The following is a 142,895-nucleotide window of genomic DNA, read 5'->3' on the forward strand; positions in this document are numbered from 1 at the left end:
GGCGGTGGGCCCAAACTTCATCTCTACTTCCTGTCTCATGGTGCCCTCACCTTGCCCCAGAACTGTACTGTAAGCTTCAGCAACATCCTACGACCTGCTGTATACCCCTGTGGGTCTTAAACCTGAACTCTTTTCCGGTGGAGGCTAGACTTGAGGGGATAAGTTAGGGGGTGGCGAGGTTTGAGACAAGGCTTTTGGAATGATCCAGGGAAGAAGAGATAAAGCCTGAACACTCGTTTGTCCCTGGGTGGCCTGTCCTAAGCCTTGGGGCTGCAGAACAGAGGTAGCCTGGAGTCTCTGCTCTCAAGGAGCTCCCAGTCTGGAGAGGGACCCAGGCACAAAATGCGGACCAGAATGGGGACTCAGGAGGCCCCGTGTGGTGCGGGCCAGAGGGAGAGGTTCTCCCGGGAGTTGGATGCACAGGCTCGGGTTGAATGAATGAAGAAGGCAGCTGAGGAAGGCCTTGCCCCAGGGACTCGGTGAGGAGCTGGTCTGTTCCCAAGGGGATTGGCGTGGACAGGGCCCAATCAGAGGCCAGGAATCCTGACCAACGGGCAGTTAGTGGCAGTTGAGCCCCGAGTGATGGGAGCCATCCTCTATGGAGGAGAGTGGAGGCAGGAAGTCCCGGTAAGTGAGCCTCTTCTCTTGGTGGTGGCCTTGCAGGCCGGCAGTCACGAGGCAGTCTGAGGCTGCTTCCCGGGGTCAAGTTCCCATTCCGTAGCCCGGGGGCAGGAACCCATGGCCACCAGGTTTCCAGCCCCAACCTCTGGCCATGCACAGTGCAGCAGCAATGGTATACAAGAGAGGGAGGCAAGAAGAGGCGATCCACCGGGGTTCTCCCACAGGCCCTGCACTGCCCTCCACACGGCTCATCTAGAAACAAGATCAGAAGCAGTGGACAGGAGAGGCAAAGTAGGAAGTTTCTGTCTCGAGGCTGGAGTGACAGAAAGTCTTGACCGTCTAAGGCAGGGGAACTGGATTAGGAGGATACGTCCTGCCCTTGGACCCTAAGCCCAGCCACTTAAGAGTACGTGTGTCATCGAGCACGTTTGCTTGCTTCTCTGAGGTTCAACGTGTGCACGTGGGGAGTTCATTCAATCATAAACATAATGTGCTTGCTGTTTAACACAAGGCACCATGCAGAAGAGAAGAGGGGTTTGGAACTCAGCTCGGGTGGGTGGAGAGTTTAGAAGCAATTCAGAAGAAAGGCTCCCAGGACAAAGCAAGTCTTATGCAGAGTCTTGAAAGAGCTGTACGTTAGCCAGGCGTGGAGGTGAGATACAGCACGCTGAGTCTGGGCACCTGGGGCCTGTGGTAGGACCAGGTGAGCAGTGGGAGATGAAAGTGGAGGAGAGCAAGAAGCAGGGGTGACGATGGAGGGGATGGGGGGGCCGCGTCTGCCTTCCTGATGACCTTGGACTTTACCCTAGAGGTAATGGTAATGGGGGCGGGTGGCATGGAAGGTCCTAAAGCAGGCAATGCCCCCTCAGATCGGCAGCCCTGTTAGAGGCCGGTCATGGGGTGGGCTTGGAGGCAGGGAGACCAGTTAGGAGTTCATTGTTGGCCTCGTTGAGTGTGAAATATTTGTGGACCGTCTGGAGGTGTCCAGCAGGTAGTTGGATGTAAGGTCTGGAGCTGGCGGCAAGGTGTGGACTGGAAATGCTGAACTGTGTGTGGCTGCCGTCTCCAAGGGGAGGCTCTCCGCGTCTGTCCTGTCTCTCCGGCTCTGGCTCTGTCCTGCTTGCTGTGCAGATGGGCTGGGTACCCGGGAGTCAGTGATGAGCGTGTCATGGTTAGGCTTTTGGTTCAAGGGCTCAGCAGCCATTAGAAGAGGTGGCAGAATACAAAATGGCGCAGTGACAACGCTCTCTAACATGTGCCATCATGGGGTTACATGTGGTTCATTAGTACAGAGAAGTCAGTGACTGATTCTTCACGGACCTCAGGATGTCTCCACGAGGTCTAGCTCTCTGTTTGGATGAAGTAGCTCTGGGAAGCAGAAACCCCAAGAAATACACATGCACCAACACGCCTCCCACCTCCATCCCCACGTGTACACACACACACACACACACACACACACACAAACACAGATTCATTCAAGACAGACAGACTTGAACTGGAGGGATATTCAAGCAATGAAATGTTCACCCAAACTGCTTAGCCCACATTGCTCAGCGAAGGGGAAAGAATGTGTGGGGCAGTTTGTTACATGAAGCCTTGCTCATCTTTCCTGTTGTGTTCATAATGAGCAGGATGTACTCTGCTGAGAAAAGAGAAAACACCTCTTTCTTGGCCAGCCTGTGGTTGGATTGGAACATTTCTTGTAAGAGCAGCAATTCTCAGAATTCTGGGTTATCCTGCTCCAGTTCCTTGAAACTTGTTGCTTTAGGTTTGGAAAGTTTGTCTTCCTTGCTGCCTTTAAGTTGAAAAAGGACTGGGTTTAAAATGTAGTCTTCTTGGAGGGAGCATGTTTTGGCATGGGGGGTGGATAGGTGGGTGGGAAGTGATTCTGTCTAGATTTAAATTTATTTTTGAAACATTTCATCAAAGGGCTCCATGTGCCTGGTTTCTAGAAAATCAGCTAGGCAATACCAGCCATACCTCTGGTCTATTTTCCCTGTCCCCTCTGCACATCATCTTGGGGCTTCCGCTCTGCTGGAGGAGAAGGTAGCTGATTCTCACAGAACACCAGGGACAAATGCATTCTCCTTTCTTATGCATAATCTCACCCTGTTTTAGTTTGTTCTGTATTCAGACACTGCCTTTCTTATATATGGAGTTTTTTCCCCCCCGCTGTGTTCTTCCTGGGGGAGGTGTGTTTCTCCTGGGGGTATTTTCCTCATTAGGGGGAGAAACATAAGCTTCCCATTCTCTGCCCCCTGCCCCCCCACCCCCACTGTCCTTAAGCTTTTCCTTTAGTCTGCCACTTGGAAACCTTCGCATTCCTTATCTTTAAGCCCTTACTTGCTTAAAAATATATTTAATATAAGGTTTAAAAAGTACATTTAATATGTACTTAAAATGTATTTAAATTTTAAATTTATATAATTTTATTTTAAGTATTTCAAGCCATTTTAAACATATCTTAAACAGTTTTAAACATATTTTAAAACAGGAACTTGCTTTAATTGGGATCTGTCTTTTTTAATTGGATGACCATGATTTTCATATAGGTCGTTGGTTTTCCTTTGTATTTAACAAACTTTTACATGGTCCTTATGTGACAGGTTCTTGTCTAAAAATGTTATACCTATTCACTCATTTAACTCCTCTCGGCAGCTCTATAAGTTGGTCCTATTACTGGCTCTGTCTGAGAGATGTTGAGGCTGAGAGGTTGAGCCAGTTGCCCAAGGTCACGCAGCCTGTAAGGGCCAAGGTTAGGATTTGAACCCACACCTTTGGCTCCAGAGTCTTTGTTCCTAAGCACTATAAGATGCTGCCTCCATAAGAAGTTTCTCTGTTGAGCAGTCTTGAATTTTTGTCATTTGTTCCTTGCATTTAGTACCTCTAGTCTGTACTCTGTCTTCCCACACTTTTAGCTGTGTGTAGATGCATTTTTTTACCCCTCTCTCTGGGAGACTTCCTTCCTCCCGCTTGCTCTTACCTCCTGAGTCAGAGCTGTGATGTTGGGGGGGGCCCTCCCGAGGTCCACTGCTACCCAGACAAACATGCATTTATTTTCCCTTTACTTCCAGATGTCGCATTAAATTTCAAGGAAACTTCAGAACTTAGTAACCTACAACAATGCGGAAAACAGGAGGGGCGTCTCCGGTGGAAAAAGCTATGTGATCAAATTTGGAAGGCAAGAACAAAGGGAAAGGTGGCCTAGAGAAATAACATAGAGCAAGCGGTCCCCTGGAACACCTGCAAAGGTTACTGTGGCCGAGGGAGGGGCCGCCAGCCCAGTAGAACCTCCAACAGGCGCTGGAGCCACTGAGGCGTCCCCCTTCTTTTAAAAGACGTTTACCCCTCCCATTGTACCTTGTACATAGTAAGCAATCAGAAATGGCTTGTTGCATGAATATATTCTTTGTGACTTCCCTCCTGCTTAATTCTTGATAAGGGCACTGGTATTTTTAACATTAGTACATGCGTAATTTTTTTTTATTAGGATAATTATATATATATATATTTTTAAAGATTTTATTTATTTATTTGACAGAGAGAGACAGCAAGAGGGGGAACACAAGCAGGGGGAGTGGGAGAGGGAGAAGCAGGCTTCCCGCTGAGCAGAAAGCCTGATGCGGGGCTCGATCCCAGGACCCTGGGATCATGACCTGAGCTGAAGGCAGACGCTTAATGACTGAGCCACCCAGGCGCCCCTGCTGAAGAGAGATTTTACAATAATTGCACACACAAGTGGAAAATTTTAGCTATAATAAATACTTCAAATAAAAGATACATAGACTAGTAAGAGTGTCTAGCAGGGAGAATTGATATAGTTGAGGAGGATAGTGATGGTTGAACTGAGGTTGAAGAATGAGTGGAAGGTAATCAGGTAAAGAGGGGATAGGATTCCAAGAAGAGGGAAGAGCATGTCCAAAGGCCCTGTGGTAGAAGGGAACAGGGCGAGCATAAAGAAATGGAAATGATCCAGTGTGGCTTGAACCTGGACTACGTGGAGAAACGGGAACCAGAGCAGTGGTGGCCCTTGATGTGTAGTCAGATGTTTGATGCCGGGGCTGGAGGAGTGTGTGTGTGCACGCGCGCGCGTGTGTGCGTGTGGGTACACGCATGTATGGTAGGGGGATGTGCCCTCATTCGGATGCTCTCCAGCTGATCCATCTTGTCTCCGGGTCTCCCGAGCACCCTGTGGCCCGGTGGAGCATTGCCTGAGCCGGATCCCGCTTGCCCCGGGTTCAGTGTTACGAAGCGGCGTGTGATAAAACTGAACAGGATCAGCACGGGGCTGGATCCTTGTCTGTCCACCCTCACTCCTTGCCTCCATCCCTCCCTCCTATTTGAAATTCAAGAAGCTCACATTTCCAGGGGAGGGAGCAAGGGGAGGAGAAAGTATCTGGTAAGATGTTATCTATTTTTTTTTTAAAGATTTTATTTATTTATTTAAGAGAGAGAATGAGATAGAGAGAGCATGAGGGGGGGAGGGTCAGAGGGAGAAGGAGACTCTCTGCTGAGCAGGGAGCCCGATGCGGGACTCGATCCCGGGACTCCAGGATCGTGACCTGAGCCGAAGGCAGTCGCTCAGCCAACTGAGCCACCCAGGCGCCTGGATGTTATCTATTTTAAAATTAAAGTGATTTCCCATCTATTTCTTCTTTTGAAACTATCTCTGTATCCTTTGAAATGATTAGAGATGAGGGGTGCCATGGACCCCGGATTGACAGTGACGCCTGTGTGTGTTTGGGGGGATGGGCGGGCAGGGCAAGATTATCTGTACCCCCATGAAGTCACATCGCAGACAGGTCGGAGCTGATGATCTTCCATCTCCACTTCCTCGCTTCCCAATGTGGAGACTGAGGTCTTGAGGTGACACATGCAGGGTCTCGTAAGTGACAGAGAGCACAGACCGGAATATCCAGTCTTCACTTCCCCAGAGCCATGCCCTACCTAGGACACCCCAGATTCCAGAAGGACCTATGGGATTTTTTTTTTTTTTTTTAAATATCCTCACTGTTCTGGGAGGAAAAGATAGAGTTTCCCTCTGGGGACTTGGGTTACTTACAGCTAGAACCTGGGATCTGGTTCAGGGGGAGTTCTCAAACTCTTTTGAGACCAGCTTATTTTCAGGATCGCTTTATTTTTTGCTTGAGAGAGGGTAAGGGAGAGGGGCAGAAAGAGAGGGAGAGAGAGAATCTTAAACAGGCTCCGTGCCCAGCGTGGAGCCCGACATGGGGCTCGATCTCACGACCCTGAGATCACAACTTGAACCAAAATCTAGAGTCAGACACTTAACTGACTCAGACACCCAGGCTCCCCCCTTAGGATTCCTTTAGACAGAGTTCTCTTGTCTCTTCTCTTCTCTGGGGGCAGAAGCCTCAGTGGGCTTCTGTGCTTCCAAACACCCAGGTCATCTTCTGAGGGGAGTGTATGTGTGTGAGGGGAGAGCAGCTAAGCTCAATCCAGCAGAATCCGAGGGCGGTGTTCCCACCTCAACTTGCCTGTCTCCACACAGACCACCATTCCTCTGTGCATTGCTCTGGTGCGGTACAGCGAAGCCTAAGCCAGAATTCTTTTATTTTTTTCATAAAGATATGTTTTCATTTTTTACTTTATTTTTTATTAAGTTTTTTATTTTAATCCCAGTATAGTTAACATAAAGTGTTATGTTGGTTTCAGGTGTACGATATAGTGGTTCAGCAATTCTATACGTTGCTTAGCGCTCATCGCAAGGGTCCTCCTCCGTCGCTATCACCTGCTTCCCCCGTCTGTCCTCCAACCTCTGGCAACCATCAGTTTGTTCTCTCTCTCTCTCTCTTTTTTTTCTTCATCAGTTTGTTCTCTGTAGTTAAGAGTCTGTTTCTTGATGTGTCCCTCTCTCTTTTCTTCCTTTGCTCATTTGTTTCTCAAATTCCACATATGAATGAAATCATATGGTATTTGTCTTTCTCTGACTGACTTTGCTTAGCACTATGCTCTCTAGCTCCATCATGTTGTTGCAAGAGGTAAGATTTCCTTCTTCTTTATGGATGAGTAATATTCTGTTGTACATATACCACATCTTTTTAAAAAATTTTTTTAAGATTTTATTTATTTGAGAGAGAGAGAATGAGAGATAGAGAGCACGAGAGGGAAGAGGGTCCGAGGGAGAAGCAGACTCCCCGCTGAGCAGGGAGCCCGATGCGGGACTCGATCCCGGGACTCCAGGATCACGACCTGAGCCGAAGGCAGTTGCCCAACCAACTGAGCCACCCAGGCGCCCTTAAAAATTTTTTTATTGTTATGTTAATCACCATACGTTACATCATTAGTTCTTGATGTCGTGTTCCATGATTCATTGTTTGCGCATAACACCCAGTGCTCCACGCGGAACGTGCCCTCTTTAATACCCATCACCAGGCTGACCCATCCCCCTCCCCCCCAGAACCCTCAGTTTGTTTTTCAGAGTCCATTGTCTCTCATGGTTCGTCTCCCCCTCCAATTTCGCCCCCTTCATTCTTCCCCTCCTGCTATCTTCTTCTTCTTCCTCTTTTTTTTTCTTAACATATATTGCATTATTTGTTTCAGTATACCACATCTTCTTTATCCATTCGTCTATCCATGGGCACTTGGCTGCTTCCATAATTTGGCGATTGCAGATAATGCTGCTAGAAACATAGGGGCGCATGTATCCTCTGGAATTAGTGTTTTCATGTTTCTTTGCTAACCTAGAATTCCCCCATTAGTTTTGCGAAAGACACAGCAGTTCCCTCTGGAAGACAGGGAGAAGGAGAGAGCTAATTCATGGAGTCAGGGCTGGGAGAAGCAGTGGGGTTCCAGTTCAACTTGTGGCATCATGTTTGGGAAAACTTGTACAGCCCCTTTCCGACTGGGGGTCCAGCTAGGAACTCCTGGGCTCCAGACACAGTGCAGGTTGTCTGCACGGGTCTGACCTGTCTTCTTAGGTCCTTTTCATTACCATCACAGATTGTCTAGAATCTACAGACAAACATAATTGCATTCTTGCATGTCAGCCCTTGATATTAGATCCCCATTTCTCCATGTCCCACTCCCTACATGGGGCTTTTCTGCAGGTTACACAGCTTTGGTTGTTATGAAACCCTTGGAGAGTGGTTTGGCTTTCCCTTTCATGCTGGACCGTCCCCTTCCAAATGGCCCACTGCCGTCCTTATGGCTCTCAGGTCTGATGGTCAGCACTGGATGGGGTTTTGCAAGTGTGGTCTGACCTACAGAGAAGACTAGCAAAAATTACTTCCTTTGTTTGAGGCTAACAGGCATATATCCGTGCAGCCTGATATCACAAGGTTGGGAATATGCAAAGCTACGTGATCTTATTCTATGGAGGCTGGCAGGTTGTTACATGAGCTGAAGTCTCGGGGCCCGTTGAACACGCTGGCTTCGGTAACATCCCTTCTGGTCTCCGTAAAACATCGCACACTGGTGTACGCTTTTGAAGAGGAGAATCATAATTTAAGAAGAAAGTGAATATTGTTTAGCCCCCAGATTTTCATAAGGAGGGGTTGGCAAGATCTGAAGAAACTAGAGAAAAGACTAGTAAAATAAAATAAAATGATAAAAAAAAGAAAAGACTAGCATTTAGTGGAAAGGATTTGTAGATATTTTAGGAACTGCTGTTTCTAGTTGCATTCTCTTATCCAGGACAGCTGAACGTGCTACATTTGCACGAATTACTGAAAGGTGCTGCGTTGCATAATGACAAGTCAACAAAGCAATGTACAAATCCCGGGCAATTACTAGAACCTACCACCCAGCCTTTTGACATTTGAGCATTCTTTTTAGGACTCTGCAGTGACCACGAATCTGTCTAAGGCACCATGAACTAGAGACGAAAGAAAAAAAAAACTTCTCTTCCTTATAAGAACTTGTTTTTCAAATGTACCTTTTCCACGGGGATTCAAAATCCCCATCCAAAGATGTGGGAAGGGATTAGCATGTTTCATGCGTCTGGAAGACTGAGGGCTGGCTCCAACTCTGGATTTTCCCAAAGAATGAGGTGGCCCATGGTTCATGAATGGGTATTTTCAAATTTCACCTTTGACTCTGATGCATAGCGTTTGGTAGTAAGCATTCTCACCATGCCCCAAAACTGCTTGTGAGAAGACAAGCCCATTCCAATCTTGGGCACCCAGGGTCACATCTGAGGCGGGCTAATTTTTTTAAAAGATTTTATTTATTTATTATTTGAGAGAGAGAGATTGTGTGCACATGTGCACAAGCGAACATGAGTGGGGGCAACGGCAGGAGGGAAAGAGAGGGAGAGGGAGAGAATCTCAAGCAGACCCCCCACTGAGCATGGAACCCAATGCGGGGTTCGATCCCATGACCTGAGCTGAGACCAAGAGTAGGACGCTCAACAGACTGAGCCCCCCAGGTGCCCCCTGAGCAAAGACTTTAGATGCTTGTGCAGAAGTAACTGCCTTATTTTAAAGGATTCCATTCTCATCATAGCATAATCTTCCATTTTTACCACCAGTTTCAAACTATTTTTAGTTGATTGGACAACAATTCAGCAATTGTATCTTGTAACCAGTCATTTCCCCCTGTGACTTAGGCTTCATATGACTTAAGAGTTCATATGTAGCCTTACATTTCTTGGAATTGATGCTTTTTTTGGCAATAATATCCATTACAGAAATCTCTTAAAGACACAATACATAACACCAAATTTCCATGCTTGGTAAAAAAGGGATAAGTCAGGCTCCTCCCTCAACATTTCTTCAATTTGTTGGGGGGCAGTTTTCTGAATTAAAAATCCCCTCCACTTAGCCTGTTGTGAATTCAAAAATCAGCAATGCAAAATCCGACTTTGTGAAGGGATTTGGTCATGCTGTACTCCAAGCTTCCTATCAGCCCCACTGTGGACCAGGTTCTGCTCTGAATCCAGTGCTGGGCTCAAACCAGCCCCACGCAGCAGCCTTACTTAGTCCTCATTCATCTTTCTTCTCTCTCAGGGCACCGCCAAGTACTGACATCACAAGCCCAGGGGCGTGGTCACAATGCTGCCACCCAACAATGAGCTTTTCCTGGACCCCCTGCAGAGGAAAGGATGATGACAAAGGAGAGAAAATGGGAGGGGGGTGCTGAGGGGCAAGATCAAGAGGAAGAGAGAAGGGCAAGACCAAGAAGGAGCCAGCCATGCCTATCCCAATGATGGCCAGTAAGTGGTGGCCAAGCCAGCTGAGAGCTAGACAACCAAGAGAATGAGGAAGGTCGACCAGCTGGCCAAAGCTCCCGTGAACGGGGTCTCCCATGTGAAGTTAATGGAAGATGAATGGGGTCCTGCCAATATGCCCTCCAAATGGGGGAGACTAGGCTTTCCTCTAGCAGCTAAGGTAAATGGCAGGCAGGGAGGGTGGAGCACAATGAGGTTTTAAATTCTTCTGCATGTTGTGTGTCAAAATCTCCCTATGCTGGCTCCTCAGACACAGAACTCACTGGAGAATGGAATCAGTGACTGACATGTGGGGACACTAAAGCCTATTACAAGGCTCTTAGAGTTTCGAGTCTACCTTCTGTTAGTTGGTTTGCTCTGGGCTTTTATACAAGTCTCTTTATCTATTAAGCATAATTGATTTCCTTCTAGTGGAGTCCTTTTAAGAATGCTAAACCTGGCCATAAATGGCCGTATTATAAAATTCTAATTTATACAAATGATTTTTTCCCAATATTTTGTCTCATTAACATGGAAAATGCAAGGGAAATACCATTTAGATGTATGTACCAGCAACTGACGTTGAGCATATTTTCAGGGAATTCTCCAAGTTGGTGCCTCATCGGAACCTCCAGAGTCTGATTCCCATTAGAAGGACAAGAGGCAGTAGGGACAGGAATTTCCATTCCCAGACCGGGATCCAAGGAGCCCACAGCACCCTTGTGAAGTAGGTGAAATTTGCCTTTGGCTCCTCTCTCTGGCTCCCTACACTCCCTCCCCACCAGCTCCCTGCTCTTTCCTTCTTCTATTCCATAGAGCAGAGGTATCTGTAGTACGGAGAGTAATTACTCATGCAATAGTAATTAGCAAACAAATACTTAAAGGAAGTTCAATTTCACTGGGATTTTAAGACTGTCATTTTTTTCTTTGTTTTGTTTCTGGATTGGGACGGTGTGGGAGTCAGAGACTTCTCGAGGCAGGCAGTCTCTACAGATGGATGCTCACATGAGGGCCCCGGGCAGGGAAAAATGTGACCATGGTTCCCGAAGCACTTTTTTTCTTTCCGGATCTTTGGCCCTTCTTTAATGGATAGTTGGGGAAACAAATGAAGAATCAGTTTTCCCACAACCAAAAAGGACTTAACTGGGAGCGGGGGGCGCGTTATAAGGACTCTCATTTCATAGCATGGAATCAGCACTGCAGAGATGCTCCGGCATCTCACCCTGAACCTGGGTGGTGACTGGCAGTATTATTGCTGGAGCTCTCCATTTACACAGACTTAGAAATGAGTAAATTTGGAAATGCGCTGCCCCTTTATCAATTCTCCATGTTTGCAATCAGCTCCTGATGACGTCTTAAACCTATAACTGGATATGTAGACCACCATAGAAGTTGTCTACCTTAATTGTCTTCTGCTGCCCACCCCATGTGGTCTGCCCACCATGGCCAAGTTCATTTTCATAAAATGGAGGTTTCATAATGTTTTACTTCCTACTTATAAAAAGCTTTTAGTGGCTCTCCGGGGCCTTTAGGATAAAGCACTGACTTCTTCGGCTGCCGTTTGAGGCCATGTGTTGGTCTCAGCCTGCCTTTCCATACTAATCACTCAACAAACCCGTAAGGGCATTCTCTCTTTGGTAACCTGCACGGTGAATACCGAACACATTTTGCATTTTACCGCTGCTAAACCTTTGATAAACTTGCTGCTCCATCTCTACCCCCGGACCTGACCCCAATCTCTTCTCTACTCATTTCTACTGGTTGTCGTACGGTGATCCTTCAAGGTCTGGGTCAGAGCCATCCCGTCCTCATAAGTAAGGACTGTGTCCTCCTTTCCCATCGAGAACTCACTGTGATCTTTCTCCCAGACTCCTTGGGCCTTTGGGTCTTTACTAATCATTTGATGCTAAGAGTGGGTGACAATATTGAACCAGTGACCCATTTTTTTTTTTTTAAACTAAGCTGCAAAATTTATTCAGATTCTACCAATTTTTCTACCAATTCCTTTTCCTGTTCCAGGACCAAATCCAGGATCAAAATGTGGCATTGAATTGTCCAGGCTCCTCCAGTCTGTGACTGCTCCTCAGTCCCCTTTGTTCCATGATCCCGACACTGCTGAAGGGTGGTTAGAGGGCCCCTTGATTTGGGTTTGTCTAATGTTTTGTCATGATCACATTGAAGTTCTTATGGTATTGAGGAAAAGGCAACAGGGCGATGTGCCGCCCCAGTACTTCCTACAGTGGTATCGCTGTGCGTCCCCAAGACGTTAACCTCCATGGCCCGGTTAAGGCCAAGTCTGCCAGGGCTTTTCACTCTGACTCCCCTTTGTAATTACTAAATGTTTTGAAACCTTGGGAATATTTTGTTTCTGCTTTTACCTTTGTGCACTAACCTTAGCTTCCATCCGTGGATCCTGCCCATGACAATTATTACTGGTATTATAATGGTGATTTTTCTGCTTCCCTCATTCTTTCTTTTTTAATTGGAATTTCTCAAGGAAGAGCTGCGTCTTCATTATTCACTTCTTTATTCGGTTATTTTTTTATTTCCATATGGATTCACGAATTTTTTTGAGTTATTTGGGTTGTAATCTAATAATGCTATTTTGTTGGACAAGTTCCGAATTTGGTCATTGAGAGGTGTTTCAGGTCAGCTCCTGTACTCTTTCAACATGCTTGCCCATCTCCTTCCTCCCTCCCTCCCTCCTCTCTCCCTCCCTCCCTCCCTCCCTTCCTCCCTTCCATCCTTCCTCCCTCCCTCCCTCCTCTCTCTCTCCCTCCCTCCCTCCCTTCCTTCCTTCTTCCTTCTTCCTTCCTCCCTCCCTCCCTTCCTCCCTCCCTCCCTCCCTTCCTCCCTCCCTTCCTCCCTCCCTTCCTCCCTCTCTCTCTTCTTTCCTTTCTTCCTCCCTCCCTCCCTCCTCTCTCTCCCTCCCTCCCTTCCTCCCTCCCTCCCTCCCTCCCTCCCTCCCTCCCTCCCTTCCTCCCTCCCTCCCTCCTCTCTCTCCCTCTCTCCCTTTCTCCCTCTCTCCCTTCCTTCCTCCCTCCCTCCCTCCCTCCCTCCCTCCCTCCCTCCCTCCCTTCCTCCCTCCCTTCCTCCCTCCCTCCCTTCCTCCCTCCCTTCCTCCCTCCCTCCCTCCTCTCTCTCTCCCTTCCTCCCTCCTCTTCCTCCTTATTCTTCTTTGGCACTTCTTTTCTTTGTGGTACCACAAGATCTTCCGGATTCACCTGGTACTTCCCCTGTTCAGTCCCTGGAATCAGTTCTTCAGTGAACCCTAGTTTCCCTTATTGGAAAATGGTATTTAAAAACCAAGACCTGGGTGTGTGTGTGTGTGTGTGTGTGTGTGTGTGTGTGTGTGTGTGTGTGTGTGTGTTCACTGCTACTGGAGTGTCACTGCTTCTAGTCCCTCTCAGTGGAAAGAGATAAACATATATGTGTGTAACCTATGCACAGACACACATGTATGTTGATCGATCTTATCTATTTATCCATCCATCTTATCTATCTATCATCTATCTATCATCATCATCATCATCTATCATCTATCTATCTACTCTCCCATCCATCAGTCTCAAACATGAGTTCATATCTGATTCCAGTTCAGACCACAAGATACAATCTAGGGTTTTCCCCCTTCACTTTTGTGTAGCATCTTTCTCCAACAGCAAGAAACCTCACTCCTATTATCTACAATTTATTTACCTATATTTTCAACCCCGGTACCCGGATGAAGCAGTTTCAGAATTGTTCATCCATGCCCCTGTGAGAAACTCATTTATCAACTGGAGGACAGGGTTTATATGCAGTTCGTGTAGTCGTTAGCCTCACGTTATCCAGTCAAAACACTTGCTGCCAGAGTTAGGTCAGTTGTTTTCTTCTCCATCTGCCTCAGTGTGATTCTGTGATTCACTTATAATACAGTTAGACTCATTTGAGTCACCACCTGCGTTCGGTCTTCACTCCTACATCCTGTTTGACTTTTGAAATTTACCGAAAGTGGTAGTCTTTGCACTGTACAGTTCTCTGAATATTGACCAATGTATACAGCCCTGGATCCACCATCAAAGTTCCCTGCCTGGTGGATTTCTTGTAGATGGTATTTAGCTAGGGCATGCTGTTGTATTCAATCTGCCAATCATCTTTTAACTGGTGTATTCAATGTGATTTTGATATGGCTGGATTTAAATCCACCATCCTACCAGCTCTTTTCTGTGTGTGCCCCCTGTCCTTTGCTTTTTTCCCCTCTTCTTCTGCCTTCACTTATGTTCATTGAACACTTTTTTGTGACTCCATTTTATCTCCTTATTGATTTGTTATTTGTATCTCTGACCAATTGTTTTTTACTAATTGCTGAAATGCTTATAATTTACATCTTTAACTGGACTTTCCATTAAAATAATATGATAGCATGTCATGTGTAGGGCAAGGACCTTGCAACAGCACGTCCCCAAGTGTTCCTTCCCATCCTCGGGACTTTCACTTTCACATTAGCACATAGCATCTCTACCATGCTCGCGCTAGACCAGGGGCTGAGACACTATGTCACGTGGGCCGTATCTGGTCCACCACCTGTTTTATAAATGAAATTTTATTGGACAGAGTCATGCCCTTTTGTTTATATATTGTCCCTGGCTGCTTTTGTGCTATAAGGGGCAGAATTTAGTTGCAGCAGAGATGATGTGACTCGGAGTCGGCAAAGTCTACAGTATTTACTCCGGCTCTTTTGCATGGTTTTTGATGAGAAGTCCGCTGTAACGCTTACCTTGTTCCTCTGTGTAATGTGTCTTTTCTTTGGCCATCTTTGAGATTTTCTCTTTGCTTTTATTCTCAGTAGTTCAAGTGTGACATGCTTGTGTGTGCACACGTGTGTGTATATGTGTGTTAGTGCTGATATTTATCCTGCTTGCTTGCCTGGTGTTCTTTGAGAATCTTGGATCTGTGATTTGCTGTCTGTCACTAATTTGGAAAATGCTAGGCCATTATTTTTTTAAAATATTTCTTCTGCCCTATTCTCTCCCTCTCTTCTCCTTCTGGGATTCCATTAGATGAATATTAGACTGTTTGATATTGACCCAAGCTCTTAGATGCCCTGTTCTCTTTTTTTTTTTTCTCTTCTCTTTCTTTCTTTTTTCTTTGCATTTCAGTTTGGATAATCCCTAATTAGCTTACTTCAGCTTCACTGATTTCTTTCCTCACTATGTTGAGTGTACTGATGAGCTCACTGAAGATGTTCTTCATCTCCATTACAGTCTTTTTCATTTCTAGCATCTTCATTGGATTCTTTTTTTTTTTTTTAAAGATTTTATTTATTTATTTGAGAGAGAGAGAATGAGAGAGAGCACGAGAGGGAAGCGGGTCAGAGGGAGAAGCAGACTCCCCGCTGAGCAGGGAGCCCGATGCGGGACTCGATCCTGGGACTCCAGGATCATGACCTGAGCCGAAGGCAGTCGCTTAACCAACTGAGCCACCCAGGCGCCCTCTTCATTGGATTCTTACAGTTCTCATCTCTCCAATGAAATTACATATCTGATCTTGCATCATGTATACCTTATGTGTTAGAGACTTTTAACCTGTTAGTTTTTTAAAAAATCCATATCAGATAGTTCCAACATCTGTGTCATACCTGAGTCTGGCTCCTACCATTGCTGTCTGTCTCTTGGGAGTGTGTTGGTTTTTCTCCTTGCCTTTCCATTTGCATCATAATTCTTTCTTGAAAGCAGACATCTTGGTGGAACTGTAGAAACTTAGACAACTTGTTTTTCTCTCCAGAAGGGGACCTGCTTTTCCTCCTGGTAGGCCTGCAGTGTGGAGTCCTGAGCTATTGCTGTGGTTACCCTCAGTGCACCAAACCTGTCAATTTCCTGCTGGAACACTTTGTGTTTTAAGGTGGGGGTGGGGGTTATCAGAGAAATGTCTGCTTGACTCTCATTTTTAGACCTTTCCCTTACACGGAACCTCAGAGAGGGTTCCTTTGTATGTTATTTTTTTTCTCTCCGTGCTGTTCTTGTTACCCCGTGGTTCTCGTTCTCATTAGCCTGACTGCGTGAGGTGGTGGAGGTAGAAATTTCTGTTGTTTTGATGAAGCCTCTGTGGAGGCTGGCTGCCTGTCCCTGGCTCTTAGAAGCCTGACTTCCTCAGTTCTCCTGTCCCTGTGCAGCAGATCTAATAGCAACCATAATTTTGAAGTAGTAGCGAGTGTATATAATATTTTGCAGTATCTGCAAAAACTTTGAGGTGGCATGGAAATATCTGTGATTTTTTTTGCTGGTGTTGGTCACAGGTCTTGTTACGACTACTGTGTTTTGTGGCCAACATTCATAATGGAAGGAGATGCTACTAAATTTGAGTTAGAAGTCAGTGAAATGAAGATTTAATTTTTTCCACATTAAGTTCATAGATTGGGGCTTTCTATCCATGGATGCTTTGGAGTCCTAACTAACCTAACTTTGAGAGAGAATTCACAGGATGAGGGATGGAAGGTAGTAATAATAACTTGCCCTGTGGCCAGAATCAGGTAGTGCTTCTCTCTTGAATTAATATAAGCTCTGTCCCCCCACCCCATTCTGTAAGCTTCCTGTCTTGGCTCACTGAACTGAGAGTCAGGAAAAGCCTGTGTCCTGAGGACAGCTGGGCCAGTGTTGAGGATGTATCATTAAAAAAAAAAAAAAAAATCTCCTCCTACCCCAGAAAACCTCTCCACAAAAGGAGAAGAGAAAGAAAACGTTTATTGAATAAACATCGAACCAGAACATGATGTGTATCATAGGCAATTGGCTGGCTAAGAGATTGCAGTGACAGAAAGAAATTTCATCCCTTCCTATAGTCAGGCTGATACGACACATTGCGTAATGTTCTCAAGTTCAAAGACAACTAGTTCTCAAGCGGGAGGGACTGGACAGCACCATTTGTCACGCACACTTCATCCTAGCTTACCTGCTAATGGGGCGGCCCTCTGTGTTAATAGCTTATTGCCTCTATCCAAAGGGAAAATGAAACTTCTAGTATCCTTTATGATAGGACCGAGTTCCGCACCTTGGAGCGAGGCATGGCACCTGCCGAAGTTAGGTACCTACCCTCCCAGGAATACTGGGAGAGAGACGTGAGATGTTTACATTTCAAAGAGATGGCTTCCAGGTCCCTGAAACATGTCTGAGTTGTACAGGTGCTCAGAGTAGAGGCTTATTTAGCCTTTAAGAAGATTTACTTACATCTCAAAAGATGTAAGAATTTATAATAAGTGTGCTATTGTAAGTGCTCAGAGAAGGAATTTATAGGAAGTGTGGTATTGTAAATGCTCTAAGAAAAGAGAGGGAAGGCAATCTCTCTCCCTTAATGCACCAGGGAGGATTGCGTTTTTTTCTCAATTCGGATTGACCCTTACACCAGCAAGGAGCATTCCAGCGGCATCTGGACAGTGCGTCTCACAAGACTTTGGGCGGGGGGTGGGGGTGGGGTGGGGGGCGGGGGGGTGGGGGTGGGGATGGATGAGGCCTGGAGGGTTGAGGCCTGGAGGGAGGGGCGGGCTGGGAAGATACTGAGGGAGTGCTCCCAAGGACCCCGAAGGAGGGAGATCCTGCTGCTCTACCATCTTTGATGTTCCTTGTAGCAGCCTGTTGTTTTCCTTATGTGTGATATTAATGTTCTGCCTTGGGTGAAAGGAAGGTCAGTTTAGCTCTCCTAAGGCCAAGGAACATGTTTTTAATCCAGGCAATTGACTTTCATTCTCCTAAGTGAGTGGTTCCTTCCTGTGCTAATTGAACCCAGCCAATCAATTCATCAGTGACTCAGCATGTCTTCTGAGACCTCCCTTCGGGCCCAGCACACACTGGACACTGGAGAAAAGAGGAGGAGAAGAGGAGTTTATTCTCGCACACTAACCGGGGAGTCGCCCCCATAGTTGGAACACATGACCCTGAGAGCTCACCGTCCCCCATGCGCCTTTATTGTGCCTTCCTGGGTGCTGTTCCTTCGGCCTGAAATGCCTCCAACTGCACACAGTTCATCTGTCAAAAGTCTTCCCCCGTCCTGAAGGCCCAAACCTGATACCGTGTTTGTTAGCAGGCTCCTAAGTGTTCATAGTAAATATAAAAAATAGGAATTATCATTATTAGTATCAGGCTCACAGAGTGGACCATGTATATTGTACCGGACATTGCAGCAGATGCTTTCGAGCGTGTATTCCTCCACACAGCCCCACGAAACAGGCATTTGTACCCTAATCTAGTAGAAAAGGAAACTGGGGGTCAGAGAGGTCAAATGTGCCTTCCCCTAGATTACGTAACTAGCAAGAGGTGAAGCAGATCAAAAGCCCAGCTGGGAACCCCTCCCCTGGGTGGCTCCTAGGCCTCTGTGTGGACCCTGCCTTCTGGGCTTTTCCACAGCACTTCCCTCCTCTTCCAGAAAGGTACTCACTCACACCAAGACTCTGATACCTGGCCGATTTAAGAAGGCCTGGAAGGAAGGCACAGTGCCTGGCTCACGGCCCCCAACTCCTTCAGCCTTTAGCACTGTGTCTGGGGTGCACTGGGTGAAGGAAAAGGGGATGCGAGCAGAACAGGGAGCTCTGGACCAGGGAGGGGCACATGACCTTAAGGTGGCCATCCCTAGGATGTCAGCGACCTAAGACTGTGTATGCCAGGGTGAGAGGGTGACCTGGGTTGCTGGGATTTTTCTCTCGGAATGTTGGAGATAGAGAGGATCTGAGGGGGACGGTGTGTGAAGGCGAGAGGTGCATGGCGGGCTGTGGGCGGCCAGACTGATGAGGGAGGAGAACCCGGGAGGAGGCGAGCAGAGGCAGCAGGCTGCGGGGGAGAGAGGAGGCAGAGGTAACCCAGTGGGAAGGGACTGAGTACCAGAGATCAAGACCCACATCCAGAATCCTCTGCTCCTTTGAATATATCATGCTCCATTCACATACACACACACTCACTCACTTTGCTTGAGCTCGCTTGTATGGGTTCCATTGTATGGACACTTAAGAAGAAATATAAGTTATATGGTGGCCCTTGGCATAGAGGGCTGGGAGAGGGGAAGGTGGGCTTTGAGAGAGACCGTGGTGGCCAGGATACAGGCCGGAGGGAAGTGGGCTCTTAGAACACTGGTTCTTGGAAGTGATTGGACCCTGGAATCTCATGGGGAGTTTTGCAAGATACCATTGCTGGGTCCTACCCCCAGAAACTGTGGTTAATGGATGTGGACTGTAGTCTGGGCATTGAGAGGTTTTTTTGTTTTGTTTTTTGTTTTTTTGTTTTTAAAGAGAGAGCAAGTGAGAGAGAGAGCATGAGCAGCAGGGAGGGGCAGAGGGAAAAGGAGGGAGAGAATACTCGAATGCTCAAGCAGCTGAGCGCAGTGCCCAACTCAGAGCTCCCTCCCAGGATCCTGAGATCATGACCTGAGCCAAAATCAAGAGTTCCCCTGGGCACTGAGAGTCGTAACAGTTTCCCAGGTGATTCTAGTATGTGACACATTTTTGTTGGAAGCACTCCTTTAGAATATTAGGAGTGGGTGAGAATGTCCAGTTCTAGAATGATTTTGTTTATTCTAAGAACAAGAGATGATGAGATAGATGAGTTGAAATCCTCAGAATGTAGAGTTACTTTCCTCAACCAGCCCCAGGTTCTCGGTCAACAATAATTAAAGAGGTTGTATTTAGGCTGCAGGCAACAAGGAGGTGCCGATGTGGATGACTACAGGCAAGCAGCATTTAAATTCTGCACGTTAACAGATGTTATAATTTGTTGGCAGATCCAGTCCTTTTCTGCTTCCCTAATTGTCTTTTTTAGAGCTGACAAAGGATTGTATTACTCAGCATCATAGATTTTATCTTAACTGGTAGCGAAGTTCCATCGGCGGAAAAGCCTAGGAACTAGCTGAGCGGGAAGCTTGAGGCTGGCTCAGAGCTCACAGCAATGTAACAGGCTACTAGTCTCTTTGCAGGAACCTGACTTTATTCTGGAGCCAGCTTCCCTCACCAAGGTCGGAGGTTGAATCACTATGCTTTGCTTTGTGGTCCAGGTTTCTGAAAGGGCTCTGCCTTCACGACCTCACCTAAGCCTAACTACCTCCTCGTCTCCAAATGCCCTCATATGGGGAATTGGGGCTTCAACATATAAATTGGGGGGCAGTGTAGCGGGGGAGAACATTACCATGCAGTCCATAGCAAATGCATTTCCCAGTTAACTCCAAATATGTTTTCTTCTTGGGTAGATTCAGCTAGGATACACTAATATGGCCTTGCCAATGGTTAAAATATTAGAAATTTAGAGACACTAATTATTGGTTGTTGTCCCAAGTTCCCTAAGTGGCCTCATTCCTGCCATCTCCTTTGTCCTGCCCTGGCCCCTCCTAACCTCCATAATCCAGCTGACCCCTGCTCCACTCTGCCTGGTGTCGGTTCTGACTGGCAAAGGCTCAGGCCTTTCCCGATGGGGTGATGATCAATTTGGGACTGGCAGAGACAACTGTTTCCTGTAAGCTTGGGGACAAGCTGGGAAGGGTCAAGTCTATAGAGTAAACTGAGACACACTGATCTGGAGCTCACATTCTAGGACACAACTTCCAAGGTGTGTGGGCTATTTTGCAGAGTTAAAAACAAAACAAAACAAAATTTAACTGAGTAAATTTGAAAATCAAATTAGTTTTATGAAGCCATTCATGAATCAGGCAGCATCCCATCTGCAAGTCAACAAGGGAGCTCGGAGGAGTTGTACAAAATACAAGGAGAGTGGGGCAAGAAATTAGCAAAAGACAAGAAAGGATTGTTTCAGGCCAGGTCACTTCCCCTAAGGAGAAGGACAGGAGTTCTTACGAGGTGGATTACCTCATCTTGCTCTACTGGATGGAGAGGGTCTGTGTGATAGATCACCTCTTCGGTGCCGACCAGAAAATGTCAGATTTATCGGCTTAAAATTCCACTCCTGAAATTGTAGGAGTTTTCCTCTTCGCTTGCTGTTCTGGGGGCAAGGGATTCCTCCACCTTGGGCGGGTGGCTTCCATTTTAGCAACAGAGACCTGGGTCCTGCAGGCCCGGAGTGCACCAGGAAGAGGGACCAAGGTACTAGTCTCAGCGAAAATCTCTTTTGGACCTTGCCTGGCTCCTTAAGAATCTTCCCCATTTGTCCAGAGGAGAAAGGATGTCCCAGCGTCTCCTGATTGCAGGGGACACAGGCTGGGAGCCCTGCCGGGGCAGTCATGGGACTTGCTGTGGTCCCCCTCACCTCATCGGAGGCCAGCCAGGACCTTCCTTCGCCCCTGCACACACCAGACTGTTCTGCACAGGCGGTTCCTATGCCCACGGTTCTGCTCCTCCACACCCGGCTTAGATTAGCCCAGATGAGGGCCTGCTCAGGGCACCAAGGTCAGCTGAACCGGCCTCCTGGGGGCTGGAGTGGGTCGAACCTGCGGCCGGCCGTGTACAGCCCTTCAGGTCATGGCAGCTCTGGCCGGGGGGACAGTTCTGTGTGTATTTGTGCGATTGGCCATGATTCCGACCCCAAACCATCCGCTCACTGAGGTCAGATGCCTTGTCTGGTCTGCTCCCTGGTGGAGCTCCTAGCACTTCACGCAGGGCCTGCTCTAGAGAGAGTTGGTGTGGGCCCGGCGGGCCCTGTCCCAGAGCAGACCCTCTGGGTGAGCCGCATCTCCCTGTGCCCCAAGCCTGGGGGCTCCCTTGCCTCACGGCTGCACTGCACACACAGCTCCTATGCATCCTCAGCCGCTCAGCACGTGCTCAGGGAGGATACATGACGCTGTCTAATCCTCTGTAGGGTGAATTGGGTGGTGTGGCCTCCAAGATCCAGCTGTAGCCCACCGTCAGCCCCGCCCCTTTATCTCCCTGGGACTTCTTTTGCTCTCTTGGATGCCTCAGGCCTAATCGGCATCCTCCTTCCAGTTTGGGGGTGAACCTTGGTGCTTTGGTTGAGGACATTTGATTCCCAGGCCCACCATCCCCCTCCTCCTCTCTGTGGGACTCAGGGCCCCCCACGTCTGCTTGTTCCCCCCTTGAAACTTGCTTTGGTCAGCCCACCCACCTGCACCCAGGGGACCCACTCTGTCTCTGATGGCTGCCAGGCTGCTCTGTCCCCTACCCTTTGAGGGGGGTGAGGTGACATCAGGTGGTTAATGGTTCCCAGCTAATTCTTGAGGCCCTGAGCAAGGGGGTGCCCGTGCTGAAGTCACCTACCTCATCAGGCCTCTCCCCCCCCCCCCCACCCCAGGCCAAGGACCGGCCTTGGATCCTGAGATCCCCTCCCTTCCTGAGAGCCCAAGTCAACCCTGCCAGAGATCAAGAGATCAAGTGCAGCCCTCTGGGGGAAAATTCACTGTTCTTTCTTTAGTGTCCTTCCTGCCCCGGGGCATTTACAGAGCTAACGGTGGATGCCACTCCTTACAGCCATCAGGAGACCAGTCATCCGTACACCTACTGACAATGCGCGCTGAGGTCCCGTGAAGAGGGGCGTTCACCTCTCCTGTCCCCCCTCCCCTGTGCAGAGCCCTTTCCATTGTGTGGGTAATACATCTGGAAAAGTTCAGAGTTCCCAGGATAAATCAGTTATTATCCCTGGCTAAACAGGGGTAGTTTTCCAGCTAGAATAGGGCTGCTTTTACCACTCTCCTCACTTTTTATGCACAGAAAAGCTGCTGCAGCTGGGGAGTTGTCATTGTTTGCTACTCTCTGGGTGTCCCTCCTGGGGGGGCGTTGCTCAGCAGCCTGCTGTGTCCTGATGCTGAGTGAACCTGGTGGTCTCTCTGGATCACAGTGGGGCTAAACACTGAATACCTACCTCCTTCTGGGAGTCGCCACTCCCTAATATATGGGGTTTTTAGAATTAAAAAATCTTTCAAGCCAGCCACTGTGCCATGAATTTTACACGATGGACTTTTCCATTCTCAAAGTGGATCTGCCTCCCATTTTCCAGACTGTGAAACTGAGTCTTTAGAATCAAGGATGTGTGTGCTGCTTTGCCCTGGCTTCACTCAGCCCTTCCTTCCTCCTCCTGCTGGAGACTGGAGCAAGTTTACTCATCTCTGTGGTTCCTTCTTATCTTCCGAGTTGGGCTGAAGGCGGCAGGTGCAGGGATTGGCCAAGGGGATCACCTCAGCTCTTCCTGGCTGAGTCACAGCCGGGTCACCAGCCCAGTAGCTGACAACACAGAAAGGGCCCTCCCAGGGGGACTCCAGACAGGGCAGGATCAGAAAGTGAAATGTAATCTAGTGCATGTTCTCTCCTGGAGGCTTGTCTGAAAAAATTTCCCCCTTCAGCATCTGGCTCTGTTTAGATATTGTGGCAGTAATAGCAGGAGAAGTGCCTCTCCCGAAGTAGCAGGCTAAGCTTGGCATCCATCAGACTTCGCTTGGGGTGCCCCGGGGTGAACCTCAACCCCACTCTGCCCCACGTTCATCATCTGTAGAATGAGTGTTTTGGACTGGATTTTCTTATGTGTTTAGACCTCTAGTCTCCAAAGTTTAATAATTCAAGATCTATTTTAAGCAGAGTCTTCACTTAAGTGGCCTGAAGTTGGACTTTCCCTCCAGAAAGCTTTTCCATTAGGGTAGCCTTGCTTCTTGACTCCGAGGCCAAATACTCCCTAGGAGAGTGGGGAGCATCAGAATGCTTCCTTCTGGGGCCCTGCAATTTGCCGGCAGCAGTGGTAACCTCTCCCCTTCGGTCTCGGAGACACATCCCTGTGGAGGAATCTCACCTGTTAACAATGATCTACCTTGTAGCCCCTCCTCCCAAATGCCGATGGGAAGGGGTCACCTGCTTTCCTGGGGACAGGCTGCCTGGATGGGAGTCACCCCAAGACCAGCTTGAACGCATCCACCGATGGCCAGCTGGAAGGAGACACTTCACCTGAGCAGATGACCCCCATCTTCTGTCTAGAGCCAGCCCAACTTCTCTAAAGATGCTTTCCCGACATCTCCTCTGGGATGGCCGAAAAGCATCTCAAACTTAGCGTGGCCAGAACTGCACTCCTGAATTTCCTTCCAGGCCTGCTTCTTCTTCCTTCCGGATCTCAGTAAACAGCACCATTATCCCTCAGTTGTTCAAGCTCCACATGGGGATTTAACCCTGGATTCGCCACAGCCACCCCACCCATACATCCACCAATCCACGGGTTTACTTACCTCCAAAATGTATTCGAAACCTTTCCACTTCTCACAACCGCCTCACCCCTCCCACCAGTCTGAGCCATATCATCTCCTCTGGTTTCCTGTAGTAATGTGTGTGCACTTCCAGTCTGGCCCCCTACACTCCATTTTCCACATAACAGAGAAGTAGTATAATTCTCAGGCTTAAAACCCTTCTTGGAATATCTAAACTTCTTAGTTGGCCTACAAGATCCCAAAGATTTGGTCCCTGCTACCCTCCCAGCTACCTCATGGCTCCAGCCATTCACAGAGGGCTGCCTCAGGACCTTTACACATGCTTTTTCTGCTCTCTAGAAAGCTCTGCCCCCAAATCTTTGTAGGACTCTGGTGTTTCTTGTCATTTAGGATTTCTATTCAAACATGACCGCCTGTGATCATCTGATCTACATCAGGTAGCCACAGATTATTTTCTTCATTATTCGTCCATTGCCTGTCTCCTTGCTGGAAATGGAAGTGCCGAAGGAGCAGGGGCCCGTCTCTTGTTCTTAGTGTCTGGAACAGAGCCTGACAAGTATTTGCTTAATGAGTGGATGAAGCAGGAGTGCTTGGTCATTTGAATAAAGGATGAAGGTGAACCAATGTTGAAAAGATAAGTGTAAGTTGCAATTTGGTCAACAAGGTGGGCTGCCACGACATGGTTGTAGAAACTAAGACCCTGGGTCAGAAAGGTTATGGGACTTGCCTGGGTCCCACCGCTTTTGAAGAGTAGGGCCGAGATGGCAGCCCGCCAGGCCCTAGGGGGTTTCGGAGTGCCTTACCTGGCTGCCCTAAAGCTGATGTTGAAAGCCCCCTGAATTCGGAGGCTTCCGGGAACATGTCAGTCTAGCCTGGTGAATTAAATAAATGACTTTGGCTTTGGATAGGGTAATCAGAAACGTGGCCTAAGATGCCGTGCCCAACAGGCGGTGGGCGGTGAAGAAAGGGCTAGCGGACTGATGCCTTCCTTCGAAGGAGGCTGGGCTGCCCGGGGCCAGGATGGGCCCGAGAACTGCAGAGCGGCTCGCGCCTCGCGCCTCGCGGGGGGCCCTCGCGCGGCCCCGCTCGCCCCGCCTCCGCCCCGCCCCCGCCCCGCCCCCCGCCGGCGGGGGCGGTCGGCAGTGACAGCGAGCGCGCGGCGGACAGAGAGTGTTTTCATACAAAGGCGGCCACGCGCGCGGCGCCGCACGGTGAGTAGACGCCTCCGCGCTGTCCGCCGCTCGCCGAGCCCCAGGCCGAGCCGCCGCGGAGCCCTGGCCGCTATCAGGGAGGGGCTGCAGCCTCGGCAAGGCCGGGCGGGGCGGGGCGGGGCCCCGAGAGCGGGGGGCGCGCGGCGGGGCCGGAGCGGGGCCGGGGGACGGGGCCGACGCGACGCGGGAGGACCGAGCTCGGTCTCCGCGGCCCTTTGGGGGAAAGTGCTTCGGGGAGGGCGGCGGAGAAGCAGGCCCGGGGCCCGGGCGGCGTCGCCAGCATCCCTCGGGCCTTCCCTTTCGGGGCGCACGCAGGGCTGACCTTGATCCGCCTGGCGGTCCCCGGGGAGGGGGTCTGCCGAGGGACCCCGGGACGGCGGGACCGGCTCCATCCAGCGGGGACGGGTGGGTTCGGGCTGTGCAGCGGGTAGTCCCTGTCCCTGCGGTGCGCCCGGAACTTTTATGAAAATGTTCCCCGGGGCTTAGGATTCTTGCTCTGCAGCGGAGGAAACTGAGGCCCAGGGAGGCTGACCTACGTGACCAAGGTCACACAGCTGCTGGGCGGCAGGTTGACCAGGGTTGGAATCCGGTTCTCAGATTACCGTGTGGTTCCTTCTCTGCCAGGCCTCCGTGCATCTTTCCTGTGGCCCAGTGGGTGCTAGGCCTGGTTAGTTCCATCACATGCCCCTGCAAAGAATTTTATTTTGGGGAAGGCCAGGAAAATGTAGGATGCAAAGTAGTGGTTTGGAAATAACTCTAAGTGCCTTAGCGCTGCAGTGTAGGTAACTGGCGGCTAATTTATGTGGAGAGTAGTCGCTGGAGAAAGCAGATGTCAACCCCATGTTTGACCACCAAACCGGAAACTTGAACTAAAAAAACCTGGCAGATTAACTCAAGAGAGTTTATTAGCACCCAGTAGTCTCCCCAGGATAGTAGGAGTATTTTGGAAAAGATGAGAACTTGTAACAGTTTTTTTTAATCTGAGGAATGGCATGATTGTGAAATTTACTATTTATCTGTTTTTCTATAATTTGGGTCCTATGAATTAAAGTAAGCAATTGAGGAATGGGTAGTAATTGAGAAATAAACACACCCTCCACCCTACCCACCCCCCCCAAAAATGTTGGAAGAACTGAGAGTTTGTTTTATGGTTCTGTATTTTGATAATTCTTCATATTTGTCAACATTTGTATTATTATCCAGCCTTTTTGTTTATGGATGTGTGTTTTGGAGCTTTTCTTCCTGTTTGTATGTCGTAGGGCTGTGTAGTGTTGTGGAGCTGGGCCTGGCCAGAGCCTTGAACCTGAACTTCGTGGGTCGTGCCAGAAACTCGAACCTGAATTTAGCTCTGCCTGAGCTTGCTGGAGGCCCTTGTGCGAGTGTGCTCCCCATTGCACGTCTCATTTATCAAAATCTCATCACTCTAGAAAAGAACGTGCTGCAAGGCACAAACCTACCTGCTGAGTCCAGTTGCACAGGACAGAGCTTGAGGGTTCATGGGAGGGCCTGAAGGATCTCTGCGTCCTGGGGGGACCTCAGGAATGGCTGGGGAGAGTTCTCCCTGGATGGGGTGAGGATGGCCGGGCTGGCCTGGGCTGGCCTGGCCTGGCCTGGCCTGGACAGAGGGAGGTCTGTGGGCCCAGCCCTTGTCTGGTGAGCTGCACTCAGAGCCCTGGACCAGAGGGAAGGGGAGGGCAAGAGATGGAAAAATAGTTCAAAGAGGCCACCCTGGGCCTGCGGGGTGCTGAGTCTAGTGCTTTGTAGTTACACTGGGCCAAAGACTTAAATTCTCTGAGCCTTGGTTTCTTCATCTATGAAGTGTGGAGATAATCATACCTATTCAGGAGATCATTGTAAAAATTAACTGAGATATACAAGAGATATACAGGGTCAGTGACTCACTGTGGAGGCTCTTATCGTAGGGAGGAACACAGGGTACCAGTGAGGAGGGCTGTTTGTAGGGTTGAGACAGTTCTGACCGACACTGGCCCCTCCCCACGCTCCCCCCCTCCTATTGTGAGTTGGCCTCTCCTGGATCCTCTCTCTTCTGGGTTCAGGGTACACAAGACAAACTGATTTGGGCAAGCATTCGGATGGGTATGGATGAGGGTTGCCGGCAGCTTCTTGCAGGGGAGGGCTGGTGGACCAGGCGGTGGGTGGGGCGGGGGGGCAGTCACACCAATTGGAGAAGCTTTTGGAGCATTTTTGAGAAACACCGAGAAGGCCGCAATCCAGTTGGGACACTGAGGCTAGTGCCTTGACCTGTTTGCACATCAGCTCCCTCAGTGTGACTGGGGGACGTCCGTATGAGTTCGGAGCTGTTGAGGTATACAGGAGGTCAGGATGGATCAATGGCGCACTGTCAGCACTGGGGCGAGCTCCCTGGGAAGGGGGACGTCACACTTTACGTTTTACTGAATTCTGGCTCGGTTTATTATGGGGTAAGCCCACTCACTTAAAATTGGAATGGCATTTGTGAAAAAAAGTCAGGCAAGGCCCCAACTTAATTCTTCATTTATGGAAGACTCCAAGGGCCTATTGGCTGGCCATTTCTGAAATGGAAACTTTCTAAGCTGTGAGTGAGGGGCCTAATACCTGCTTTAGCACCTGGCAGCAGGTCCAGCTCAGGGGGACCCCAGGGCCCTGAAGGCACCCTCGGTGTCCTGATGTCATGCATCGGCCTGCCCGCCTCCTTCCCCTGTCCTCCCCCTCCACGCTCCCCACCTTTTATTCAACAAACTAGGACATAAGAAGTGAGCAGGGGTAGAGGCTGGGCTGGGCTGGGCTGGCAGCAGGCCGGAGTTCCAACTGGAGTGTGAGTGTCCTGAGGAAGAGGGCAGCTCTGCACAGAGCTCGGGGTCTAGGCATAGGTCCGTGTCTGTCTGACCCAGTGTAGTTTGTGACCTCCTGGTCATAAAGTCAGTTTAGTTGGCCCCCAGACATTTAAAAAAAGTGAAATAGAAGGGGAGATATCAGATATTGCTTTGTCAAACTTGTTTTAGCCTGTGATATGTGTGTGTGTGAGTGTGTGTGTGCGTGAGTGTGTGTGTGCGTGTGTGTGTGTGTGTCTGTGTGTGATCACGTGCTCCAGTGGAGGGAGGGAGGGTTGGTGAGTGAGGAAGAGTGCATGGGTGTGTGGGGAGGGGGACCGCGCAACCACAGGCTCTGGCTTCCTCCTGGCCCACGGCGGCCACTGCCTGCTGGGGACTGGCTCAGGGTGGCTGGGCCATGTCCACTGCCCAGCTGAGAGGTCGGGAGGAAGTGAATGGACGGGGCTCAGGCTGGAGAGGAGCAGGGAGCTTTTCAGCCTGGTGATCATGGCCACATCTTTTAACCCCTTGACCAAGTTGTGTGATTCCTCCAACAACTTAGAATTTTTTGCTGGTACCGAATGCTGGGGCTTTCCAGAAAAAAGCTACAGGCTGTTAGAACAATCATGGCTCTGTATCAGCTGTCTGTTTGCTCCTTAGTGTGATGTCCTCTGCATCGCTCACGAAGCTGACTACAGACCCTGTGATCGAGACACACCTGTTTGCTGGCCGCTTCTGGGACACTGTGAGCACACTGACCCTGTGTGCCTTGTTCCCAGAGGTCCCTCTATCTCCTTAGATATGTGTACTTTCTCTTTTTGGCAAAATCTTTCCCTGCATTCACGGGTCTCACTAGGCGTACCCTTTGGTTTACAAGAGACAAGATACAAGCAACAGAGGTCAGGGGATAACAGGGCGCAGCTGCCTCAACAAGACGTTCTCCTTGGCAACTGCTTCTGCAAAAGAATTCCCTGCTGGTGAATTCTGCATAATCGCAGAATGCTGCCCAATCTCGCGGTTGCTTTTGGGCTCAGATTTTTGAACAGATGTACTATTACGCTATGGTAATAGAAACATACCCTTCTACTATTTCTGTATTAATTTTAACCTATGAGATTCCTTGCCCCTCTCTTTTTGGGAGGGTGCAATTTAAATAGTTAAGGCAAGAGCCTTCATTTGGAGTCCAGGAGCCATTTGTGACCACAGGATTAGCACGTGGCTTGCATTTGGTGCCTGTACTTTGGAAAGTACTTTACATACGCCACTAATCCTCTGAGGCGGACAGTGTTCATCCCGTTTTACAGATATGAAACTGAGGCTCAGGTTAATAATTGGCTCGTGGTCACAGGTTGGTGGGTGGCAGAGCGGGGATCTGAACGTCAACCACCTGCCTCCAGGAGAGTCTTCATTCTTATCCCCTGAGCTGTAGGCAACACTCTTGAACATCAGGTGATAGTTAACCCTTCATGAACTGCTGGAGTGGAGTGGGTGGGGGGTCATACAGAAGTGGAAGGACATTCTTTTTGACCAAGACACAAACATGGACAGAGAGCACCTGCAGGTTTGTAGAGAGAGGATGCAAACCTTGCGCTCGTTTAGTGAGTTAAATAGTTAAGAGCTAGAGGATCGGGGTCTAAACCTGGAGTGGTTTGGCCTGGCACATTGGCCGCCCTCTAGTGTAGATATCTCCATCACCTACTGTCCAGGCCTTTTGTGCTCCTTGGCGGGGACCCGAGAACACTCATCACATGGGATTATAAGATCCAAGCGTTGCAAAATCCCAGTGCTGGAGGAGCCGAGTGGTCACCCTCTGACCTTTCTGACCAAAGCAGGAACCCCCTGTCACCCCATCTTGTTCCAGCAGTTCCACTGACCGGAGACCCCAACACTGAGGGGCCAGAGTTTTCCATCCCTCACCCAGTTCTCTGAGGTCTCTAAAAGTTACTGTTCAAGTAATACATATGCACGTAAAAATCAAAAGCCAGAACCAGCACTGTGGACATATTAATGGTGAAAGCGAAGGTCTGGTTTCCCAGACCTGGTCCCCAGGGCTCAGCCTGGGGACCTTGTTTGGTATGTAAATCAGTCCCGATTTTTTTTTTTTTTTGTGCATCTCAATATGTGTAAATGTAATTCTTAAAAAAATGGATTCATTTTATCAATATTTTTGTACCCTTTCACTCAATATACCTTTGTGGATTTAGTATTTGTGGGACTACCTCTTCCTGTTTCTTTTTTTTAAGCAGGCCTATGATATTCTGTTACATTGTTTACTTAACCAGAGTCCTACAGATATTTAAATTGTTTCTAATTTTCCCTATTACAGTCAATGCACAATTAGGGTTTTGTACATGGATCTTACAGCAGTAGGATTGCTGGGGAATTACATGCCAGAAATGAATGTGCCCCAGTGCTCACCTTGTTTATTACCTACCAGCAGTGGGTGATGACTTGGTTTCCCCAGCTGTCACCAACTCTGCGGTTTTTACGAGATGCTCTGAGTCTAGACCATCTGAGAGGCCGCCTTTGCGTATCTTAAACTATGAATGCGGTTGAGTATCTTCTCATGTATTACTGACCGAATGGACTTCTCTCTCTCTGACCTCTCCCTGTATTTTGCCCATTTCTCCTATTGGGTTAGTGTGAGGCCATCTTAAACGGACTTTAATCTTGTAGAGATGGGTGGTGGTAGCAAAAACCGCAGGGTCATGAACACTGTGGCCAGGGTTTTGAATTTTGGCAGAACTTCCAAGAAAGCAGAGGTTCTTGGCAAGTTGTGAAGTCCAGAGAAAGCGTCTGTCGATTTTGGGTGAAAAGCCGATTTTTCTGATGTAATCACTAGGCAAGAAGTTATGAGACCTCCATTCCCTCATCTTGACAATGCGTTCACTGTGCTACGCTTCTGGAACCACACAAGATTGCTCTCGTGCATCTGCCCTGTGCCGGAATTGTACAGATTAGCTCCAGCGTGGGGCACTCCTGCCCCTGGTTGTGGGGGGGTGGCGCTTGAAGGAGGAGAAGAGTCCCCAGGCCTTTGCTCTTTGTCCTGCACAGTAGGCAACAGCCCCCTCCCCTGGGACACACACTCTTCACACCTCCCGTGCACCCTCCCCACTGCAGGATCCTCCTGGAGCTGGCTCGCCCCTTCCTCTGGTCCTGAAGCTGAGCTATGATGAGGAGAACTCTGTATTCTCTGCCTGCTTAACTCAGGAAGGGCTTTGGTGGGGGAATGCTCAGCCCAGCTGGTTTTTTTGCTCCATCGCTTCTGCAGGAAGCATTAGTCTGACTTGCAAGCTTTCTAGAAGCGTCTTGAGCTTTTCTAGTGAATTTTCTTATTTTGGAGGGGAGTATTTCCTGGAGCATGCTGGCCTGCCAGCGAAGTCCCTGATTCCCCAAGAGTATTGACAAGCACAGAACTTTACTCTTTTGTTTAAGAAGCTTGTCTTGGCACTGGGGTGAGGGACTGTGGAGCTTCTCACGGAAGCTGGTGGGCTTCCTCAGTCCAGAACCCTCAGGGAGGGAAGGAAGTGTCTCTCTGAGGCCCGGCTGGGGTGCGGACAGCGCGTTCCTAGCATGTTAGGGTGCAAGGGGCAGTCGCTTTGCTGTCCTCTGACGGCCTCAGGACAACGGGGAGAATGCAGAATGAGACCTCCTGGGCCTTCAAGGACCTGTGGGGAGAACCCCAGGGAGGCAGCCTTTATTGCGTTCTTGAGGAAGAACAGTCCTAAGAGCCGAATGGCTTAAATACTCCTAGTGACAGGGTGCTCACTCCCCAAGGCAAATTCTTCAGTTTTTGGGAAAGTAATAAAGGGACCTCAATATTGAGTCATTGAGAGGCACCTGGGTGGCTCAGTCATTAAGCGTCTGCCTTCAGCTCAGGTCATGATCCCAGGGTCCTGGGATTGAGCCCCGCATCGGGCTCCCTGCTCAGCGGGAAGCCTGCCTCTCCCTCTCCCACTCCCCCTGCTTGTGTTCCCTCTCTCGCTGTCTCTCTGTCAAAAAATAAATAAAATCTTTTAAAAAAATTCAGTCGTTGATAACTGAGCCAATTAAGATAGAAGACTTCCTGCTTCTCAAGGACGGGAACGAACTTTCCCTGGGGCCATACCCACAGCCAGGTGCGAGGTGAGCGTCTGTGAAATCTTTGCTGCCTGAAAGGAGGAATGATCTGGGCAGGAAGGGGGGCCGCGGTATTGGTCTCTCACTCACCTGTCCTCAGAGACAACTTTCAGATATTTACTGTAGATCAGGATAAAAAGAGGAGGAGGAGATTTTATCCCTGAGTATTCAGACTTTACTAGCAAAATCTCTGCCCTTTTTCTTCAACTGCGAAGGAATGAGCCCCATTCAGGGCTCCTGCTTTACCTGTGGGCGCGGCTGGCCTGCCACTCTGGGACCGACCGGCGCGCACAGGCCTATCTCCGGAGCAAGCCGACCCATTTCCAAGCCAGACGCTCACTTAGGAAAAAGAAATAAATTGATTCAGATGTACCTCTTGGATCATCTTGGCCTCATTGGAGAAGTGAAGATATTGGCACTTGCTGTGCATTACACTTCCCTGCATATGGAATATGAAGTCTGTGTGTGCTTCCCTATACATAGATAGGACCGTCAAGTCATACAGGAGGGTTGTAGGATTGTCACAATGCTGGATACAGACTTACCCTGGATTCCAATGCTGTTCTGTCCCTTCCTTGCCCTGGGACCCTGAGCAAGTTACATCAACTCTAAAGCTCCATTTCCTTCTCTGCAAGATGCGGAAAATTCTATCCTTTGCATCATTATGGTAAACAAGTAGTTTAAACTCTATTATTGTCACCCCCCCCCCCCCCCGGGGCAGTCCCAACCTCGGTGGTGGGTGAGAATGGGCAGTGGTTTGTGTCACACGGGTTCGCTGCTGTATCATCTTTGCCTGGTGTTGCTGGAAAACTCTGGGCTCCTTTAACCAAAGCAGGTGGCGGGCTGGGACCTGACAGTTAAATTGGTCAGTGTCTGTTGGCCCTTGAGATCAGCTTGTTGTGTATCCAGGTGTGTCCCTGCTACTGATAACAGGAACATGAAGCGGGAGGCCTCACCCCGGGCTGATGTGGGGTTGGTTTTCCAGTCGAGGAGCTCCCTGGATGTACCATAAACCTGGATTCCACAGGTGTTCCCTAAGCACCTGCCGTGAGGGTAGCAGGGGCAGAATGCATGTGTGTGCAGGCACTGGATGAGAGGCAGGCTGGTCTCAGGAATTGATGAATCATTCTGAGGATGAACGTGCCAGAAAAGTCTCTTGACATAAAGGAGGCTGTTTTGACTTTTTAGTCCTTGAGGTTTTGGTTTACCTCCCAGGGGACTGTGAGGTGGACTAGTGAAGAGGGTGTGAGTACTTGTGAAAATACCACATTGAGAGCCAGCGACCAAGTCTGATTGGTCTAGTCACTTACTCAGGGAGGTAGGGACACTGGTAACGTTTGCCCCCAGCTTTCCCAGGGCAGAGACGTTTTCTAGGGCATCATTTTGTGTCACGCTCACGATGACAGCTGGTTAGGTCCCGTCAGAGACATGGTGTTCATACCTCGCTCCCATGCACAGAGCTTGCAAATTTTGGCCATCTGACCCCAAGTTTTGTACGGTTTCTGTTTTTCAGCCTCTTATCCTTTGTGTTTCATGGCCGGCTTTTTTGGCAAGAAAAGCCTTATGAGCCTGTTACTTAAACTGTGTCTGCAGCGAATTTCGTTTGGGGCATTGTCTTCATGAGCTTTACGTTCCTGGGAGAGAATGACTGCCATTCTTAATTTCTTCTAGGTTTTAAATCGTAGCACTGGCCCCCTCGTTCTCGGAGTTGCTGCGCTGCTTCTGGGGTGGTGGGTCTGTACCTTGCAGTCTGCACATCTGGACTGTTTTTGTGATGGGACAAAAAAACCCCCAAACAAACCCCTTCCCCCTCGCAACCCTTGGTTTCTTGCTTGGGATGAAGGCTTGATTTCATGATGTTGCTAAGGCCACGTCACAGAATCGTGAACTTAACAGCACCACCGAGTTCTTGAAGTCCCTCCACAACCTTTTTTGCCAGAGGGTGGTTTAGACTCTTTGATGAGACCACCACTGATGGCGAGCTCACTCCCTCTAATGAGTCAGCTCTCCGTAGAAGCTCGGTCTCCTAGACTGTGCTTTCCCTGCCGGCTCCGGAAGGTCCTCTCTGTAATTCTGACTCTAACTGCAATCTGTGACCATCTCTACAGCACTGGATATCCTGTCCACATGGGCTGGACATTATTTGACATTTGGATCTAAACGATTGCCATCGGTTTTGCTAAAGCCACACGGCTGACTTTCTTTGACTGGGCGTCAGCCATTTATACCAGTTTCATGCACTGACTGGGGGGAGGCAGCACTATGCAGAGAACAGGAGAGTCTCGGGGTTCAGCCTGGGCTCCTGCCCTCAAGTCTGCTACTGGTCGCGCCACCCTGAACATCACGCAAACCTGGCACCCTGGGCTCCTAATCAGAGAGGGGGCGGTAAAGTTGGTTTCGAGTGCTGCACAGGGTTGCTTAGATTTTTAGCACATGAGCTCGGAGCTCGCTCACGTGAAGGTTTTCTGTGCCTTGTGAAGTGCTGTACAAATGTAGCGTGGAGGTTTGCATGGCCCCTTTCCTGGGATTCACTTAGTGATATGTCAAGGGTTTGGAGCATAAACGTGGGCGCTGGTCTGATGACTTCAAGAGCGTTCCTCTCCAGAGTTGGTGGTGGACACGTGCTGTGGTGCTCCAAGCCCACTGGAGTCTTTCCCATCACCATCATTTTGTCCTCCTCGCCTCCAGCCCTTACCCTGGGGTTCCCGGCCATGGTGTCAGGGACGAGGCCTGCTCAGCCAGGCCGCACCTGCAGCTCCACCGAGAGCCTCATGAAAATAAGGTTCGGCCTTGGGGCTGTGATGAGGGACAAAAAGTTTACCTTGTATATGCAGTAGGTTTGTGTCCTCAGAGAGCCTGGAATTCCGTTTCATTTTGGATGTCCTTTCGAAGAGGAATCAGAGGTTAGCGTCTGCTTACACTCAAGTGTCATTAGGTGGTTTTTCCTAGCTTGCTCTCGGTTCCTCATTTCTCTTTGCATGATGGCTTGCCAAGCCATTGCTCATTAAAACGCACCTGTGTGGCCCTGACAGCCCAGAGGACCTGGCTGTGTCCTGGGGAAGTGAAGCTGCCTCTACACCACACACTCGGTCCTCCCACCGCCCACTGCTCCATCCCGGCTCCTGCAGTGGTCCCCAGAGGTCCTGTCTCTGAGCTCCAGTCCCTGACTCGTGGCATACATTTGGAACGTACGACGGAGGCAGCTTTGACCCTGCATCCCCTGTTCCCATGGTACCAATGGAAAGGTGTTCCAAACCAATAAAGCACTTTCACTTTTGGAAGACCATCACCCATATAGATTTAATTCAAATAAATCATCCCAGAGGTACCTAGTTTCATGGACGGAAAAAAATAAAATAAAATAAAATTCGGCTCCCGGCAGATATTGAAGAATGTAGTCCAGTACAGCCTGAGGAGTCAAGAAACGTGGCCATGTATGACTTCAAACATTTCCTGGGGCCCTGGGATGGGCCAGGCACATCGTGGGGGACTGGGCGCCCAGAGATGAGCCAGCCTCCTCCCGGTCCTCCGGTGGAACAGACCAGCTTGGCCAATGGGGACTGTCCCGCCACCTGACAAAATGGCGGCTCACATTCATCCACTGCCCTGGATGGGAAGTCAGGTCTTTCACTGAGCTGGAGGGCTGAGGAGGAGGTTTAGTTCCCAAAACCATGAGTTGTTTTGGGCGTGTTTATGGACACGGTGTCCGGGACAGCCAGGCAAGGACCTGGAGGAGGCGGTGTGAAGTGCAGTTTAAGGAGGGATTGTGGAACTCCTGCGGGACACTCGGTTCTTAAAGGAAAGGGCATAGAAAGAGGTAGAGGTGAGATGTAAGGTGGTGCTTCTGAGGGTTGTATTCACTGAGGCAGCTTTGCATTCATTTTGACCTTGGCCAAGGCGGGAGTCCTGACCTTCAGCCTTCTCCGAGAAGGGGAGAAGAGAAGCACATGTTTAGGGGTTGCCTACCAAATTTCATTTCCCAGGAGCAAACCCACAAAATTAAGGTGGAGAGACTGTTATTTCCAAGATAACGTGCCTTTGATAACATTCTGGTTGAAAGAATTGGAAAGGGAATTAAAATCACTTTTATCCACTTGCATATCAAATGAGTAGAACAAGCAATTTCAGAATCGACAGGTAAGAGCCTTAGCCTAAAGTAATTCGAGTCCTCATATTTAATAGTTGATGCAATTCACGTTGAACACACTGTTTATTATTAAGGTTGTAAGCAGAATCCCAGGTGGACATATACTTTTGGATTTTTATGTTCCTCAGTGTTTTATCTGTCTATCTCTAATATAAGTACTGTAGTAGTTTCTAACTCAGGGAAGACTATCTGAAAAGATGGTATTCCCATGAGATGTAATAGCCTCAGAAAATTAGCCTAAGAAATCTTCTGGAAAGCTAGAAGATACCATGTTAAAAGATGCCACATATAATTATATATTAATAATAATATTATTAATTATAATAGAAATACATTATATTAATATTATATATTAGTTAATATAATTATATATCACACTGTGTATTATATTACATTATATATTATATAACACATTATATAATAAATGTATCTATGATATATAATTATAACCATATAGTTATATAATATTTAAGGATATTTAATGAATAGTAATAATATTTGATATTAAATGTATAATACATATAATATAATATATAATACAATATATAATTAATATTATATAAGAATATAATGACACGATTAATTATATAATACATAATTATAATAATTATAATATATAAAAATAATTATAATAAAACATGTCAATTATATATATACATTTTTTAACATGTTTCTTAACCTCGGAATTGCTCTGAAAATCCACAGCATAGTTTATTTTATTTATTTATTTATTTATTTATTTTTATTTTTTTAAAGGTTTTATTTATTTATTTAATTGACAGAGAGAGAGAGAGAGAGAGAGAGAGCGAGAGAGGGAACACAAGCAGGGGGAGGGTCAGAGGGAGAAGCAGGCTTCCTGCCGAGCAGGGAACCCGATGCGGGGCTCGATGCGGGGCTCGATCCCAGGACCCTGAGATCATGACCTGAGCCGAAGGCAGCTGCTTAAACAACTGAGCCACCCAGGCGCCCCTCCACAGCATAGTTTAAAGAGCCCTCATTTGGCCAGATAGAGGGTGTTTATGAGGGTTGGCTTATCTCTCCTTAAAAAACTTCTGAAATAGGTTGCCGAATCCTGTTTCATGTGATAAATGAAGCCCTGTCAGGGGAAGCAGCCATTTTCTGCCCAATGTTGAGATTGAAATCAACAGATTTAAAAGTAATTTGGTATGGCGTGAATGCAGAGCCTGGACCTCAGAGCTATTTAACTGGATACGGAAGCATTTTGTTTTGTTCTTTACAGGTCATACTTTGGTTACTCTGCAGGTAATTAAGATGCTTTCTTCTTCACAAGACTGCCCTTACTGCCGGATCCTGTGTCGTGGTGAGCACCAGGAGACCAGGGCAGTCATGAGAGTAATGGGCAGGTGCAGGGAGGTGCGTGCATCTCCGGCTGGCTTGTCTGGCTTCTTATCTTTAGGTAAATCCTATTAGCTTCTTCCTTGAGCCGTTTCCTTCCAACGGAACTGAGCAAGTGAAGTTGGGAGCTGGTGTCCAGCTGGTCTAGTCCTGTATTCTTCCAGTATTTGCCCAGCACTTCTTTAGAAAACATCCTGGAAGAGCAGAGATGAAGAAGAGCCATGCTTGCCCCCCAACTTGCCTGCGCCCCTCAGCCAAGCAGGTGCCGGGGCTGAACTGGGCACCCCCCTCCCCGGAAAGCCTGTCCCAGGCCTCCTGGGCCCAAGCAAACAGTAGTCGCCTCCCTGAAATGAGTTCCGTTTAGTACAGCATTCTCCCTCACCCCTTTAAAATGGTGGTAAAGCGCACGTAACATAAATGGTTACTGTCTTAATCATTTTAAGTGTACAGTTCAGTACACATCATGTAAGCACATTCACACTCTTGTGTCGCCATCACCACCATCCGGCTCCAGCTTTGGTTTCTTCTCCTGAATGAAGCTCTAACCCATTAGACACTAACTGCGCTTCCTTCCTCCCTGCAGCCCCTGGTAATCTCAGTTCTGCTTCCGGTTTCCGGGGGTTTACATAGAAGGAGAAGCCTACATACGGTATTTGTCCTTTTGTGACTGGCTTATTTCACTTAGCGTGATGTCCTCTGGGTTTATCCATGTTGTATATATAACGTATATCTGAATTTTCTTCCTTTTTAAGGCTGACTCATAGCCCATTGTGTGTATGTACCACAGTTTATTTATCTACTCATCTATCGATGGACACTTGGGTGGTTTCCACCTTTTGGCCATTGTCAGAATGCTTCTGTGAGTATGGGTGTGCAAATATCTCTTTGAAACCCTGCTTTCGGTTTTCTTGGGTATATATTTCGAAGTGGAATGGCTGGGTCATATGGTAATTCTATTTTTAATTTTCAGAGGAACTGTGTTCTGTATTGTTCCATCCATAGTGCGGCACCATTTTGCATTCCTACCAACAGTGCACATGGGTTCCAATTTCTTCCCAGCCTTGCCAACCCTTGCTTCTTCCTGTGCTTGAGAGAGTAGCGGTGGTCTCCTTTGTAAAAAACATTCAGCCGTCAGTTAAAGCAGCCCCTGTCGGTGTTGAGGAGAGTTCCCGGGAGCGTATTGCCAGGTGGGGCCATGACCCTGGTCATCATTTGTCCAGAATTATGGAACAGATGCCCTGCTTCCAAGAGGAGGCATTTTCAGATTTCCAAATAAGTTGTTCGATAGAGTGGGTAGCTAAAGATAATCAAAACAACTTTCGATTATTTGTGGTGGGAAAACTACACCAGGCCAATTCCGTGGCACGCACGGAGAGGGACGATCCCCGGACCGGGAATCGGAAAGTCAGAGTCCAGCTCCATCTCTGTGAGGTGGGGAGTGCTGCCCGTCACTTCCCATTTCTGGCCTTATTTCTTTGAAACGACGCTGTCGGACTAACAGCCCAGGGTCCTGCTACCTTCGAGATCTTCAGATTCTGCGCAATAACCTTGAGTTTGTTCACCGACGGGGGGAGGGATGCTTTATTGTGAGGACAAGAGAGGGGAGTGCCATTTCACTTGAATTACTAAAGATGCCCTTTCAGGCTTCATCTTGGGGCCATCGGAGCTGGAATTGGGTCTTGCGGGTCATCCGGGCCGACATCCTCGTCTTACAGATGAGGGGCCGGGATGCAGACATGTGGTCACACCATCCAGTTACGAGCTTTCTCTTGGTTGCGACTACAAAGGTTGCCCGGCGGGTCCTCTGGGGCCGCGTGAGCAGCCTCAGAGGCGAGGGCATGGGTTCAGGCCTTGCTGCAGGAGACGGTTACCTGTCAGCGACCGGCGAGGCCCACAGCTGAGGGCCATGAAGTCGGGAGGGGGGCTGTGGAACCAAAGCAGAGGTGGCTTCAGGCCCAGGCCTGTGCCCTTGGGCATTTGCTTCATTGCACTTTTGCTTGTCCTTAGTTTGTTGGTCTGAAAGGCCTCGTACCCACAGCATTGTTGTGAATACCACTGGGGCACGAGGTCATGTGGAAGCAGTCGTACAAAAATGTTGTTCATACTGCTTGTGCTTAGCTGCAGGGTTAGAGGTTTACCCCTCTTGGTAAGCACCATATGTCCATATGTTAAAATCTACATCGAGCATTGATGTGATGGTTTGTTTGTTTGTTTTTTTTTGCAAAATGATTCCCTATAAGAAGTATCAGGGTTCCTGGCGCCTGGCTGGCTCAGACCGTAGAGCCTGCCACGCTCGATCTTGGGGTCATGAGTTCAAGCCCCACGTTGGGCATAAAGCTTACTAACAAAAACCCCCAAAACAGAAAAAGGAGGTATCAGCGTTCCAAAGAATCTGTTTTTGCATTTTTCATCTCTTCAGGAACTGTCTCTTCTCCCGTTTTGCAAGAAGCTAATTAGCTTGCACGGCCACACAGACTTCGAAGTTGCGCGGTTTTCTGTTTTTGCGTCCATGTGACTTGTGTCAGCAGTGGGAGCCCGACCACCCGGTGTCCAACTCCATCTAAGGGTGGCTGGCCTGTGTGCATCTCTGCTTGTGTTCATGGAGGGTCTGCTCGTCGCTCGTCTGAGGGAGGTGGGCACTCAATCCACAGGGTGTCATTTAAAATTGTGAAATGAGCCACTGAGGGCTTTCTTGTGTTCTTTGTAGGTTTTGTCACTGCTTTTAGGGCTCTCGCCTCTTCTAACTTAGCCTCGACTCAGCGGTTCATGTTTGCCCACGGTGTGCAGGGCTTTTGACCAACCACCTGTAAACCTCAGTTTCCTTATTTCTAAAGTGGGGGCGCTAATATCACTTCTGCTTATGTTGCAGGGGTTGAGGTGAGGCTTATGAAAGGTAGTTTTTGGGGCACCTGGGTGGCTCAGTTGTTAAGCATCTGCCTTCGGCTCAGGTCAGGATCCCAGGGTCCTGGGACCGAGCCCTGCGTCGGGCTTCTTTCCGCTTCAGCGGAAAGCCTGCTTCTCCCTCCCCCACTCTCCCTGCTTGTGTTCCCTCTCTCACTGTGTCTCTCTCTGTCAAATAAATAAATAAAATCTTTAAAAAGAAAAAAAAAAGAAAGGTAGTTTTTGGTTTTTTCAAGTTGCAAAGACAAGGCTTGATCCTTGGCCTCAAGGACAATCTGGCTTTGCTGAGTGACAGGAAAACCACATGACAAAATAGAGACACATCTGAGCGAGGAAGTTCACAGAACCAAACTGTGCAGACAGGTCAGGGACAGGTGTGTATATGCAAGGTGGTGGTCGCTGGGATCATTGTAAGGGACCCGAAGTGGGTGGGGTCAGCATGGTCCCTTGCGCCCCCATGTAGGGTAGGTAGTTGCTTTGAAGAATTGGGGCATGATGGTTGGGAGAGAGGGTGAGGTCTTGGGATCCAGCGATTGGAAGTCACAATGTGCGGACCTTTCATGCTTGGATGGTGGAAACTGAGGAGGCCAACAAAGTGTTAAGTGCACAGAGAGGAGAGGGGAGCAGCTGTGACTGGGCCAACGTGTGAGAGCAGCTGAGCTGGGGGCAGAAGGGCCCTGTGGGCTGGCAAGAAGGGAGCCCCAAGTGAGCTGCACCCTGAGGCAGGTGCCCCGAGTGAGGGCAGACACCTCTGAGGACAGGCACGTCCCAGGGCAGGGGGTGCCCAGGAGGAAGGCTGCAGGGTTGGCCCTTGTGGGCTGTGGGCCAGTCTGAGGTGTCCGAGTCCCATCTGGGCACGTGACAGGGCCAGACCATGGAACCGGAGGGTGGGCTCTGCCGAGGTGGGCAGTCGGGCAGGTGAGGACGGGCACCAAGGCGGTTGTGGCAGCCAGAGCTGTGGAAAGAGGCCCAGAGCATGGCGCCAGCTCACTGAGGGTCCTCTGACCCCGAGCCTCTCTCCAACTGTCCCTCCACCTCCATTTCCTCGTTACTGCCTCCTTTCAGGCTGGCGTCTTAGAAACGTCTGGACCTCCCAGCGTGGCTCCAAGTCTCCATCCTTCCCTGCATCTTCTCTGTGGCAGGCAGAGCCCCTCCGGCCGGCCTCCTGAGCACCTGTCCCTGCTGGTGTCTGCCCTCCTTCCCGGCCTTCTCCGCCTCCCTCTGCTCTGGCCCCTCCTGTTGACTTAAAACACACGGAACAACACTGACATATATTTTAGTTCCCTGTGTTTACTTCTGTCTCCTTCATGAGGCTGTAAGTCCCTTCAGGGGATAGGGACTTTGTCTTTTTTATCTCCGTGTCGCCAGCACCAGGCTGGGTATAGAGTAGACGCCAGATGTTTGCTTGACCGGCCTTCAGTTGATTAGCCGGGCAGACCCACCGGAGCGGAGCCCGCGCTTCCCCTGCGGCCGCCGTGGGGCAGAATCCGATGAGGCAGACCGACACCAGGATGGAAATTATTCCAAATAAAAAGTCAGCTTTTTTCCTTCTTGAGTACAAAGAGTCATTTTTTCCCCGCAACTAATATTATTGAATGCCTACTTGATTTGGTGTGGTGGGGGCTAGATCCTAAGAGGTATAAAGTACAGTCTCTTTTCTCAAGAGTCTTAAGATGTAGCTGTAGAACCTGCAGATAACGACAGAGCCGGGCACAGCTGGCAAGGGCCATCAGGGTGCTGTGAGCAGGTGCCAGCGCCCCAGCGGGGAGGAGCCCTGCGCTCTCGGAGATGAGGCTTCCCGGGGTCGGCAGGGTGGAGGTTGGCGGGCTTGCTGACTGGGTGGGGGTAGATGGGCAGTGGGGGCGGGTGTCATGGAGCCCATTCCAGTGGAGCAGAATGCAGTCGAGCTAGTGTAATGATGACGAGCTCATCTAGACTGGCTCCAGATGGATGCCTTCTCTGAATTAACCGATCATGAGTCTGTCTCTGTTTTCTAGACTCAAACCATGAATTACGTGGGGCAGTTGGCGGGCCAGGTGTTTGTCACCGTGAAGGAACTCTACAAGGGGCTGAACCCTGCCACCCTGTCCGGATGTATTGATATCATCGTTGTCCGCCAGCCCAACGGGAGCCTGCAGTGCTCCCCTTTCCACGTGCGCTTTGGGAAGATGGGGGTCCTGCGTTCCCGAGAGAAAGTGGTAAGAGCATAGGACCCGGTGACCTGGCGGAGGGGCAGTTTCTCTCTTTAGAGAAGATCATCGTGTTTCTGTCTTTGAAGATTTTATTTATTTATTTGACAGAGAGAGACACAGCAAGAGAGGGAACACAAGCAGGGGGAGTGGGAGAGGGAGAAGCAGGCTTCCCACAGAGCAGGGAGCCCGATGCGGGGCTCGATCCCAGGACCCTGAGATCATGACCTCAGCCGAAGGCAGGCGCTTAACTGACTGAGCCACCCAGGTTCCCCTCGTGTTTCTGTCTTTAGACAGAGCTTTAGGCCTCCTTTAGGAGCTGAGGCTTCACACTGGAAAGGTCTGGTCACTGAATTGACAAGTACTCACTTGAAGTTAAATTATTCCGAAACATAGGGGCAAAAATCAACTACTTATTAAGCTCACGGGTTGTGTGAGTCAAAAATTCAGACCAAGTGCAGCAGGGCTAGTTTTTCTCTGCCCTCTGCCATCTGGAGCCTCAGCTGGAAGACCCACTCTAAAGAGGTGCTCACTTGCGCGGCCGGGGGCTCCTGGCTGGGCTCTCCACTGAGGCTGTTGGCCAGGACGCCTACACATGGCCTCTGCATGTGGCCTGGGTGGCCGCCCAACATGGCAGCCAGATACAGGGTGAGCCTCTCCAGAGGAAAGCCGCGGAAGTTCATAGAGCCTCTCCTGCAGCGCTCTGCTGGCTGGGGCAATCACAAGCTTCCCCGGGCACGGGGTCGGGGGTGGGAGCAAGGAGACTCCATTTCTGATGGGTGGATTGATTGGGATGTGGAATTGTGAGATCATTTTGGGATATATGTGATTAGAGGATGCCTATGTAAAGACATAGCATCCCCCGTGAGGTTTCCTGTTTTAGTGAGGTGTGTTTTTCCTTCAGGTTGACATAGAAATCAACGGGGAATCTGTGGATTTGCACATGAAATTGGGAGATAATGGAGAAGCATTTTTTGTTCAAGAGACGGATAATGATCAGGTAAGGAAGGCTGTGGGCGGTGACTGTGACTTCCTAGTTTTGAATTTTGAGCAATGCTTATCTAGAGGGCCCAGCGGAGTGTGTGTCTCGGAGAAGTAACACTGGTGCTGGGTGGTGGAGACCACCGCAGCAGAGAGGTGTGGCTGTTGATCTGTACCAGGGATCTGTGAGCCCGACAGGGTGGGTGCGAGCTGTGTCCACACAAGACTCAGCAGTCCTAGCCTGCTTCCGCCGAATCACATCCGAGCTGTTGTCCGAAGCATACAGGTTATACTGGTGTGTCGAATCTCAGAGGGCTTAGTGTTCTAGTTTTTGTGCAGTGAGTGACCAAATCACTTTCATTTTTTTATTACTTAAAAAATTTTTAACAGCTCTATAAAGATAATAGCTTGTGTACCATACAGTTTCTCTGTTTCAAGTATACAGTTCGGTGGTTTTCAGTCTTCTAAGGTATGTCGCCACAGTCAATTTTAGGACATTTTCATCCCCCCAAAAAGAAACCCGGTGCCCTGTAGCTTATCACTTACCTATCCCCAAGCCCCCACCCCGTCACCTTCCTGCACCCTCAGCGGCCACTCTTTTATTTTCTGTTTCTCTAGATTTCCCTGTTCTGAACTTTCACACAAATGCAGTCCTAAGTATGTTGTCATTTACGCCTGGCTTCCTTCACTTCTCATAATGTTGTCAGGGCTCACCCATACCGTAGCCGGGCTCAGGATGTCATCCCTTTGTAGGGCTGAGTCATCACCCGTGGTATCCGCAACCACATTTTTTAGCCTTTTGTGGGTTCGTGGACATTTGGGTTGTGTCTGCCTTTTGTAAGCCACTGGGAATAATGCCGCTGTGAGCATTCACTCTTTCCTTCTTTGAGAAAGCCACATGGAAGGGATCCTGTGTTGTATTCCTCACGAAAATCCACTTAGACTAGTTGCTTTATGGGAAGATAGCATGATTCAAAAGGAACAGCTCTAAATAGCTGCAGGCTCAAAAATGAACGTCCATAGTTTCAGTTTCAGAATAAAACTGTCCCAGGTTCTTCTTTTTGGTGTCCCCAAAGGTGTGACATAACAGGAGGGCCAGCATGCTCATCCTGTGCCCCCATCTTCTGTAATTACCCCTTCTGTAGTTACTTCCCTATTTAAAGGGAAGGTTCTGAGAATCATTCATTCACGATTATTAATTCTTTCCATCTCAAATGGATACTTGCCTTTTAAATTTCTGCTGTCCCTTAGCTGTGGACAGATTTTACACTGTGGGAGTTGAAGAAGTGTTTTGGGCGAGGCCTCCATGGAAGCTGCAGGGTCTTGGGCCTGCTCCGCCGGCCTTAAGGGTGCCTGTGGGTGGGATGGGGCTTCGGAGTCCAGAGTATGTTCTGCCCCTTACAGATGCCCCTGGCTACCCCTGGAAGGCTGCAGGAAGTTGGGGGAGCCTGTGTCCCTCATCACCAGATTGCCCCAGGATGGAGTCCCCCTCCGTTTGTGGAGGTCTGTCCCTTCCCTATCCAGTCTGGACCCTCGTTTGCTCTTAACCCCGTGTCAGCACTGTAGGCTTTTCTTCTTCGTTTGGCCCATTGAGCAGCTGGGCAAGATGACCCCTCACCACTCAGCCTGAGGCTTGGTCTTTCAGATGTTCATTGTATACCTGCAGCACCTTGGGTGTTCTCGAAACCACTGTAAAGGGTCAGCAGCGGGTTTCTGTTTCTCTCTTCTCCTTTGTATATATTCTTTACTTCTTGTTACCAAGTGGATCATAATACATAAGTCATTAATAAAATGATCGTTAATAGTTTTTAAAAAACTGGTAAATCATTATTAAATAACTTAAATGAACAGGCCATGTATTTTTTCCTTTTTAGGAAGAGAGTCAGGATCTAATTATTAAACGGCCGTATACCTGGATGCCCTCTGGTGTAGGCAGGCATTTGCGATGGAGGGCTGTCAGCTGTATTTTTGTTTTTAATTACTGTCATCTTAATTCAGTGCATATTAAAAAACGCATACACATTCTCTTTTACATGCAATCACATGCACGCACACACACATACACACACCCACACACCCCACCACACACACTCACCCTCCTCACACCTACCCACCCCCACACTGAAATGCAAATTGAGTCCAGTTCCCAGGTAATGTGATGACTCAAAGCTCATTTCCCTCTTTACTTTGGATAATTCAAACAAAGTTGACTTTGGGTGGCCTGAAATCACTCATGACCTCGCTTTGTTACAATTATGAAAATGCAGGATTCGGTACAAATGGCATTGAATGCGTTGTTGACTTCGTGGTCAGCTGTCCAATCTGGCACTGTGCCTCCAGCCATGGCGGCTGTGACCGTTAGGCCCCCTGCCCCGCGTGGCCCTCCCCAAGGGCGCTCGCGCTCCTAAAGGACCATTGGCCGGCCTTTGGCACCGCCCTGCTCCTTAAACCCAAACTAGCGAGACTCTTTGAAAACTAATTTCTGTCCTTTAGGAAGTGATCCCCATGTACCTGGCCACCTCCCCTATCCTGTCGGAGGGAGCCTCGCGCATGGAGTGTCAGATGAAAAGGAGCTCTGCAGACAGGATCAGAAACCTGGACCCCAGCGCATCGGGCCAGGCCTTACCCCCCAGTGAGGCCCCTTCGAGCGGCTCTTTAGTGAAGAAGAGGAGGAAGAGGAGGAGAAAGTCCCAGCTGGACACCCTGAAAAGAGACGACAACGTGAACACGTCCGAAGATGAGGACATGTTTCCCATAGAGATGAGCTCGGACGACCAGGCCGACCCGCTGGACGACAGTAGGTAAATGTGCATGAAAGGCGAGATCTGTGTCGGGGTGCATTCATTCTTTGAGATGATTCTTGCAAACTCTTTCCTCCCTCCCGCCCCGGTATTCCCTCTTCTTCTTTTTTTAAAAATCTTATTTATTAGAGCGAGCGAGCATGAGCAGGAGCTGGTGGGAGGGGCAGAGGGAGAAGGAGAGGGAGAAGCAGACTCCCCGCTGAGCAGGGAGCCCGATGTGGGACTTGATCCCAGGACCCGGGATCACGACCTGAGCTGAAGGCAGACACTTAACCGACTGAGCCCCCCAGGTGCTCCACTATTCCTTATTCTTATGTGAGTGCATTTTAGACTGAGTTTTAGAACTCTGTGGACCCAACCTCAAGGAGCATAAAGATCTGAGGTAGCTTACAACTACAAGGCAGTTGGTAGTACCCGACCTCCTTGTCTGGTTGCTTCAGCATCCAGGACAGAACCAAGGGACAGAGAAGTGAGCAAACTAATACTTCATGCACTAAACTGTTGTTTCAGAGCCTGCTTGCTCTTATTTGGGCCCCGACTGTGGACCTGGCCGTTGGGCTGATGTATGGCTGGGGACTGATCTGTGACAGCCTTCAGGTTACAAGTACATGTGCAACGTGACCAGTTTTTTCTCCAAGCAGACTTTTCCTTTTCAGTTTTGACTAGGCCTGAGGTTTCATGGTCGTCTTGCTCACCTTTTCTTTGCTTTTAACAGGGTGGTGAAATTTGGTTTCTGTGTATTACTATTTTAGTGCAAATGGCCAGTTTTAAAAGAGAAAACTCATCTGTAAAGTATACTTGATATTTCAGATCTTTATGTAATTCAGTATAATTTTTCTTTTTTTTTTTTTAGAGGGGGGGTGGAGGGGCAGAGGGAGAGAGAATCTCAAGCAGACGTCCTGCTGAGCACAGCGCCTGATGCAGGGCTCGATCTCACGACCCTGAGATCAGGACCTGAGCCGAAGTCAAGAGTCGGGCGCTTAACCGCAGGAGCCACCCAGGCACCCCTAAAATTCAGTATAATTTCTGATAATTATTTTTGTATCTTGCTAACATAAAGAAGGGATAACGAACATCAAGAGTATCCCTCTGCTTCATTATCCAAAATAGGATTTATCCCCCACTTGGCTAAAAATACGGGCAAATTGGCAATGTCACTTTTCCTAACTATAGCCTCTAATCAGCTGTAGGCTCAGAAACTGGTGGTTGGGCTTATTATAGTTGCCATCCCTGCATGGCTTTTAATTCCAGAACTTAGTGATGGATATTTCAGGGAACATCAAAAGTATGGGTAGATGGCCTCTGTGTGACTGAAAGAGCGAATCGTATTTTTTTAATGGATGCTTTCTACCTGAAATGAGGTAGCTTTGCAGTCATTTTGTAATTATAAGATTCATTTGGTTTATATCATTTATTTATTCTGCCAGATGAAGCATGGTCTGTGTGTGATCATTCAGTTACTCGGCAGCCCTACCCGTGGACAGTAAGACTTCTCAGCCTCCTGGGCCCAGTTTCGGGGCTGCAGGATCACCATTGTGCATGTCTGTCAGCCCAGAGGCTTGAATACAGTCATTTTACGTTTATAATCCAGCCAAAGCATGAACACATTTTTGTGTGTCTTTGTCTCATGTTTTTCCTCTCCACTGCCTGCAATGTGTGTGGGTGGGTCAGAAAGAGATCATGTTCATCTACAATGAACTTAGATAATCAAGGTAAAAGGGAAACTTGCCTTTACTGTGAATCTATCACTAATAATCACTAATAGTTCTTTGATGTTAGTCTTTGTTTTTTGTTTTGTTTTCCCTCCAGAACTCTTCCTAATGATATACCTGCATTCCAAGAAGATGTTTCTAAAGAAAGCCCTTCCCCCATCATGACTTACCCTCAGTCAGCTTCGTACCCTAATTCTGATAGAGAGTGGTCACCCAGCGCCAGGTAAGTTGCTGGGGGAAGTGTGTGCGTTTGTTCACCCCGGTCCAGAGGATTTAAAGTCAGTGACAGGAAGCGTGTCTAATAAAATAGTGAAATATAAGTAAAATGCGAAAAAATGCAGTTTAGAGTAGGAAGTACAGATCAGGATTGAAAAAGGACATGTGCAGGCCATAAACTTCTGATATCATCATCAGGCTGCAAATCTGGCTCTTCACTCCCCGCACGTGACCTTGAAAGCAAAACCACTCTGGTTCCTCAGGGCTAATTGTCAGCGGGAGAAAACAGGTGGCCGAGCCTTTTTTGACACTTAACCCTCAAGTACGATTCAGGAGCCACCAAGGTGGTTCTGGGCTGTTAGAGTGATGCCTTTGCCCCATGCTTAACCCCTTCTGCTGAGATCAGGAATATTTAGTATAACTCTGATGTTGCTCTAGAATTGGGTATAAACTTGGAGAACCAGACCTGCTCAGGCTACGGATTGCCATCCTGAAGATCCCAGAGACTTGTAGTCAGTGAGACCTCTGAGAATATGTGAGCCCTTCAGAGCCCTTCTCAGAAGGACTGGGGCGGGGGCAGATCTAAACTGAGTGTTCTCAGCAGGGACCATATCACCCCCATTGGGACAAAAATTGGTTCTTGGGCAACAAAGAATTCTTAGATATTATAATGGCTTGTGGCCTCCACGGGGCCTCACACATAAGCAGGTTCAGAGTCCATCTGTGGTGTTCAAGTTTCATGGTGGAGAGAGGACCACAGCAGGGTGGGGTGGGGGGAAGCCTCAGCTGTCCAGAGGTGCGCTAACAATGAAAGAGGTTGAGAAACACCGATCTTAGTGACAGGGACATCCTTGGATTCTTCTTCTTCTTCTTCTTCTTCTTCTTCTTCTTCTTCTTCTTCTTCTTCTTTCTTCTTTCTTCTTTCTTCTTTCTTCTTTCTTCTTTCTTCTTTCTTCTTCTTCTTCTTCTTCTTCTTCTTCTTCTTCTTCTTCTTCTTCTTCTTCTTCCTTTTCTTCTTCTTCTTCTTCTTCTTCTTCTTCTTCTTCTTCTTCTTCTTCAGATTTTATCTTATTTATTTGAGAGAGAGAGAGAGAACAATGAATGAGCAGTGGGTGGGGGGCAGAGGGAGAGGGAGAAGCAGGCTCCCAGAGGAGCAGGGAGCCCGATGCCGGGCTCGATCCCAGGACCCCCAGATCATGACCTGAGCTGAAGGCAGACACTTGACCGGCTGAGCCTCCCAGGCGCCCCAACCTTGGATCATTCTTGTTCCTCATGTTTTAGATGTACTTGTAGCTTGCAGTGGAAGTGTAGGAACCCTGCTGCAAAGGCTCCCTGCCTAAAGCCAGGGTCCTCCCAACACCACTCCTCGTTCCAGTTTCACCAGAGTGATCTCGCCAGTGGGATAGCACAGTGAGCAGTGTGCGCTGGAGCCCGAGCCCGAGTCCGAGAGAACTATATAGGTCCCGTGCCTGGTTCCAGCCAGGACCAGGACAGGGAGTGTTAGTCCGCCAGGGTGGGGCTGGGGGCCTGGCAGATGTCCTTGTGGAGGTCTGTCTGCAGACCCGCCCCATGTAACAGAAACAGAATGCTGGCTACCTAGGACATTTACAGTCTTGTAGCAGCCAGCCTTAGAGGGTAAAAAGAAACTGGTGATGGAGTTCCTTTGACCCAGCATATCCAAAATATCATCAAGTCGTTCTCACGAAGTTCTTAATGAGATATCTCACGTTCTTGTTTTCATACTAAGTCTTTGAGGTCATTGTGTATGTCACGTGTAAGGACCACCCCGGTTTGGACATGTCACACTTCACGTGCTCGATAGCCACATGCCGCTGGTGGCTGTCATAATGGACAGTGCAGATACTAGGCCTTTCTGGAACCTCCCACATCGTCTCCCTAGGTCTGTGAAAATGCACCCTAAGGAGGGAAAAAGATGGTACTTTAGGAAGAAAATTACGTGGGATGGTTAAAAACCAGTATTAGGTTGAAAAATCTGTTCAAACACTCTACATTAATTTTAAGAGTTTCAAATAAATGTTTAAAACACAACCCTGATATGTTCCCCTGTCTTTCATGATTTGCTGTATGAATCCGGAATAGCGACTCTGTCACATCGTGTGGGTCTGACTGCTGTCAAGTGCAATGACAAATTAGGATAAATAGATACATTTCCATACTTGGAATTATGTATTTTCTTTAAAGAGACAACTGGCAGCAGAAACGATCAATTCTTTGGAGAATGTAGTTTGATTAAGCACTAAATTCTGACCAGAGAACAACAATCTTTTATGGCCATATGGATGAAATAGAAAGTGAAATGAGTCTTTTGGCAGTTTCCTGTTCTTATGGTTCAAAAAAATTCATGTTGATTTCTGAGTGATTTCAACAGAGAGTGTTCTGCTGTTGTCAGATGCTTAACTCTGTTCATTTTCTTACAAATGCTTTTGTGGAGAGTAGTCAAAGAATTTATATGAAGTTCAATTTAATTGACCTATGATTTTTCTTTCTTTTAATGTATATCACGTGGTATCCAGTAGCCGGATAGATTGCCAAGGGACTGCCCCCCACTTGGCGGTTGCGGCCGAGGGAGGCCTTTCTAGCTCTTGCCCTCCACGGTCTTCCCACCTCCATGCTTCGGAAAGGTAGAGGGGCTCTTTTCCCCACTTGGATGTCTTCAATAATAAAAACTATGATCTAACTCTTACAAGTCTGTTTACCATTGACCAAATTACTTACGTGGAAAACACATAGAGACTGTATAAGTGAAACCTTTGATCTAACCCTTACAAATCTACTTGACTAACCAAATTACTTATGAAGGAAATACATATAGATGATTATTTGCCTTTGATTTTAAGCATTTGTAGATTATTAGATCCTTTTTTTTTTCCACAACTAAATTTGATTCTCTGGAAATTATTTATGGCTAAGTATATAGTTCTTCCTAATTTTGTGGAGTGCTTTGCAAAATAGAATAATGAAATAATTGGTAATATGATTTTTGCTTTGTGTCTAGGGTTGTTCAACATATAAGTTTATAAGATCTTTCGTATAAGGGGGGTTATTATAGCTCTTTAATTAGCTTCTTAGACTGTCTGAATAATGGAATCCTGTTGCCCCAGCATTTCTAGAATGGAGTTTTGGGGCGTAGCCTAGGGTGGATCTTAAGGTTTAGGGTCGTAAGTTTATATTTTCCTCTGAGGTTCCTGCCTCCAGTCCCTCCATGTCGTCCACACTCCAAGCTACGTGATGGACGTACATGGTTTATAAACTTTAACAAATGAAGCTCTGATTGACCTCCACATGGGAAACTGTTTTTCTTTTTGATTAAAGAGCCAACTCTCAGGATGTGCTTCATTTGGAGGTTACATGTATAGAGGAAAGGCCATTTTGAAAGGAGGTAAACTAAGCTGTGAACAGTTAAAACTAACTTGCCTAAGTGGGGCTGGCAAACTTCTGAAAACTATTACGTGGTTAATAAATGCATTATTTATGAAAACCAGTCATGGACCTTGTGAGCTTACTTTTTTGAACAACCCTTGACCTTAAAAGTCTAGTATTTGATAATGGGAAACTTTGGGACCACCATCTTTCTCCTGAATCACACCCAGTACTGGGAGACCTTTCCCTGACTCACCTACTGTCAGTCTGAATTCTGCAGAACGTTGCGTGTGTATTTGCGTCCAGAATCCTTTTGACAAAGGCTGGTGTTGCCCACGTGCTGCCATTTATCCCGGTGGCGTATCAGGCGTGAGAGGTGGGACTCCGAGCTCGTGACTTCCACACAGGGCTCATTTCTCTGTGAATGAGTTTGCAAACCTGAATACCTCTGTGGAAACTTAGGGCTTGTGGTGTTTGTGCAAGGATCGGGATAGCAGGTGTTCTGGAGTTGGCGCCGCAAGAGACCTGTGTTCAGTGTTCGCCTTCTTCTAGAGCAAGGGTTGGCTAACTACAGCCGGTGGGCCAACTGTGATTTTATGGGACTACAGCCAGCTTGTTCACGTATCGTCTATGGCTGCTTTTGTGCTACTGTGGCAGAATTGTGCATTTCTGACAAAGATCGCATGACCCACAAAGCTTGACGTATTCAGTCTCTGGCCTTTTACAGACATAGTTTGCTGACCCCCCTGCTCCAGAAAAGTTCTAAAGGGCTTTACTGACTTTAGTGCAGAGGGTAAGACAATTCATTGTTCCACAAGATATAAATTATATTTTACGTGGTAAAATATAACAGCAGGAGCTTTTTAAACCAGTGATTTGAGGTTTGGGTGCAATGCTGTTGAGGATAGGAAGCGAATTACAGTGGACTTTTTCTGCGATGACTCTGGAGAAAAAGTGGATTCAGGTCGCGGTTGTGGACACACCAGTGCCAGGAAAGCAGTGACCCTCCTGTAATTGCGCAGGGCCGGAAGGAGCAAAGGAGGTTGGGAGGCGATGAACACTTTACCACCTAGACGTATGGGGCGCTCAGTCTTCCTCCCGTGGGACCACTTCCCATAGGGTGGAACAGCGTGTGTGCATGTGTTTATGTGTTGGGAGAGGTTTCCCACTGTATACACCCCCACAATACGCTGTCCCAGGGTCCTCCTGTCCACACATGGAGAAATAGAGCGTGAGGGCCGCACTGTGGCCATGTACCATGGGGATGGCTTGGTGGGCCATGGGCACCACGGGCGATGAACCAGCCTCTGAGCACCTTGGTGTGGAATGGAGGAGGGAGAGAGAGCGGTCAGTCTCTTTGGTCCAAACGGCTGGACCGAAGAGATCTGGGCCCAGTTTGGCCAGCCCATTCAGGGTCCCTATTTGTTTCATCTCTGACTGCTCCTTGTCCTGACAGGAAGCCATGTTCAGCTGGAGTTGAAATCTAACTCAGATAGGTCTGTGAGGCCAAGCACGACGGTGAGTGGGAACCCAGGAGAGAGTGAGGTCTGTGGAAGGGCGTGCGAGAGGAAAACATGGCGGCTTTGTCCCCCGCGTCATGTGACACCGTTGTCTTACTCTGGGGGAAAGGACGTGAGAGAGTAAAGGCAGGGAGAGAGTAAATGGATGTATTTTCTCATCCAGATGTTGTTTAGGAGACTGTGAGAAGTTTGTAGACAAGCTGATGATTCTTGGCTGGTCACTCTGGCTGGACAGAGGGAAAACTTCGTTCAGGTCTAAAGAGTAGAAATAGGGAATGTGGAGAGAGAACACAAGGTACAACCACTTAAAAGCTGGCCTGAGAGTTAAGCCCCGTGATACGTTGTTACAGAACAAGCCTTGACCAACAGGTGGATCAGGTGGATCTTTGAAGTATTCCTGGAAGATAGAGTATTTAATGAAATCTCAACATAGAGGCTCCTGCCACGTTAGGGAGTTTGAGTTTATTCTTGGCATCTGGAATTTGCAGCAAAATTGGCACGTGATGCAAGTTCCCTGTTTTTGAAGCCAGTGCAGATTCATAAATATTTTAAAAATAGAATATGATGGGTGCGTATCTGAGATAGGCAGGAGTCCCTTTGCAGCCGAGAGCTGACAAGCTCGGTTTGGAAGTTGAAAATGCAGGAGAGGGGAGCTCAGGGTGAGGTGGGGAAAGATGGGTGGTTTGGAGATGAGAACAAACTTTTTTTTCCTTTCTACTTTCATCTCTCTTTTCCTTAATTTTCCTTTCAACATGCCTCTTCTCAACTTTACCTGGAACTGGGGGGCAGGTTGGGATAGGTTACCCAAACTGGGAGCTCCTTCCACCTGGCGCTGTGTTCTGTGGACCCCTAGTGGCCACAGAGGGGAATGTCATGGAGCTTGTGTGCATTTTCTGGGCTGTTTGAACCACAGAATTCTGGACCAAAAAACATCTTAAAAAGTTTCTCTTTCCAGTTTAATCATGGCTTTGTGTTTTTCTTAAGTCCTTCAGGTTCTCGACCTTCAACACCTAAAAGTGATTCAGAATTGGTCAGTAAGGCCACCGATAGGACGATGCAGAAGAATAACCTAGAAATGCTTTGGCTTTGGGGAGAATTGCCACAAGCAGCAAAGGTAAGTTTTTCTCCCCCCCTCAGCCCTGCTCTACGTCGAAGATAGTTTCTAAAAACATGAAATGGGCACAATCTTTTCTTTCACAAAGTTTTGTTTCATATTCCAGTCTATCAAAAGAATCTTGAATATATTACTATAAAAATTTTTCCTAACATTGTAAAGCTTCTAGAAGATGCTCCAGCTTCTTGTATCCCCAGTAAATATTTGTAACATGAGTGAATGAGTGAGTAAACATTGAAAGCATTCCTATTAAGAATCCCGATGGGCAACTCTGTGGAGGGAAGATCTGTTGAGGTAGAGTTGTGGACTCTTTCCTTTTCTGGGTTATATTTAGCTTTCATGGACAACGCTGATTTCTCTGCCCACAAGCTATAGTGCTGACCCAGCCAGCCATCTTTACAAGCTCATGTCATTTGTTGCTGGAGAAATGGCATGGAAGTGAAAGTGCTAACCCATCACTTCTTCTGGCAAAACGCTTCCAACCACAGACGGGCCATAGCATTGTTTTCGTTGTGCTAGAGCCGTGAGATCGAATACAGGAACAAATACCCTCCCTCTCCTGTCCAACCCCAGAAATTGCATTTTGGTTTTTGTTTGGATAAATCTTTTCCCTAACTGGATACTCCTTGGAGAAGTAGAATCGGAAATGCTAATTTCCGACTTACGGGGGGAAACCACTTATTCACTTAGTTTTGTGGGTAAACTTTATTAAAACATAGCTGTGTACAGAAAAATGCCCGGATCGTAAGTGCACAGATTGGAACATTTTCACACTGTGAATGTGTCCACGGGACTTGCACCCAGAGAGAAGCAGGGCTTAATCAGCCACTCGAAAGCCCCACCCTTTGCAGGTACCGCTCAAACTGCCCCCCCCCCCCGGAAGGATAAACGTCCTCCTGCCTCTCACAGCAGAGATGAGCTTGGCAACCTTCATCATGCTATTGTGTGTAATTGTAGTTCACTTGTCATTGCTGCGAACTACCCATCCTGTGAATAACTTCCCGTTCTATGGATGGACATTGAGTACTTGAGCTACTTCTGTTTGTTGGCCTTTACCGATCCCACTTTATTCTCTTTGGCAGTTGATGTTTTATATGAAAGTTCATTTGTTTTGGAACTGGTGTTCTGCTCTTTAGAGTCTTTTGGCAGAAGGGAAATCACCGGGTGACTCCTGAGGCTTAACTGTCTCTCTGCGAAATGGGCCGACAGTTGTGCAGATTGTTAATGGGTTAACTGTTTTTCTTCGGTTAACACCTTTTTTCTCTTTGCCCACGCTCTGACCATTCTGTCTGTCTGTTTGTCTCTGCCCCTTCAACATAGTCCTCTCCACACAAGATGAAAGACTGCAGCCCATTAAACAGTAGAAAAATCTGTGATAAGATGCACTTTCAGACCATCCAGAGTGAGTCTTCCGATGCGTTTAGTGACCAGTCGCCAACCCTGGCCAGGCCTCCCGTGCTGCCCGTTCCAGAGTCGGGCAAGCCTCCCATGGAGATGCAGTTTGTGAACGAAGAAGATGTCGAGGCCTTGGGGGCGGCAGCCCCGCCTTTATCTACGATCGAAGAACCCAAACCCCTCTCTGCCAGCGTAGCCCCGACGGCAAGCAAGACAGATTCTCCTTCCAGGAAAAAAGGTGGGAAGGCCCGTGCGCCCTAGCTCCTTCTGTGCAGACTTGGTGCTCTGCACATTCCCGATCCTTCCCTTGGAGGTCCCTAGTGCATCAGGGGGGAAGCTGGACCGGGACAGCTTTCTGCGGAAGGTGTTAGCAGAATTTAGTTACAGAATCAGACCGAAGGAACCCTTGGGGCGGGTGTCATGAGCCCCCTCACTTTCTAGATCTGGGCGCTAGGATTCAGAGGCATGACGTCTTTTTCACCCACTTGGGCCTCCAGAGGAAGTTGATTATTGAGCTAATCCTGGTCTCCTCGCCCCCTGCCCCCAGTTTCTGTCTAGCACGTTGCCCAGTTTTAATTTCTGCATGCTGCATATCACTGTTTTGGGGGATCACTTGTTTATATACATATATATTTTTTGCCGGGAACTCCCCTACTAGAATATATGTGCTCTGTGATATCAAGAACCTTTTGGTCTGGTTTACCTGTGTTTCCTCTGTGCTCAGAATAGTCAGTGCTCTGTAATGGCCGGTGGAATACACACCTGTTGGTGTGTCAGGAGGGGTCACGTCAAGCCTGCTCAGTTAACCACGTGGTGTGGTGCAGTTTTCTAGATTTGTGTGAACCAGTGACGTAGTTCTCTGGCAGAAGGAAACAGGAAGTCCGCGGTCATGGTGCACAGGGACCGCCGACGCGCCGTGTAGGCCCCCGGGCCTGGGACTATGGATACCAGGACGTGCGTAATGAAAGCTTTCGTCATTTAATAATGATGGTGGCAATCGCTTCAATAGATTGAGTGCTCAGTACATGTCAGGCACTTCACAGGTGGGGGGCGGAGCTCGGCAAGGTCACGTAGCTCGGTCAGGGGTACGCTCTTAGCAGTGGTGGGGTTGCATGCAGACTTGGTGAGTCGGCCTCCGGAGTCCTGCTGCGCTGCCGACCTCCAGCTCTTGTACTCGTGGGCCAGTGGGGACACTTTGGAGCAAATGTGCACATTGTGTTTAAGTGCTTTCCAGAGCTACTCACAAGTCCATGGAAGACCAGGGCTCTGACTCGACCCGTTTGCTTTTTCAGACAAACGAAGCAGGCATCTTGGTGCTGACGGCGTCTACTTGGATGACCTCACAGATATGGATCCTGAAGTGGCTGCCCTGTATTTTCCCAAAAAGTAAAATTTCTTTTTATTCCTCATATCATTTTCTGTGTTCATCTGTGTGAGTCTGGTTTTTCCCCCCTTATATTCGATTGGAAGGTGAGTAACAAAAGGGAGGCTCAGATTGTACTGTGGAAAGCTACCAGTAAATAATGGATTTTCTCTGGAGACACGTGTGTGGATATCTCTGTGTGACTGGCTTCCCACCTTCTGAACAGGAAGGCAGGCCCCAAGGCCGGCTGCCGGGGTGACGCCACAGTCACGTCACGGGGGGCGGTGGCCCACAACCCTACTCAGTGGCCAAGAGGGGTCAGCTGCACAGCCCGCTCCCTCCCCAGGAGAGAGTCTCCCGTGGCCCCAGAGGGTGGTCGCGAGATCTGTGGCCTCTGAGGACAGCGTGCTTTCCCTGCCGTTCATTTCACGTAGGCTTGGAAGGCGACACGGGGAGGACAGTAGGCTAAAATAATTGCTTCTCTCCCAAGGCAGTTGGTTTCCCTTGTCTGTCTTTGTCACGGTCCTGAGATGAGCGCCTGTGCTACTCTGAGGGCCAGCACGTGGAGGGAGCCATTTGCTGTCTGTGATGTCAGAACATCTCCCCTCTTCCTTCTCCCAGCGGAGATCCTTCTGGACTCTCCAAACCCGCCAGTGACAACGGGGCCCGGTCTGCCAACCAGTCCCCGCAGTCCGTGGGCAGCTCTGGCATCGACAGCGGCGTGGAGAGCACGTCGGACAGCCTGAGGGACCTGCCATCCATCGCCATCTCCCTGTGCGGGGGCCTCAGCGACAATCGGGAGATAACCAAAGGTACAGCCTGGGAGCCAGGCCCTGGAGCCCGTCTTCGGGCCATGAGCGCCCTCGTGTGGCCAGTGGCGAGAACGTCCGGAAGCCCGGGCTTCTCTAGTTCATGTCCAAAGTCGCTATTCACTTGGCTGGGTTCCTGAGAGCGCAGACAGCTCGTTGCAGCTCAGGGCCCAAATGCTGCTGGCCTGCAGGTGGCTGACCTGAGGGCTCGGGGCCACTTGCCGTGAGGCGTGTTTGCTGAGCATGATGTGTGTCTCCTTCCCTGTGCCTGTCCTGCAGAGGTGCCCTCTGGAGCCTACAGCCCAGTGGGAGTGTCAGGGTTATGGGGACACAGGGCACTGGGAGTGTCAGAAAGGCTGTGGGGTCTTGAGGAGGGAGGGACGTCTGAGTTTGAGCACGTTCAGGGGCCTTTGCCAGCTGGATCTCAAGGGTGCTCATAGGCTTGGCGTCGGTGGCGAGTTAATTTGTAGTGTCCATCAAATTCAGAACGATGGTTTCCCAGTATCTCGTGACAGCTACGTGGTGAGGTGGCCCCCAGGCCCCCGATGGGTGCATCAACCATCACCAACTGATGAATTCCTCGAGTGGCCTTAGTGGCCCTGAGTCTCCCTCTGCCACCCCTCCCACCTCCACTGTTCTCTCTTCTTCATCACGCTCCCCCCGCCCCACAATGGTCTGTTTTTCTAGCCGGGAAGGGGTGAGGCTGTGCAGTTCATCCCCTTGCCACTCGGGAGCCACTGTCTTCCCTTCCTGCCCTGAGCTGCCATCCTAGACTCCTGTCTCTCCTGAAGCCCCGCAGGGCTTTGTGAAGTTCTTCTCACACAAAAGCTGGGGCCCCTTATTCCGGAACCTGAACCAGCTAATCCGTCACCTGGTGCTGAACTGAACATTAAGTTTCTTAATGTGATCCAGCTGATTTAGTCCATCACAGGAGGTCTTTCTAAGCCCCCCACCCCTCTAATAACCAGCCACCTTGTTTTCAAATCTCTATCACCAACCACTCTGGGGCCTGGAAGAGGTGTGAGAAGGCTGGTGTGCAATGGCACCCCCTCTCCGGTGCACTTGCGCACTGAGTGTCCTTCCACGGGGGTCCATACAGATGAGGCCAGATTCCCATGACCAGGAGCCCCCGAGGAGAGTACCTAGCGGTATGAATTAGGATTCCGAAGGTACACGCCGTGCCAGTCCGGGTGGGCGTCTGACCAAGGGGTCTTTTCTACTGGACATGTGTGACTCCCGGTGTCCAGGGTCGGCTGGGTCTTGGTTCCATCCGGGGTCTATTGGACCCCCTTAGGGAAGGAGTGGGGACCAATTAGAGCCAGAGAGGTGGTCAGAACCCTCATCAAGGCTCCAGCCAGGGCCAGCCGAATGGGGGATGTCGAATGGAGGCCAGAGCTCGTTGCAGAAGCCAGAGTCAGGGCTAAGGTCCAGGGCCTCTGGCCCTGTGGCCTTCCTGCCTCCTGGGATGTGGTGGGGCTGGGTCAGGAGGCCAGGCCTCACGCTGTCTTCCGCACTTCCTACACATGACAGTGACCAGCACCTCACCCACTGACATGGAGTGAGCCCTTGCTTTAGGCAGGACATTGTGCTTCCCAGCCTCATAGTCACCGAGGAAGCAGGTGTGGTTCTTAATCCCCACGTTACAGATGAGGCTTGGGGAGATTAAGTACTTGCTCAACACAAGCTCACACCAATAAATGTGACTGAAACTGCGTGGCCTGGTTTCTGAATCTACTTGCCAGTCACCTGCTTCTGTAGATGCATAGGGAGACTGCATTTTCCACACACCTGCTCCCTGCCTCACTGCCTGGACATACGCTTGCCCCACGTCCTCGGACTGCCCCCAGCTGCCCTTCATTTCTGCACAGACACTGCCCCCAAACTAACTCAAGCCCCTTTACAAATACGTTTGAAGAATTGTCTATACAGCTGGAATGCATAGGCTCCCAGAAAACACTTGTGAATGAGTGAGGGAAACCTAAACCTATTTTTTTGAACAAAATATTCCTTCTATTTTCTCCTTGTTCCCTATGATTGCTTTCACAGATGCGTTTCTGGAGCAAGCCGTGTCGTATCAACAGTTTGTGGACAACCCGGCTCTCATTGATGACCCCAATCTTGTGGTGAAGATCGGGAATAAGTAGGTTCCTATTGAAAGTCATTTTGGCTGCCTCAGGGTACTGTTTGCATTTCAGTTTTTCAAAAGCAGAGACACAGACAGTAAACCTTAGAAATATGTAAGATGAAGTCTTTGTTAAAATTTATTATTATCTCTTCACTCTTGGCAAAATACCGTGTTGTTATATAGTTGGTAGGTTGGTGTAACTGTCAATCGTGTGGGTTTTAATATTCATCTGTACTAGATTTTCTTAAAAAGATGTATTTATTTATTTTAGAGACAGAAAGAGAGCATGAGCAGGAGGGACAGAGGGAGAGGGAGACGGAGGACCTCAAGCAGACTCCCTGCTGAGCGCAGAGCCTGGTGCGGGGCTCGATCTCACAACCCTGAGATCACGACCTGAGCCAAAAGCAAGAGTGGGGCACTTAGCCGACTACGCCACCCAGGTGGCCCCGTACTAGATTTTATAATGGAATGCATCCAGTCTCGGCCCTTGGCCTGTGAGCCTCAGGCCCACGTTGTCCGTGGGCTTCACAGCATAGACTGCTTGTCTACCCCGTGAAGGTTTCGGTGTCTGAGGTCAGGGGATGTGCAGGTGTTTTTGTAGACTGTCAGCAAACTTTTCTCCCTGAGAGGAAGTCAAGGGTGTTTAGGTATTAACTTGGGGTACCTAGTTGCCTTTTCCATGAAGTATGGCAAGAAATGCCTTCAGCACGTCAGTGGCTTGATGCGCCACGGAGCTCGGGCTCACCTCCAGCTGGCCGCGGGGGGTCTCCCACCGCCTCTGTCGGTCTCTGCTTGGCCCCCGAGAGCGGCTGCTGTGGGGTCAGCAGGGTGAGGGGCAAATGGGGGAGGGCCGGGGTGTTGGCAACAGCATTGGGCTCATTAAGGACCCAGCCGGGGTTCCAGAGCTTTCCTTGACTGTTTCTCGTGACATTAGGAAGATTTTTCAGTCTGAGCCTTGGTCTTTGACATCTATGTCATTTTTCCACATCAGATACTATAACTGGACGACAGCAGCACCTCTGCTCCTGGCAATGCAGGCCTTCCAGAAACCTTTGCCAAAGGTGAGCTTGAACATGAGGCAGAAGAGGTGGCACTAAATACCATAGGCAGACTAATCTGGGCGGTTGGAATTTAACTTTTACTTTAGAACCACAATGTTAATTACATTACATTCTTTTGAAGTTCATGGTTATAGAGGTCAGGGGCTTGGAATCTGCCTCTCTTGCACCCTGAAGGCCCTTCCCCTTCCTGCTTATCAGGGCGAAACCTCCCAGTCCCGAGTCCTGCCTCTTCCGGGGCTCCTTTCCCGACACCTGCTGTGCTAGGGATGTAGGTGGGGGCAGAGTGGGTAGATGCCCGGAGGTCAGAGCCCAGGGGTGGCGAGGGGACGAGAGAGAAGGGCTGGAGCCGATGGCAGTGTGGGTGCAGGGAGACAGAGTGTCAGATGTCAGCCAGGAAGCCAGCCCCGGGCCTCACTGGCCGAGGAGGGGAGAGTGCAGGGCTGGCAGTCCCTAGCTGCACGAGAGGGCAGGTGGTGGCCGTGGGAAGAGGCAGGGTTAGAAGGGCAGGCGGGCCGCTGTAGCCCCCCCCATGCTGTCGTGCTCCCCCGAGGTCTCCCCGGACACTCGGCCTGGAATTGTTCAGTTTTTCCACCTTTTATCTTCCTACTAGATTATACATTCTTTCTGCTGCAAAGACCACGTCTTAACCTTGTCTCCCTCATCCGCTCAGCAAGAGCTTCGTGCGGTTTGGATATTGTAGCCATCAGATAGTTGTGATATCCGAGGTTCTTGAAAGTCTGCTCTGACTTTGTTGGGCCCATGCTCACGCCTTCCTGCGCGTGTGCGTGTGCGCATGTGCGGGCTGCGGCCGGGGGGGGGGGCGGTTGCGCGTGTGTGTGCTTGGATGTGCACGTACCTGTGTGGGTAGCGTTTGGGGTTTGGAGATCGTGACCTCCTCTGTGGTGGTACTTTATCTGAGGTCTTGTTTTCCTCCCTGGTTTTGTTTTGTCTCTGCTGGCTTCCCTGTCCCCTCATGGTATTCATGGCCCACGATAAATTATTATGTTACATTTCTCAGCTCTTAACAAATCAAAGGAAAAAGACCAATGCAATAGAAATATCCTTTAACTTAAAGGGGTTTAGCTCACAAAAGACGTGTGCATGGCTCCTAAGCTGAGGCTTTGTGATATCCTTTACAAGCTGTCAGTAAGTCCTTGACTCTGCTTATGGTGTTTCTTAATGTAGAATTTGTCCATCCTTTAAGGCTGTTGGGTCTTGTATCACACTTAGAATGGCCCTGCTTCCCCATTTCTGAAACTTGTGAAAATATGCTAGCTTTCCCCCTGGTACTTTCTTTTTCTTCTTTTTTCTTTTTTATATAGGTTCCCTGCCTAGCGTGGAGCCCAATGCGGGGCTTGAACTCACGATCCTGAGATCAAAACTTGAGCTGAGATCAAGAGTCAGATGCTTAACCCCCTGAGCCACCCAGGCGCGCTCCCCTAGTACTTTCTTAAATCTCTGATCTGTCTAGGTTTTATTTTGTGAGTGAGTGAGGTATCAGGAACCAAATCAGTTCTTTCCCAGCTGGTTACTGAATCATGATGCTTTGTAGGAAACAGAATGACTATGAGTAGCTTGAATAATAAGGGTTTATTATCTGACATAGTAAGAATCTTTGAGGTTGGTAGTTTCAGGGTTAGCTTCTCCGTGATCGTCTTGGCTTTCCCTTTATGATCACAAGGTGGCTGTCCCCCACGTCATCCTCTCCAACAGCCACACCCCAAATAGGAAGGATGAGACAGACTTCTCACATTTCATTGGCTACAACTTGGTCACATGATCACCTCCAACTGGCAAAACAGTAGAATGAACGTGAATGGCGTAGATGAAGCGAGGTCCAAACATATTGCACCTGATTCCTAAACAGAGTTTTGGATGTGTTGGCAGGAAAGAAAGGGGATGATGTGCCCAGGGAGGCAAGTACCCGGGCCTGGCATAGCTACCTAATTATCTGAGTACCTTTTGTTAGATAACTCTTTTCCCCACTGATAGGCGGTTATAGCTACAGTGTGTATGCTATTTCTTCATGAATTTAGATTCATTTCTGGACTTTGTCTTCTGTTCCAGGTATATGTTTACTCATGTACCAACATGCATTCTTATAATTACGATAGCTTTTCAATATATTTTAATATCTAGTAAGACTCATACCTACCTAATAATACCCTTCTGTCTGTGAGTTTTCTTGGCTATTTTTATTTGTTTTATAAATGAACTTTAGAATCGCTTTGTCTAGGTATGAAAATAATCCTAACTAGTTTTTTTTCCTTTAACTGGGGTTTTGTTACATTTATGGATGAATTTAGGACGAATAGGGTAATCGACATCTGTACACATTATCCTCTTTATGAATAGGTTACTCGTGGTTTTCTTTTCCGTGTATTCAGTTTCTTTTGTATCAAATAGGGACTTTTAAATGATAACAAGAAGCACAATAGGCGAAATATGTGAATTTTTTTTATCTCTCACTTAACCTGAAGCCTGTTTGGTCAAAAGATGTAAATTGTTCTTTCATTACTAGCGGTGGGGGGGGGGGGGGGGTGTCCGTTCCCTGATAGTTCTGTGAACCAAGGAAGGGAGAGGAGATACTGTTTACCTGGTGCTGGAATTCGCCTCAAGATAGACATTTTCTTCTTCGGAAATTTTCTTTTAGAAAATTATTAATTAATATTTAATCTTCCCCCATTAAACTTTGATTTCTTTAGGGCGTGGGTATGAGTTTTCTTTTTAATACTTGAGGTTTTGACCCAAATGCATCTACTAAGGTTCAGTTTGTCCCAATTTGGCGGTTTACATTTACTAAAGAGATCCTGTACATTTTACTCTTTGTTTAAAACCATTTTACCCTCTACTCCATATTAATCATTTCATTTTTTTCTTTTATAATCATCATACTGAGAGTAACAGTAGTTTAACCAGTAAATCACTTTAATTTGAAAACCTCTGGTCTTAACTAATCACTAATGATTTTCAATGCTTTCTTTTTCTGTTGTTGTCGTGTTGTATTTTATTTGTTGTTTGTTTATTCCTTTAACATCTTCTTAAGTCTTCATGCTTAAGTTATCTTCATGTGGTTTTGGACGCCATTAGGTTTTGCTTCTCGAAAATTTTTAGTCCACAAATAGTATGTTGTGTTTTCTCTGATTTTTTTTTTTTTAATCTTACTTTAATTTGCGCGTGTGTGTCTTTTGGTTTGATGTGCTAAGTTGATCTTTTTTTGGTTCCATTATTTATGTTACCATCCATTTAAAACAGGCCACTGTGGAATCTATCATGAGGGATAAGATGCCCAGAAAGGGAGGAAGATGGTGGTTTTCATGGAGGGGAAGAAATACCACAATCAAAGAGGTAAGCATGGAAAACAAAAGGGTGTTTCTACTTAGCTCAGCCAGTTTGGGGGTTTGTGTAGTGGAGTGTGTTTTCATGCTTGTATGTCAGAGAAATAAGCACAAGCCATAATGCTGAGTTTTCACGAGCTAGCTCTGCGTTGAAGCAGGGAAAGGCATCCCAGAATGTAGGGAAGGTACAGAGGAAGGGGAGGTGTGGGTTTACCTCCCGACCCTGTTACCTGGCTGGGAGCCCATGGCCAAGTCACCGCCTCTTTGGAATTTCTTCATCTGTCGAAAGAAGGGATTCAATCTGATAGTTTAATTTTCTTTTTTAAGTTAAGTATCTTCTTGCTGCTTGTGAGTATAACTGTAATGAGGCAATACTTAGAATGGTAGACTAATTCTCATCAGTCCTTTCACTTAAATGGTGTGTCTAAATATGCATGACTTTGGTGTCCCTTTATATAAATGCCTGTACTTTTTTCCAGGTCTCTGTCAGCCTCTTCACCTATTTCTTGAAGCACTTTCCTTGCTTGACTTCCATGCCCCTGTGTTCCTCCCAAGGCTGGCCCCACTCTGGCTCTGCCCCCACAGGGGGGTCGTTGGGCATTGTCCTAGGGTCTTATCTTCTGCTTGGACCACCTGCCTTTCCCTAGGCAACCCCACTCACCCATGTTTGATTTCCAAACCATTCTTTTGTATTTCCTGTCCGTTTATCAAGCAGCCAGCACTGTGGACATCTCCATGTGAATACTTCAAGATACTTCGAACTGGGTCGTTTCCAAGATTGAACTCACGGTTTTCTCGTGAATTCTCCCTTTGTTGGACCATAGTCAGAAAATGGTGCCAGTGTCCCTCCGCGGGCTAGACCCTTCCTTTTTCCTCATTTCTCACATTCGGTTCATCACCACGCCCTATCAATTTACCATCTTAAATATTTCTCAGACGTATCCATCTCTCTCCGGTTCCACTCCCCCACATGTAGGCTAGCACCATCTGTCCCAGGATTGCTTCCTGTGGTCCACTGGTCTCTTCTTGCCCTCTCCTTTTCAGCCTCTATAATGTAGTTGCATTAGTTGATGTAGGATACTGGTCCAATTTATGTTATTCCTTCCTTAAAAGCTTTTGGGTTCCCAGGGCTCTCATAATTAGGACCAATATCCTTACCATGGTTCACTGTGTTTGTGTATCATAGCCCCTGCCTCCCTCTTTAGCCCTTTTTTGCCCTTCTACGCCCTGCCCCCCCCTCCGTTTTAGCTTCACTGGCTGAATGTGCACTCTACCCCAGGACTTTTGCATATGCCGTTTCCTCTGCCTGGTGTTCCTAGGACCCCTTTACCACCCCCTTCACTTAATTAACTCACGTCTCAAAAGACTCTTTCTCAGCAGATTAGTCTGGGCGGCCGTTCTCTGTTCTCATAGTCCCGCCCGGGACTGCGGGAAACGCTTTCATACATTTTTGTCAGGTTTGTAATCGTACACATATTAGTGTGACTATTTGATTAACATCTCTTTCTCCTCCACATCCTAAACTCCAGGAAGGCGGAGACCATGTCTGGCTCTGATCCCTGAATATCCCTGGTGCCCATATTGGACACATAAGAGGGGTTTGGTGAACATTTGAGGGAATGCTGATTACTTTTGGCATATAGTGCAAGGAAACCCCAAGGACAGCAGTCAAGTTGGTTATTATAATACTGACAGAAACCCCAGTGAGCTCAATGTATTTATTGCATGAGTTCAAGGGGAAAAAGTCTGGTGGAAGGGTTTTATCAAGATAACGTTCTTTCACATTTTCTTAGCATAATCCAAGTTTTACCGATTACCCCGTTATCTTCAAGGGGTATAAACAAGTTAGACCAAACATCTGCTTTACTTGAGGTGACTTAAAACATAAAGGGCCTTTCTAGTTCCCTTACTAGAGAGTAGAATGTTCTAGAATTTAGGCAGAGGGCTATTTCCTATTTAAAAGGCCTGTTTATTGTAGGGTATTCACGTTGTCACCAGTTTGAATTAAGGGGAATGCCAGCATGAAGGAACAGTTATGACATTAAATATTTCTTAAAAAAACTGAAATACATTTATTTCAGACAGATATATATATTTGAACTTGTCTAATAAAGAATTGTTGATAGTGGTGGCTAAGTTACCTCAATACATAGATTAAAAATTACTGAGTATATTGTCACATCAATTATTTGTGTGTTTATCAAAAGCTAAAGAATGTTTGGAAATAGTTTGTGCTCATCCTGTGTTAAGATGGTCACACTGATATATTATTTATTTCACTCGTTTTCTTTACTAACATTGAAAACATTAACCTACCTCCTGACCAAATGATCCCAAGTAATGGGATTTAACTGCACATCCTTTGTCCTTGGGCAGTTCTGTTTGATGACTTCCCATGAAGTCTGTGGGGCCGGTGGGTGTCTTCTCCTCCCTGGCCTGCTGTGGGCCAGGCTCTGTGTGTGTGTGTGTGTGTGTGTGTGTGTGTGTGTGTGTGTACAGCTTCTCTGTGGTCCTCACAGCAGCGTTAGGAGATGGATGTTATCCCTGCCCCTGCTTCATAGGTGAGGAGACAAGGCTCTGGAAGGTTCCAGGACTTGCCCAGATCTCACAGAGTTTCAGAGCTCTTTCCAGTACACTGAAGGAGCATTTTCTATTAAGAGTGTGTGGTGTTGAGAAAGAGAGAAGGCATCCACGTTTTCCCAAGCAAAATATGGCGTGAAAATATTTTTGAGCATTTCTATCAGCAATTATAAGAAAATATTTTGAAAATATTCGGGTATCCAGGCAGCCCTTGATAAAGCATTTGCATAAGCTCCAGTGATTATGAAGTTTGGTTTGGTGCCACAAACACTTATGGAAAACAGACTCATTTCTGTCAAAAAAATTTTCTCAGCTTAATTGAACGCTTCCAAGCAAAGGAATGACTGGGACCTGCCATGCCTGGGGCATGTAACGCTGGGGACGGCATTGGGGGCCCTGCCCCGGGCTTAGGGGAGCCCGTCGTGGGACCCCAGCGGTGTCGTGCAGGTCCTTCTCTTTGGTACCCCGTGACTCTTTCTTGTCTCCTTCTCCAGGAAAGTAAGCCGGAGCAGTGCTTGGCTGGAAAGAGCCACAGCACCGGGGAACAGCCGTCGGCGCTCAGCACGCCCACCAGGTACAGCGCCAGTCCACGTGGGCTGTTGCGGCCCCTTTCTGCGTCCCAGGGCATGGCACGTGCCTGCCAGGTGCTGATGGGGTTCACCGAATATACGGGCAGACCTGGCTTGCAGCCCTGGCTCTGTGTTTGCTCAACGACCTGGAGCCATTTACCTCACGTGGTTTCCCATGATCGATCGAATGGAGGCAGTTGCCCCCTTGGACGTCTACCTGGCAAAGTAAACGCGAGGCCTCAGTGAGGTCACGGAACTTGAGTGCTGCTCAGGGTCTTGGTGTGTGATGGCCCCAGACATACAGAATACAACGGCAGTTATGCTGCTGCTGCTGCTGACCATGACGACGACAAAATGAGCGTTAACGGCAGCGTGGAAATGAGTTTCTTTCTGAAGGAAATTGCCTTTCTCTATGGTTTCAATACTTACAGGGGCTTATGTTGATACTTTTCTAAGTATTGATATGGATTCATATGGACTTGGCGACTGATCAATGCTATTAATGTTTTGTCTTCAGGTTAATCTGTTTGTACGGGATTTGAGGGTAACTCTGATCTGAGGGCAAAGCCTTCGCGCACTAGTTATGATGCTAATAATGTATATCATTGCCGAATGAGCTGATGTAGCACCTTTTACATATCACCTTACCTTTAGAGTATCCCTGTGCTTAAGCAAGCCAGGATTGCCTTCCTTATTTAGCCGGTGGAAAATACTAAGATGCATATCTTAATAATTTTTGTATCGTAGAGGCTAAGCCAATGCCTGACGCATAGTGGGCACTTCATGAGTATTATTGAGCTATTACTGAATTGGTAAGTTTTTCCCAACACACTGTTGATTCATAGGAGAGGCAGGCTTCGAGTGCACGTCCTCAGCCTCCTGGCCATAGCTCTGCCTCGTCAGCTATTTTAGTTCTAGAATCCTCTGCGGAAATAGAAACCCATAGAGGAGGAAGTAGGAAGAAATCTGGTTTCTTCATTGTTCTGTGTGTAGAAGAATGTGCAGGACCTTTTGAAGATGACTCCCTAAGAGGCCTCGCCAGCTCTCGGCTGGAGTATTACTGGGGGCACCCTTGCTGGTTCCCATGGGGGGGGCCCTGGCACTGCTGGTTCCCATGGGACCCTCTGCCTCTCTACACTGGAGAGGGAAGCGGGGTTGGCTTTTCAGTTTTTCGCCTTCCATCTCTGGCTCGTTCTCTGGAAAAGGGCTTTCAGGCATGGTTTTCTGGATACCTTCCCAACCTGGAATGTTGAGTGTGACTTTGCGGGAGCTCGGTAGGGAGAAGGAGGGTGTGTTCTAGACGGAGCGCAGGCTGCGGATGGGCTGTCCTGTGTGGGGACGTGCACAGCAGGCGGGCTGGAAGCCAATGGACTGTTGGTGGGGTCGTCGTTCACGCCCACGAGTGGGCAGCAGTCCGTAAGCAGAAGGCTTGGGAGTCAGGCGGACCTGGTTTGGAATCCTGGCTTTGGGGAAACTGGTTTCCGTATCTGAGCAGAGGAACAGGTGTGATGTTCATGTCCAGAGCAGCAGGGGAGGCAGCCCAGGAGAGAGGCAGCGCCGTTGGGGGGGACACGGGCAGAGGCCTCAGCCCACCTGTCCTGAGCGTTTAAACCAGCAGTTTAGCTGCACTGGAAACACCCTGCTGTCCTGGAGTTCTTTTCAAGAACCCTGTCTGTCCTAGCCACAATTTCCAAACACGAGAGGCAGCATGAGCCGGACACAGAGCAGAGGCTTTGTCAGCTTTCTGTGTGAGCTTTGGTGAATTCGTCAGCCCCACGGTGTCTCCTCCTCCATCTGTGAAATGGGGCTAAGAATGATACCAACCCCACGTATATCAGCTGACTTAATTCTCATGGCATCTTCACGAGAAAGGAGACCAGAATGCAAAACCCCACAGGGCCACACAGGAGGGGTGCTTCCGGCAGCTGCACGGGAGCAGTCAGGAGGCGGCTCTCGGGGGACCTGGCCCAAGGTTGAAAAGGCACAGAATGTGGGGCGCCTGGGTGGCTCAGTTAGTTAAGTGGCTGCCCCTAGATTTTGGCTCAGGTCATGATCTCAGGGTCCTGGGATCAAGCCCTGCATAGGACTCCAAGCTCAGCGGGACGCCTGCTTGAGATTCTCTCTCCCTCTCCTTCTGCCCCATCCCTTGTGTGCACACACTCTCTCTCTTTCTAGAATAAATAAATCAATCTTAAAAAGGCACGGAAGGTGACAACAGCTGACAGTGTGGCACACAGCGGCATCTGCTACTGGTCGGGCCTCTCCCCTTGCCAGCAGCCACGTGGAGGACCAGGGAGGACCCTGGGGGGCTGGGGGTGGGGGATGAGCAGCAAGACCCCAAGGCGGCTCCTCCCGAGCTGCGGCATCAGCCGGCGAGGTTCATCTGAAGCATCACCGATTTTCTTACCATCTGATACGATCCTCTTCAAATGTTGGCACAGATGCTATTCCCAGCTAACTAGAAATCATCCAGGACTGTTCACTGTTGCAAGTTAGTCACGCCGCACTTCTTATTAAACCTGGAAAGTGAAGCATTGACTCCTATGAGAAGGAATTGAGATTTTGAAAGGTATTAACATAGAGTTCTTTGGAGAAATGGAAATCTTTTAATTTTTACTGGCATCTTAGACGCTGAGCCTCCCAATTGGATCCGTGCAGCCGATGGAGAGAAGGCGTTGGAGTGCTCTTCTAATTGACAGGCTTGATTGACAGAGCAGTCCCTGAAGTCTCCTAATTGAGCAAAATGCTTGTCACCACACAAATCATTAAAGTACTATTTGAAAAATGTGCACGGTGACAAGTGCTAAGTTAGATGTTGTTCACAGCTACTCTCTGAACACAGACTTTCAAGTGAGATGAGCCCTTTTGTTTGTTGGTTGCTTCTTGGCGGCGGTGTAAAGCGGGCACCAGCTCCCGAGCCCTCGCAAGCGTGGGGGCTGGGGCTTGGGCTCGGGCAGGGGGCCGGTTCTGTGCGGGGTGGCAGAGTCCTCAGATGCCGCATCCTTGCCCTAAGCTGGCTCTCCCAGCAGCCAAGTGTACGACTCCCGTTGCAGTGTTTGGGTCTGTTTTCCCTCAAACATGGCGTGCTGTACGGGGTTGGTGGGTTTCTTTTTTCTTTTTTTTTAAGCAGCAAATGGAAAGGAACAGTGATTCTGCCTTGCTTCCTCACCCTCTGAGCAGAGGCACACATCCGTGTGGTGTCATGAGAGCTTTGGTTCACATTTGGATCTCAGTTCACTCCAGACTGGTTGGTCGGAGCAGAACCGTTTCCCGATTCAGTGAGGGACCTGCAGCCTGGTCTTTCTCTGGGTTCCCGCCTGGGCACATGTCTGGCCGGGTTGGCTCCAGGACTATGTCTTCCCCAACGGGAAATCTATGGGTCATAGTTTCAGAAGAACCGGCATCATTCGCTAGAGTCGGGCGGGGGGGTGGGGAACCAGAAAGTTCTGTTGCTTTGGAACATGTCATTGTCCAGACGAGCAAGAGGCCCCGAGAGGAATTCTCCAGTCATGAGGACTTCAGTGAGTGGGGCTCATGTCTCCCAGTCTGGCTCTTTCTGTCTGTTACCTGCCTGTACCCTGAGTGTGTTGGTGGGTGTGATGCGGTTTGCTCCTCTACATTTTGAGATAAGGAAACCAGGGCAGAAAGGAGAGCAGTCTGTGAGGGTAACAAGCTGATTCCTGTGGGGTTCCAGCCTGGGCTTCTCAGGTTCTAACCCCCAGGCTGTTTTCACTGTACCTAGAAACACAGTGTCACGGGTTAGATTCATGTGCACGTAGCCCGGCCCTGCCATGTACCAAGCAGGACACTAGCCATCACGCTCTGTCCTTCTTTGTGGACACAGCGACCTGTCCCCATGGCTCATTCCCCACAGTCACCGTATCCTGGTGGTGGCTGAGTCTGCTTTCCCATCAGAGCACGTATCCTGCTGTGTTGTGATGGTTTAGACAAAGCGCCTGGGGAGAGCAGGGGCCGGTCTGTCTGCCGTATTGACGGCGGCCGGCACAGCGCAACGAGCATGAGGTGGATGAGCTCCAGTCTGCCAGCCTGCAGCCCACAGTCTCCCTCTCGTGGGGCTGGGGCAGCAGGTGCTTAGGGAAGGGCCCCTCATTCTAGATGTGGAAAGAGGCCCGTCTCCTCTTAGAAATAGCAGAGAAGTGGGTGCTGTGTGACGGTGTCCTCCCTCATGTCTCCCTAGTTTGGGATGGTCCTGGATTGTAGGGACTGCTCTGGAAGGAACACACGGGATGAGAAAGCAACAGGCTGCACGGGCAGCGGAAGGGAGGTGGGGGAGAATGGGAGGCTGGAGGAGGCCGGGGGACAAGGGGGACTTGAGCATTGAGAGGTCAGAGCACATTGAGATAAAAAGATAAAATAGAGCTCCCACACGTGTCGGTCTTGCATAAAGGGATGTCCCGGGCAGGAAGCTTTGCAGGGAGGTGTGCACCTGAGGATGGGATGTGCCTGCTTGGGGCCGACTCAGCCCTTTCCACTCAGCCTTAACAAACACTTTGTAACTTTGTATAGTGGCAAGACATTTTTGAAGGTAATGGTCTCAGGGAGCAGAGCTGATGCTGCTGGGTTGGGGATTATGCTATAGCAGGATGTTGATTGAGGGAACAACCAATAGGCTTTATAAGAGCTGGTTAAAGAAAGAGAGCCTGCTTCCCACCTGCAACCCCCAGCCCTTCACCAAACGGAGAATTCTGGAAGAGTTGGGAGCATTGGCCCCGTGTGTTCTGCACAGGCAGATGACGTGCATAGCCCTTGGCCGTGGGACAGCCTGCTCAGGGCTTCCTTGTCTTCACCTGGTGGGGAGTCCTACAGTTACTTAGTTTTTTGGAGATGGGTGTTTGGAGAGGTATAAACAGACCTGATCACTCAGGATGTGTGGAAATTTGGACTTCTTCTTGGCCTGCAGCCTTACACCCGGAACAGAAGAGAATGTTTACAGGCATCCTCCTTGGGAGGAGGGAGCTTAACCCTGTTTATCAGGAAGAAGCAGCGTCTTGGTTTAAAATAGAGTGATGATAGCTAGGAAATAGGGAAGTGAATGAGGAGCGGCAGCCCCAGATAAATAATGCAGGAGGCATATGAATGGGAGTTAGTGAGCGTTCATTGATAAATGTAATGGCATATGGTAAATGACCACCCGAGAGACGGTACTCGGGAGAGACCCGATTGACTCTGTCATTGATTCCGGCCTAATGCATTTTTAATGGCTACCCAGATGCATTTCCTAATTGGTGATTACATCACTCTGTGTTCCAGAATAAAGCATGAATCATCCTCCAGTGATGAAGAGCACACAGCTGCCAAACCATCAAGTGCAAGCCACCTCCCTCTGTTGTCCAATGTCAGCTACAGGAAGACCCTTCGGCTCACTTCAGAGCAACTGGTGTGTGTCTCGCTCCTCCCTCGCCGGCTTCACAGGCACTGGCCGTGGCGTGGCCACCCAGACGCAGCGGCCTGGTGCTCTGGGTGCCCCTCCTGCTCTCCAGCCCGGCCTCAGCCCCTGGCCAGGCCGACCCCACAGCCTCGCTTCCCCTTTGTCTTCCCTGATGTAGCCCTGGAGCTTTCAAGTGTTGGAGGAGGGCAGCCTGAGGAAGCTAATTTATCCTTAGATGTAAATGACTGATAGACCCGAATCTCACAGGCTCTTTCCATTTTTAGAGAGATGTTTGTCGACTCCAGGGCATCTCCTAAATTGGGGGAAATCAAACACTTGTGCTGGGGTTTAGAGAGTTTCGGGTGGAAGGGGGCCATCCTGGTCACAGGGTCCTCTTCTGTGGGGGTGTACCATCAGTTTTAGTCGGACCCTTCTTTCCCTGGACCTTGTTTCCCGTGAACAGCCAGTGAGCAAGTATCCGCCCTCTTTTGCTTTTATCCTAAGAATGAGTGGGGGGCCAGGCTAAGCTGTGATGGTGTTCACGGGAAAGGGTCAGGCCAGACCCCCACTTCACGCCACCAGCACGCCCCTCGGCCTGGCAGCCTCTGTGCAGTTGTGTGGCACGTGGCTCAGGCCAGCGATGCTGGGGGCACCCGGGGTTAGGCAGCCAGCTGGCATGCACGAGGGGGTCCCCGCAATGAGATGCAAAACCGCCAAAAAGGTAATTTTGCTTTCCGGATCTGTTGTGAATTCCTTGGGTCTGCGGTTACTCAGGAAAACATGTTTCCGCACTTGGCCTTGTCTCCCCCGTTGTGGCCCTTCATATTTATTCACGGAGTAGTAAGTGTGTCCTGTTCTGAAGGTGGGATTCCCGTGGCGAGCCTCCCAGCCTGTCATTCAACCCTGCAGGAAGAGGGTGAGCTTGCCTTACAGGGGGGCCTATGGGGAGAGCTGGGTTCAGGTGGCCCAAATCCTGGAAAGAACCATCCTCATCTGTAGGCAGAAGTATAATAGCGGCCCAGGGTCAGTGAGTTTACAAAATAGTACTAATCTAGCATCTCATGGAATGGAATCCAAATAGCCCTCAGTCTGGGCCTTCCCCTCAAGTGGACACATGGCTCATCTTTTTCAGAAAAGCTTGAAGTTGAAGAATGGCCCCAACGACGTGGTGTTCAGCGTGACCACACAGTACCAAGGCACGTGTCGCTGCGAAGGCACCATCTATCTGTGGAACTGGGACGACAAAGTCATCATCTCAGACATCGATGGGACCATCACCAGGTAGGTCCGGCTGCCTCAGGGTCCATGGGCGAGTTCACCTTCCTGTAGGGCCCCGGGACCCGGGTCCGGCATCTCCATTCTCTGTGGTGCCGTGGGGCTCATGCAGTTCCGTTTCTGGTGCAGCCGTGGAATCTTCGATCTTTGCCCTAAACGGCCGTGGTTGGGGTGTGGTGCTTGTTTCCCAGATGTTGCTCATGTGGATGCTTCCCAGGAGCGTCTTTTCAGGTGCCCTTTCCGCTTTGATTTAGCAAGTCACGGACTTGATGCGTGATCCGCGAGAAGGTGCCCTTTCGTGTGCTCATGTACCCCTCTGTGATCATTCTCTGATTGCTCTAGGTTTGCGCTTTCTCTCCAGCAAGTAAGTCATGGGTCTTGTTGGCATATCTTATGAGGTGTTTCTGGTACAGTGAATTGGAATGGGCTTTCTCCCCTGTTGTCATGCCCCTTGTATTCTATTTTTCTCATTTCTATCTTTATTTAGATCAGATACTCTTGGCCACATTCTGCCCACCCTGGGCAAGGATTGGACCCACCAGGGCATCGCTAAGCTGTACCATAAAGTGAGCCAGTAAGTACCGGGTGCCTGCCCCCATCTCCCGTGTGCTGTTGGTGCGTGCATGACACTCTGCCCGCGGAACCTGGACCTTGAACGTGACTTGCAAGAGGAATGCACCTCAGTCAAGCGGGGTCAGTGGGGGTGTGGAGGATTCTGAGAACACAGTGAGTGCTCATCCCGCCAACTCCCAAGTGTGAATTCAGTGCCAAGAGACAAGAAAGGAAGTGATAGGAGACTCCAAAACTGTTGGCCGAACAAGGGTGGCGGCGTGAGGGGAGGGCTTGAGATTCAGTTCCTACTGAGGACCCATCTCCTCAGATGAGGTGAGGTAATGGTCCTCTGATAGCTGCCCAGCCATGTAGTTTAGGCCGAAGAGGTGCAGATTCCAGGCAGGTTTTAGCTGCGGTGCTCATCTTGTCTGCCGGCCTGGCGGGTCCTCTGCTGTGTGGCCACAGCGCAGGACAGTGCCTGCTCTGTACCCTCTCACCGGCGTGCCCAGGTGGGAGGGTAGATCTTAAATTGCTGTCCTGTGTCGGGCACGTGTTACTTCACTTACTAGCTTTTCAAAATTACTATAAGAATTAATATCATTAGTTCCCTCAGAAGTGGTGGGTCCGCATTCCCTTAGTTGCTGACAGGAGGCAGGGCACCTTCAGCCCTGGTCTGTCTGTGAGGTCAGGGGCCTTCGGGGTCTCTCCCTCCCCACACTGGCTCGTCACTTTCTCCATCTTTCTGTGGACTAGAGTCTCCTCATCCGCAAAAACTCTACCCCTAATGCTTTCTGTTCTGCAGCCACTTGGGCTGGAAGGTGCCTCAGGCCAGCGCAGGACAGCCCCTCCTTTCCCTGGCTGAGGAAGGTGAGGAATTACATAGTGGAGGTCAGGCCGGAAAACCGGGCCCATGATTCCCAAGCTGATGTGCTCACCTCTGGCCCACATAGGTGACAGTTGGGGGGTGGGGGCTGGGCACTCAGAGCTATGCCCGTATTCCGTGAGCACGGATGACCGAAGCATACTTTCCTGCCCCTCGTTCATTCACTTACCCAGCATTTATTGAGTGCCTGTTGTGTGCTCAGCCCAGTGACAGGTGCTTGGGATGTCACGAAGTGGACATGGCATCTGGCTGCCTGGGCCTCACGCTGCAGTGGGGGTGGGGTGGCTGGGATGGGGCCTCGTACCCTGGTGGGACTGAGAGCGTCTAATCTCTTAGATGCCCCGCTCATTGGCTTGACCTCACTTTTCCAGATGTCCTCTTCAAAAAATTACAAAAGTAATACATGCTTCTTTAAAAAAATGAAGAGAAATAAGAAAAATGAGAGAGATTTGAGAGTAGAAAGGTTGTGTCTTCCTCTCGGCCCTACCGCCAGGCTAACCCACTCCCTGATGTGGAGCCGCCGTGAACAGTTTGGTTCTGTCTCGGTGTCCTTAAAATCCATTTCCGCTCTCCCCACGCCCCCCCCGGACACCCACGCACGCCTCCATGATTTAGTAATATGTCTTTCTGTTTCATTACGTGTAAGATTTCCCTCGTTCTCCAGTGTGGCACATGCTGTATAATATGGATAAACTGTACTGTATCTAACTAGTCCTCTGTTGATGCATGGAGGAGGGAGTTTCCAGTTTCTTCACTAGGTCCAAGACTGATGTCCTAAGCACTTACATGGAGTGTTTATCATGTGTGATGAGCCTATAAATAAATAAAGAAGGCGCACACACGTAGGGAGGGGCTGCTGTCAAGTGGATTCCCAGAAGTAGAATTGATGGTCAGAGGATGAACGCATTTGAACTTCTGAACAATAGATCCAGATTGCCCTCTGCAAAGGTACACCCCATCTGCAGTCTTGTGGATGGTGTGTGTGCTGGTCCCTTTCCCCACAGCCTCACCGTGGCTGACCTCTCTCTCGTTGAGAAGGATTAATCCACTGAGGAGCTGCCTGGACTTGCACGACACTGAAGATTGCATCTATTTTTAGCTGGAAGAAGCCCTCATGAGTCAGGATACCGAGAAGCTCACAGCCTGAATCATTTTGGGCTTTGGAACATAAATCTACTCCTTTTCTTACTGTACATTAAAAAAAGAAAAAAGGGCCCAGTTGCATTTTTTTTTTCTTCCCCAGAAAAGATACCTCTTTGGGAAGTAAAGTAGGGTAGCTTACCAGAGAACACCTGAACATTCTTGACTTTGACCAGTGGGCATACGGGGAGTGAGGTCTGTCAGTGAGGGTCTGTGATGAGTGCAGAATACTTCCTGCATTTTCAGTTTGGTTGAGAGGAAGGAGCTTGATGTTTATTCATCCACTGAGTTTGGTGTGTGTCCTCAGTGCACCCAGACAGGCCAGTGACGGTCAGAGTTTCCGGAGCGATCGGTGCAAACACGGTTTGGCCGTGGCCTTCAGGGGCCTGCACTGAGCGCCTCTGGGCGGAGGTGCAGGCTCCTTTCTCGGCCTTCTGCTAGGGTAGGCCCTTACTTCCCAACTTTCTCCCCAGACGTTCTTGCTGTAATCCAGGTCCACGCTTCGTTTTCCCATATTCCCACCTACACTCAAACAATGGCTTCTGCCTGCCATGCCTGTACCTCTGGTTTTTGCCTCAGCATTTTTCAGCTTGTGATGCCCAGCGCAGACGCCATAGTCTTCACCATGCCTTCCCAGAGTTGGCAGTCCCGGGCAGCTCTTACTTACCTCCTGACTGAGCTCTTTGTGGACGCCCAGGGCTCGGCCTGGCTTGTTGGGAGTGCTAGTGCAGGTGGGCTCACTGTGACGCTCCTGTGGCTGACTGTCGGTTCGAGGGAACCCCCAGCCTGGCAGCGCCCCACATGCTTCCTCCTCCAGGGCCCTGGGCGGCCGCCACAGGACAGGGGCAGGGACTCAGGACTGGTCACGGTGTGGACTCCCTCTTCTCGTGAGTACAGGTCATTCGTTTCATGTCCTCCTGTGATTGCCCGCAGGCCTAGGTAGAGAGAGCTTTAGCATGCTGGAGTACTAAGAACGTGATGCTAACTTCAGGATTTGGGGACTGATCACTCTGTCTTCACCCTGCTTTTTCTGAACTTAGGCTGCACTTAAATTTTAGGCACTGCAGTATTTATCTAATGGGAAAACCAGTCTTGCAGATAGCCTCTTGCCTGAAAACAACAGAGAATGAGGGCAATTTTATTTATTTTTTTTTTGCCAAATGTAATTACCTATTTGAATACAGTCAGCTGTGAGAAATTGTCTTTAGGGCTGATTGTCACCTTGGTCATCGAGAGGGTAGAAAATAGCTTGCTTGGTTATTGATTAAAAAGAAGGGGTGCCTGGGTGGCTCAGTCGGTTAGGCGTCAGACTCTTGGTTTCAGCTCAGGTCATGATCTCAGGGTCGTGAGATCAAGCGCCGAGTCGGGCTCCGCGCTGAGCATGGAGCCTGCTTGAGATTCTCTCTCTCTCCCCCTGCCCCCCCATGTCCTCACCTGCACTCTCTCGAAAAACAAAACAAAACAAAACAAAACAAAAAACCAACGATAACAAGTACCAGTGGAAGACATGAAGCCCTCCCTCCCATTCAAATATGTTCAGTAAGTACAAGGAAAGTAAGGGACTGTTTCCTAAAATATCTAGATCATTGAGCCAGTGGGTCTTTTGGGGGCTAACTCTGGACAATAATTGCTCTGATTTTGCACCTTACTGGATGCATATTTTTTATATTGGCGTAACTAAAAATTGGTGTGGGTGCGACAACGTGGCGACAACGAATGCTGTGGCCTGAAGAGGGCGCCGTGTGAAGCCAGGATGCCGAAAGCGGAAATCCTCACTAGCAGACTCGGTAGGATCTCTTTTCTCCTGCCCATAGCGCTTGTGCTCCCCTCCACTCGAGGTCTTCTGAGGTGACTGGGGGCTCGGGGGGCCTGGGTTCTGAAGGTGACAGCCCTTAGCTCACCCTGGATGTGCAGACCTCGTCCCCACTCCCAGTTTTGGTTTCCTCATCTCTAAGATGGGAAAATTAGGCCTTGGGATCCCTGCCAGGCCAGAAGCTTGGTGCCGCGGGTCGCAGGCTTGCGGTCACCAGGCTGTGTGCTGTAGCGGGGTGAACTTTTCCAGGCCGGGCCTCCGGGAGAACCCCGGGACTGAGCAGACTCTGATTGCAAACCTGCGCACCAGGGGCTGTTGTGGGTGCTGTACGGGCTGCAGGTGCGCCTCTCCCAGGGAGCTCGGGGTCCTGTAGAAGCAGATAGCACCCCTGTCATGAGGCAGTGAGGGGGTCACGCGGTGAGATGCAGGTTTCTCATACGGACGTGAGGGAGAAATTAATTCTGATCGGAGGGACGAGAACTCCAAGATGGTTTCAAGGAGAAGGGGGCGCTCGGGCTGAGCCTTGTTGGGCGAGCAGGGTTTCAAGAGAAGCACACTTGTCATGGGAGGTGGGGCTGAGAGCTGAGCCTGTGCGTGGTGAACATGAAAGGGGGGCTCCGGGCAGGGGGCCTCAGAGGCCGGGCTGAGCACAAGTCTGAGTTTGGCATAGAGCCTTCCATCCTTAAGGGAGCGGGTGATTTTCCTTCCTCTAGGCCTGAAAATGGGGCTACGGAGGTCCTTTTTTCTACAACAGTGCTCCCAACTGAGGGCGATTTTGGCCTCCAGGGACCCATGGCAATGTCTGGAGACGTTTCTGGTTGTCCCTCCTGGGGCGTGTCACGGACACCTAGCAGGTAGAGGCCGGGACTGCTGCCTAGATATCCCACAGTGTGGCATTGTTGGGGCTTCTGCCCTGCCCCCCAACAATTATTTATCCATTCCAAGATGTCAGGAGTGGGGAAACTTCAGCCTAGAAGCTTATCTTGGCAAATAGCCCCAAAGATAATCTTTCCAAGCTACTTTAATATCGGCCTGGGCCAAGTGTTTTAAGAGAGATACAGAGGCTGGGACAGATGGAGAAACCGTTAGTTTGAAGCCTGGACGTGGAATGTTCTTCCTTTTTGGCTCTGGTATTTCCCCAAGCCCTGTTGAAGTTGCTGAGATATGAGAGGGTAAGTGTGATCCGTGTGTGTGTTGTAGTCCACGTTTGCTGTCGAGGGTAGGTTTCCCCACGTGTTCTTCTCTTCCCGAAGGGCAGGGCTGGGCCAGCCGCACGTGCATCCCGAGGCCAGCCTGGGCCCAGGGCCGGAGCGCCCGCTGGGGGTGCGTTGACAGGAGGAGCGCATCCTGCCCTTCTGAGTGCGGCGTCTGACCCCAAGCGGCTCACTCGAGAGTGAGCTTTGGTGACTTGGTGCCGTTGAGCATTTGATGGGATCACAGACGGCTTTCATGGGGGTGAAGGCTCTGCTACCAACAAGCATTAACATCCCCCCTGCCCCACACTGGACGTCTTCAAGCTGATTTTCCAGCCAAGTTTAGTAACGGCCTTTGAACAAAGCAGAATACTTGCATGGTGAGAACAAGGCAGTGGCCTGATCAGACCATGAAATGTATTTGAAAATCAAGTTTTGAATAAAATTAGCATCTCAAGCCCCTGCAGGTGGCAGCTTTTAGGAACTTTGATGTGAAGAGCTATATACAGAGTGGGTTTTTTTTTTTTTTTGGAGATTGCATTAATTAGACAGCTAAAATACAAAGATGTTTAATTAAAAAAGTTGCTTGATTTTCAGATGCATTTTTCAGATGCATCCCTGTATTCAAGCTGGTATTTCTGGATTCTCTTCGTCTTAAAACTTTCCTGTTTCCTGGTTTTAAAGAATGTATTTATTAAGCAAGTGTAGAGACGAGTTCCTTGACCAGCATAAAATATCCATGGTGGAACAATAAGCTGGGTTGGAAGTGGGTAGTTTGTATTCGCTCATGTAGCAAATATTTACTAAGTGTCTGTGACTTGCTGAGCACTGTTTTTGGCCCTGGGGTTACAGCAAGGAATGACACAAAGTCCCTGCCCTCGGGGGGCTTATCGATTCATGAGAGATACTGTCAAACAAGGAACTATCCTCTAATATTAGTGATGAGTGCCATTAGGAAAAATAAAGCAGAGCAGAGATTCAGTGTCTGGAGTGAGGGTAAGCGAAGGGTGTGTTTTATTAAATAGAGGGGCAAGGGAAGGGTCCTCTGGGGAGGTGATGTGAGGGGAAGGAGGGAGCGAGCCTGAAGTGTGGGGAACAGTGTTCCAGGCGGGAGGAACAACACGTGCAGGTGCCCAGTGCAGGAATGGGCATGGTGCCTCGCAGGACTGGCAGGGGCCCCTTCTGGTAAGCGGGAGTGACAGAGCAGATAGGGTGGGAGGGAGGGGCGGGTACCAGGTCTCGCCAGCCCTGTAGGTCATGGCAAAGAATTTGGATTATATCTGAGGGACATAACAAGATTCTGAAGGGTTTTGAGCACGATATGAGTGGGTTTTGAGTTTTCTTTCTGTGTGCACACTTGGTGTGTGGGGCCAGGAGCTGATTTAGGCTGCTGTGGGAGTAGAGGCAGGAGGCCCTGTCCCAGAGGTGTGCATGAGGACTGTGGCGGGGACAGGGGACTTGGGGGGTGGTTTGGGGTCCTTGTTGGGGTAGAATGAGGAGGCCTGCTGATGTGTGGGGGGCTAGGGGGGTGGTTCTGAGGAGAAGTAGAAACCCAGGTGATCCTGAGGTTTGGCCTCACACCTGGGCCAGCGAGAGTGCTGTGCGCTGAGTGGGGAGGTCGCGGCAGGAGCGCCTGCGCATGTTTGGCTATGGGTGCATCACGTGGGGGGTACTGTCCTGTACCCCATGAGTAATGGGGGGTTTGCAGCTGCATGCGTTGGCCTGGAGATGAAGAGAGGGGCCTGGACTGGAAGTATAAATTCAGGAGACAGCCATGTATAGATGGTGTTTAAAAACGTTGAGTGTGTTTTATTTAGTCCAATGTATGGAGACTATTACCATCTAAACATGTAATCAATGTAGAAATTCTTAATGGGATAGATCTTCTATTCTGTTTTTATAGTAAGCCTCTGAAACATGGTATGTATTTTATATTAACAGGACATCTCATTTTGGACACTAAGCTTTCAATGGTTAAAAAACGTGAAATGGAGGCCTAATAAAGTAGGAAAGTTGTGTTTAATAGAAGAATAACCCTGTGATCTGTTTTTCACTCCCAACACTGCGGACACCCAACACATGGGGCCGTCACATGGAGCAATTCTGAAATTCTGTGTAGAGACCAACTGGGTGTCCAACAATTCAATTCAGGTCTGACCCCAACTACCCGGAGGTAGGGTAGACCCTACAGGTTAGGGGCTCAGGCCCACAAGACAGCTCCCATTTTAGACACTAGCTGCAAGTAGGAGGTCCCTGGCTTACCCCCACTTTTGCCTTACTTGGCTTCAAATCAGGGGTCCCCGCAACCCCTTGTCAGGTTTAATAATTTGCTATAATGGCTCACAGAACTTAGGTAAACACTCCGGTTTATTCTAAAGGATACAAATGAATAGCCAGATGAAGAGGTACATGAGGCGAGGTCTGGAAGGGTCTCCCCTCCAGGGGGTTGGGGTGTGTCTCAGCACATGGATGCATTCACCTACCTCTCTGAACCCTGAACCCCATTATTTAGGGTTTTTGTGGAGGTTCATTGATCAAATCATTGGCCATTGGTGATTGAGTTCAATCTCCAGCCCTTCTCCATTTCCCAGGATTTGTGTGTGTGTGTGGGTGGTGGTGGGGCTGAAAGTACCAACCCTCTGATTGCATGGTTGGTTCCTATGGCAACCAGCCCCGCTCTCCAAGGACCACCTCATTAGCATAAAATCAGGTTGGAGGGAGGGGCTTGTCTCAAATAATAAATGGCTTGTTGCTCAGGAAGTTACAAGGGCTTAGAAGCTCTATGCTGGGATCCGAGATGAAGACCACGTACATCTGTATTATATCACAACATCACCAATATCGTATACTGCTTCGGTTTGGACGTGGCATTTAAAGCCTTTGGGGAGTGGGTGTGATCCCCTAGGGAGCCAGGTGCTGAGGAGGATAGTGCCCCCAGGACCCCAGGATTGTGCACGTGGAGCCTGGTTGGAGACAGAGCCAGGGGACCTGTGTGGGAAGCCGAGGGACGGAGGTGTTCCAGAGGAAGGGGTGCTGCTGGGAAGTCTGTCCACATGAGAACTGTGGCATCGCAGGGACCTACGGGGCCAGCGAGGCAGGGGAACGAGTCTGCTTGGAGCGGGTTCTCGGGGTGAGATGTGCAGTCAGTGCAGATACTCAGCCCTTTGAAGGAGTTTTGCTGCCAAGGGAACAGGGGGATGGGATTTGGCCTGGAGAGAGGGAAATCCTTCGGTGGGTACAGGCAGGTCGGCCAGTTGGCACAGAGCCTCAGTTTCCCTAGCAGTGAAGAGGAGGGAAAATACCTACCGGAACGAAATTCTCGAGAGGATTAAAGCAAGTGAGGGAAGCGAAAGTGCTTAGTAAGGGACCGTGAAATGCATTCAGGCTTCGTTCTCAATGCAAAAGAATATTTCTAGAATGTGGCCTTTGGCTGGGGAGGGAAGCTTGCGGCAGTGCCATTCTGTGTGAAACATTTGGGTTAGCGTTTGTGAATGCAGAACCGTTCCGTGGTGTGATGCCATGACACGTGAATGCTTTGTCTCTTTTTCAGAAATGGCTATAAGTTTCTCTACTGTTCTGCACGGGCCATCGGGATGGCAGACATGACGAGGGGCTACCTGCACTGGGTCAATGAGAGGGGCACGGTGCTGCCTCAGGGGCCCCTGCTGCTGAGCCCAAGCAGTCTCTTTTCGGCCTTGCACAGGTATGACACTTGGCCCAGCCACCTCCCGCCCCAGAGCTGCGGGCCCCCCCAGGCCCCCTCGCCTCCTCCCCGGGAAGTGTTGGCGAGAAGAGCCTCTCAACTGCTCTGATGCAACCCATATCCCTGCCCCACAGTGGGCATCAGGAAGGTCACCCTAAAATGCAGGTCTGGCTCTGTTCCCCTGGCCTCACCCTTCATTAGCTCATCATGGCTCTCGGGATCAAGTCCAGATTCATTAGCTCGGCTCACGTGACTCTTCCTGACTTCCCCCTGCCCTCCTTTGCAGTTTTTAAAACTCAGTCACGCTGAACGGTCCCCGTTTTTCCAGAACAGTGTTTCTACTTCAAGCCCGTGCACCTGCTGTCCTCCCTTTGAGGGCGGCTGCCCCACCGGCGTGGCCGGGCTGAGTCCTAACGACTCTGAGAGTCAACTTGCATTCCGTCTAATCGGGGACCTGGGCTGGGTTAAGTGGCCCCTCTACCTGCCACCACCACCTACCTGGCCCTTGGCTCCCAGAGGAGTTGTCTTTTCTGGGAGTTTTAGTCACACATTTTGTTGTTGTTGTTGTTTTTAAAGATTTTATTTATTTGAGAGAGAGTGAGAGAGCAGGAGCAGAGGGGAGGGGCAGAGGGAGAGGGAGAAGCAGGCTCCCCGCTGAGCAGGAGCCCAATGCGGGGTTCGATCCCAGGATCCCGGGATCATGACCTGAGCTGAAGGTAGACACTTAACTTGCTGAGCCCCCTGGCGCCCCCCACGATTTGGTTTACTGGTCCTCTGATGATCACTAGCCAATGTCTGATTACCCCCCTCCCTTCACCATCACAGCCTAATTCAGAGAAGTTGAGCCAAACTAAGTCTGGTCCCCTGGGGTGGGAGAGGAGAAGACAGGGCTTCCCTGTACCCTGAGGCCCAGGGCAGCTTCCCAGGCTGCTCTCAAAGCATCATCTATTGTGGTTATAACAGGATGTTGGTTCTGCCAAAGGCTGGTTCTAAGTATCAGATGGTTCTGTCTTCAAGACCCAGTGAGAGGCTCTGCCTCAATTTGAGGACCAGCTTAGCTGCTTCCTGCTGCTCCCCATGCAGACAACAGAAAAATCCAGATGGACCCCAAGCACCATGTTGGTTCCTCTTGGGTGTTTTTCTTCAGCTCTGCAGATACCTTTTCCATCGCAGCCTTGTTTTGTGTGATTTGTAATTTGTTTCTTGTGGTAAAAGATCTCACACTGAAACTTGCGCATTCTGGGGAGGAAATTCAGGCAAACCTCTGGATGCCATAGTGTATTTTAAATCCCTAGAGTTGTCCTGAGAGCATAGGCCTCAGTAGAATCCAGATGGTAATGAAATGGGGTCCCTGATGTATGTTGACAGTTTGTAGCAAGCGACTCATTGTCATGTGTTAAGAACTGCAGATTTGCAAGGTGAGGCAAAACATTGACATTATTACTCTAATACCCTACCACTAAATACACATTTAAGGCGATCTTTTTCATTTTTTTCTTATTTAAATACCACTGTCCACGATCTATCAAAAGTGATCGATCTTAAGACAGTGAGGAATTATTAAACCAAACAAGGACACCTCCCGGTGTGTGTTCCCTCTTGGAGCTGGAGGGGCTCCTGACAGATATGGCCAACAGCCTGGTCCTTCCAGCACCACATTCTAGCCCGAGCCATTCTCTGTGTCAACCGTCCTGCGGAGCTTCTAGAATTGATGGGCATGTCTGCCATGAGCCAGAATGACCTTCCCTAGCAAGATGCTTTCATTGGGTGCACTTCTGGTGATACTGCCTGGGTCTCAACTGGAATGAAGGCAAATCCACACAGTGGGTGGAACGCAGTTGGCAGGTGGGGACGGGGAGCCCCAGGCTCTGCTTGGCGACTGGCTGGTGGTGTGACCAGCCGGTGCCTCCCTGTCCTGAGTCTGTGTCCTCAGCTGCCAAATGCGAGGGTTGGATTAGACGACCTCAGGTGTCCCCTTTCAGCCCTGAAATGCTATGATTCTAAGAAACATGTCATGTCAGAGAAGTTGAGGGAATCTGTTTCCCACACCTCATCTTTTGGTGCAGGAGCTTCTCCTTTTAAAGTGGAAATTGGCTTTGAGTTTTCGTTACTTGCCCTCTTGTGTTTCGGCGGCAGGGCAATTCAGATCGTTTTCACAAACCTCTGTGAGTACGGCGCATGTTGCTGATACGTGTGGCTCAGTCTCATGGGGGGTAGGGGGGCTCACTGACGACAGGCAACTCGCCTTTGCTAAGCCCCAAGACTAGGTTACTGGGCAGATGTGAAATTCTGGAGTTTGGCAACAACAGAGGCTGGCCTCCAGCTCTGGGAAGGAAGAAGCTGTTTCACAAGTAGCCACGATTTTCCCTTTGGGGTTTTCTGAGGTGCTCTGAGACTCGGATAAATGACATTTTGTTGTTTGCTGGAGTAAAATTACCTCAAGGGTGAGTTAGGACCAGGGACTATTTGCACATTCAGGTCACCGAAGACCTAGGCTGTGCCAAGGAGCAATCTGGATGCTCACCTCAGTACTTGTCAGCAGTCCTCATTGCTTCCTCCCGGCGTACCTTACTGCCCACGAGGAGCCTTGCATGGGTGGCACGGGGCCACAGGGCCACGGGTCGTCTCTTACTGGGTACCGCTTACCCGCTCTATATCATGCAGACATCCTTCTCCGCGTGCCACACACTCACACACTCGTGCCCGGGGAGTGTGCTTGAGTGTGTGTGTGTGTGTGTGTGTGTGAGATAGAAATTGCGATTGAAGCAGGAGGCTGAATTTGGATGGTGTCCCCTGAGTGGATTGAAGTTTGAGACTCAATCACAGTCAGCCATAGGGTCCTGAGATACATAATGTAAAACCTAACCATAATGTAAAACACTAAAAGTGTTGCATTTAGGGAAGGCTGCGGAGTCCACGGAAGTCCCTGCAGAGCCAGGGCCAGCCCTGGGGTCTTGTGACACTCAGGTTGATAGTCTACCACCACCACCACCACCACCACCACCACCACCACCACCACCACCACCACCACCACCACCACCATCATCATCATCATCTAAATTACATTTTGAGTAGGTACAGAAGAATATTTCTAAAACACATGCGAGGTATAAATGATAATCAAATAGTGAACAGCAGTGTACCCACCATCCAGCTAAAGCAAAAGGTCCTAGACCCCCCACCCCTCCCCACCGAGTGGTGACGGTAGCCACTCTCCCTGAATCTTGTGTTAATCATTCCCTGCTTTTTAGAACAGTTCTCTCGCATGTATTTGTGATCCTGACCAATATGCTTAGTTGTGCGCATATGTGGCCTTTATGTAAACATATCATATGTTCTTCTGGAACTTGCTTTTCTCGCTCAACATTATGTTCCCATGACTGTTGAGTAGAGTTGTGACTCATTGCTTTTACTTCTGTGTGGTATCCTGTTGTAGGACGACCACAGTTTATCCATCCTACTACTGATGGATGCTTGGGTCATTTCCAGGATTTTACCATTAAAAGCAGTGTTTCTTGTGTGTCTGCACTGGGAAACACGGGCACTAGGTGCTCCAAGGTACACACTTAGGATTGGAATTGCTGGCCATAGAGGATGCACATATTTAGCATTACTAGGTCATTCCGAACTGTTTTCCAAAGTAGTTGAACCAATTTATGCACTGACAGTGGGGTATAAGCACTCCCCTTGTTCTGCTTTCTTGCCAACACATTGTCAGCCATTTACATTTTTGCTAGTCTGGTGGGTGTGAAATGTCTCTCTTCGTACGTTTATGGGCCATTTGGGCTTCATCTTCTGTGAAATGCCTGCTCAAGTGTTTTCCCAATTTTCTTTTTGATTTGTGTGTGATGGATTCTATATATGTAGCCTTTCTTATGAGCGTTGCAAAGAGCCTTCCCCAGTTTATGGCTTGTGATGAACATAAATTCTTCTTTTCATGTGCTTGAACATATCATTTCCCCTGTAGTTTGTGCTATTTGTGTATTAAAAACAGCTTCGCTGGCTGTGGGCAGGAAGAGAGGCTCCTGTGATTTTATCCAAAGGTGTTGCCTTTCATGTTTAAGTGTGTAATCCACCAGGAATTGATTGTTGCATGTTAAGTGCAGGAGAGGCCCATTTTCTCTCTTTTTTTGGTTTCCCTTCTAGGGTTGTTCAGTTGTACCACCATCATTTGCTGACATGATGGCCCGTTTCCTCCTGCTTTGAGTTGTCATTGTGCTCATAAATCAAGTGTCCATAAATGTGTGATTTGGTTTCTGGCCTTTGCTCTTCTTGTGTAATTGTGACGATCAAGTTTTATGAAGACATACAGACAAAATCCTGTCGAGAGGTTGATTGAAATTACAATGAACTGTGCATCAGTTTAAGGAGAGTCAGTATCTCCTTGTAATACTGAGTCTTCCAATTCACCTATATGGTGTATTTTTTCATTTAGGTCTTCCCTAATGTACTTCAATAAAGCTTATAATTTTATCCATAAAAGTCTGGCACATCTTCTGTTAGGTTTATTCCTAGACATTTAAAATTTTAAATTTCTATTTACGGAATTACATTTTTACCAATTTGTTTCTTCTGATGCATGAAAGTGCAGTTGATTTTTGTACATTAATTTTTTTTACACTGATTTTTATACCCAGCAATCTTATTGATCTCTTATTAATGATGATTATTCATCTGTAGATTCTCTTTTTTTTAATGTATTTTTTTTGTGTGTGTGAATAGTGACAGTTTTCTTTCCTTCCTTTCCAATCCTTGTAACTAGGTTTTCCTTCCGTCACTGTGCCGGCTACACTGTGTTGGGTTGAAGTGGTGGTAACAGCCACCTGTTGTTTCACTGTTACCTGGGTGTTGTGGGTTTGGAGTATGCCCTGCTATTCTGAGTTTAAGATTTTTCATCTTGATGCGATGTTGAATTGTACCAAACACCCTGTCTATATCTATTAATATGGTATGTTTTCTCCTCCTTCAGTCTGTTAATGGCTTAGACTACATTCATTGGTTTAAAGTGTTGACTTACTCTTGCATTCCTGGAATAATACTTTTGTGCTTTGCTGCTGCAGTCAGTTTGCATATGCCTATTTATTTAGGATGTTTGCACTGACATTCATGAATGAGATTGGCCCACACTTTGCTCATGCTTTTCTTCTCTCAGTTTTGTTTTTGAGGCTACATTAGCCTCATAAAACGAGTTTGGAGATGTTCTCTCTTCTCCTACGTCTGGAATTCTTTGTTCCTTGGATGACTGGTGGAGGTCTTTAGTAAAATCATTTGTCCTTAGCATTTTCTTTGTGGGCAGACTTGAAAGTATGGATTCACCGTCTGTGAATTTAGAAATAGTTTGATGCTAATGAAGCTTCTTCTCTGAAGCTGATCCATTATTTATTTATTTGTTTTAACAGAGAAGTGATTGAGAAGAAGCCAGAGAAGTTTAAAGTCCAGTGTTTGACAGACATCAAAAACCTGTTTTTTCCAAACACAGAACCCTTTTATGCTGCTTTTGGAAACCGACCGGCTGTAAGTAGTAGATTGGGTATATAAAAGAGCTCTTGAAATTACCGCCTTTTCTGACAGCAGTCGTCCGAAAGGTGGGTCTCAACTCCATGGGGAGTCAGATTCCCCTCCCACTGGACATAGCTGTAAGGAGATTTTCAATTATCTCATGGCCTCTAGTTTTCTTTGAAGATTGGCTGGTGGGTTTCAGTCTTAAGCTTGAAATGTGGGACCAGAAACTTCAAATTCCAAATCACTTGCCAGTTTAGTAGAACAAGAACAAAAGGATTAGACTCTTTCTACCAGAAGGGAACCACAAAGCCAGGCCTTAGCACCACGGTGAAATTTGGCATCGCAAGTTTTCAGAACATTGTTGCATATGGTAAAAGAAATGCTTTGAGATTTTATGTGTACTACCCAAATTTGTGGGAGAGTTTAGCATTCTGGATAATATAGTTGGGTACTAACTTCCCAGTAAGAAAATTCCCCTTTTGAAACCCACGCCTGAGAAAATGGGTCAGAGAATAGCCTTAAGGGGTGTAAGAATTGCAGGGGGATGTGGTAGGTTGTTTACTCATTAGCTCAGCTCTCGAACGGCTGAGCGCATGAAGGCCCTGAGGGGGAAACGGATTTAATAATTTCACATCCAGACATACTTTTTTCTCTGCACTACTTGGAAGCAGAGTTCTGGTTAATGAAAATTTTATAATATTGCATCAAATCTGAAATATCCCATATTTGTGTTTATAATGCACTTTTTCCCCCCTAATTTATACTTTCCCAAATACAGGATGTGTATTCGTATAAGCAAGTAGGAGTGTCTTTGAACAGAATATTTACTGTCAATCCCAAAGGAGAACTTGTACAGGAACACGCAAAGACAAACATCTCCTCGTGAGTACCGTGCACGTTCTGTGGGATTGCTGTGTCCTTACGTTGTTAGGGTCTTGATCTTGGAAAGATGTTTTACAGTTTACACTCTGCCTTTTTGTCCTTTGTTGCCTATACTTTCATCTTTAATTCCTACAAAGGAAATACAGTTTAACTCCTGGTAGTTTGTCCAAAACTTAACTTTTGGACAATCTGCATTAAATCGGGCCCCCTCTGAGTCAACAGTTTAAGCCAGTGGTTAGGTTCTGCTACTGAGTGGAATTGAATGAATTTCAAAACTCGTGGTTTAGATTTGCCAAGTGAGGACTGAAAGCCTAGCGTGCAAATTGGAAATGTAATTGAATTGAAATATCATGTGAAGCTGTGTTTACGGACGAGAAACTCTGTGTGCCTTCACACACTGACCTGCCACACTGCTCTCACCAGAAATTGTCAGAATTCCTCTCATACTTGTGGTCGGAGCCGAGGCTCCCTGGGCAGTGGGCTGAATTGGGCTCCTGTCTGAAATGAGGCAGCCTGGCCAGCTGTAGAATCTCCCTTGACTTGGGGTGTGCTTCGCTCTGGGTTCCTAACTTGTGAGAGTGGAGAGCATTTCCTCAGGCCTTGTGTCGGTGACCGTTGCCCACCGGGCATTTTAGGTAGATGAGAGATTTAGGTTCCTCCTAGAGCCCATTTTCACTTCCAAGATGATCCTTACGCGCGTTCAAGCTTACTTTAGCCTAAATGGGGGTGGTTGTAGGCTGGAGGGGGCCCTGGGGCCCGCCCCACACGCCTCCTTCCCCCAGTCATGGCTGTTCCTAAGCAGTTCTCAAGATATGCTGGGAGAGAGAGGAGGATGGAGCCAAGAGCCTCCTCCATCCTTCAGAACAGGAGGCGGTGCCGGGCCCCCTCCGGGCTGGCGGAACAGCAGCAGGGACGGATTCCTTCCTTACCCCGGCCACGTTCAGAGTGGCCCCAACGGCATCGGGGGCACTGCTCTCCTGCATTCCCCAGCGCAGCACCCTCCCGCGTGAAAGGGTTTCCTGGTCTGGGGAAGGTCGAAGAGATCTCTCTTCAGGGTCAGAAAGCACCTGAACTGATGAGACACTGCCCAGAAATGGCAGCAACCCGGCGGCAGGTCTGTCACAAGGGATGTGGCAGGAGGGGTCCCGGCCCCCGCAAGGGTTTACCCCGGAGCCCTGTGGGGTTATCCCATTCCTGAGACTCTGGGTTCAGGCGCCTCGGCCCGGGGTGGATCTCTGTGTGGGAGGAACTTGGCGCCTTGTCATCTCATGCTGGGCTAGGACACGAGGCCCTTCCTGGGGGGGGGGGGGGGGAGTGCCCCTCCATCCCCTGGAGAGCACACGCTCTCTCTGGCACCAAACTTGGGATGGTCATTTCAGATCCTGGGACACTGTGTTTGAGAAATCAGATGGATAGGAGCCCCGGGCGGACGGGGAGTGTCAGCACTCGCTACCGTGGTTTGTGACCGTCCGTGTGGGAGCTCTGTTTGCTCCCAAGGGCCTGTGTGCGAGAGGGGTGCATATGGGGCCCGGCCAGCACCCAGAGCACTCAGCAGTTTGGATCTGGTGCCTGCCGCACACCCTGACGGCGCGCCATGAACTGTTCCTCACGGGGAGGGGCCGCCTCCCACAGCCACAGAACTCAAACAGATAGGTCTTCAGGCCAGGAGGTATTTTAAAAATTTGTTTTAATCCCCAGGAAAGACATAATTCTTGCTTGTTAGGGGAGATTTTCCCCATTCTGTGCAAGCATGATGTTCCTTATAAGCCCTTTGCGGGTCAATTATTAAATACACACTCTCATCCTTAGTTAATAAGGTATTTGATGCCTCAGAACATGCTAATTCCTGGAGTTTGTTTCGAAAGGCCTTTTTGGTTTTTAGCAAATTGGAACTGGAAAAGGACCCTGTGGCTCTCAGGGAGGACTCTGGGGACATGTGGAGAGGTCTGGGCTTGTCAGAATTTCTGGTTGGAGGCGCCCAGAGGTCTGAAAAGGCACGTTCAGTACAGCAACTTTCTTTTTGTAGTATAGGCCAAAGAGACTAAGACGCAACATCTTCTTGGGGAATACACAGAAAATGGAGGGAGAGAATATTGCGGGGAACGTCGAGAAACACCCGTCTAGTCCAACTCCATATTCCATAAAGACGAAGGGCCTGAGGCCCAGAGGGGGCAAGACACTTGCCCAAGTTTACACAGCAAGCTTGGTGGGAGTGGATCCTAGGTCTTGTCCCTCGTGCTAGCTAAAGCTTCTTCCCTAAGGCTAATAATTAGCGAGGGTTAATGTTAATAATGGATGTTGAATAAATTCACTGAGCACCGAATATGAGTTATTTTATTGTCGCATACGTTTATTTAATTCTCATGGGGACACAGGGTCAGTTTTCTTTTCCTTTCCTTTATAGTTGAGGAGATTGTGGTTTAGAAGGGATGAAGCCATTTGCCCAAGGTCACTCAGCTGATAAATGGCAGAGCTGAAGGTCAAGTCTGTGTCTCCTTAGCCCAAGGCCCAGGGTCATTTCCTTGCACAGTGGAGCAGTCTCTGAGGCTTTATCGGTGGTTCTTCCCCCCAGGCTTGGACACCCGCTGTCACGCTGATTTCCTCCCGTCCCCCACCTCCCGCTTGTGCCCCTTCTTCGGTCTTTCAAGCCAAGTCAGGTTCCACCCGCCTCGCCCGTGGGGCCTTCTGTGAGTCCTAGTTGGCACATTCGTTGATTTCCTGTTAATTAGCGAGGAATCATTCTAGAACAACTGCCAGTGTGTTAAGCAGGGTGGTTTGTTCCCCAGGGCCATGGATCTCTCTTCCAGGCACAGCGCAGGGGACCTGGCCTGGGGTCCCTCGGAGGCAATGACGTTGTCCATTCTCCCTCCAGGTACGTGAGACTCTGTGAAGTGGTTGACCACGTTTTCCCATTGCTGAAAAGAAGCCATTCTTCAGACTTCCCCTGCTCAGATACCTTCAGTAATTTCACCTTTTGGAGAGAGCCATTGCCACCTTTTGAAAACCAGGATGTTCATTCTTCCTCAGCATAAAATGTCGCAAGCCACCTCCTGACATCATGTGAAGACCAGCACCCTTGATTAAAGGACAGGTTTTGGTAGCCACGGAGCAGGAGCTCGGGAGCCTGATGTGCGGTCATTTGCTTAAGAGCAGAGAAATCTGAGGGGACTTTCTCTCCCTTTCCCGTGGCCCCCAGGGGTGGACTTTTCTAAGTGAAATACAAAGGGTGTACTTTATAGGCGAGGCGTCGGGTGCACTCAGAGCGGGAAGGCATCCCTCGGTGGTGGCTTCAAGCCAGTCGCCGCGCTGCCCCACCCTGTCCACTCTCGCGGTCCCTTACTGGTTCCCGGGGAGAGGTGGCTGCCAGGGGGTCCCCACCGATGACTGTTCGGTCGAGGCACGCCAGACGCGCGGGACTTTGGTCGAGGAGGGGCCCATTTCCATCCGTGGCAGTGTGTGCTGAGGGGCCCGAGACCTGCCTCTGTGGCTTGGCCTGGGGGTGTCTCCCTGCAGTATTTGCCGACGGGGCTGATGGTGAGGCCATAAATTCTTTAATTCCTTTGATTAAAGATAACCTAGTTGGTATATTTCCCCCCATTTTTGTGGCCCAAGGCTGGAATATCTATGCCTTAATGCATCTGTGGCAGGCGTTTTATTTAGAATGTGCTTTGTCTGCCTCTCTGTAACTTTGCAATGCCTTAAATTCAGATTATAGTAAGCATTCCTAGGGCAGTGCTTGGAATGAGCTCCACACTCTGCCAGCCCCCCTTCTCCAGCCACGTGGTGCTGTCGATGTGGGTTCGAACAGAGCTCATGCCATGTGGTGGTGATGTCGATTTTTGTTGGGAGCTCTGGAAAGAAACTAGGTGGTTTTACGAAAATCGCTTCAAGACGTTATGTTCTTTGTAGATACTCTTATTTATTACTTTACTCTGATTGGGTTTATTGTTATGAGCATTTTAGCCATAGTCTTTCTATTATAACTGTCATGAATACATTAAAACAATAGAGATGTTAGACTATCCAGAGAGCCTTATTCTGTATATCTCATAACACTGACCTTCTTTTGGAGCTTATGGGTAATGCTTTTTATTTTCCTTCGCTTTGCCTGCTCGAGTTAAGGGCAAGTGGATAAGTAATAATTCGAGGGACGTTCTTTACGTTGGCAGAAGATGATTCCTTTACTTGTTTATAAAATTGGCTTCTGGAGAGAACAATTTGAAAAGTGAAAGAACTATTTTGGTAAAAGATTTTGCTTTACTTTTTGAAGTATTATTTTTTTAAAGAGTGTTTTATTCCAATGATTGCAAATACTTTCCTATTTGAATCGCATTGTTAGAGAGTCAGAACCTGCAACAGTTGAATGAAATTTTACTCTTTCTGTGAAAGAAAATCCAGAGGTGTTGCCTTCATTCTAGCTGCTGGCCTCTGATAGCAAGGGGTGCCTTCACGGAACTGTCCGCCAGGCCCGACAGAGAACGGCAAACATGTGTGTGTCGCTGGTCACAGACTTGCCTAGAATCGAAACGCGCATGCACAGATTCCCTTTTGGAGGCATTAAAAATAATTAAAAATAGTTCTGCCTTAACTACTCTGGGCTTGTTCATTAGTGACCTTTAGAGGCTACGTTAAATTCTGTCATGAGGGTACTTCGGGGTGAACTTGAAGTGTTGTGAACTAAGCATAAGGTGTCATGCCTGCAGAGGCTGACATAGTTTGTCCCCTGCACTGGGGAGGATCCGGCTTTGAGGAGGGGTGGTGTGTCCTACGTTGTGCCATCCTGCGGTACCCTTCATCAGGACGACCAGCGGCAGTCACTCTCCACGTGGACGTCGGAGAGCTTGCAACCCTGCGTTCCTAGTTTTGACGTACCTTACACCTCCGCACCGCTGCACTCCGAAACAGAGCATGCCTTCCAGGAGGTGACACGCTCGGTTGTGTGTCCCCTCTGGCGTGTGACCCCTGGAGGGGCTGTAACATTCACACCTTCCTTGTGGCTTCCGAAAATGAGATTTGTATGTGGCTGCACTCATGCATCTATCAGCTGGTTTTCTGTATGTACACACTTATTACCCAGTAACCCTGTGGTCATGCTGCGTCTGGACCACACATTTCACAGTTGCCCTGTGGAGATGAGTCCCTCCACGTGGCGTCATCAGATGATCATCCCGTGTGATGAGGGGAAATACACATACCTGGTACATGGACAAATGATTATACCTTCAAAGGGAAACTCCCTCTTCACTTCTAGGTTGAGATCACCACTTTAAATATATTTAATTTACAACACTTGATCTGTATTTGTGTATGCTGGTGCGATGATCCCAATCACTGTAAGCCCCACGGTGTCGTGCTGGCTGCAAAGCTAGAAAACATTGTAATAAAGGAGATGGATGAGCGATTTCTCTGGAAACCAGGCGTGTGAATTTTAAAGTTTTTTGGTAAGTTATTAAGTTGCTTTCTAGTGTGTGATATCAAACATTTTTATTCTCTACTCAAAAAATCCTTAAGGCTATGAACTGCTCAATATTTGGAATAAAAAAGCCAGTCTTCTCCTTTGGTGCAGTACTGACCCTCTGTAAGCATGGGGGAGGGGGGAGGAGGGGAGGCTGGGGGAGGCTGTGTCCGGGGCCCGTCCTTCCGGTGGGAATGTCTTGAGAGCAGAGTGGGCTCAGTTAAGTGTGGTGCATGCAGGTTCCTCCAGGGCTTCGCCCATGATCGATGTGTCACACAAGCAGGCTCTGGTCTGTGTTCTTGCATGAGTTGCTCCATCAGGTGCAGCTGCAAGAGGAGACACAGGAGAGGCTCAGGAAACCAAGTTCATTATACCTGAGTATAATGACATGGGAGGCACTTCATGCTTGCAGTGCCCTGTGGGGAAACACCAGGGTGGTCAGGAGGCAGAAGTGGCTGGGACGAGGTGAGAACCTAGGCCAGAGCCTTTCCTGGGCTTTCCAAAGGAGAGGGTGTCCAACTTGAATTATTTCCATGGCCTCCAAGCTTGGGGGGGGGGGTGGTCCCTGGTGGGCCGGTGCCCAGCCCTGGGATGTTTAAGGCAGAGGAATGTTGGCTTCTGGGCGTGCAGACCAGACAGGAGGGCTGGCTCTGGATGGGTCGGTTGGCATGTTACTGGCGAGCCCCAGCTGGGCCCCTGGCTGCCTCTAGGAAGTGGCTAGCCAGTCTCTCCCCAGCCAAAAGGGCTCTCAGATGTCAAAACACTGTAATAAAACACAGAAAATAAAAGTATAAACTGTGCAGTTTCCCTCGTCTCACATTCCCTGTCCTCAGCTTTTGGACTCTTCTCTGTGCTATACCTGACTCATTTCTCTTAAATTTTTATTTAAATTCTGTTTAGCATACAGTGTAGTATTAGTTTCAAAGGTGCAGTTTAGGGATTCAGCACTTAACCTGCGACACTCGGTCAGCAAGTGCCTTCCTTCATCTGGGGGGCACCTGGCCAGCTCTCTTGCCTTTTTTTTTTTTTTTTAAAGATTTTATTTATTTGAGAGACAGAGAATGCGTGCGCGCAGGAGCGGTGTGGGGGAGGGGCAGGGAGCGAGGGACAAGCAGACTCCGAGCTAAGCACAGAGCCCGATGCGGGCCTCGATCTCACCACCCGGAGACTATGACCTGAGCGGAAATCAAGAGTTGGGTGCTTAACCAACTGAGCCACCTAGGAGCCCCGGTCTCTTTTCATTTTGAATGAATCAGTCAAAACCCTTCGCTAGTTCGCACAGATGACTTGAAAACGTCCTAATTCCTATCGATTTTGTGCATCATTGGCATGCCCGAGACATCCTGTGGATTTACCTGCATCAGCCTAAGTGTTTTGGGATAAATGTTTAAGAGTACGGGTCCCTAAATGCATAAAAGACGGCTATCCAGGGCCCCAGGCCGAGCTTCTCGCGAAGCCAGAGCTGAGCAGGCCATCTGGGCGTCTCAGAGTTAATGCTTCTGTATCTTGAAAACAAAACAAGCCCCTTCACGCAGCTGAACATCACAGATTTATTCCACCTCTGATTTCAGACTGTAGACTCTTTTTATCTGTGAAGTAAAAATCAGCATGAGCTGGAGTCTTTGGCCTGGTGACTGCCGCCTGTTCCCACACTTGGCCACTCTCCTCTCAGTGGTCCCACCAGGCTATGCTGTTGCCATTCGGCGCTGTAGGCGGCTCTCACACGCGTGCAGGATAGCTAGTTCAGCAGCTTGAATTTCCCCAGTGTCTCAGCTGTAATCACCTGAATATTTAAAACACTTTCTATGTTGGTCTTCGAAATTGACACAGCCGGCCGGATTCACCAGCCCTTTCACTGGAGCCCGGGGAACACGGACGGTGGGGCCAGTGCCCATGAGCGCTGGGCCTCAGAGCTCCCTTTCCCACAAAAGGGAATGGCGTGCGGCCCTGGGACATAGTCATGGTTGTGGGGGAAAGTTAAGCAGGCCTCATTAAAATGAAAAACCGAACTCCTTTGGAATCTGGATTTCCTGGTTGTAGCGGGAGTGTTGTTCTAAGCAGCTGTTCAGGAGAGCTGTGTCGTATCACCCATCACTCATCCCTCTTCCTTTGTACGTCTGTACTTTGTCTTCAGACGGCGCTGGGGGGTGGCTGGGTGGAACGGGACTGCCCTGCTTCCACGGTCCTGGGGGTGGTGGGAGGGCATCCCGTCTCTGCACCAAACAGAAGTGCTCAAAATGCCCGTCGCGCCTCCCTCCTGCTTCTGACCCCTTTCCCCACTCCTGCTCCAGCCCGAAGCGGGGGGAGCATCCCTGCTGTGGCAGGAAGGCTTGGTGCCCAAGGGAAACCTGCATATGACCTGATTGAAGTGGCCCCTGGGAGCCAGCGGGCCCCGAATGGCCACCTGGGGGCACAATCAGTTTTGGTTTGGAGGCACAGCCTTTTTTTAAAAACATTGTCCGGGCTTGACAAAGGCCACTCCCCGCAGTGCTTGTCTTGGAGACCAGCCAGGTGTGTTGAGGGCTGGTGGGGCGGGGGAGGAGTACCCTACGGGGACTGTTTGGGCGCCAAAGTGCCTCCAGGGGGCACAGCCCACGGCCAGACATCACTAACCAGCTCGGAGGAGGGAACAGTTTGTGGGTGATGGCTGTTCAGGTCGAAGAACCACTTAGATCTGTGGGTCTCAGAGCCTGCAGCTCCAGCACCGACCGGAAGCTTGTTAGAAATGCAAGTTCTTGGGCCCGACCCCAGACCCATGACCTGAGCTAATACGTCCTCCTCAGGATTCTGATGCATGCTCAGGTTCCAGATGACACAGTGGAGGCCCACACTCTGTTCCCAGGGGCTGCCTGGGCACTGTACTAACCTGGCCGGGCCAGAGGGACAGAAAGGAGCTGCTGCAGGAGGAGGCCCCTGGAAACCCACTACGGGGGCTCGATTGAGTCAACGGGGTGCCGTGGGAACCCTCCGAGGCACAGCTGCCAGCCTCAGCCCCCTTCCCAGCATCTCCGTGGGCTGGCGGTGGGGAGGGGGCTCCGCCCGCCGACCGGGCCGGGCAGCTGGGTGCGTGTGAATGGCAGACCTGGGCTGTGCCCAGATTCCTGGTGGCTCCCTTCCTCCCCCAAATTGTGGGAGCCTGGAGGGACTGTCCTGATGCCAGCTAGCTTTTCCCTGGCACAGGAAGTCCATTCAGCCCTGCATTGCCTTTAATGAGTTTTGTAAGCAAGTGGCCTCTTCCGGTGACTCATTCTGCCTTTTGTGCCCCGGAGATTGTGGTTTTAAGTTTCACTTTGGAAAGTAACCACTACTTCTGCTGCTTTCTCCGCTGCTGGAATCTGAACAAGTCACATTCATTTTGCAACAAAGAAATGTAAATGTCCGAGCGCCAGTCATATTTCTGCTCTGATTGTAAAAACATCCTTTTCCGAGATGGATGACAGAGCCAAGCTAAGAAGAAATGGTTTATATGGTTTTCAAGTAACACGTTCACTTGGGAACTTCGTCTTTTTCCTTCCAGAGTGGCTTGATAGTTTTGTTTTTGTTCCTTGTCGTCTTGATTTATATTTCAGGGATATCCTAAAAAATAAACGGCGCTTGCTGATTGAGTGAGGTGGTTAACCTCTGATTTATTGAGAGAGACTTGGTTCTGGACAAAAGTTTGTGTTCTCGCTTTCATGCAGTGCACAAAGGATGATGATAACAGAGATCACAGCTTCTACAGTAAAATCGTTCTCATCTGACTTTGCACAGAACTTCGGTTTATGGTACGTGAACCGATGCGTTTCTTAGGACGAGAGGGGGTGCAAAGTGGACAAACCCCATGTGGTATTTTTCTTCTCCAAATAATATAGTCGTCTTCAGAACGTTGCAGCAAACTAAATTATTTTTACGTGATTTTGTGTAAATATGTACCAACATAAAACCATAGCCCTTATATAATAATAAACCAAAATGTGTTTAAAATTAATTGCGGCTAAACCTATAACACTAATAAGACTCAAATGAACACGAACATTATGTGATGGGAAATGGGAGCTAGCGAAATGATGTTGGATTGGGGTTTATGACAGGTATTTGTGTTTTATATTGCATTTGTCAACTCGGTTCTTCCAACTCTTGAGCATGATAGGTCACCCTTCAAATCATTATTAACCCTGCCTTCCACAAAATACAGCAACTGGAAAGTTCTGATCACATGTTTCCATCGACTCTGGCTACGAATGAACTGTTGCAGATTCTTGCGCCCAGGGTGGAAGGCCTTCAGTAAATCGTCTCATAAGATAAATGTGGCACTGACTTGGAAAGGGGGGACTCTTGAATTTGGCTGGGGACGGCACTACCCTGACTCCATCGTCCCAGTTTTCTCTCTGACATGCCATAAGACCTCTGTGTGGACATTATCTGCCATCATCTTGTATGCTTAAAGCATCTGTACCCTTAGGGATTGGGGTTTGGGGTGCTCATCACCCTTCTCCCCAAGGTTCTGGCTGATGGAACATGAACTGAATCACATGGGCACTCAGGGGTCAGCTGTACTGTCCAAAGTGACAGAAGTTACTGACATTGCCTGAAGCCAGATTGGGGCTTTTAAATATCTCTTTTCACGTCCAAAGCTGGAGAATTCCTCCTCTCTCTGGCTCCATGGAGGCGCGGGGGGGCTCCCCAAGCAGTCTTCACCCTGGTGTAAGAACACCCTTCGTGCCCGAGCTTGGGAAGGGAGAGAGCCTGCTTCCTGCTTTCGAGCCCGGCCGGCCTGCACTCTGGTCACGGGTACAGAGGCGCCGGGCCCCCACCAACCAGAGCTGCCCCTTCGTGCGGAGGGGAGAGGGGCCGCTGAGCAGAGATCCTGGGGTGGCTGCTTGCAAACCAGCACGGGTGTGGTCACTGTCTAATAATGTGGCCTGAATGTACCTCTATCTGCCTGCTTCCGGGAGTCCAGTGGGCAGCTCTGCTTCTAGGGAGTCAAAGCTATTTTGAAACAGTGCATTATGGTTTTGTTTACTTTGGGAGCGAGTTAGGATGGTCAGGTGAGAGCCTTTGCATGGTATTAGGGGGACCCTGGGATGGGAAGTGGCTTTCTCTGGGGGCTGGGGAAACTGGCCTGGCACCTCTCCTCCTAGAGGTACCTCTTCCCGCAGGAGCTGTGGCAGGATAGCTGAGCCACCTCCAATGCCCCGAGGTCTGTCCCGATCCACTGGGCACCTGGAGAAAAGGTGGGGGGAGGGACCTGACCTTGACGCTTGGAGATGAGTGGGACCTTGGGTCGCCTCCGATCCACTGGAGCTCGTACTGCCCCAGCCCTGCAACACCAGGCTGATGAGAAAGCTCCAGACTGGGGGCCTCCCAAGATACCCTTGCCGACCCCATGGAGGAGAAGGCGAGGACAGTGGCTTTGACTCGGGCTTCAGAGGAGACCTGGCTTTCTCTCCCACAGGAGGAGCGCCTGGCCATCAGCATCCTTTTACAACAGCGTCACGTCCTCAGCGAATGTATAAAAATGGAAACTCAGACCCAAGGCATAGATTAGGGCTTTCAGTCCAGCGTCTGAAAACATGAGCTAGGATAAGGGCAGACGTCGAAACTAAGCACGTCGTCCATGCCCATGGGAGCATCTCACCTAAGCATGTGACTAAGACATGGCTTCTGGGAGGTAGTCTACTTATGAATGGTCGATGTGCGTGTTCATATGTTCAGTGAAGCAAGTCCCGTAAGAACGTCTCTCAGCTGGTGTGCCCGTGGACTACACCTGCAGGAACGCACCCTCGAAGCTCGTCATGCCGGCTTACGGAGTGCTGCACCTCCTTCAGCTGCTGGCCAGCCTCTTTTCCCTGCTGCAAGTCTCAAGCTCCTCTCAGGCCTGGCCTCACTCTCCCCAGACTCTCCTTCAAAGCTGGTCCACACGAAGCTCTCTCAATGGTGGCCGAACGTCACATCATTCAATTCATCCAATCTTGCTGAGCTAGACTGGGCCAGGTCAGGGGATGGGGTTCGCCCATTTGCCCCGTGTCATCCTGGTTCAACCCTGACCCCATATAAGGACCCGCTCTTCTATTTCTTTTCAAAGTAACTGGTGCAGTGTCTGGCGCTTTGTACCTTCCCACAAAGGTTGATTTGAAGCAATCTGGACTGTCCCGTATTCTGTTTGCCGTCTCTCCTTGTGGCCACTGGGGTCCTACCTGGGTGTTGCTTTTCTCATCTGGGAAGTGGGAGATCATCCCCTTCCCTGCTGGCTCTGTGGGGTTGCCACGGAGCGAATCATGGCACATGGCACATGGCACACACTGGAGTGTCTGTGCTTTGGAAAGTGTAAGATATGGCACAACTCTGAGTTTTGTGATCATTGCTATTTCAGATCATTTTTTACCATGACTCATTCCGTTTTGTGGAGAAAATTGAAGCTCAGAGAGACTGTGATTTGTCGAACGTCCTCTGACTAGTGAAAGGCAGAGCTGGAACTCTGGCCCCCACATCCAGCATCATTTCAAGTGCTCTCAGGCTTGGTCCCACCGTCCCCACCAAGAGTGGCCGGTCATATAGTGGCCACTGGGACAATGGAGGTGAGATGTGCACTTGATCTTAGCCAAAAGGCCGAGAAGCGATGAGGTGAGATGTGCAAAGATCAGAGCGGTCACCACACCGTGTGCCTGTCACACGGGACCCTACACGCAAGAGAGGCTCCGACATCCGCTCTCGCTGAGCCGATGGTGACAAGAGGACATGAACAGGGAACAGGCCGTACAGAGACATGAAGCAGCTTCCACAGATTACTCAGGGTTGAATCATTGTGTGCACCACAGTGCATTTGCTTTTTGAAAATACATTTCATAAAATGGGGTAAACACTTCCTGTTTTGACCAGAAACAAATGCAAACCAGACCCTGTTCCTCTCACCAAGCACAGCTTGACCTTTCAGTTCAAAAATACCTTCAAGGACCCATTAGGCTTGGGTGGGGAGATGGGACATATGTAATGAAGCTCTTGCCAAATGCACCCTCTCCCGGCTGAGCAGCAAGATTTGCCAGGATGCCTGACACCTACCGACTGGACACACCAGCATGTGAGCTGGTGAGTGTGTTCGGTGGGCCACAGGACTCAAGTATTCTGTTCTTTGTTTGCCACTGATGTATGACGACCGCATAACAAAACAAAGGAACGACACTTGTGTGCTTGCTGGATTTTTGGTGCATAATATCCTGGTGGGAATGTTAATTGGTTTGGGGCTTCCTGTGAAAGTGGGGCAGAGCCGGGGAGTTTGGAGACCCTGAGCTTTAGGAGTGTGGCAGAGGTGGTCCGCTGTCCTCCACAGAGTCCTGCTTTCCTGTGGAGTCATTGCTGAGAAGCGACTGACTCCCAGGGACTAAGTTTCCCAGCTTCTCAGCCCCACATCTAGGTGGGGCCACGCCACTGCATCTTGGCAGTGGGGATCTGAATGGCAATGGGGCTAGGATTGCCCCTGGGCCGAAGCAGTTAAAAAAAAAAATAGTTGTTCCTTTTTCCCCATTCCCCTCTCTATCCATCAGCTGGAAGCAAAGGTCCCTAGGGCAGAGCCACAAGATCGAAGGCACCTGGGTCCCTGAATCACTGTGTGGCAGCCAGCCTGCCAAATACTAAAATGGATGTTGTAGGGTGAGAAGTATGGTTCCTTGGTGATGACCTCTGAGATTCAGAGGTTTCTGTGTGACAGCAGCTGGCAGATCTAACTGATACACGGGACGAGAGAACAGATGAAGGAAGAGATTCACACGGGAGAGGGACACGGGGGCCAGAGCAGCCTCAGGGAGGGAGGCAGCCACCCAGACCTCCTGTGATGGTGAGGATCAGTGTGCTTCAGGAGAAGTGGCATTTGAACCTGACTTTTACAGGCTATTTTTTTTTTTCTGATTTTAAAAGGAGGGAAAACAGGAGATACATATTTGATGACATGCGAGATGCTTCTGGGAAGCTTTCTTCTCCCAGACCATATTCTGGGGAGAAGGAGGAGTCAGCAATACTTGGTAAAGATGATGAGTGATTAAAAAAAAAATGGAGTGACTATCAGCCCCAGGAGAAGTCAAAAGTTCTAGAAATTAAAAATATCATGTGGTCGGACTAGGAGCTTGGGGGATGGGAAAGGAGGACTCATGGATGACCAAGTGTTCTACGACTTCATCGTAGTATCTAAATTGGATGAATCAAAATGCGACAGCATATTCCTATCATTTAGAAATATATAAGCAAATACCGGAAGAAAGAGCGGAAAGGGCCAGTCTTGGAGGAGCAGGAGAGGGCTGTGGGCGGGGCCGGGTTTTGTTCTGTGTCTTCTGGTAAATACTCTTTGGCTTTTAGAACTATGTGAATATATTATTTTGGTCTCAAAAAAGGTAGCATGAAAATTATAAAAGGATGCCAACTAAACATATTGAAAAAGGAACCAAGAAGGACGGGCGGAGAGGAAAAGAGAAGAAGCAGACTAGGAGGAGGAAGACAGGGGGGCCTGGCTTCTCCTGTTCTCCTCTCCTGAGCGTTTTCCAAGGGACAAGTCTTCTTCACTAGTCAAACTCTCCGAGGACAATCCTGTTTATTTCATCTAGCGGCCAGTTCTGAGAGCACCAGTCCCTGTACTCACAAGCTGCTTTATGTTGGCTGAGTGGGGTCTCGTATGTTCCCCAGGACTAGTATTTGGGAAAGTGAAAAAAAAAAAAAAACGTTTGAAGGGATAAAACACCTTGAAGACCTACTGTGTGACCAATAAAATGCCAGGTGTTAGAGGATCTGAAGAGCTCATGGCCAGGAGCAGACGGACATCTAAAGTAATTGTGTGCTGACATGGGGCAGGTACAGTGACAGAAATGTGTCCTGGGAGGGGCTGGGGAGGGAGGTTCACGTTCATCTGGGGGTGGGGGAGCGGTGGGTGTTATCAGGGTGGAGGAAGGCCTCCTTTGGGCTGGGGAGGGGGTGCCTGGACAGAGCCGGGAGGTGCGGTGTGTATGGTGGGCTGGGAGCAGCCATGAGCAGACTGTGGCCGGAGGAGGGGCCTGGAGTGTCCCTGAGGTGTGACTGGAGGTGGCGGCAGCACGGGGGGGCCAGGCCAGGGCAAGGAGGGGCGCCTGGTTGGGTGGTGTGTTAGAAAGCTCTCTCAGGAAGCGTGGACACAGTGCCAGGCCTCCAGGGAGACTTCATGGAGACTGTTAGGACAGCTCACATGGACGATGGCAGTGACATGGCACAAAGGGGCAAGAACAGAGGGGAGCCTTAGGGGAACCCAGCATCCCTTCCAAGTAGCCATCACAGAATCTCGGCACCCAGGCCGACAGCTGGCCCAAGGGCACTGACCAGGCAGATGCAGGGTCAGCTCGAGACATGTCACGTGGTTGACCCCCCAGGACCACCCCCGCCCCCCCCCGGTGGCAGGAAGCAACAGGTGATGCGTCCGGCTCGGTTATACTTCGTTGTCCCCAGTGAGGTGGACAGGAGAGATTCAGACCCAGGTCCTGCCAGAGCAGCTCCTTTCTGGAGAGTTCCGGAACGGCTCCTGTCTCACAGCTGCTTCTCACCCTTCCTCGGGGACCACAGTGGTGCCTGGCTGCCTTTTACAGGAAGCAAGAGGAAGGGTGGACCTGCTTTGTGAGGCCGCCCCTGAGCCAGGACAGGTCTCACTTCTGGGTTGAGCAAGTGTCGGACCCTCTTGGAGCCCCCTGGGGCCCCGCTCTGAAGACCTGTGGGGGGCCTTCAGGCTTCTGTTCTCGTCCCTCCCAACTTCGCGGCCCAAGCCTGATCGGTGGGCATGGGCATCTTCACCCCTGAGGAGAAATAGGTAGGGAGTCTCAGGTGGCCTCACATCCAGGTGTGTTCTCCGTCCTCGCTCTCTTTCTTTATTATTCTAGCTTCTTCTGTGGTTTCATTCCCAGCATCTACTTCCCACATGCCTGTTAGTTCACTGTGTTTGTCCATACTACAGTTGTGGGATGGAGGGGGCAGTAACCCATACATTTTAGTGCATTTTGGCTGGGAATCTTTGAGAGTAAACTTTGTGACTTTTACATGAAGAGAGGAGATTCTTGGTGGGAAGGCAGAGGTTAGCAGACTCCGTCTGTGGGCCTCGAGTCTCCCTTGCCTCGAGGGGAGGCAGCAGCTGTGTGCTCCCATCAGAATACGGCTGTGGCTGATGCCAGTGAGGGGGATTAGGAGCAGAGAAACTTCTAGGTCTCCCTAGCGGGGATTCTCAACCATGGTTGTACGTTAAAATTAACATGAGGGGGCTTGTTAAAATCACTGATGCCTGAGTACCATCCCAGCCCCCACTGAATTTGAGCCTCTGAATCCTTACCCTCCAGTGGGGTCAGCTTGGCTCGGAAGTGCTTTGCATCATCGACTCTGATTGTTGTAGATCTGCAAGCCCCAGACTGTGGGCTCAACCACAGCAGCACAATGGTGGGTTTTATCTATAAAAAGATAAAGACCTCTGTGAACCCCGGGGAAGGAGTTGTTTCACGAGGGATATTCCATCTTCTTGGGTATTGCAGAGAAAAAAAAAAAAAAAACCGAAATGGAATTATCGGGAAACAAGAAGCTAAAAATAAACATGACGCGCTCTGCTGGTAGGAGGGAGGGGAGATGGATCCGATACCTGGTTCAGCATCAGGATGCCAGAAACATCTGGGGAAACAGAAACGAGGAGACTTCAAGAAGCAGAAGAGAGCCTCTAATAAGATACGGAAACTTCAAATTTCTCAAGTTTTCAGGAAGACAGAGGTGTCTTTAATGTCATTTTCTAGAGAGCGGTCAATTTGCAACCATCACCATGAAACTTCTCAAAGGTGAAGTTGGGCGGCTGGGTTTGTGTTTATAGAAAAAAAAATGTCAAACAACTGGCCAGACATTCTGGTATTCTGATGAGGCTGGAACCAAGAATATGTAACTTCTTCATATAGTTTCCATTTATTTTCCTTCTCCCAGAAATTTTCAGTCTCCGTTACGCTGTTTGGCTGATCTCTGACCTCTATGAGGGACTGTTCCCGCCATCGTAATTCTCCAGCGCTCGGAATTTGCTAGGGTTCTCTAACTTTTGTGGGTGTGGGGGTGGTACTAAGATAATCTGGTGGCTCTTAACGGATCTTTGGGAAAATGGGTCATACGAGAGTTGGGCGTTGGATTTCTGTCCCCTCGCAGGTGCTAAAAGAATCACATGCCTTCCGCTGGAAGGGGGTTGGTAATGGAAGCTTCAGAACAAGCCCATCTGAAATCAATCCCATCAGGAACCTCTCTCTCGAACACCGAGCAGAATGAAAAATGTGTGTTTTAAAAAATTTTTAAACTTTGAAAAATTTTAACTCCACTATAGTTAATTACAGTGTTATATTAGTTTCAGGTGTACAATAAAAATGAAAAATTTGAAAGAATTATTTTAGACTTCAACTTCTTTGGCCTTTAATTCCCATGTTGAAATTTAAAAATGGGAGATAATTTACAGTGTCTATATTTGGGATACTGAAGAATGTGTGTGTGTGTGTGTGTGTGTGTGTGTGTGTGTGTGTGTATTGCCAGACAGAGGACTGGTTCTGAACTCAGGTTCAGCTGCTTGCTGACAGACAAGCATTGGTGGGAAAGGAAAGGTTGCTTTATTCAGGAAACCAGCAACCTGGGAAGATGGCAGACTAATGTCTCAAAGACCATGTCCCCATCCAGGTGAAGCAGGAGGTGTTTAAAGGGGAAGCCTCGGGAAATGGTGAGAAGGCTGTGTGCCCGAGAAGCTGGTGCTCAGCAGTTAATCATGTGTCCCTGAAATGCTTCCAGATTCCTCTGCTCTGTCAATTATCAAGGCTCCCAGGTGTCTCTCAGGAAGGATACCCGTGCAGTCCACCATGCCGCCTCCTGGCAAGGCAGTCCAGTCTCCCCCCGTACCAGGAATCAAGGCTCCCAGGTACCCCCTACTGAGGAGTCCATGGTCAGTGGTGGCTGTTTTCGAGTGTGGTCAGGCCTTATCTTCTGGAAAGTCTGGTCCTTTGTTCCTCAACGCCAGCGGTCTGCAGGATCTCAAGGGAAGTAGGTTAGTTCTGCTACAAACTATGGGGTTTAGGTCAGCAAGCAAGGAATGCATAAGATTGAAGGAAGTTAACTCTTAAGATCTGTTGGAGTGCTGTTACCTGTGTGTGTACGCTTCAATATATATTTGGGCTCACCGTATAATCTCTCCAGGACTGTATTAGACCATATGGCCCAACATATTTACAACGTGGGATAGAATGGGGGTGAATTTCAGAATAGGGGAAATGCGACCTTGGAGTTAATTTAATGACTATCCTGTTCTTTGCCATTTCAAAACCTTTGGTGAAACACATAGAGCAGTAGGAGGACTCGAGGGAGTGGTGTCCCCCCAGGAGGACAGCTTCACGCACGTGCACACTTGTACAGCTGAATTGGGTCGGGTGAATGAATGCATCCCGGGTCTGGTGACAGCAGACGCCCTATTGGGTTTGGTCTGCGTTTGATCACATGGAATAGCATTACGTCTATGGGTGCCTTGAAACATTCCAGTGCTTTCCAACAGCAATGCTCACGAACTGACCTTTCCGGGGTTGGCGAAGTGTCCCCCAAAAGATATCAAATTTTAATAAGTCGTCTTTAAGTTTTTTAGTTGTACCACACTTGTGCTGGATTATGGATTTGACACCCCCTTATCCCCAGTGAATATCCACTCTGTGGTTGGACTGAGTTTTCTATTTGTTCAGCCAAAGATGCAGACACATCCGGGAAGCGAGGTGGTGGCCCAGAGCAGAGAGGAGAAGGTACACTGCGGTGCCTTAGGGTTTCCCTTGGCTCTTCGTCTATCTGCAGGACACCAGCCAGGGAAGTAAGGTAGGCTCTTGCTGGGACCATGAAAGTCAATTTTTTATCCCTCAACGTCCCAGAAAGCCCATTTCTGCACCGTCCACTCCTGGATCATCCTTTAATACTTTTTATCAGGGGTGGGGGTGGGTTGGAGGACAGACGAAGGGATCGGTTTACACCCTTGTGGGGACTCCAGGTCTGGAACGCTAGGGGCCCAGGGCAGAGTGGATGTGTGTCGAAGTGGCGGTCCCAGGGCGGTCTCAGGCAGAGGGCCTTCTTCCTCAGGGGGACCTCTGTCTCTTTCCTTTAAGGCTGTCAGTCGAGCAGGTAAAGATGCTCACATGATGGAGGGGCTTCCCCTTTGCTCAGAGTCTGCTGATTTCAATGTTATCCCATCTAAAAATACCTTCTCGGCCACATCTGGACTGGTCTTTGACCAAACATCTGGGCACCATCGTCTAGCCAAACCGATGCATAAAATTAACCATCACAGATGATAATGTTTACTCTTGGAGAAGGATTGGATAGTGTAGCTAGGACTGGAGCTGAGAGCTGTTGACTCCAGAACTTGTTCCAGCTAGCTCATTAGTGTGTGTGTGTGTGTGTGTGTGTGTGTGTGTGTGTGTGTGTGTGTGTTGGGGGGGTGCACTGGGACTATTAGCCAGGAGTCTGCTGATTGTAGCAGCCACTCTTCCTGCCTTGAAAAACTTCCTATCACCTTATAGGGGGACTAAAACCTTATAGTATCTCTGGAACACTGTTCTCCAGGAACCGCGTTGCGGGGAAGCAAGTATTCGTGGATAGATGTAGGAAGCTAAGCTCGGTCCAGTTCCGTTCAATTCAGTTCACTCCCACCTGCCTTATTTAGCCCTGAGTATGTGCCAGATTGCTCTGGGCCACAGTGTAGTTTAGGAAAAAACTCGTGGAAACACATGGCTCATGCCCTTTGGATCTGGTGGAGCTGGAGGCAGGTGAGCTCAGAAACTCTTTGGAACAAAAATGACTAGAGTACAAGCTATAGTGGGAAAGCAGGGCTGTCACGGATGGCCCGCCATATTATTCAAGTCAAACATACTGACTCAGTTCTTATTAAGCAATATTGAAAAATACAATTTAAAAAGACCGATTTAAATGTGTGTTGCTTTTATGTTTTAACTGAGCTGAGTTTGCCTTTGACAGAGAAGTTGATGAAGAACTTGTGATCAGCAGTGGTGTGTGTGTGTGTGTGTGTGTGTGTGTGTGTGTGTGTGTGTAATTAATTGGAAAGAACCAACAGCCTTGGATTTGGATCCTAATTGGTGCTAAAGATGAAATAAGGTAAAATTATGACTCTCATGGAAATATATAATGAATACATGCCAAGGATTTTATTTAGCTCATTAATTAATGAGGAAACCAGTAAAATGTAAAAACAGATTCAGTGAGGAATTTGAAGAACACACACATATAGGCAGCCAGGAATCTGAAATGAATGTTCAAGTAGATGCAAAGCAGTTCAATGTCCACAGGGCAATAATCAATTGTATCTCCAAGGACCGAAATTCATTTGCATTTCCATGGACAAGAATTATTTGCATTACTGTCAGTTTTCTACAAATTACAGAGTAGTAAAATAGCGTGAAGCTATATAGGAGGTGCAGATATCTTGACAAGATGCTCTAGAAAGAACGCACGGCAATCCGTTTTTTTCCCCATTTCAGAGACTTTCAACATTTTCTTGTGACCCTGAGGAATGCTAGGAGAATAGCTTTGGGCATGTGATTTACCTCGCGGAGTCCCAGCTTCCCCATCTGTACAATGAGGCTGGTACTTCTTCCTTGCGCTGTCTTGCATATTAAAACATGATCACATAGAAAGTCTCTGACACAGGCTATGTATTGGATCCATATGAGATTTTCTTCCATTGTGTTTTTTTTCCAAACTGATGTGTGGATTCGTTCCTAAGAAATCTCTTTATGTATCTGTCTGTTCAACATTTGCCGAAGGCCTTTCACACTGGGCACGTGCCATGCTCACACATAACCACACAGCAAACAGATCCTCGGCTTCAAGGGGCTTGTAGACTGGTTGCAGGGGTGCTTGAAGAGACAGACCAATAGATAAATTGGTGATTATGATTTCATGTGACATGGGCGGGGATAACTGGAATCCTGGAAGTGTGGCCCGGGGCACAGAAGCAGTGGTTGAGAGCAATCACTCAGGAGCCAGACTGCCTGGCTCTTTAGCTGTGTCCTTGGGCAAGTTACCGAACCTCCTTGTCAAGCCTCAGCTCCTTCACCTTTAAAATGGGGATGGTACCTGTAGGTTGCGGTGCAGGTCAAGTGAGTTCATGTTTGCGAACATTTGGAGCAGGGCCTGGCACCTGCTAGGCGAGTGCCCTCTGGATCTACTGGTCTATGGTTCTCTGCTCCATGAAGAGGCTAGATTGCACCTGTTACTGGTGAGACGGTGGGGTGCATACACTGACAATGGAACTCAAAGATGTGGTGATACACGTTCCTTTTAAGACATCACCGATGATCACAGTTACTTGGATTCCATTTGCGAATTTCTGGAAGCAAATGCCGAGAGGAGAGCCGTGGGAAGGTCCCGATGCCCTGCAGGGAATGTGTGAAGCACAGTGCGTGGTTGTCCCCGAAAGGCCCCTGACAAGGTTCCCTGCGGGCAGCACCTGGAGGGAGAGGCTGACAGCAGCTTTGTGTATCTCAGAGCAGATACTGTTTCTGCACTGGTCCTGACACAATTGGGCGAGTGTGCCCTGGGCTGGCAGGTGTCCAGCTGCAGCTGTGTGCCCAGCGCTCCCTGGAAGGGAGCCTGCAGCCCGAGAAGGGGCGATATGTTTCCGCAGGAGGCAGTCCCAGCTCCCGCGGACAGGTTTGTTGCTCACTCAAGGCAAGGTCTGCTTTCTGGAGCTGGCCTGGGATGGAGCCAGGATGCGGGTATCTCAGGGCCGAGCAGACAGGAGGTGTGGTGATCAGCAGCTGAGGGCAACTGGAGGTTTGTCGGGTCATTTTAAAACATTGCTTCGAGGCTCAACTGGAATCCCAGAATCCATTTTGGCAGCTCTTTATCTCCCTGCAGCTGTAGGATGGGGCATCTTTTATCAGACGCCTGCTCCCCCGAGCTCCTGTCTGATAGAAGAGCAGTCGAAGGAAATGCGACATTTTGCACATGGCCCGCTCGATGGTTTCCCATCTGTGACCCTGCATTACGCCCACTGCACGATTGCAGGGTAGGAGCTGTTTCCAATCTCTAGATGAAAAATCGAGGGTCCACGGAATAAATATCCTGACCCAAGTCACACAAGAAGTAAGTGCTGGAGTCAAGATACTAAATTTATTATTTTATTTTTTCCTCAAGATACTAAATTTAGTTTCACTTGGCGAGTACTCACTGTGAAGCCAATAATATACTCGTTATAAGATGGGTTTCTGTTTCTCTACTTATTCTACCTACTTGTTCTGTCTGTGGTAATCTATCTGTTTAATTATTCTCATTCTCACAGTAATGCTTCAAATGGGTATTGTTGTCACCATTTTGTAGATGAAGAAACTGAGGCCCAAGGGGGCAAATTAATTTACCCTCAGTCACAGGGCTAGAAAGTAGCTAGGCTTGAATGGTATCCCCATAGGTGTTTGGGTGGATGGACAACATCACAGCCTCTTCTCAGCCATATTCCTCTGGGGTGTGGAAGAGCCCTGCTCCCTGTTAGGGATTGTGGGGTCTGAATTGTCACCATCAGGAATATTTAGGATTTTACTTACCTCAGTCTCCAATCTCAAGTGATCAGTTTTCTCTGAGAGCATGGATATTCCTGAACAGGGGATCCATCAGGTAGATCACAGGAGGAGACCCTCAGTGAGGTATTGATATTATTACAAGCCCACACGATGAGCCTGTAGTTCATCACGTCAGCTTTCCTTTGGACAGAGGCACCTCTAGGAGCATGAGATCCACTGGCACTTGGGCAGGAGGTGGGCATCTCACCAGGGAGAACTCCAGAAAATGTGATAGAAGCTGATGGAGAGAACCTTCACTACATTTGGCTCACGAGGCAATATGGTCTCCATCTTGCACGAAGAAATGGGCCCAGAGGCTTTGGGGGAGAGATTTAGTTCAACTGAAGTCATTCATTCAGTGAGTCATTGATCAACAGGAAACTTATTCCGAGCATCTCCTCTGTGGCCAGGATTGTGTTTCCAGAGTGGAAGACAGAGCTAAGACTCCGTCCACCTGCAGGAACCCCTCAGTCAAGTGGCAGAGACACCCCAGCAGATAGATAAGCTATAATAAGGTGTAATACAACAGGGGGAGGACTGTAATTTTGGCCAAGGACCCCAGTTTTCACAGATACAAGAATAGTGGGGAAATACCATTCCTGACTTGAGGAGGACAAGGATGAGTGTGCGGGTTACGAATCGCATTCATACCTGAGGCACAAGCACTCAGTTCACGGCCAGTAAGTGGGTGGATACCACTCCGTGAAGGCACATCGTGCCGACGAGGGCAGGCTTGCACAACCTGTGCGTGGCAGAGCTGGGACTGGACCCGGCGTGTGAGATTTGAAGTCTCACGCGGCTGCAGCCTCAGAGTGGGTGAGGGGCAGAGCTGGAACGGCGAGGTGCCGTATCTCCTCGGGATAATGGACAGAAGAAGGAAACAGGCTAAGGGAGGCATCTCTCCAGCACGCATCCCTCAGGAGCCTGAGAGCTTCAGACCGGAGCCCAGAGTAGGAGGTTGAGACAGAGACACCACACATGTCTTCTCTTCTGGAACAAGTGTGTGGCTTTTCGAGGAGTCTTTAGAGGAAGGGCAAGGAGAAGAGTTATTTCAGGGAGAGAAGGGAGCTGGGTCAGCTTGCCACAGACTCTTGGGGAGGCAGGAAGGGGAGGCGGAGAGGGGTGAACGATGACTGATGGGGTGCCAAGCATTTTACATACGTGATCTCATTTCATTGTCACGTGAGCCCCTGATGCAGGAACAGGATCTTGCTTAGGGATGAAGGGAAGTCTGGCTTGAGCCCGCCTTGTGAAGTGTCAGAGGTGGGTTTTGAACTCTGGTCTGCCTGACTCCGAATCCATTCTCTTCCTGTCTCCCCCCCACCCCCGCCACCCCCATACCAGCTTCCACCCCACTCTGCGGGCTGCTTACTGTGGCATCTGTCTCCGCTGTCCTGTCCCGGCCATGACCTTTATATGTGCTGACACCCAGCAAATCATACGCTATTAACACACATTAGCTTTAGCTTTAGGATCTTACAACCATCTAGTGGGGTAAACTGATATCTATTGATCTAAGAGGCTTGATGTAAGAGACTCACAAGGGAAATATAAATTTAAAGGTGTAGTGCCAGCTTGAGAGAAGTGCTGAATTCTAGAGGTGGGGAAAAGCGAAGCAAGCAATCCGAGCTGGGGACAGGGTAAGCAAAGGGCTTGCAGGGCATCCTGAGGCTGGCGAGCTGTGAGCCAGTGGCGGGATGCGAGGCCCGAATGGGCAGTTGGCGCTGAATGCCAGGGCATGGTGTGCCCATAGGTCACAAGGAGCAACTGTGGGATTCAGGGAGAAAAGCGAAACTGAACATTGAAGAACATTCTTGTCCTGTTTGCTGGGGGTCAGGAGTCTGCACAGGTGGCCACCTGTGCAGATACAGGTCTTTGGTTGGGTGGGTCTCCCCTCAATGCTGAGAGGAGCTGGCTGGAGATGTGCTTCTGGAGCAGCTCAGACAGCTCAGCCAGGACTGTAGTCCCCGAGACACCTGCTCCGAGCGGCCCGAGCCTTGTGAGGCTGGAACATTCCAAGGGTTGAGCAGGTCTCTTTGTCCACGACGGTGCTATGTGAGCACGTAGATCCTGATGCTTCCATTCACGTCTCCTCGCGATGCCTCTGCTCAGCTGTGGCCCCCTCATCTATTCACACTGCGGCAAGGCTGGAGGAAATTCCTTGCCACTTGGCATTGCCAGCACAGTTGGAAGTAGAGATGGTTACCCCAGGGGCAAGAGGAGGCTCTGAAGGAAGCTCTCTGGCGCTGAGGTGGGATTATTTCGGGGCTGGTGCGGCGGGGGGGAGGTGGGCTGCTTCAGCTAGCTGATCAGGGAAGGGCCATGTTTAATGTGAGCACTGAGGATGAGAACGATTCATCCATGAGCTGAGCTGGGGAAAGGGCTTTCCAGACAGAAGGAATGGCAAGTGCAGACACCTGGGCCTCGGCGGGCCAGCTGTGTCCAGAGGAGTGAGGGACGGCCAGTGTGACAGCAGTGGAAGGGAGCCACGTGACAGGAGGGGGACAAGAAGGCAGGTGCCAGATCACTCTGGGCCTTCCTGTGGTGAGGAGGGGGACGGGGCCGTCCCTGTGGTATTTTTGGGCGGGAGAGATGGTGCGGGAAGAATGAGTAACAAGGAGGCAGAGTTGGACGAAGGGATCAGTAGGAATGGCCGTCGCTAAAGTCCAGGACCGTGAGGATGGTGGCTCCACGTGGGGGACAGTGGACACAGGGAGCAATAAATAGGTGGATTTAGGAAGTATTTTGGAGGTAGATCCAAGGGGACTTTTTAATTGTTTAGATGTGAGTCTTAAAGGACAGGGAGAAATTAAGGGTGTCTCCTGTGTTTGGGGGTTCAGCCAGCAAAATGGTGGCAGCAGGTAAGTTCAGTTAGGGAAGACTGAGGGTGGGGCGCATTGCACACGGTTTGGGACATGTTAAATTTAAGAGACCCAGCGGGTGGTTGGATGTGTGGGTCCACTGGACCTGGTACCATGGGAGTCTTTAGAATCCCAACAAAATTCAGAGGCATGGAAGCGGGGCAGTGAGAGCAAGGAACGTGGAAGACCCTTTTGAGGAGTTCAGCTGTCCAGAAGAGTAAATGGATGGGGAGCGGTCAAGGGGAATTTTTTTTTTAAGCTCTTTAAATCTTGATTGGAGTCTCTCACAAATAGCCAAGGGGATCCCATCTGAAACCCTCAACAAATTTCTTCACAGTTTTTCATTCTTGGTTATTTCTACTTTTTATTTTGAAAAGTTCAAAGTTCAGAAAAGTTGAAAGAATGACACAGTTGAGTCCCAGGTGCCCTGTGTCCAGATGCTCTCTCTCCCCCTTGCTGAAGACAGGGCATGTGCAGACTCGTGTGATTACTGTGATCCTGGAGAAAGGCACGGCATGATGGGGAGGAGAGAGGAGCTTGCGGAGAAGCCAAGTCCTTGAGAGATGCACCATTTTTCAGTGTATAAATGAGAGATCCACCCTGGGTACGAGCAGGGCCCTTCTCCGCGGAACCGGGGGGAGGAGTGGACCCATCGAAGGGTGTCTTTCTGGTGGCTTCCCCTGCAGGAAGTGGGAGGGAGGAGAGAAGGTGTTACGCAGTGTCTTAGCGAGGGGAAAGAGGCGCAGGACTGCTGGGCAGTGGTGGGAATGTGTTTGGAGATTTGTGGTCATGAACTTGGAATGAACACCAGGGGTTGTCACACGGATTTTCTTCAGTAATGTTCAGGAACTTGGATGTAGGCCTCGAGGAGGTGATTGATGGTATTTACCAAGGATTGGGAGGTATCCAGGACAGAACGGTGCGGGGTGGGTGAGCAACAGGCTGACTACAATGGGGACCGAAGCTGGGTGACAAGAGGCAGAAGGACAGGAAAGAGGAGATGACCGTGGGAATGGGGGTCACAGGACTGGCAGCCTCACTGTGGCAAGAAACATGCCCCATTGGGAATGCTAGAGCAGCAGGTCTGGGAGTGAGGAAGGGGCGGGCAGTTCGGGGACATGGACGTGGACAGTTCACAGGGGGTGCGGTCCTTGTCAGGCACATGGCCCAGAAGGTGGGGCCTTTAAAGAGGTACTTTAGGTGAGAGGGGGTCTTTGGAGGGGACCCTGATCCAGTATGACTGGTGTCCTTATAAGAAGAGGAAATTTGAACATGCAGAGACACGGGGGCTGCCCGTGCACAGAGAAAAGGCACAGGGAGAGAGGGTGGCCATCCCCAAGCCAAGGAGAGAAGCTGCCAACAAACCAAACCTGCTGCCATCTTGCTGTTGAACTTCAGCCTCCAGAACTGTGAGAAAATAAATGTCACTTCAGCACCTCCCCGTCTGTGGTATTTTGTCACAGCAGCCCGAGCAGACTAAGACATGTGGCTAGTCGACAACCCCAAGGACGGCTGTCTGCCTGGTGCCCCTGGGCCTTTGAGTGTTGGCTGAAGCGGGAGGAGCCACGTGCTCTGTGACTCCCGGGTCACCCCCTCGGGAAGCCTGCCTCTGTCCTCAGGAGACAGAGAGGACACTACTCGTCCTGTGGCTCTCAGGGCCTCACACAACACTGCCTGGGCTTCTCATTCCCTTTTGCTCCCCTTGTGTCTTTTCCACGGTGCACGTCATCTTCTGTCACCTGGGAGTCACTCACTGGCTTTGTATCCATCTTCCTCCCCGGGCACCTAAGCCGCACGCGGATGGGCGATCTTGTCTGTTCTGTCCCCGCTGCGTCTCCGGGGCCTGGGACAGTGCCTGGGACCTAGTCCTCACACAGCGCATTTTTGTTAAGAAATGAATACATGAGAAATAATGGTGTGATTATCTCTGCCCCTGCTGGGAATTTTGCTCTCCCAGAGGGAAGGTCCTGCCATTTTCATGCACGCTTTCGTTCTCGCTGGAAGAATCAGACCTCAGTGTTTTTCCTTGCCTCCGTGTTCCAAAACCGAGGCAGTTTTTGGCTTATACGATGAGTGTTTCTGTCGTGCCCCGTGACAATGCGGGAAGGCCGAACAAGAGTTTGCTAGCTGGAAACTTCGTTTCACATCCTGCAGAACATGATTTCGATTCTCTGCCTTTGCCAAGCTTTAGCAAAAAGTGGTGGCATGCTGATTGGCAACCCAGAATTAGTGTTATATTCCTAAAGCCTGAGGAACTGCCTTCCCAGACAAGGCACAGTCAGCTCAGGTGTCCCAGGGGTGTGCCGTGGGTGGGACGGCCAGAGCCCCTGTTCTTCAAGCCTCACGTCCATCGGCCAGCCCACCCCTAGTCTGTGGTGGGTAGGCAATATACGTGCTCGCCCAGTGAAAATCAGGGGCTCAAGGGCTGCCTTCCTGTCTGCGGTTTCCATCCCGGTAGACGGAGGTTTCTCTTAAACCCTCTGTAGAGTCGGTATCATTCCCAAGTGGGACGAAGACTTGCAAAGGGGTCGTTTTAGTGGACAAGCCCCTAAAGAAAGCAGCAGTCTCTATGACCTGGTCTCCAGCCCCCAGTGTGCAGCGGGAGGCCGCCTGGTGCAGTGGGGTGGGCGCGGTTGCCGAAGTCAACCCCCCCGGGACTGAGACCTGCTGCCCCACCGACAAGCTGGGCACCTTTGGAGGAGTTTGCTTCTCTGGGCCTCTGTCCCCCAGAAAATCACGGCAACATCTACCCTGAAGCCACTTTTGTGCAGGTCAAGTGGCCAGTGCCCAGTACATGCTCCTAAATGTTGATGTCCTTCTTTCCTGGAGGGACCACTGCAATCGAAGACTTCGGGTCTCGGGATAGGGATGAAAATCTCAGATCAGTGGATTTACCGTTGGTTTTGATCATTTTTATCCTCTCATTTTTAAACCATTCATTTAGCAAACAGTTAAGATGCTGTTTCCCTAGCCTAGGCACTCTGGAAGGCACCTTTTCCAGGAAAGTATCAGCAGAGATCAGAGCCTGAGTGCAAGAAAGGAGTGTCCAGCGCTAGACCAGATTCGTACAGGAGCTGTGCTGGAGGCGGGGCTCCCGAGTCTCATTCCTCCAGACCTGCTGCTGCATGTGAGGATCATTGTTCTCTTGGACTAGCTGCGCATTGTTCCTCCAAAAGCTAGGGGTCTCCCGCTTCCCTCCCCCCCATAAATGCAGTCATACCTGTTGAGAGGCTCTGGACCAGACCAAAAGGTTGAGAGGTGCTTGTGCCCAAATCTGGGGGATTGTACTGATGGCATTCAGCCTCCTTTTCAAGTCAGCTTTGACTCCTCTTCCCTTTCTTAGAGGGTTTATAAGAAGCCTGTGGTCATTCATTCATTTATTCATTCAACGAACACTGCTTATATCTAGGGCATGCACAGATGGAGACCGTGCTTTATGTGTTGTGGTAAACTAGGAAAAAAAGACCTCTGGGTATTCAGAGGAGAGAATCACTACATAGTGAAGGGGGCTGGAGCGAGGTTTCATCAGGCGGTAATATTGGAGATGGGTCTTGAAGGTTGAATAGGAGTTTGCCTGAGGAAGCCAGTCATCCCAGCCAGAGAGAATAAGAGGAATAAAAGTATTGCAAAAATTCAAAGATGTGACAGACCCCAGTGTGTTTGGGGATGCCGAGGTTTACTGTGCTGGAGTCCATGGCTGGTGTAGTTTTTGTCTGTGTGTGGGAGTATGGATGCGTAGGTGTGTTTTTGTATTTGGGGGCATTGTGTATATGTGGCGAAGGGTGATTGGAAGGGGATGGAGGAAGGGAGGGGTAGGTAGGGGTAGGTAGGGGTAGGTAGGGGTAGGTAGGGGTAGGTAGGGGTAGGTAGCATGAAGAGACTTGATGTACCTGAATATCACTAGACATTTGAGAGGAAGGAGGGTCTGGACAGGAAACAAGGGGGTGGTTGGAGCAAAGCCGTCACAATAGCAAATGGGTTTTCAGAACCCTCCGTGGTAGCCTGCCACCTGTCACCTCGGACCAGTTCAACTCCCTGAAATCTGGCACCTGCCTGGACAGCCCTATCTCTCCAACTCTCCCTTCTGTGGCCTCTCCAGGACAGCTCAGTTTGAGGAAAAGGTCAGGAAGCAACACAACCCATCCCAGGCTTTGAAGTAGTTTGTGACCTTGGGGGACGGCGAGGGAGGCAGGAAATATCCTGGGTGCCTTCTCGAGCACCATCTACAGACCCAGCCGCCATCCTCTGCTTTGCATTTCCTTTTTCCTATTCTGTTGGGTTCATAACAGACAAATAAAAAAAAAGAAGAGTTACTCAGGCCTTACTCGGTCATTCACTCAGCGAGCATTTACACTCCAGGAACTGTTCAGCCCTCATAGACTCAGAAGGAGGAATGATTTTTCAAGGACCGCAGACTGGTCAATTCTAGCTCTCGGTGAAATCAGTCCTCTCCCTGAACCTCAGTTTGCCATCTGCAAAACGAGCATAGGGATTCTCACCTAAAAGGAACATAACATTCAAAGGAGATGAAAGGTATGTGGAAGCATCTGGCTCGTCATAGGTGGATATATATATGTTCTTTTTTCCTCTCTGGTTCAGATACCTTCTTTCAGAAACACGGTTTTATTTCGTTGGGTCCGGGAGGTGGGTGTGGTTCCTCACACCACCAGCAGATGGCGCCCGACAACGCCGTGCCTGTAACGGAGGCCACCCCCGCCAGCCTCCCCGCGCTCCAGCCCCCTTTCCTGTCTTCCCTCCTTCTCTGCGAGCCCCAGTCATTCCAGGTCCCAGGCAGAAAGTCACACAGAACACTTTGTGTCTGTCAGCAGATTCCTGGAAGGTCACGCTGACTGATGAATGCTCCTGGGTAGGATTGGGGCGTTCTTTTTTCTTATTTTCCTTCTCCCCCCCTTTCTTTCTTTTTTTGTCTCCCTTGAATTGCATCACCGGGCAGCCTCTTGGCTGTATTCATCAGACTCTTGTGGTTTTTAGACCTTTCCCAATTGTTCTGAGTCTGCTTCCTCTCCAGGCCCCTTTTGGCCAAGGCAGGATATTCAGGGTTGGCTGTGGCCGGGGAGATTTCCATAGTCACCCGTCCGCCCATCCTGCCCTCACTCCCAGAACAGATGTGGCCCGGATTCAGAGACCTGACATTGCCGTGACCCCTTTCGGCCCTGATTCCCACATAAGGGAGGCTGGCAGGGAAACGGAGCTCATCTTCCAAGTCAGATTTTCTCCAGGGTCGGGGCCCTTGGAAACCCTGGCCTTTGGCATCTCCCTCCCTCTTCCAGACCATACATACACTACTAACTGTATTTTTAACTTTGCTAGCTCTTAAAAGAACTGCCCCCAAATTGGGTAGCCAACTGTTTTTCGGGTACCCTGGGACGGTCCCATTAAATTATGTTCTGACCCATTGTCCCTGTATTAGGAGTTAGGACCATACTCCTGATGCTTTGATGGAGGAACGTGAGTCAGACCATCCGGACACATGGTGTCTGTGGGTATGAGAAAGCACTTTTTCTCTTCTACTCACCATGAGTAGAATGTGAGTTGTTATATGTACAGAGATCAATAAACAGAGACCTTGCCCTCAGGGAGCCGGTGGGCAAGGAGGCGTGGGAAGTGTAGCTTCTGCAGTGAGTCGAGCTGTGGAGTACATAGGACACACGGGTCCAGGAGCTACGAGTTAGAAGGAGTAACTCTGCTCGCCGTCACCCCTGGGGACCCACTTAAGGAATTTGTGCTTCCTGCCAGCTCTGCAACTTTGGGCTCTGAGGATCTAGAGATCGTGGGTCCCACAGTGGAAATGTTACCACCAGGGAGTACAGTAAGGGCCCACTAAACTTAAAGCTACAGCCACTGCTGGTCATTTTGGGCTCTTTGTGCCCATAATCATCGGGCAAAGAAAGGAGTTGCCATATTGGTAGCCGTAATTGGTTCTAGTCGTCATGAAGAAGTGGGGCGGCTGCTTCGTAATCAGGATGGGAAGAAATATGTTTGGCATTGAGGTGATCCTCTGGGCATTTCGAGGCACTCCCACACTCAATTTTAACAGTAAATGGGCAAGTTCCACGGCTATGGCCCGATTAGGGCATGGTAATTGGGGTCTCAGACATCAGACACCCTCAGGCAAAGATCTGGATCTTCCCTCTCCCTCAGGAAAATGCACACAGAGGAGCAGAGGTGCTAGCCGACAGAGAAAGTCAGTGTGGGTGGTGGAGGAGGGAAGTGATGAGTTTCAGATATGAGCTTGGCACCAGCGCAACAGCCTCTCTTGTAAGTTTCTCCAGGAAAGATGACCCATCAGAATCCTGACGACGCTGTACCTAAATGGAGTGGATTTAATGTGAGTAGCAAAGGCACTTGAGGGGTGCTGAGTGGACCGAGGCAGACGTTGCTGGTGCCCATCTAGATCCCTTTGGCCGTGGCTCCCCCTCCTCTTGAGAATTGTCTTGGATCATGGGTGCAGCCCTGGAAATGTTTGGAAGGTTAGGCCCTCTGCCTGACGATGGCTTCTAGCCAATGGTTGACTCCTATGGGGGTACAGGGATACAGAAGACCAGATGGGCCCCTCGCCTCACGGTGGGACAGCTCTGTGGTTTTACGTTCCACGTAGACTTCAGCTGAGTCCACATCTTTGCTTAGCTTTTCCCATTGCCAGATCCTGCTTCCCTCTCCTCCTTAAGTGTCCTCCTGAGAGCTCCTTAATAAATCATGGGCACAAGCATCCCTGTCTTAGTTCTTACTTCTAGCGAACCTGGCCTAAGATAAACAGCTGTAGGAACACAAGGGAAGGAGATACTTTTGTCTGGGAGCTCAGAGGAGTCTTCCTGGGGGTAGGTCTTGAAGGGATGACTAGGAGTTGATTATAGGAAAAGATATTCTAAGCAGAAGAACAGCACAAGCAATGTACAAGAGTTGTGTACTCTGTCTTGAGAATATTAAGCTATTTTCTTTGGCTGGAGGGCTAAGCATATGGGCTGGGGTGGGCTGTGAGTGGCAGGTGAACTAAGTGGACACCAGTTTGTGAGAGTCTAAGCTTTACATCTGAAATAACCCTGCTCACAGCTCTTCCCTTGCTCCACTGCAATGGGCTCAGACGTAAGGGACCACCATTTAGGTATTAATTGCCTTAATCAATATAAAAGGCATCCAATGTCATATTCTAAGTCAGCAGAAAAGGTAGGATATAGACCAGCCCAAGGCTTTATCCATTGCTCATAATAATGAAATCCTTTGACTAGTAAAATAATATTTTTAACCCACTCCTAGGCTGTGGAGATGGACGTATCCTGATCATCTGTTCTTCATGTTCTTAAATGCTTCTTTCCCCTCAACAGTTCCTAACAATTAATGGTAATTCAAATTCATTGCATATTTATTTAGCCTTACTATATGTCATGTACATGAATTCATCTGATGCTTGCAACTACCCAGGGAAGCCTGTGGTATTATTCCCAAGTTGTAGATTAAAAAATGGGGTTCTGGAGAGGTCAAATAATGTCCCCAATGGGGAAACCCAAGATTTTTCAACTTTACTACTGGAGTACATTTTTCCCTGTATCATTTAGTTTCTGTTGCATAATAAAAACCCCCAAATCTTAGTGGATTAAAATGATGACAATTTATTTGATAATTCTCCAGGTTGGCAATTTGGGCTTGGCTCAGCTCAGTGGTTTTTCTGCGGATGCTTTCTGGGCTTGCCATATGCATCTGTGGTCAGCTGCTGGTTGGCTGGTACGTTCTGTTTCTGGAGGCTAGCTGGCTTATGGCTGGGGTGATGAGGGGTATACCTGGGCCATGTGTTTCTCAGCACCCAATAGACTAATTCGGGCTCTTTCATGCTATGGTTGTTTTCAGATTCCAAGTCCAGCAAGTTAAGACAAGCTTCAGGGTGTAAGCACCTTGTAAGCTCTGTTTGCAACACAGTGGCTCACATCCCTCTGGTCAAGTTATGTGGCGAAGCTCAGAATCAGTGGTAAGATACCACCCAAGGGCGCGGATACAGGGAGGGAATAATTTGGGGCAAGATTTTCAATCTATCATATTCTGTTTTCAAAAACCATTTTTATTATAAAAATGCATATGTGTATAATATGCATTATATAAAACAAATATATACTATATTAATAAATATAGAAATTTATTACATATAATAAATTTATAACGTATTTAATAAATCTATATTTAATAAATACATAGTATATAATAATATATATAATGTTAATTTGGAAAATTGGGGAAATACAGAAAAATCTAAAGAAGGAAAAAAAAATCATCCATAATGTACCTTTCAGAGATAATCACTGCCAGTATTTTAGTGTGTTTGCTCCTGTCTTATGAACATATTAGTAAGCTATGAGGTATGACTGTTTACATATATGTTTGTGTATTTTCCTTTAGGAGAGTTGTAACAAAGCTTGTCTTTAACTGACACTATATTATGAATATTTCCCCATGTCATCATATAATTCTTTTAATACTCTATTGTAGCTCCCTGCCCTGTTTTATCTCACCTTACCCTGCCTTTAATTTTATTTATTTTTGCTCTTTGGGTTGCTCCCATTCTTTTCTGTTTGTTTGTTTTTGATGTTGGTTATTATAAATAACATTGAAAATTCTGGACTATAAATCTCTACCCACATTTCTGATGATTTTCCCAAGACAGATTCCCAGAAGGGAATTACTAGATCAAAGACGACAACGTTCATAGGGCTTTTGATACAGTTTGTTAAATTGCTTTCCTAGAATTTACATAGCACTCTCCACAGGGAAAGGGCCTGCATTATGGCCCTCCGAAGAGCACTCAGAATTATCTTAAAAAAAGAAAAAAGATCAATTAGGTAAAAAATGTTACCTTATTTTAATTTGTATTCCTAATTACCATTACGGATAAATGTTTTAGACATGCTGACTGACCCTTTAGAGTTCTTCTGTGAATGTCCTTTTCCTTAAAAAAAAAAATGTACATTTTAACTCAATTAGTATGAATCACCCTGTATTAATGTGATTGACACAGTATCATTGAAGTTACAAACATGTTCCCCTTTAGGTTGTCTTTTGCCTTTCAATTTTGTTTGGGGAATTTTTTTTGACATGTAGGGATTTACAATTTTTCATTGTTCAATCTATTTTTCTTTCTTTTTTTACATCAGCCTTTGCTTTTATGTTTACAATGTCATTTCTGATCCATCTCGTATAAAATGTAAGATGGAGTGGCTTTGTCACTTAGCAGTACTGTGCTCAAAAAGGCTGTCTGTCTTTGGAACTGGACCTGACAGGTGGAGCTGATCTGTGTGCTGATTTTCCCTCCAGCTGAGCCCCTGTGAACTGCCCCCAGGGTCCCCGTTTAACTGACACACGGATGATCAGCAAAAGCCCAGTAAGCCCATCAGGAAAACTGCACTGCACTTAAGCCCACTGCTTTGCTTCTTTCCCTTGGCCCCAACCCCCCGCCCCCCTGACCAGGAAGCAGGGTCTTTTATAAATAATCCTAGTGGGACTCATCACTGGGGACTCCAAGGGCTTGTGCTGCATAGGAGTTTGTCTTCCCCATGTGTGAATTGTCATCCCAGGGGCTGTGAGGCTGATGCGTGACATATGAGTTGTTTGGCGGGTTGATGAACGGGGCTATCCTGTTCAGCTCCTGTAATTTACTGGAGCTTCACGGTGCTACTTGTGAGGTAATGTAGTGTTTCTTGATGAACGACACTATATTCAGTTTGTCCCTGAAAGAGATCAAGCCAAGATCACACACTCAGGATGGAAGGAAATGCAGCTGGTGTTGTGGGTTCTCTTTTGTGTTGATGGAAACCTGAGGTGGATTTCTTAGTGAAGCTAAGTGGTCATAGTGGAAAAAGATGGGGGTATTCGGAGGCATTGGAACGGGGTTCACATTCCTTCTCTGCCACTTACTGTGTGGCTCTGACAAACCATCGACCTTCCCGAGCCTCCATGTCCTGTCATCAGTGGAAACCACAGTCATTCTGTGCCTTCCTCAGAAAACAGTTCTGACTTGGGAATGACGTAAAGTAGATAATGTATGGAATCAGATAATAAGAGAATGGCTGGCACATAATGGGTTCTCAGTAAATGGCAATATTTTTATTCAGGAAAAGAAAGATGATCTAAGTAAGAAAATGATGGTTTAGAGATTTGGGCAATTTGTGAAAATTCCAAGAGTAGTTGTGAGGAATCTCGTACTGAGCTTTTCCAGGAGCATGAGGTGATAGGTCAGTGGTAATGCAGAAACACGGGGTAAGCACCGTGCACTGTCACTAAGCATCAACTCTGCTGTTAAAACACACCGTGCTATGTGATGGAGCAGGATGCAAAACCCACTGAACTAATAAGATGAAACCACAGGCGTGAGAGAAACTGCACGTCAGTGGGAGGTGTCTGTGGTCTCAAATATGAAGAGGGGTGAGCTCCGTCTTCCCAGACAGTAGGGCTACTTGAGTGGAAGTGCTTGGAAAGCTCTGGGTAATGTTGAGAAGCTTCCCAGAGGGGAGGGGAGCCTGCTGGGCTGCCATGCTGATGGTTCTCCTGGAAGACTCCCCACCCCCACAGCCGCCCCCTGCCATCGCTTCTCGCCTGGCATGCGCAGTGTCTTTACAGACTCTTTGTGGCGGTCACTGGAGCGGTCCATCGACTGTCTCTTGTTCTTCTGGGCACTCCATAGGATCACTCTTCCACGGACTCTGGAAATTAGGTGTGGCCATGTGACTTGTCGTGGATGATACAGTGTGGGCAGAGGTGATGTGTGTCGTGTCTGAGCAGAAGCCTCAAGGGCCAGCATTCACTTTGCCATTTTGCTTTGACCAGTCTCAGCCACCCTGGAAACAGGGATGGAGCTGCTGTCGGCCTGGGTCCCTGAATGAGGATGATGTACAGTGGACTTTCTAGTCGGTTATGGTGACAAGTCGCATAAGCCTTTGTTGTTTGAAGTCTCTGGGCATTTGGGATTGTTTTTTCCTGTTATTGAAGCAGAACCGAGCTTATTCTGATGATCTACCACTTGAGGGCAGATACTGAAAAGTAGATGGCATCATTTTGCCCATGTATTCACAGCCGACACTCAGATTTGCTTCATTTCAGACACTTACTGAGAGCAGTTCACACGTCTGGCCACGAAGATTCAGGTGTGAGAGTGGCTGAGCTATAACATTCGTATGGACACCTGCCCCCATGGCACAATGGTCCCCAGCTCAGAGAGGGAAAGGCCAAGGACAAAGCTTTGTTCAGTATCTACAGAGGTGAGGACTCGACTAGGTGCTTTCTCTATATTCTTTCTAATGATCCTGGCAACCTATGAAGTGCTTATTATTCCCTTTTATAGATGAGAAAATGGTATCTCAAAGAAGTAACCTAGTCAAAGCACCAAGCTAGTAAGGGTCCAAACTGAGATGAAACTCAGACTGAGAAAGTGAACTGTAGAGACAGAGTGGGTCTCATTCCCATGCATCACTTACATTTCTCCAAAGTGCTGAATCTCCTCCCATTAGATTCAGGAAGCATTTTCTCACAACTCAGTCTAAAAAGGATCTTGTCTCCCACCTCTGCATTGCCAGTAGTAAGTGTTTTCCTTCATAGCTCTTGTTTAATATCTGTCTCTCCCATTATGCTAAAATTCTAGCGTGGAAAGGACCACACTGTCTCATTAGCTCTTGGGTGCCCAGGACCTGCTCACTGCTGGCACGCAGGAGGCATTTAGTAAATGGTTGCTTTGTCCATAAATAAGCGCCTCTATGTTGTTGGAGGAAATCTCAAAGCAGGGTGGTGTAGGGACTAAAAAAGCACAGCCTCAAGCCACACACTGGGATTTGAATTTCAACTTTGCTACTTTGTAGCTGGGTGACCTTGGGAAAGTTACTGAACATCTTGGTGCCTCATTTGCTCATCTGCTGAATGAGGATAATATTAGTAACTTTCCTCATTATTGTCATGAAGACTGAACGATGTGTAAACAACCTGTAAAGCACTTAGAGCAGTGCCTGGCATGCCGTAAGTTCTTAGTAAGTACTAGCCATTTGAATGTGTGGGTGTGAGGGACAGTGCCCTGTAATGTTGTTGGAGCCCGTGAGAAAAAGGACTATGTTACAGTCTAGGGGAGACGACAGTGTCTGACATACTTTGATATAGTAGAAGAATCATGAAATTTGCATTATGATGGACCTGGAATCCTACCTCAGCTCTATGACTTCCTACCAGGGGTGATAGACTGAGTTTGTGTCCTCCCTCTCCACCTCTGAATTTATATGGTGAAATTTAATCCCCAGGGGGATGGTATTGGGAGGTGGGGGGTCTTAGGAGGTGATTAACTTATGAGGGTGGAGTCCTCATGAATGGGATTAGCGCCCTACCTCCAGAAAACCCCCTCTTCCTTTCTGTGTGAGGACACAGCAAAAAAAAAAAAAAACAAAAACAAAACAAAACTATTGTCTAAGCATCAAGAAGAGAATTCTTGTCAGACTTTGAATCTGCTGGCATCTTGATCTTGGACTTCCAGCCTCCAGGAATGTGAGAAATAATTTTTTTGTGGATGATAAGGTATCCAGCCTCTGGTATTTTTGTTATAGCAGCCTGAACAGGCGAAGAGAGCAGGTGATTTGGGCAAGCACACTATCCACTCTAAGTTTGTTTTCCCCATCTGCATTAGCAAGCGTGTGGATCAACGTTGCTGGAGGAGAGTGAAGATATGATCAAACCAGGAATGACATAGTGGCATGCATCAGTATGCGGTTGAGATGAGATCTGGTCTGTGAAAGCCTCCTGCACAGTGCAGGCAGAGTGCCTGTGAGTATCTATAAATGATGTCTGAATAAATGTGTGAGTGAAGGCAGATTTTGCTGAAGAAATGTAGAGAAGAGGTAGACATTGCCCATTCAGTTTAGGACTTAACAAGCTCATACTGGAGTGAGGGTAGGAGAGATTATGCATGTGACAAGGATTTTTTGGTGATTGGGTGAAGTTCTGGCACCGAGAATCGCATTTTGATGATTTTGCCAGGAATGCGGGGTTCATTTTGCCTCCCTTATGGGGCATGCCTGTGCATGAACAGCTCCTCGCTAACATGCTATAACATGGACCAGTCACAAGATCAAGTCCTCCACTTGCTATTTCTATGTAGGAGCAAAGAAATCAAAACCATTGCTCCTAAAAGATTCCCCTAATGGCTGCAGTATTTTGGCTTACTGAACATGACTGAATTAATTCATTATTCTTCTAGAATAGGAATTGAATCTATCGACCTATGGCTCTATCATGCTTGCTTTGGAGTTGTGCCAATTGGTTACATTCATTCTGGGAGGAAATAGTTATGAGCCAGCCTTTTGTGCCTCACCTGCACAGTTAAACCTTGGGTGGTCTTTCTCTCCAGTTGAATAGATTAATCTGTTCTTTGCATACAAGGAGTCATGAGCTGAAACATTACATCAAACTGCTAGTCTGCACCCGACACCATGAAATATCAGCTTTATTAGTTCCATTCTTCAAGACATTGTGCAATAATGAAAAGCATATTGTGTAACCAAGATATGGCAGATTCCAGTGCATACATTTCCAAACGACCTTGGTTTTCTAAGTGTAAATTAGTAACAATGGAGTTAACGAAACTATTATTCACTCAAAACAACATTGCTATTATTCACTTAATACAAAGCCCACAAGATGCCTCTAGTATATAAAGTACATTATGGGTAATTATGCAATTGCTAAACTTCTCTGAAGCATTGGTTTTGAAATTCAGGAAATGGAAGCATCAGCAAATCTAGATTTTAACTAAGCTCGATAGTGATCACAGTGAAACTCCTTTGGTAATTAAGACGGGGAAAACTATTATTTGGAAAACAAGAGAGAAGAAACTTAAAACGTTAATAAAGTTGTCAAATTATCTGCCAGCTACTCTCTCATTATAATCTGCTCCCCCTTTAGAGACACTGTGGGGAATTACGGAGCAGAATCTTGTGAGCAAATGTGATACTCCTCAAGAAGATGAAGAAAGTGGTTTGAGGTGGTCTGGACTAGAGAGTACATTCCCTCTCCTGGTCAAGGTCATCCCAGGACCACAATAAACAAGGCAGAAGGTTGTCAAAAACAACTCAAGTGTCTCCAGAATTTTGCCTAATCAGAACTTTATCTCTGGTGCCATCCTTAATCAGGAGGCATCTTCTATTAGCTGCCAGGTTAAGATGAACGCAAATACTTAATTTGGGAGGAGATTGAGGAGGAAAAGGGGGAGAATATTACTAGATTAATTAAAAAAATCCCTTCTACTATTTTACTTTTTATTTCCTTTTTTCATAAAATGTTGGAATATCACAGTTAGAAGAAATTTTATAAGTCATTGAATCCAGCCTAACATTGGATTTCCTCTAGAGCGTTCCTGACTCACTGGTCTTCTCACCTTGACTTGAAGTTCAAGGCTGGGGAGCTCAGTAGTCTTTATGGAAGTATTCCTTCCTAGTTCACCTCTCTTTGGCTGTCAATTTGTTCCTTTCTTATGTTAAAATTTAGCTAAAATTCATTTCCTTGTAACATCCCTTTGTTCCTAATTCTTTTTGCCGGTCCCCCACTTATTCTCTAGTGGTCTCACACCATGTCTAATTCTTCTATGGGATAGCTGTGTCTGTCTGATGTCTTCCATTTGTCCCTCCAGACATTGCCTTCACCTTCTCCACTCTGCTGTCTGTCCTGGGGGGCTAACTTGGAACTTCATCCATGGGGTCCTGTATGCTCTGACTTCTGGTTGGATTTGGCCACAACGGTATCTTCGCAGGAAATTGACAGGAGAGAGAATAAGTTTCATTGTCTGTATTCCCTAGGCTCCTACTTGTGAGGTCACCTTTGACTGGCTTTGTCCTTCCTGTCCGACTGATGGTCACCATTTCTTTCAGGGACATCTGCTCTCTACGTGACTTTCTTCATGTTTCAATGATGACTTCCTCTCAACATCCTCTGTGTCTAGGCAAGCTAGCTCTTCTGATACCAACCTTATCCTTTCGGTTCCTCTACATTTGTCCCATTGCAAATAGTTCCCCTGTAAACAAATATTCCTCTGATTAACCTAATTTGATACAGCCATCTGTTCCCAGTTGGGATTCTGGCTGATACAATAGACCTTAAGATAACTCTGAAACAATGCTAGGTACAGGCTATATCCTCCCTTTTCCAGGAGAGCCACCCAACATGCCTCAATTGTCCCTAATATTACTTGGATATAAAGATTCTCACCATCCTCTGAAATGTTCCAGTTGGGCAATTTTCCTTATGAAGTGTGGGACCCAGAACTGCAAGCTGTGGTCCTGAGGTGATCAAGACAGAACACAGCGGGGCTCTCTTTCATTGCCTCTGGAGACCGTGTTTGTCATGAACACTGCTGAATACATGCGTGTCGAGCTCCTTTGGACACTACGTCATGTGGTGGCAGCATCCTGAGCTTGTGATCACGGTTGTATGATGTGAGGCTGGCTGTCAGCCAGACCTCGGTTTGAATCCTGGCTCCATCACTTACTAGATGTAGGGTCAACCCTGAGTCCATAAAGATGGACTAAAATGCCGATCCCTGCCTCCCAGCTTAGTTCTGAGCGCTAAGGGAGCCAGTGTGTATGGAACTGGTTTATAAACCACCGAGGGCTATGCAGATATTATTGTTATTATTATTATTATTATTTTCCTGCCCCTCTTTTTCCTTCTGTTCTTCCCCCTTCCTTACTTCCCCCTCCATTCATCTTCAGCAGCAGTAGGGGTATCATCTGTTTCCTTTGACAAGAATGTCTCTCAGACATTCTTCACCTCCAGATCCACCCACATCCTGGGCATTCCGCACAGACCAGCACATGACTGCAGCCTTTCCAGCACTTTCTCAGATCGAGCCAGGGAGAACCACTCTCCTCATTTCTGCTAGAACATTTGTTTTTCTCCTGGAACATTTTGCTATTCTTAACTCTTAGAAAGCTAGAGGTAGAAGGAATCTTAGCATGATCTGGTTCCACTTTTTAATTTTGTTGTAATAGATGAGCAAGTTTAGAGGGGAAATAACTTGTGCAAATGTATGGGGTAAATTAGGGATGCTGAAGAACCAAAACCCAGGGCTCAGGCCTCCCAGCCCAGAGCTGCCCCAGGACACCCCTGCTCCTCTGAGGGCTGCCTGCTCTGCCCTATGGCGGATTGTATGTCCCTTCCTTATTCACCTGTGAATTCTTCTGCGTTCTCACCTCTAGTGCACTTTTCTAGAACTTGGCACAGGCTATTTATGGTGCAGATGATAGCTGAGGAGAAGAGAATAAAACTGAAAGATTGGGGTTGTTTTGAGTTGAATGATCACTGAAGACTTATTCGTCTTCTGTCTCCTTTCTCCTCTTGATGATATACTGAGACAGTTTTTAAAAATATCTAAGGCCACGATGAGATGATAACTTTCTCCATTAATTTTAAGTGAGCATTTTAGAGATTCCTGTGTATAACTGGTGAGTTTTGCTGAATAGGGGTTTTGGAACACTGTCTTAAATTAAAAGGACTTGGGAGTACATGAAAGTGGAAAATTCAGTTGCTAGTAAGCGACTTCCTTGGCTTATTGCAGTGAGGAGAGTTAGCTGACAAGAGTGAATCTTCAAAGAATTAATTTACAAAACTACATGTTTAACATTGCAGCCTCAGCTGAAAGAGCCAGAAAGTCAGAAAAATTGCTGAGTGTGGGGAAAGTTATGGATGGCCTTCGCACCTTGCAAGGAAGGCAAGCCAAGTCAGCATCCCCAGAGAGGGGAATGTGGCATTGCAGGGATGAATCTTTCAAATGAGCTACACTCTGCAAGGTAGCATCTTGCCTCCTGGGGTTCTGTGGGTAGGGCATGCCACTGTGTCCTGGAGCCACCTTTTGGAGCCACAGTGAGCTTAGAAGCCTGTCAGCTTCTTATCATGCCATCAAGTTCTTTATGTTCTCGAGGAGTACAGTAGCGTGGAAGTAATGCTTGTTGTGGTAGCTCTGCGCAGGAGAACACATTTTTTTAAAAAATCCATGGGAGCAGGGACTGCTCCAACCACTGCTCCTCTCCTTCCTAATGCAGTATGTTCTGCGCTCAGGTGCAGGATTGGCATGGCGGCATGCAGGAGGATTTAGGGAGAGAATGGGGCATTCTGAAGATGGTATCAGGCTTGGAATCAGACAACAATGGGCTTGAGTCTGAGTTCTGCCATTTACTTGCTTGATGACCTTTTGTAAATAATTTGGCTCAGTTTTATCATCCATGAAATAATGACAACAATCCTTACCTCGGCAGCCGTTGTGTTTAATGGCAATCGGTATCTGTAATTATAGTTTATACTAGTCCCCCACATACAACAGATGCTGCTACTGATAATGATCATAATGGTAGTGGTGATCATGGTGGTATGGTGGAGGTAATCACGGTGGTGGTGATCATGGTGGTGGTCATGACAGTGGTGGTGATCATGGTGGTGGTGATCATGGTGGTGGTGATCATGGTGGTGGTCACGGTAGTGGTGGTCATCATGGTGGTGATTATGGTGGTGGTGGCAGCAGTTGAGTATCAGTGGGGCTTTATCTTTCCATTCAGTATTTTGAAGGACACGGTACTTCATTGTGATTAGGAAGTAACACCCAAACACAACAGAATCATGGGATTCCCTGGCTGGAAGGGATCATAAAGATTTTTTTCCACAACCTGTCACATGTGATGCCTAAATCTATTTAAATTGGTGTTCCATCCTCTGTTTTAACATCCTCCTGATGGGGCATTCAGTAACTCAGTGCCCCTGATGTTGATCAGATGGCTTCTTTCTGAGTAACAATTTTCCAGCCTGGAAGAGGGGGTTGATAATGCCCAGGTATGAAAATTGTTGTAGGGGTTAGAAGTCATGCATGTCAAAGATCAAGACAGGAGCTCAACAGCTGTTTTCCCCCTCTCCTTCCCTTTCCCTTTCCTGGAAGCTGCTTATTTCATCTTTGGATGGCTCTACCCTTTAGCAAACCCTGACTCCCAGGCCTTTTAACTTCAGTCTCAATTTCCCTCTTTGTGGCCACGCAATTTGAACTGAGTTAGTCTTTCCTAAGACAGCACCACACACATCACTCTTGTCTACCAGTATCTTCTTATTTCTAGTCCCTTGTTTCCTTGGCCACCCCTTATCATCAAGTGGTTTCCAGTCCTCTTGCCTTGTTTGTTCTTTTCTGAGTGTGTGTTTACCTCCTACTCAATCCGTGTTTCCTATAAGGGTCAGAGGTGAAAGAGAATTTAGAGCATATCTGACATTTAGTTTGTATTCTAATTTATGTGTTTATAGCTATGATGCCCTTGGGCAAGCAACTTTTATACTTCCATTATCATGTTTCCCTACTCTTTCTAGAAGGAGATTCAGTTATATAGCAACAAGGGTTTCTTGGTGGTAAGAGCATCTGGATTCTTTAAGAACACTCTTGTCTACTAACGTTTTATATCCAACACCAGTTGGTGTTCCTTAGTACAAGAACTTGAGCTTTGGATGAGAATTCACTCTTTGAACTCCATGCAGCTTTGACGTAGAAGTACGGAGCTGGTTACTGTTATTCTACGTGGCAACAGAGGTGGTGAAGAAGAAGGCAGCATTGCCCTCTGTGCTGGGGCTAAAGTACCTCCTCTGGTAACATCTAGTGGTACAGCTGCACATACATGAGCACATCTCCCTAAGCCTTGGTTTCCTCTTCTTAAAATGAGGGCATGGTCTCTGCATTGCCTAATACCAAGACTGGTGAGCTGATTATGTGAAAATAATGCATCAAAGGACTTTTTTGAACTATAAAGCATGACTCACAAGCACAGCTTCTTGCCATCTAGACTGAATTAATTTCCTACTGTCTGGTTATCGTCTGTGAATTCATAGCCATTTTGATCACCTGAGGCAGGCTGCCAAGTTTGGAGTATACCCGAGTCCACTGTACTGGTTGTCTTTTCTCAAGTTCAAGGGCCCAATTTTCCTAAAATGTCTTCTTTGACTGCCCCTGTCCATGGTGAATTTTCTGTGATGTGAGCCTAGTCCTACCTGTTGTCTTTTTTATTACAGGGCACAGTTGTGTTATTCCAGCTCATGTTTGTCTTCTCTCTGACCAATTTCCATCAAGTTCTGCCACCTTGAGTTCTCATCAGGTTCTCTGAATCAAATCTTCCCTTTATGTTTCACAAATGCATAAAAATGGAGACGATGAAGCAAGAGATGGAAGCTGAGAACATGTGAAGAGTTTCCTTCAATTTGTAATGCTTTGATTATAGTGAGGTTAAATGTTTTTCTTGTTTTTGGCCATATGTATTTCTTTCTCTCTCTTTTTTGGTGAATTTCCCATTGGTATCTTTCTCTACTGCTTTCCATGTTTATTTTTCTAATTGATTTTCATAGACTTAAATTTGTCTGATTTTTACCTTACGGTCTTGAATGCATTTGGGGAAATACTTCAAAAAGCCTTCTTATAGATGAAGATTATATAAATGTTTATTAATTTTGTCAAATATTTTTATTTTTTTTTAATTGACATTTTAAATTCATTCAGAACTGAAGTTATAAAATGTATGTCCAGGTTCTAGCATGGTATTTTTTTCCCTCAGTGCTTAGCTAGGAGCTTCACTGCCATTGCCAGTTAGAGTCCTTTCCCTTCCTAGTTGAAATACCTTCTGAAGAATAAACAAAATTATACTGTTCCCTTGATTTGCCTGCTTAGATTGGCAATGGGCTACCACTGTTCTTATTATTTGAGCTTTAAAATTCATTTTAATATCTTTTATTGGCTGGCTCTCTCTCCTCTTTTAATTTCTTTTGTTTCCCACTTCCTCCCCCATAGTGTCCCATTTCATTTTATGGATTTGTTCTTATAAACTTTAGGACATTAAATCTCCTAAGATATTTCATTGCATTTTGACTGACATTCCATTGCCATTATTGGGATAAAGCAGATGCCAGAAAATAATGTAAGGACACACATAAGTAGAAATTCCAAGTCATGAAGAAATAATGGTAGAGCACCAAATCATGAGTGAAGCATTGGATGGAGGAAAAAAAATGACATAGATACAAGATGATGAAAGCAACATTCAGAATCGTATGGAATGAAATGTTTCCACAAGTCGTTTGTGAACCTGTCATGAGAATCTTATCAAGAAGAGTTAAGTAAGTCTGACAAACATATTGACTTGGCCTGTGAATATATTGAATTCCATAGATAACAAAAGAATCCTAAAAAAACTTCAGACAGGAAAGGAAAAAACAAAAAGCAAAAGACAAAAACCACCACCAAACAAGTACAGTGGAAAACAAAATCAAGGATCCCTCAGACTTCTTTCTACAATGCTGGGTAAAGGCAGTCAATGGAACCACATTTATGAAGTCTGTGATTCAAAAATTCTATACCCAGCCAAACTGTCATTGGTAATTTTAATAATTATCCTGTGTTTTTCTATTAACCAAGAAAAATGGTTTCTTGTAGAAAGTAAAAAAAAATACTATTAAAATGTAAAACATCTTAAAAACTTAAAACCACATGGAATCCATTTTTTAAATTCTAATTTCTCTACTGCTTCCTTTTTCCTGCAGCCGCACACAGTGCGGTTTTGGGATTTTGTGGCTGTGGCTTATTTGTGCTCATTCTGCTTCTCAGCCCTTGCAGTGTTGACTGGAATTTGGCTCTGTATGTGTGCAACCCACCAGGCAGAAAACATTTGATTTTGGTTTTGGTTCGAGTGGAATTGAGAAACAAGTTAAAAAATGAACACATAGCATGAAATGAATGGACTCATGTGCCTGCAGATTTAAGATTCAAGAGTCTCTCCAAGCTTCGGGTGAAAAACAGGCAAAACCAAATGGTTTACAAATGGGATAAATTTTCAGTCATTTGGAGTTAAGGAAACCAGAATTGTCAGGGGTTCATTTGAACCAAATGCCATTGCCTGGGAGGAATTTGGCAGACATGAGTTCATATGTGCAGTTCTTTATGTAATTTGTGTGACCTTGGCTTCTTAGGTCACAGAGCCTTTTTTTTATTTTTTATTTTTTTAGCACATATAAAATGATGATAATTATGTCCATTTTACATAGTTGTTGTGAGGGTTCAGTGAAACGATGAGTATAAGATCCCTAGCACAGCAAGGCACTGATTATTAAGTCATTAGTAAGTGGTGGCTGTTTGTTAAAATAATGATTTAGTAAACACAATAATGTTAGCTTCATTTCAAAGCTGTATAGAATCAGTGGATGCTTGCAACCAACAGCTCAAGAAATTAAGCATTCCTTCAACATCTGGTGCAGGTAATTAATTCTCATATTCATAAGCTTTGGTGATCCATTATTGAGTAACATAGGCCTCTTGTGAATTATAACTTTTTAATTAATTCACCTCACGGGTACTGATTAGTACTAATTTATAGCTTACTTTGCATATATTTGGAAGAGGTAAAACAGTACATCTTCTGCATACGTATACATATGTACTCTCAACCAGTTTTGCTCTCAACCAGTCTGTGTTCTTCTCAGTCTGTCTTGTTCCTCATGCATACAATTTTCCCATAGTTTTTAATGATCCTGGCCAAACAGGCAGGTTGTATAGTAATCTGTCCCATTTGCAGGCCCTTGGAGAGAACTTTCGTCCCTCCCTTTTCCTTCCATCAGCTCCATCTTCTGCCACTGGTTGTCCTCGTGGGATTGCAGCCAAATGCCATCAGTGCGGCTTAGTGGAAAGATCTTTCGGTTGGTGCCAGAAAACTTGGGCTTAAGTCCTGGCACTGTTAGCTCTTTACCATTTAGGTCATAGGGGGCTATTATTTATTCTCGCTGACTCTCAGTTTCCTCTTGGAGGAAGATGGGTTACAGAATATCTACTTTACCAGGTTGTTACAAGAATGGGAAAGAGAACATATGTTAAAGCGAATCACTCTGTTTGTGACTATTTCAAAGGGGTGGGTGTTGCAATGTCAGAAACAATGAAGCCATTTCTTTGAACCTCATGAGAAGAGATAAGCTCCTTTCCTTCCTGACTTCTTCCAAACAAGGGAGAAGAGCATCACTTGGAGAAGCAGAAAGGACGCCAGGCAGGAGGTGGGTGTTCTTGTTCTGTCACCCCTCCCTGTGCGTGATGGGCGCTGGCCAGCCTGGCCAGGGTGTGGACAATCCTGACCTTATTTCACCCTGAGAAGTGGTGAGTAGGGCTGGAGACAAGCCCTGGGGGAGTGTCCAGGGCATGAGTCTGTGTCCCACCATTGTATTTGTTGTGTGAGCTTAGGAAATCCACACAACCTTTCTGAGCCTCATTTTCCTAGTGTTAGAATTGAGGGTGATGATAATAGTACCTCTCTTATAAAATAGCTGCAGAGATTAGATAAGAAAGTGATTTACCAAGTGTAAAGTGCTGCGCAGATGGTCGTCATTATCGTGGATGATCTCAGTTATCCCTTTCAGTCCTAAAGATTTGTGATTCTAAATGCAGCAGTGTGAGCAGGAGGCTTATTTTCCCCTCAAGCAGCTATTGATATGATTTCCTCCAAGTTTCTAGTTCTTAATGCACAATCAAGGCACTGCCTCCTTGGAAGAAAGTGTCCCTCCTTGGGGTTTGTGCTTGCCACAGGGATATTGGGGTGACCTGGGGGACTGAGTTAAGCCAAGTCCGCTCCCCACCCCCTTGATCTGGGAGAGGTAGAGTTGCAAAATGTAATCAGACCTTTTGAGGGTTAAATCCAGTTTTCTTTAGTCAGATTCAGATTTTTTCAACCCCCCCTTTTTAAACCCAGAAACTCCACAGGAGTGAAGATGGCTTCGTGGACATGAGATAGCCCTCATGGGGCGGGGCAGGAGGCCATTTTGATGAGCAAAGTGTAAATGAACCCTAATCATATGGGTTTGATTTTCCCCATGATATGCGTATTTAAGTGTTGAGCAGAAAAAGCCTTGGAAATGGGGATTTGGTGTTTCCCGCCTAAACTCTAAACATTTATAAATAGATCAAGATGCACTCTTTTTTTTTTTAATTTTTAATTGTTATGTTAATCACCATACATTACATCATTAGTTTTTGATGAAGATGTACTCTTACTGTGGTTAAGTGTCTGGCTGGGAGGGGCAGACACTGAAACTACAGTCAGGTTCAAACTCTCATGTTCCTATGCCTTTGGACAAGCATGTCTTACCTGCACGATTGGGTACCGAAGTTGTGGGCCCAGTGTGAGCGGAAAGACACAGGTGCCTGTGTTCAAAAGTGAAGAACTTCAGGGTGGTGGTGGTAGAGAGCCTTAAAGCAAGCAGGGTCCCTGTGTGACCTGCAGAGGTGATGTGCCCAGGGAGCTGACTTTGCTCATCTGCCTAGCACAGAATTCCTCTCCTTTCTCTATGTCACTCCCAAGCTCAGATCTGTTGCTTCCTTCTCACAGAGCCTTCCCTGACTCTCCAGGAGGGGGAGGCACCTCCACCAGGCTCCCAAAGCATCTCTCTCACCTCTGTTAGCCACACCTATTAACTACAGTGGACTGTTTATGTATTTATTTAGTCACTCAGCAAACACCGATGCATTAGGCACTGTGTCCAGTGCTGGCAGGCACATTCTGGGAGCCGGGAGGAGGGGAACCTAGCTCAGCCTGGGAGAGTCTAGAAAACTTTTCTTTAGGAGACGGTGCTTGAATGGAGTCTTGAAGGACAAGTAACTGAGAGACGAGGATTGGAAGGATCTGAATCACCAGAAGCAAGAGCCACGGGAGCAAGGAAGAGCCAGGTACACACAGTGTAGATGGGGCATAAAGCTGGAGGCAAGGTCTGAAGTTAAATGGGGCAGGAGAAACTGGGTAGGCATTAGATTATTGAAAGCCTCATAAGCCACGCAGTGCACTCTGTCTCATCTAGGAAGCCACGAGAGGTTGTAAGCAGGGAATAAACAGTCTATTTTCTACTGCTGATTGATTACTCTGGTTGCAGTGGGAAAAACAGATCCGTCCTCGTGGAAGCAGGTGGATAGATGAAGAGGTGATTTCAGGCGAGAAGTAATGGTGACCTCAAATAAAATAGCAACCATGGGGAATGAAGAAAAATGTATGGATTCAAGAGACAGTTAGGGTGCGAGACTGGCAAGATTGGTGGGGTACGGGTGACCGAAGGAGAGGTAAGTAATCGAGATGAACTGTGGGTCTGTAACCTTGGTGATGTGTTCTGTATTTCAGTGCAACCTGAAATAGAGTAGTGCAAGGCTTTTGTGTGTGTGTTGGGGGGGGGTAGTGGGCAGGCAGTGGCAATGAATTTTGTTTCAAACAACTTGGGTTTGAGGCTCCTATCGGGTGCCTACGTGGAAACGTGCTGCCGGCTGTGGGCACGTGGTTTGAAGCTACGGGGAGAGGTCTGGCATGGAGCTGTCAGTTTCAAGATGTGAGTATGGGGGTCAACCCCGCCCTTCCAGTAAACTCATCGAACATTCTCAGGCTGGATGGTTCCCATGGCATTGGCAATAGGTTATTCTAACCAATAAGTTACAAAATTCATGTCAGTAGGGAGGGGATGGGAAGCAGTAGGTTGAATGGGGGTTGAAGAAGTGTAAGTAAGGAGATCAGACAACTAATTTTAAAAGTTTGGAGAAGAAGGAAAGGAAAGTTTTGGCTGGTGGCCTAAGGAGGGATTTAGATTGGGGGAGATTATTTTTAAGATGTATGTTCGTTTCCTATGGCTGCTGTATCAAATTACTACAACTTTTGGGGCTTAAAACAGCGTAGATATATTCTCTTTAAGTTATGGAAATGAGAAGTCCTAAAGGGCTGTGTTCCTTCTGGAAGCTCTCTGGGGAGGGATCTGTTTCCGTGCCCTTCTGGCTTCTAGAGGTCATCTGCACTTCCTAGCTCATGGTTCCCTCTTTGCCACACTCTGACCTCCCTGCTTCTGCGGTTATACCCCTGACTCCGGCCCCCCTGCCTTCCTCTTGTTAGGACCCCTGTGAATACATTGGCTCCACCTGGAATCCAGGCAGAGCTTCCTAACTCAAGGTCCTTGATTAAATCAATGCAAAGTCCCTTTCGCTGTATAAGGTAACATATTCACAGGCTCTGGGAATTAGGACACAGACGTCTTTGGGTGGAAGCATTATTCTGTCAATCACAGCATGGGAGGGAATTGAGCATGTTTGAAGTTTGAAGGAAAGGAAGCAAGATGGGTGGGGGAGAAAGAGAGGGAGGGAGAGGAAGAGAGGGAGAGAGTGAGCAGGGAGAGAAGACACGGGAAGGGGGCAAAGAGAGAGGAAGGGAGGGAGAGGAAGATGGCGGGCATCTTGTCCGTGCATGCACTGCTCCCATGTTCCTTCAGTGCAGCCGTTCCCACCGTGTCTCGGAGTGGGGTAGCTTCCTTCCTTGCTCTGCAAAAATGCTGGCTGCCTGCTCTCCTTGTGAATGTAGGCATGGTTCCCTTTCTGTTCTTAGCTTCCCCCCCTTCCCTTTCAGTGTTGAATTCCACTGCTCTGTGGAGAAAGTAGGGGTGTTGTGAATGCCTTTTGGGAGCAAGACTCACTTCCTTGTTGGTGCGTGAGCTGAAAACAGATTCTGCTGTCAGGTAGAAACATAGACACCATGACGTTTTCTAGATCACACCATTAAAAAGAAGTCCTGGCAGCAAGAGTCGGAGGTTAGGAGGCATGTTGCTCTTGAACCGTTTCATGCCAAACATCGTGTGGGCTGCACCCCACACCCCACTGCATGCGTATCTTGTAGAGCAATGAATGTATGGTGGGCCCTCAATAAAGAGCTCTCTGCTCCCTCAATCACGTGGACAATAAGAACAAAAGTCCCGAAGGACCTATTGAACTCCCCTGAGAAAAGCATGAAGAAATGATGAACTGCTTCTTTCAACCACCCTGTGATGTCATTATTACCCACTTCTCAGAGATCGCAAAACAGAAACCAAAGAGATGATTTGGACTCTTCAGAATTGAGACAACACTCTCATACCTCTGCTTGTGTAAGAACTCTATTATTCGAGGCAATAGTCACAGCCGTGGGTTTTCATGAGAACCTATTGCTCCCTCTACTAATGTAGACTTGGTTTTTCTGTAAATGGTGCTTTGGGTTGTCCTTTGGTTGGCAAGATAAGATTAGCACCCTCCTGCTGCATCTCTCTCTCTTCTTCGTTAACTGTTTGTACTCTAGCTAGGACAAATTCTACCTTTAAATAATATTCCTGGCTAAGGTTTTGTTGTTGTTGTTGTTGTTTGCTTGTTTGTTTTTAATCTTACTTCATTTAGGAAAACTTGAGAAGAAAGAGAGTGTATTTTTATAGTCTGGAGCAGTCAGAACCAGAACCTGAAGCTCATTCTTAACACTTTGGAATAGAGCATGTTCTCTACTCCAGATATGACACTGTTGTGTGATACCACATTCAAAATTTAGAGCTCAGTTTTCTCCCATCCCCCCCATGCTTCTCTTACTCAAAGATGTTAGTCTCTTCTCTATAAAACATTGTAAATATTCCTGACCATTGAGGAGAGGCCACTTTTCTAACCAGGGGAACGCATCCTGAATTGGGAAGGGCTAAGTTTTTTCCCCCCGTGGCATCTATCTGAATAAACAGTGTGATTCTGTGGCATTGGAATTTTGCATTCAGATCAGCCTTCTTAAGAAAGCAAGATGATCTGATTTTTATTTTCCCTTGTAAGCACGTTGTGATGAATCCACAAAATGATTACGCCTTTCCCCCATGTCTGGTGGATAGCTTGTGCGGTGGTGTTTCCAACAAGGCAGTCGTTTTATGAGGAAATATGGAAGGTTCAGGAAGGGAAGAGACAGGAATCAGAGAAAGCTTTAAGAGAAAAAAAAAAATCAGTGAGACTTGGAAGTAGCTGATCGGGGATGAGCCCAGAACCTCTAAGTCCATACCCCTGCCCCCAACCCCTTATCCTACAGAATAAAAGAAGCACAGGAGGGGTGCTCTGGACAGGGAAAGATCTCCAGGAAAGAAAGGTCTCTGGTGTCGCGAGAAAGGGGGCACTCGTTGATGGTGCGAATGCATTGGCTGGAAGAAAGTCCATTGAACTGGGTCTCTGGGAGGACATGGGGCATTACAGAAGTGGGGGAGGCTGGCTGGCCAGAGTTAGGGAGATGGTTAAGACTGACACAGTGCAAGAGAGGGGGGATGGGGCTGGAGCCTGGTCCTTGGGAGGCCGAAGGGGATAGATCTGAGAATCCGAGGTACAACTTGCTGCTATGATGCAGTGTCACATTAGGGCAAGAGGGTGGGTGTATTTGGAGATCAGGACCTTGGCCGCAAGTGGTTTCACCTCTATGAGCCTCAGTTTTCAAATATGTGGAATGGGCTCAACCATAGTCCTTCCCAGGGTTCTGAGAATTAAATGAGGTGATGTACAGGGCATAAAGGGTTAATCCAGAGCTGGGGACTGGGACAGACAGGAGGGACATGCACACTGGTGCTGTCCTCCCCCTTTCATGGAGGAGGGGTTAATTTTGGAGCAAAGGAAGGGAGGAAGGGGAGCTCACAGGGGAGAGGAGAGAAATCAGAGGAGCTCCTCTCAGTGGTTCCCAAACTCAAGCCCATTTTAATCTTTAATGTTAATGTTTGCATTTATGAATTAGCTCAGCATTTTAGAGTGGGGAGAAATGCCAGGTTCATCTGACCCGCCCTCTGCCTCCCTCCAGGTGAGATAGCTAAGCTGCCTTCCACAGTATAGCAGAGGCCCAGACAGGCTGGGGCTTGTCCGATGTCACACAGCCCGTGAGAGGAGACAGTGGGGTGAGAATAGCGTGGGTGGACTTGGAATTCTTCCAGCCAGCTCCTCTAGTTTGGACGAGGTGCCCCGGCTAGCCGGACACCACCCCACCTGGCCCAGAACATTGCCTCCAGATGAGGGAGGCTGGTGAACTCACGGAAGTTTCAGAGCCTCCCTGTCGAACCTCCCCAAAGATTTCTACAGTGAAATTTCTCCTTAAATCCAGTTAAGAGTCCAAACCATCTCAGGGAAGAGTGGGTCACTGAGCCTGAATTTGAGCGGAAGAAGGAGTGCATTCTAGGTCATCAGGTGAGCGGCTGGAAGTTCCGGGTGCTGTCTCCTCCTCAGTGAT

At 48.4% G+C, this 142,895-nt stretch overlaps 1 protein-coding gene across 2 annotated transcripts; it reads left to right on the forward strand.

The window, feature by feature from the left end:
* Positions 1 to 25,034: 25,034 nt before the first annotated feature.
* Positions 25,035 to 95,339, forward strand: LPIN1 (lipin 1). 2 transcript variants are annotated; one of them, XM_028099432.2, is made up of 20 exons: positions 25,035 to 25,107; positions 42,438 to 42,638; positions 43,534 to 43,629; positions 46,104 to 46,411; positions 48,221 to 48,346; positions 54,225 to 54,354; positions 55,675 to 55,987; positions 57,042 to 57,135; positions 57,734 to 57,924; positions 59,968 to 60,061; positions 61,038 to 61,107; positions 64,363 to 64,455; positions 67,520 to 67,599; positions 72,866 to 72,992; positions 74,116 to 74,264; positions 74,746 to 74,832; positions 83,390 to 83,542; positions 88,942 to 89,056; positions 89,823 to 89,926; positions 92,799 to 95,339. In XM_028099432.2, exons 2-20 carry the CDS (start codon positions 42,447 to 42,449, stop codon positions 92,956 to 92,958), a joined length of 2,682 nt encoding a protein of 893 aa, XP_027955233.1. In that variant the 5' UTR covers positions 25,035 to 25,107; positions 42,438 to 42,446; the 3' UTR covers positions 92,959 to 95,339. The 2 variants fall into 2 exon arrangements, with proteins under 2 accessions (XP_027955233.1, XP_027955234.1); XM_028099433.2 differs by lacking the exon at positions 83,390 to 83,542.
* Positions 95,340 to 142,895: the final 47,556 nt, after the last annotated feature.

The sequence above is a fragment of the Eumetopias jubatus genome, unplaced genomic scaffold, assembly GCF_037043125.1.
Source record: "Eumetopias jubatus isolate StellerSeaLion01/CBP00866 unplaced genomic scaffold, mEumJub1_p1.0 scaffold_9, whole genome shotgun sequence".
Lineage (NCBI taxonomy): Eukaryota > Metazoa > Chordata > Mammalia > Carnivora > Otariidae > Eumetopias > Eumetopias jubatus.

Coding starts and splice junctions, on each gene's coding strand:
- LPIN1 (XM_028099432.2), top strand. CDS start 42,447: ATGAATTACGTGGGGCAGTTGGCGGGCCAGGTGTTTGTCACCGTGAAG. Junction 64,456..67,519: donor GAAATACCACAATCAAAGAG/GTAAGCATGGAA, acceptor CTCCTTCTCCAG/GAAAGTAAGCCGGAGCAGTG. Junction 83,543..88,941: donor CTCTTTTCGGCCTTGCACAG/GTATGACACTTG, acceptor TTGTTTTAACAG/AGAAGTGATTGAGAAGAAGC.